The 121,896-nt window shown below is 35.1% G+C and overlaps 3 protein-coding genes across 3 annotated transcripts; 2 read left to right on the plus strand and 1 right to left on the minus strand.

The window, feature by feature from the left end:
• The first annotated feature begins 32,442 nt into the window (after nt 1–32,442).
• Nucleotides 32,443–120,066, plus strand: LOC145668275 (leucine-rich repeat and WD repeat-containing protein 1-like). Its single transcript, XM_081735982.1, has 7 exons — nt 32,443–32,706; nt 49,249–49,495; nt 59,386–59,528; nt 89,456–89,673; nt 93,467–93,671; nt 110,009–110,271; nt 119,543–120,066. Exons 2-7 carry the CDS (start codon nt 49,265–49,267, stop codon nt 119,827–119,829), a joined length of 1,347 nt encoding a protein of 448 aa, XP_081592108.1. The 5' UTR covers nt 32,443–32,706; nt 49,249–49,264; the 3' UTR covers nt 119,830–120,066.
• Nucleotides 33,625–34,593, minus strand: LOC145667661 (uncharacterized). Its single transcript, XM_081735118.1, has one exon. It carries the CDS (start codon nt 34,591–34,593, stop codon nt 33,625–33,627), a length of 969 nt encoding a protein of 322 aa, XP_081591244.1.
• LOC145668274 (uncharacterized) lies at nt 63,527–72,614 on the plus strand. Its single transcript, XM_081735981.1, has 2 exons — nt 63,527–72,380; nt 72,522–72,614. The coding sequence occupies exon 1, from the start codon at nt 68,350–68,352 to the stop codon at nt 72,193–72,195; it is 3,846 nt and encodes a 1,281-aa protein (XP_081592107.1). The 5' UTR covers nt 63,527–68,349; the 3' UTR covers nt 72,196–72,380; nt 72,522–72,614.
• Nucleotides 120,067–121,896: the final 1,830 nt, after the last annotated feature.

Raw genomic sequence — 121,896 nt, forward strand, 5'->3', positions numbered from 1 at the left:
AAAAGATCACAGTTATTTTTTCTACAAATAAAAAACTAAAATAGAACATGGAACGCAAATAAGTGTCTTTCTTTTAATTTACATTCTACAAGTGATTATGGGCGACAAGTTATTAAAATTGACATGATTTGAAATATATATTTTCTGTTACATTATGCATGCTTTAATAACTACAAATAAAACACAGTAGGAGCGTGAGTATGAGTGGGGACTTTCACATTTACACTACACTTGCTAGCTACACATCAAAATGTAATAAAAATCGAGCTATAGTAATCCAGAATGAAGTAATTGTATTTTCGTGTTTTGCATGAAATTAGCATTCTTGTAAACAAGATAGATAAAATGCCATTGGAAAATGGGCTTCTCATGACGATTACGTCAGTTTCTTTAATTAGTTTCTGACCGGATGGCATCAGATTCATACGCCTAATTCAAATGATTTCATGCTTTAATTTAGAATTCGGCAAAATGCCGTTAGTTCACTCTGGTTTCTAACATCTCATTTGCCAGTATCATCCACGGCATTTCTATATTAAAGCTAATAAAAGGACAAATGAATTACAGGACATTCAAGAATTAGCAGCGTTCTCGAAATATTCTAGCTATACATTTAAGGGCAAAACGTTATCTCGTTATGAGGTGACATTTCTACCAAGATTATGTATCAGCTTCATTGGATATATGGAATAACTATATGGCATCATCACAGCTGATGTCTCCGCCTATCTCACATACAGAAAAAGTGTCATGTCATTGTCTTCTTCAAGGGTTTTTCTTTCTTTAGTACCATGTTCACTTAAAGTGTTATTTTATAACCCACTACGTCTTCTTATTACGTAATTTTGCAGTTTGTAATAAATACCCATTTTTTGGGTAGGAAAATAAAATTTCGGTATTTACCGGGTATTTACCCATTTTTTATTTACCTACCCAGTGGGTAAATACCCAAGTCCCATCCCTAATTATACCCAACTAAGACCAGAAGTTTAGTTTGTGATCAGTACAATGGCGTCAAGAGGACGGCGTTCGTGTGTTAACTCACCAAATAGTTTTTGTTATGTGTGTGGCCAGTTTTTTAGTTAAAGGACAGTGTAGATCCATTACGCCATCGGTGAAACTAGCATATTATATATATTTCGGATGTCGTGTGGGAGATCAGGACAAAACTTGGGCACCCAACATAATTTGTGCGTCGTGCTACGTCACTTTACTTGCATGGGCTAAAGGGAAACGGAGGTTCATGAAATTTGCTGTACCAATGGTGTGGAGAGAACCCACCAACCATCTGGATGATTGTTATTTTTGTCTCACAGTAGTTAAGGGACATTCTAAAAAAAAGCAAATACACAATAAGTTATCCCAACGTTAAATCCGCAATTAGACCTATTCCGCACGGGGATGAACTTCCACTTCCCGAGCCCCCTACCAACTGGGAAGAGATATGGCCAAAAGACTCTGATGATGATCATGACCTTGATGAACTATCGACATCAACATGTACATCCAAGGATCCAACGTTCATCCCTGACTGTGTTCGCGAGCCACATTTCATCCGGCAATGTGAACTTAATGACCTAGTCCGTGATTTGCACCTGACAAAACAAGAGGCGGAACTTCTGGGATCAAGGCTCCAGCAGTGGAACTTATTGGATGCAGAAACGAACATATCAGTGTACAGGAAAAGGCATGTTCAATTTTCAAGCTATTTCTCAATGCAAGATAATGTGTGCGTATGTACGGATATAAATGGGTTGATGGCGGAGCTAGGAATTCCTTACGTTCCAGAAGAATGGAGGTTATTTATCGACGCGTCAAAGGTCAGCCTTAAAGCTGTCCTTTTACATAATGGAAATAAAAAACCTTCTATACCACTTGCGCACTCAGTGAAGATTAAGGAATCCTATGACACCATGTCAACTTTGCTAAATCTTATAAATTACAAGGACCATTGTTAGCAAATATGTTGTGATCTCAAGGTAGTTGGTATTTTATTAGAACTGCAGTGCGGTTACACGAAGTACCAATGTTTTTTATGTTTATGTGATAGCCGAGCTGATGACAAACATTATGAAGTGAAGGAATGGGAACCTAGAGTGAATTACGTACCTGGAGAATGCAACGTCAAATACGCTCCTTTGGTAGATCCTAATAAGATATTACTACCGCCACTTCATATCAAGTTAGGACTTATGAAAAACTTTGTCAAAGCCATGGACACATCTGGTGAAGGTTTCAAGTATTTGCGAGATAAGTTCCCTAACCTGAGTGATGCTAAGATTTCAGCGGGAGTGTTTATTGGTCCCCAAATTAGGAAATTTATGCTTGATGATAGCTTTGACAGCAAGTTAAACAGTGCTGAGCTAGCTGCCTGGACAGCATTTAAGTGTGTTGTGCGCAACTTTCTGGGCAATAACAAAGCTGAGAGTTACACAGAAATCGTACAGGACATGATACAGAAATACAAAGAGTTGGGTTGTAGGATGTCTTTAAAAATCCACTTTCTGCACTCCCACCTCACCTTCTTTCCTGCTAACCTAGGTGCTCTCAGCGACGAACAGGGGGAAAGATTCCACCAAGATATAATGGCAATGGAGAAAAGGTACCAGGGACGATGGGATCCTTCAATGATGGGGGACTATTATTGGGGTCTTGTTAGAGAATGCAACATTTCTTACAAAAGAAGGAAGTAGTTGAGTTGATTTTGAGTTTAACGTCCCGTTCAGCAGCGAGGCTATATGAGACGTGGACCTACTGATTAACGTGGAATCCGAACCACAGGAGCTCCCGCCGGGAATCGAACCCGGGCCTCCCACGCCAAAGGCGCGTACGCTAACCGCTTAGCCACGGAGGAGCCCTAAGAAGGAAGTAGTGTACGTTTTTGTAACCCAATGGAAGTTTCATATATTGTGATAGTTTTGATGGTCTTTTCATGACCTTTTGGTACATTATGTGTTTGTGGTAATAAAGCAAAACGTTTTACCTCAACTTAAGAGATCTGAAAGCATTACTATAAGGTGCAATAAACAGTACACACAGTATACATACAAACATATTTATTTCTCTAGAAAGAATAAAGCGATTATTACGAAACTTGGAGGGTTTGTTAAATATGAATCAAAGTATACTTAGGTATAATTTCTGTGTTAGTATATGCAAGGGGACAAGATCTTGGGGTGTAAAATAAACAAAAAGGGAAATTTTTGAGGTATTTTCCCGAAAATCCCTCTGTTACGGGAAAATCGTACGTGATGGAGAAAAACTGAGTGCATATTCGAATTCAGCGCAAAAAGTTCCTTTAAGAACAGGTATTTCCTTTTATGTAACAAAACCTTTGTTAACTAGTGTAATCTAGCATAAAAAGCTATCAGAACCAAGCTATCTTTTGTTGGGGCATTTGTTCCATACCTGCACCTGACCTTTTCGAAGCATTTTAATATTTTTAATTTTATTATGTAGATCAGCAGTTGTGGCTTTTAAATGCATTTGATGAATAAATCTAGTGTTGTTCTTCTAGCAGCAATATTTCTGTAAAAAGTATTTTTTGTATTCCATAAGCATTCATTTTTCTTATATAATTATAGAAGTAATATCATGTAAAATAACCATAACCGCAATAATATCAGCTGTAACAAAACGGGCCATTTCCAAGACACTTTTCCTTTCCCCTGAAAATGTTTTGGAATTAGGTGTTTACACAGGGGTGTAGCCAAGGGGGGCCTATCGGGGCCAGGCCCCCCCAAATGGCTTCCTGGACCCCCCAAATGACCAGCTTTTGAAACATCATAGGTAAATTATCTCGCTTCATTCATTTAAAAGTAACAAAGTTTATTGACAATTAATAATTTACGGTAAAATAGTAGGGGAGAAATATTGTTTTTCCATACCGATCGAAAAATAGTATAGTATCTCTTCCTTATACCGATTGAAAAATAGGATACTCTTTGTGACAGCAGATTACACAATTTACTGCGATTTATATTTGACAGTTTGAAAACAAACATTTTAACAAGGTACTATAAATACAGCCATAAAACAAAGGTACGAAACTGATTTGTAAGTACAGTATATTTTTATATGCTTTAACTTGTATTTTAAAAGACATAGAGAATGGAAAATTTGGTGAGAAACAATGTTTTTATTCAGTTTTGATTTCATTCGCTCTCTCTTTTATTTCTACTCAGTGTAATAAAATATTTTTTTTTTTTTTTTTTTTTTTAGTCACGAATAATAAATAAGTGCAGCGAACGATGTGCGGTTTAGTAATTCACCTATCTTCCTTCTGATAAAGACCAAATGAAAAGCGAAACGTGTCAAGACAGTACATAATGCGGATATAGCATGGGTCAAATTATGCATTGTTTTATGTACTGACCCATGTTAACAGGTGACTAGTCTGAAAATGTGCAAACATGTGCAACAATTTTTGTTATGCACGTTACCTATACATGTTGTCCTTCACACCTATGCAGGAATCTTACTGGTACCTCTTGGTACTTTTTTTATAATTCAATGATTTATCACCACTACGGTGAATTTCTCCTACTACTTATATGCTAAGATTTTATATGACACTGTTCCTCCAGGTTCGTTTCTGGAGAGCAGTTTTATACTTCCTCTCATTGCTACTTCCCTACAGTTTCTGTTTCATGGGGTTTCACTTTTCGTTCACTTGTGTTCTCAAACGGAGACGCTGAGTGGTGTTGTAGTATTGCTTCCAGTTCCTGTACAGCAAACTTCTAATTACACATTACACGAACTTTACTTCTCTACATGTTCGTTCTATTCGTATTTAAAAAATATTTAATGCTGTTTTTGGATGCACTATTGTATGGACTAAACGTGTATGATACTCATACTCCATACTCCAGTACTTGACATTTTGGATTTTTGCGCAGGTTTTGCGGCGTTTCGGACCACTGTGCGGTGTTATCCTTTAGAAGAGTCCACCACACCACAGCATTTCCCTTGTTTATCTGATCTACTGCAAACACTAGTTACAAGAGAGAAATTGATGATTAATCATTCCAACATTTCAATATGTATTTTAATTCCGATACTTGTATATTTTGACCTGTTGTTTTCGTTATGAATAAACCTTACTTCCATCTGAACTTCTTATCTTCTTCTTCTTCTTCTTCGTTTTAAGATTTCATAAGCAGTGTGATATGATTTGTCTGGTGAAGTTCCAATAATTTCTCTCCCACACAACGAACGACACGTACGACAAAAAAAAAAAGAAAAAGAAAGAAAGAAAGAAAAAGAAAAAGAAAAAGAAAGAAAAACTTTTCAATAAATAGCAAAGAAAAAGTGCATTTACATTCTTGCAGAGTGAAAAGTATATATATCATTTAGATGTGTCAGTTATCGACAAATTTGGTGGAAATATTCCCTTATTTATAAGTTTTCTTCCTATTGAAAGGAAAGGAAAGGAGGAGCTGAAAATAGAAAAAGAGAGAGAAGGAGGGAGAAATGAAAGTTTAATTTTCCTCACCTTTAGAATTTAATCCACGTACGTTACGTATATATATATAAAAATGTGCGTTTCTTTTCTTTTCTATCCTTTCGTCGAGGTTTTTATGTCGGGAACTTTCTTGTTAAAGGAGAATAATCAATTCAACATCAATCTCGCTTTTAAGCCGAGATTGCTTGCTCTTGCCTCCTTTTCACTGTGCCGTGAAGTTACATTCTGCATTGAAATGATTTTATGTTTAAAAAAGACGAAAAGAAAAGGAAAGAAGGAACTAACGTGGGATGCCGAATAGGGAGATTACATAGAAGAAGAAGAAGACTGAGTATACATAAGGTTAGTTTTTTTTTTTTTTTAAGAAAAAGAGAGACTTTGAATGTCTCTTTTTACAGGAACAAATGAACTGTCATTATCAGAAGCGCCAAGTGTTGCACGCGATCTAATTATTTACGTTAAGAGAAGTTTTGCTACCACTAAAGAAGGGCGGGTTTTGACATGTAGAAAAACACACACACACACACAAAGGCGTAGCTTTCTATCTCTCTCTCTCTCTCTTTCAATCCATCGTGTTAATTGGTCCTCCTCTCACTTCCTGATGTTAGGAGTGGTTATTATAATGGCGTGTGGTAGCTGCCGACTTGCCACCGAAGCTCCAAACTCAATTTAAATTATTGGTTCCCAAACGAAAGGTCGTGACACAGTTGGTGGTTGCAATTAATGATTTCTCGCTTGTAGCTGACGACTTGAAATTAAGAAAAATGGTTAAAACTTTGAAGATTGAAGATGAAGAACTTTTTTTAAAGACAAACTTTTGTTTTCGGAGGGCTAGAGATTTAGAACAATCATCCAACTGTATCACTCTGCTACTTGTTTACTGCATTACGCCAACTAATGATTAAAATTTATTACCTGTAACAGAAAAATGTAATTGTTAATTTGTAGACAGATTTTGGAATATATTCAACCAGCTTTAAAGATATAGCTTGTACTCCAAGAAAAGCTTAGAATGCAATTACAATTATCAGCATTATATATTTACAGAATAGTATTTGCAGGACAAAATATAGAGAGGAAAAGAAATATTGCAATTGATAAACAATATTTAATAAAAGGTACGGGCCACCGTACTAAATTTTCTCATTCCAATTTCTTAAACTAAAACATTTTATGCTGCAGTTATTAATGAAACATTTGCAAATTTTCGCCAAAGAAAATCACTCAAAAACAAAAGTATTCTTTGTACATTTTTTGAGAAGAAATTACTTATGTCATATATTTGGGTTATTAGTGAAATATTTGTTTATAAAATAGCAGGGAAATAGCATGAGCTCTATTTTACAAAACTCAAAATCTCACTGCTAAGAGTAAACTACCCCCTTGTAAAGATTCTGATGGAAGTGATTTATACAATATTAATGAAATATTTATTTACGAAATATGAACAAAATCACTTGAGTCGTTTTTAAGTAACTACCTCTCTCGATTTTTTCCAGAGAAATGACATATCACAGTATGGGGTCAGTATTGAAAAATTGATTTCTGAAATATAAATAAAATCGTTAGATCCGCTTTGGGGGAAATTGCTATTTTTTTATTTTCACCCTTCAGTAAACTAGAATTATTTTTGGGGTTGGAAGAAAATTCGAAAACATCTTCTAGGGTATTACATCAAAACCGTAAGTTTAAAAGTTGGTCTACATACGTTGAACGGTATGGCCTCTAGGTAAAGTATTGCAACTTACCGTTACAATTAACAAAAAAAAAAAAAAAAAATCATACTCTCTCCCTTTTCGGTAAAAGATTTATTTTCAGTGCTTGTGTACTTAAAGCTTTCAATTTTACATAAAACCGTAATCTTACACAGTCCATATTCTTATATAAAGTATTTAATTACGATTAAATATGCTATGAACTGAAGAAAAACAATGTTTTAAACGTTCTATTAAATTTTATTGCATTCCCAAGCTTTGTCAAGAAACAGAAATCTTAGTTAATAAGTAAACGTAAAAAGGTTATAGCATCAAATTTTCTTTCTTTTGGGTAACAATAGCCGACTTATCACTTACAGTATTCTTTATAATTATCAAGCTGAACTAACCAATAGAAATTTTAGCAGTGATTCTCTGTTTTGCATTGCCTTTTTTCCTTTCTCTTTTCGCGCCTGGGCCAGGTGGATGGAAGAGTTGTGATTGGATCAAATCACAGCTTCCAAATTTATGATAGGCGGATGAGATCTAGGAGCCGGAAGGATGAGATGAGGAAGTGTCCTCTTTTCTTTTGGTGTGGGTTTTGGACAGATGTGCGACAAGTTTGTCGTAAAAATTGTTTTATTATTATTATTATTATTATTATTATTATTATTATTATTATTATTATTATTATTATTATTATTATTATTCAGTACTCCGAACATGTAGTGTATTAACATGACTACGTAAATATTCAGACTGCGAGTATGGTGACACACGCAGTGTTGATCATACTTCTTTTGGCAAATTAACAGGAATTTCGAGTGATTTCCGGAAGTGACTATGGAAAAAGGATGATTTGTGACTGACTATGCAGGTAGCCATTTTGGTGTAATTGGTAAGCAGAATAAATGATGTTTAACCTATAATAATCAAAACACGTATAAATTTTTCTCTCGCTCAAGGCTGATTTTTGTAAAAAAAAAAAAAAAAAGAAAAGAAAAAGAAAAGAAAGAAAGAAAGAAAGAAAGAAAGAAAGAAAGAAAAAGAAAAGGAAAAAGAAAAGAAAGAAATAAAATAAAAAAGGGAAATAAGTTTTAGTTTGACTTTGAATCAATGCAATAGCGTGGCCATGAGAGGTTAAACAAGTTGTAAGTACTGGTGTATAATCTAGTTTGCTATAATTTCGTTTTCCTCCCTAGGGACTTTCAGTAGGTTTTTCTTTTTTACAGTATCACAACGTTATGGGATAAAATAATATCTTAGTCTACATTCTCTCCCCTCTCTTCTATTCTTTTGTCATTTGCTGAAAACAATACAAACATGGTTTCAAACAGTTTTCAACAATAGTGAAAATTTTAAAGCAGATATGTAATCCCACCACCTATCGGAAATTAATATTTGGTTGATGATTTTCGGATGTTTAGTGTATAAGTTTTGTAGTGTATATTTATTACTGTTTTGTTGGGATCCACACTAGTCGTTATGTTGGTCTATATTTTTGTTTGTTTGTATATGATTAGCCAGTTGATACCTATAGTATTCATTATTGATATTTTAGAGTCAGGTTATTCTCGTGTTATTAACAACTTCGAACTCGAACTTCTGTGCATGTATTTTTTGCTCGTCCTTCCTGTGAGTTCCCATGCATGTTCTCCGCTACGCGATGTTTCTTTGTCTCGTGGGAATGGCGACGAACTGCATCATGGGTAATGAAATGATTGTGTTGGAATACGAACTCCTGTGATTCAGCGGGGGAATCTAGGCTTTCTACCGTTTTAATACCGACATATTGTTTCATATTGGGGAATCCTTTTCGCGGGGACGGAGTGAGGTTGGAGAGTGCTTGGCGTGAACACTGAAATTTTACATTTTATTCCGAAAATTTTAACTTTTAATTGTTAACTATCGCATTAATGAAATCGCGTTGTTGTTTTTGGTTAGTATATGACCCGTCCGTAGTTTGAGAGTAGCACTGTTAGCGTCGTACAAAAACTTATTGTTGATAAACAGTGCCAGTTTACAGACCGCAAATATGCATGATATTCAATATAATTTCGTGAAATGACCTGTAGAAATTTTGTTTACTAGTGTGCATGTACGCTGATTTACGTTGTAAATCTGGCATAGTAATAATTAGTTTATTGAAAAGTAAGCCTGATATTTAATTAAATAATTCAGTGATCGTATTGTACGAGATGTCAATAGCTGATCGGTAAAAAAAAAGTTATGCAGCTTCGTAATCCGAGATAGGCCGGGTGTTTACATAGGTATTGGTGATGGTGAAGATGTTTAGTACATAGAATATAGTTAGAAATGGCATATTTAGTAAAGCAGTAGGGAATGATATCTTAAATGAGGTTATTTGAGATTAGTCAACATAGAGAAGGACTAGTTTAGATGGATGGAATGGAAGTTTTCGTGAAGTATTTTCTTTCATAACGTATCATATGCACAAAATATCCAGTGGTATTTTGTACATATGACGACCTAGAATACAATACAAATAGTTAGTGGCGTATTGATATTATTATTGTGTGGGGCTATTGAGTCTTACGGGTCTACGTCCTAAATGGGCTGGTGTTCGTAGTACTCACGAGTACTTGAGAATATAATGTATGGCTTCGTGATTATGATTATTATGAGTATAATAGGAATCCAACGTTTATATACAAAAACCAGATCATGAATATACATATAAGAGGAAACTAGGTGGAAATGAGTGAGTTTGTGTATGTGTGAATGTGATCGGAGTCTCCTAGACCTTTCGTCGAGAACTATATTTTCGGGGAAGTTAATTTGTATAATTGGCTTAAGTGGAAATTAGTTGTGATTTAGTGTTTAACGAAGGCAAATAATTTAATGACATCGATGAGTATGGATAGTTTAGAAACACAGTAAACAAGTCCGTGTATTAGTTAGAAATTTTATTATACTATATATTTATGATATTTCTCACAACGTGGGAAGATTCAGTAAGGAATAAGTAATACATGTTAACACTTCCTTTGGATTTTTTCTTTCAATCCCTTTTTTATTTTTCGTTTTCTCTTTAATTTTACTGTTTTCTCTGTTCGAGTTAAGTACTTTCTTTTTACTTGTTTTCGTGTGAGTTTTCATCTCTTTGCATACCACATGGCGTTTGTCGTTGTTTGTTCGGGGCAGAGCAATGTTGTGATGTAGGGATATACTGTATGTGTGAGCTCACTATAAGGAAATTTAGCATCATTTCCCACCACCAATGGATTCGTAATTTAAATATATGATTTAATTTCACGCTTTCTCTTCGGACATGTTATTTACCTCTTACTTAGTGAAGTTCGCTGACATTTTGATTGCTGCGGTAGTAACTTTAACCGATTGTCGAACCTCGGGATGAATAATTGATAATGATGATGATTTAAAATATTATTTATTTAGTCCCTTTTTGCACATATTTTTTTATTATCAGTTATTTGAACTGGAGCTTTGAATGTTTTCCTTCTCTCTTCTATTGTCTTCCTTCCTTTTCAACCGACTCTGGTGGTAGCGGAGTTTGTTTGTTATTTAGAAATCTCTAAATTCGAAGGTAAGCAAGCTTTGGAATGTAGACCCTAGTCCTGAATAATATCTGGCGGATACGGAATTGTTATGTCACAGTATGAAGGGGAATTCTCTAGTAGTGGGCCTCCTTCGCATCTCTGCTTGGTCACAGATTTCCAGCGGGTTTTAGGATAATATAATCGGTCTGGATGACGACGATCGTACGTTTCAGCATATGTATAATCATTTCGGTTTAAGTCAACAAATGGTTGCACACTTTTTCTATCTCCGATGATCCTAAATTGTTCGGTCTCTTTTTCTTTTCTTTTTGCTTCTTCCTTGTATTTCTGATCAACGAGGACTCCAAGATATTGATTATTCAAAAGTTAATAAGCTGGCGTCATTTGGTACGGGGAAAGGTTGAATTTTAAGCTCTATGTATTTTTTTTTGTAATATAAGCTTAGAGGCGATTGATGATTGCTGTTTTCCCTCTTTTAAAAAAAATCGTGCCATTTCTTTTCTTTAGCATTTTTATGCCAGTTCATATTTTTCCTGATGTAGAATTTTTTCTTCTTTGTATTCATCATAAAGGCATTTTTAAAAGATGATAACTTGAGTCTACATATAGATATTTAAATCCAATTCACTTATTTCGCGATATTTTACATTTTATTTTTTTATTACGTACATTTTCATTTAAAGAGCTATAAGATGTTCTAAGGATTTTAGTTTCGAACTAGATTCGTGATCTTAGAGTCACTTTCCATTCTGCTGAGAAATTATTATCCACTAGATATACCCGTGATCATATATTTTCAATGGTACGATAGACTGTATCAATGCCAGTCATTGCAAAATAGTGTCATTAACCTCAGCTAGGCCTAGCTAACCACAAACAAACAAGAATATTAGTCACATACGTACACAATTTATAGTATTTTCATTTTGTAAAATAAAAAATATATTGATAGGTATCCATTAAACAAACATTCTTTTGATTGTAAAGATTGATGTTTTCATGAGAATACTATTACCTGTATCTATAAACTTTCCGTCATTACGAGTTTAAATATTTATTTTAATATCTTTGTAACTAATTTGGTATATTCTTTTGCTAGACCGGGACTGTACGGCAATATCTGTAGTCGAATGTAACTATCAGAAATTCTGTTTCATATCGTAATACCGATGGTAAAGACTTCTGGGTATCAAAGAAGCAAATCATTGTTGATTTCTTGTTTTTGCACATCAATTTCAATTTTCTGTGCCATCTTTCCTAGTCTGCGATGAGTATACTGACGTTATTTTCTGGAACTCAATCATGTTCCAAATTCATAACTATTATTCGAAACGAACTTATGGAAAAGGTAAAATGTTAACGTTTATATTTAATGTTTCAATGTAAATTCAATATTTCTGTATAAGATTTCTTTGTACGAGCAAGAGTAACTCTGTGAACTATGCAAATCTTTCGTAAATGGTGACGAATCAGTAGCAATCATTAAACCCCAAAATATTTCCAACAACCAAAGTGAAAGTTTATCTTGTATTAATTCAGTGTGTACACCCTTATAAAACAGTGTTTCCATAGTTAATTACTTGGAGCTGCATTAGTGCTAAATTACATCCGATTCATATTTTTCCAGAAGTGCGAATAGTGACAGGTTACCGCAGATGTTCAAACATACCTGAATCAAATTAAATTTTTTAAATCGATTACCACATAATTTGGATGAACAGGAATAACCCAGAAGATACCTAGATTATAAATTATGATTTCGAATGTCTTAATTACAGTGAAACAGTTAACTAAAAGGAATTGCTAATTTACCAGAACTATGATTTACTAAAATTCTATTCTTATATATACCGTTTTCTTCACAAATAGAGAATTTGCTCATAGACATATATTAACAACATAATGGAACAGTTTTCTTCTTTTTAATATATTGTTCTGAAATAATTCTGCTAGAATCTGAAAATCAAAATATACTTAATGCTATAGAATATTTCGCTGAGAACTAAAATTCAAAATATTTGTTTTACTTTATGTATATATATATATATAACGGTGCAATTATGTGCAATGTTACTAAGAATTTCATAAAAACTTTCTGTGGCAAATAAAGCTATAAGAAAATATTTTTAATCATTGACTGTTTTCAAAATTATCTGAAATTACAAATCTTATGTAAAATATTGGTGAAACCATATTATTGTTTACTTCCGTAGTGAATGGAGATATTTCCCTTTTGAAAACTATTAATTTGTTTATTTCTGCAAAGTTCTTTTTTTAATTTGAATTTGAATATGTTGAATTATTAATGGTAAATAAAATCCAGCTGGAAAAATGTTTCTTTTATTTCCTACTAGCAGCGTTCACCCCGCTTCGCTGCGGTCACCCCGGAACGCAATAAACTTTGTTACTTAGATAATTTTTACTTTTTCGCTTTCAAGTGATATGACAGCGTTCACCCCGCTTCGCTGCGGTTACCCCGGAACGCAATAAACTTTGTTACTTAGATAATTTTTACTTTTTCGCTTTCAAGTGATATGACAGCGTTCACCCCGCTTCGCTGCGGTCACCCCGGAACGCAATAAACTTTGTTACTTAGATAATTTTTACTTTTTCGCTTTCAAGTGATATGATAAAAACCATAGTAGATTGCAGTAAATGTTAACATTATATCGCCTGTCATTTATGTTAACCCGCCCCGCTTCGCTGCGGTCACCCCGGAGCGCAATAAACTTTGTTACTTAGATAAAAAAAACCATAGTAGATATAGAATATAGAATCATTAAGATCACTATATTCTTGCGTGAGGAAATTATAGCGCCTGTCATTTATGTTAACCCGCCGAGTCACACGGTCATGCGGGTTGCATATAAATACGTTTATTTTTACCTATGATGAACTAATAACAAAGGATTTGTACGTATGGACACCTGAATGGTCAATTATCTCAAGACACTGGTAATTGAAAATTAAAGTAATATGATAAAAACCATCTAGGGTCCAAATCCTAACAACCCCCCAAAAATGAAAGAAATTGGTTCAGCCGTATTAGCGTGATGAGGTAACAAAGGATTTGTACGTTCTCTTTTATATATATAGATAAACTGTAGATGAATGCATCCTAGTAAATGATGGTAGCATAGTAAGATTTTATTTTATTTATGTGTAATTTTTCAGGTTGATGTGGTGATTTGGATTGACCATGTTTGTTCCTACAGAGTATTCGATAGTAAATGATTTGAACCAGCATCTAGCAGCCCTCCCTTTTTATAGGGTCTATATGAAAGTAGACACACACTGGAAACAATATCAATGTGACTTATGACAGGCACGTAGCCAGGATTTCGTAATAGGGGGGGTCCGAGACATGAAATACTGTTGTTATCACACCAGAGTTCGACTATTCTAAACTTTGTTACTGGTAACATATATTGGTTCGTTTAGTCAGGATTTCGTAATGAAGGAGGGGGGGGACTTTGAATGAAATATTGTTGTTATCACACCACGGGCTTGATCAATTTAAACTATTTAATAGAACATATATTAGTTTGTTAAGACTTTAAAATTAGGACATGTTAGTAAGTATTTTAGTAACAAACTATGAAGAAATCTCGAATAAAAAATATTTTTAAAAAATTGAAATGAAAATAAAATGAAATCTTTAACTTTTACGTCCCACGTTTATTCCGGTTAGGCTAATGGAGACGGTGATGATGAGAGATGAGTGAAAGGGTGGAATGAAGAAAGTGGGAGGAAACGTGAAAAAACCCAGCACGGTGTTTGTCCACCACAAAGTCCACACGGCGCGAGCTGGTATCGAAGCACAGATCCCAAGTACAGGAGGTGAACGCTCTACCATTGAGCCACCGCGCCCCCCCAAAAAAAAAGATTTTACGATATCTACGTTCCTTCTTCTGTCCATCCAAATATAACAATTTTCCTTACATTATGACCTCAACTATTAAAAAAAAAAGTACGCATCCAATAATGTCTTGTAAAATATTTTATAATATCTGTGTTCCTTTTTTTGTTGAATCAAATGTTACTAGAACTTTCTTTCCACATAACTTTTTGTTTTTATTATTCCGTCAACTGCTGTCTGTTCCAAATGACAAGTTAAAGCAGCAATAGAAAACTGTTTCTAAAATAACATGTTTGATACTGCAGAAAAGCGATGATGAAAACTTATTTTTAGCTTTTTTATTTTTAACGCTGATTCTTCCTATTTCTTGTTTCTTTTTGTTTCATCCTTCCTTAATTTTTTTTTTATTTCTGGTCTCGAAGGGGGGGGTCCGGACCCCCCGGACCCACCCCTTGGCTACGTGCCTGCTTATGAAGCAATATCTAATTATTATTATTATTTTATTTAAATATGATCTAGATATATTCAATGCTGCATAGCACAGAAGATAGCGTGATCGTTGAAACAGTTAATAGTCAAAATAGTCAACTAATTTTCTTTACGGAATTGTATTGTGAATGTTTTCTTTCAAGGTTACTTTTTTATGTGGATAAGTTTGATACCTTTTCTTCCTTCTATTTTCTTATACTTCTTCTCTTTTTCTTCATTTCTTTCTCTTTCTTTTCTTTCTTTCTTTCTTCTTCTCACAGTCTAACGACCGCCTCATATAATCTTTATCGTAGAGACCCTTCTTCTGGAAGGTCTCTCTTCGGAGATGTGACAGCCTTAACCAACATACGGTTAATATATTTACTATGGTTTCTAAGGAGACCGTTGTTATCGATATGACATGAGAGGGGGTGTTAGAGTACATCAGAGCGAACAGACTGGAAGATGTCGAAGAATCACTTTTTTGATATCTATAGACTGCGAAACATGTAAATCCGTTAAAATCTTGAAATCTATTTTTTTCGCAACCACCATACTTTCTTCTCTCCTTTCGAAGCTCGAAAGTGAAAAACGCAAGGTTGATTTTGTATTAAGATAATGATAAGGTTGATTCTCAAATAAAATATGAAATCATTAATTATTATTTATATAATTAATGATGTACTAGTAATTGCTAATTGTCAAATGACTTTTTTTATAATTACAGGTACTTCGACACAATTTGATTTTTGATCTTTGTTTAAGTAGGTTACATTTTATTCAAATTATGTTATTCTTTGAAATTCGTAACTAATTTTACTGTTATTATGATACTGGATATCAACCCCTATCCGCAGTATCTTTTCACTCTAGCTTCAGGAAAATCTGAACCCGAAAACTTGCTAAAGCTTGGAATTCTGCTTATATCCTCATCTCTATGTAGAAATAATAGCTGATGTTTCCAGAATTTCGAACTATTGATTCTACAGATTACTTTTGATACTAAATGATACTTCTAATTTAATGTCACACGATTATGCCGTTGACGCTAAACTAGACGAAGAGTTAATAAAAATCAATTAAGAATTGGTGGAGTAAAATGTGAAGGAAACGGAAGATCACCGAGGAAATCACTGACACAATGTTATCCACAACAAACTAGGGACTTCTCGCACTAGAACTCAGTTCTTTATCAATGAACCAACGTACAACCATAGAAGAATTTCTTGTTCCCTGCACGCCTATAAATGAAACAAACATCAACAATGTAAATCATTTTAGAAAGGAACCAAATTCATTCTAAATTATTATATATCTTAAATACAAAATGTCTGTGTATGTTCATACTTCGTCAAAAAGATTTTTTTAGAATGGAACCAAAAATCATTCTGAATATAGGGCTATATCTGAAATTTAAATGTCTGTACATGTTCATTAGGTTGGTCGAGCGGGAAACGAATGAGAGGATGTTAGAAATGGTGGGGGAAAAAGAACAATTTTAAATATTATTAAGAAGAGGAAGAGAAAAAAGTTGGGACATAGGCTAAGAAGGAACTATATCATGAGGGACTTGCTAGAAGATATGGCAGGGCCAGATTAACCCATCTGGAGACCCAGGCAGAGCCGTAGCTAAGGGGGGTCCAGCGGGGCGCCCGCCCCGGGCGCTGATAGCAAGGGGGCGCCGGACGAGCAAGGAGAGAGAAAAAGTGGTGTTGGACATGAGTAAAAGACGAGTCGCCCCCAGAAAGTATTGGCGCCCTATTCGATCAATATTGCTGTCGGTTATTAATGAAATACGTAGATTTCTTAAAAATTTTCTTGCTCGCTTCGCTCGCAATCCAAGAGTTTAAATAAGTCACAACAAGTTTTTACTTATTACTTAAAGAGTTATTGTAGATGATATGAAATTATATGAATTATGAATTCTTAATGACATGTGGTATACAAGCTGCCGAGTAATGACTTATAGTGTACGCAGGAGCATTTTCATAATCAGAAACGAGCAAAGTCGTGTTCGGTGTTTTGACAGTGATGAGTTTGCTTAGTTCAAAACGTTTTTCTACCCAATCGGATTAATCTCGACGCACAGTGGGGCCAAAGCACTGAATTCTTGGCAAAAATAAGAATTCGCAATATGAAGCAGAAAATTGAAAGGAAACCAATTATTTCGGTGTGTGCAGTGGCTACAATAATGTTATTTCGACATTATTTCATCAGAAACAGAGTTTTACATCATAAAAGGAAACATTCCTTATATTCGCGCCTAAATTATATAACAGATTATGTGATTGGCATAAACAAACGCATGGGCAATATGCTTTGATTTGGCAATTTACGATTGGCTTACATTCTTACGCATGAAAGAAAAAAGTGTACTTATTCATTTTACAACTGAAGCGTAATAAAATTGAAGAGAAGTTCTTGCTTCTCAAAATTATTTCAAAGTTGTGGAGGATTCGTTATGACAATGAAGATGCAAGGACGCTTCAATACATAAAAATTATCTCATCACAAGTTCTCGATATGAATATATTATCAGATATATTGAACATATGTCGCCTTATGCAGAGTCGTTTTGTCGTATGATTAGCGTCATACTAAAAGCCTGACTATTGCAGGAAACATACGTTAGTCGAACTCTTGAGTATGGCACTAATTAAGCGTCAGAACGACTCTGCATAAGGCCCATTATGATTTACAAGCATCAGTAACCTGTTCAGGTTGTTTCATATATTGCATCGTGTATTACGTGAGCTCATTTCAGGGTTTGATTGGGACACTCTGAGCTGGAGCGAGCGGAGGCTCATTACAGTTGATTCCAATGTCACTTCTGTGCACGCATCACAAAAAACACAGTACTGAATTGATCAACACCATTTTGAATATGGTTCTATCTTAGAGGCCATAGATGGTTTAGCATTGGCGTTTCAAAATGTCGCCACCATTAATCAAATACGTTTGACTAGAGTTTAGTTCTGTTAGTGAATGCCAGAGAAGTATGACTAGATGTTAGAAACAAGATGGGTCCTGGGGCGAAGCCCCAACGAGATCTGGGTTCAAAATTCCAGAATCGATCTATATTCAACTTTGTCACTGCGTGCATGGGGATCACACGTCTAATAACCTAACACTTGCTCTCACATTCATTCCAGCTCAATTCAAAAGCAGCATTGCATCCAGAATGCGGTTTTCCTCAAACATTTTCATGCGCTATATTTCTCAAGAAAGCAAATATGTGCAGGTTTTCTCTTTGCGTACAGTAAGAACAATGTTTCCGCTACGACATATTAAAAAATCACAGACATATTATGTCATATTTTCTACTAAAACGCCATTCTATCGTTTGACTATAGTCATATGCTTTCAGTACCACAGCATTTTCCAAATATGAAAGTAAGTAGGGGATTATCATAGGGATATGATAGATATTAGCATAATTTCAAATATGATTATTAACTACACATCACATCAACATTCTAAATATACAAAACGAATGTCGGTATACATATCGGACGTGTCACCATTTTTACCAGCCACTGAATATCTACATGCAATGTAGGAATAGTCGCATTCAAAGTCAATTTCCTTTCTTCTGTCACTAAGCAGCGCCTTTCCGGCTTCGGCGGATAACCAAATTTATACGTCCCATGAGTTCATTGTAAACTGCTATCACGTCTTTTCCTGCACACTATCTTATGTGTACATTATTAAGGTTTCATTATAACAAATTATATCGAGTCAATCTTTTACTTCATTTTTCGAGTATTTGCTAAGAATTGCCTGGTTTGGCCCCACTGTGTGACGGTGAGAATGAAGATATGAAAGTGAGAAGAGTGAAGAGACACATTCAAGCTGCTGTTTGTGCGGGAATGTTAAAAATAAAGGTAAACGAGGGGAACAATAATATTTTCGAACTTCAAACAGTTGTAGAATAGGGGCTGAAGTAATCAGAACTTATCCCTAAGAAGTTCGACATTTCAGACACTAATCACTACCAATGATTTATTTTTAAATTCCATTGACATATCGAATGCTTCCAATTTGGAGGAATTTATTGGGGTCATTTTTCATCAATTATTTGTATCGCCAGCATATTTTGTGCATACGTGTCTAGTTGTGTGATGTTTTTATCTACATACATACAAAACATAAGTACACACATTCTTTATATATGTACGTGTTAGAGTATTTTAATATGTTAATTAATAATAAGTACCTTAAATGCGGAACTTTCATTCATTAACAAATTAATTACTATAATTTCAGACATATGTAGTAGCCAAAGTATATTTTCGATTTTAAGTACAAACACTGAACATATTCTTCACCTCCATCGATCAATATTTAGAAATTCACAAAGAAGGCTCCTTCTGAATTTCCACTACATTTCACAAAATTTCTTTACCGTAAAGAGATCGAAATTAAAATGTTATTGATGTGGTCACATACAGAATAAAATTAAAAAGTTTACAATGATTATTGGAAATTATTACTGTCACCCATTTCGAACAATTTAGAAGCACATAGTTTTTAATGTATTGAAATTTCGTTTCTTATCGATAGTATGAAATGTTGTAAATAGTAGTAACTTTCCATAACTGTTCTAGTGAATTTGTAGACAACCAAAGGTAATTTTGTCAAGTTTAACAAAAAGTCCAAAATAAGAGACTTGAAAACAGCTTTTATTTGAAAAAGGATACATAATGATCGTTTTTGGTTTTTGCAATGGCAATGCCTTTCCAAGAAGATTAATAAAAATTCAGCATAGCATAACAACAAAAGCTGCTTTTCTTTTATTTATATATATCTATATCTATATATATATATATATATATATATATATATATATATATATATATATATATATATATATATATATATATATATATATATATATATATATATATATAATGATTGATAAGGTGAGTGTAGGGGGCGCCGAATTCTACTTCGCCCCGGGCGCAGAAATCTCTAGCTACGGCTCTGGACCCAGGGCTACAAAAAAATATGTGGCCCCTGCTGACTTTGCCTAATACATTTTCTGTCGGATTGGAACTGGATATTCCATAATACATGAGGCATCAGAACACTTCTATTCGATAAGAAAATATGAATCACGATTCTCATGCACTATATTCGATCTTTTTTTAAACTGATTTTTGCTAATTTCTTACGAAGGTAGATGTAGCAAACGAAGAAATTTGTTTCATATTTTTGGTCATAATTTACCTTATGATGATGATTGTTCAAACAGCCAGTTGAGATTTTAATCAAAGTGGAGACCCCCGTCCACCTGGAGGTCCAGGTCTAAGTCCCTTGCTTAATCCGACCCTGCTGACAGGAAAGAGAGCGAGGTCCGAAGAAGACTACAATTAATGGACGATATAAAAACAGAAAAATCGTACGTGAAGATGAAGACGAAGAGGTTAGCGGAAGGCCGTGGAGCATATAAACTTCTCAGTTGCAGCAAGTGGCCTGCCAGATATCTCATCCTGTTCATGTAAACAATGTGAAGTTTCATATTATTAATCAGTGTCAACCTTAAACAAGTGTTATCTAAATATAGACAAACATAATTACAAATCAGTGCGAGTAATAATAATAAGTTACATCAATAGAAGATATAAATTTTTGTAATAGTTGAAGTGTTCCTCCTGAAAGTTCTGGAACTTTCCATCACATTCGATGAGAACGTTCTTATTTTACTTATTCCTTAATCATTAGTGCTTCTTTGTGCAGTGTTCGTTAATGTGTTTATTTTAAATATTATTTGTTGCTTATAAAAGATGCATGTTATGTATTCAAATAGATATCACTAAAAAGAATGGATGAACAAATAGCGAATAACAAAAATGACAAACAAAACATAGAGATAATGGAAACATATTACAATAGGGATCCATCTTCGGAACAAGATCAGGACAACAATGTGGATGTAGGAATTACATCAAATACAAGTGAAGATATTCATCTTCAAAAGGAAAATAACAAAATGACATACAATAAAAATAACAATGCATATCAATTAGAAAAAATTAAATATAAAACACACTACTTAGCTCCGTACTATGTATTTCAAAAATTTCATAATGAAGAAATAGGGCGCAAATTTATAACGAGTATAAGAAGAAAATTATTTTTTGCAGAAATTCCTGGAATAGAGAATATAAACAGTATAGGTAAAAATCTTCTCAAAATACCATTTCGAACTGGTAAAGAAGCCAACAATTTCCTAGATCATCCTATTTTATTCCAAAATAATTGCGAAGCTTTTATTCCTTACCATGTGATCTAGTCAACTGGAGTGCTAAAAGGAATAGATACAAAGGTTGAAATGAATGATCTACTAAAGGACATAAAATGTAACGTTTCTGTAACTTCAGCAAGAAGAATCTATAGAAAAAATTAAAAAATTAGTTACAACCCACACCTACTGTAATATTAACTTTTGACTCACAAGTCCTTCCGCTGGATGTTAACCTTTATTACATCAAACGTACAGTTTATACATACATCCCAACAATTCGACAATGTTTAAATGGTTACAATAAATTTGGCCATAGGAGGGGAAGTTGCTGTCCCCAAAAGTCTGTATGCATAAAATGTGGTGGAAATCACATGCAGGACTCGTGTTCTTATCCTTTACATTTCGTCAACGGTGGAAATGATTATGCTGCGAATTTTCCTCATTGTCCGGAAAGAATACGTAAGCAAAACATCATGGAACTCATGGCCAGAGAAAGAATATCCTTCAATGAAGCAAACAACATTCTAGGGAGAAAATTACAATCGGAAAAAATAATACAGAAACCCTAGGTAGGAATGTACCTCGTCCTTCCTCTTTTCAACCAACTTTTAATTTCACGCCGTTAAATAAATTTTACTCATCGGCAATAACATACGAAAACATACCTCCGCTGGTAACTCCTCAACAAGAGCATTCAGACCTTTCTCCAGAAAAAAGAAGAAGAAAGCAAACTGACAACAGAATGCCAAGAACAAATACTGCAACAAATTCAGGCTTCAATTTAGCTAGAACTGTACTACGGCAAACCTCACAAAGAACAAACTCATTTTCTTCAAACTTTACAAAAAACTTAAGTCTGCAGAATAACTCAGAAGAACATCATCAATACGTTCCCACAATAAAAGAAGATTTTCATTATAAAAGAAAACTTTCAGCAGATCAAAATATACAGAAACAAAAGCTCACAGCGAATGATTACACATTGTCAAACTCCAAGGAGAAGACAAATCAGTCTTCTATTTATTCATCTCGATCGAGTTCAAATACTAGTACTACAACAACTCAAAAGATTATCATGAATCAAAGACCACACGAAAGACTTAACCTACAAAAACAAAAAATAATGGATACAATTTAAAAAATGTCTTACACCTTTTTTGACTCCACTCTGGAAAATAGAAACAGTTCACATCTTGAAATAATATTCAACAATATACAATCTTACCTAGAATAAAAAAATTGCGAACATGGATAGAAATTATTATCAACGGTATACAATAAAATGGTATCCAATACTTCAGTGGTTCACACAGAGTGTATACAGAAAAGGTCACTACCTTCAGTTATTAATTAACATATTTTCGCCAGACATCATTTTCCTTCAGGTAACTTGGTGTAATTCTCGGTTACCTAATTAAAAATTACTACCGAATCAATCAACTTGGTGGTATAGCAGTATGTATTAAAAACATGTTAACTATCAAATATTTACTTTAGATTTTAGTTTCATTCATTCTCATATACAAATATAAACAATAATTCAAAACGTTAAGATGTTAAAAATATTTATATTCCATCGAAAATACAACCAAATTCAATTTTTTGGAATATTTTATTAGATACTAATCATAATATAGACTACATAATAGGAGATTTTAATGCCAACGCTAAAATTTGGGGTTCCAATAGAAATGACAAGTCTGGAAAAGCATTATTACAATCGCTTACAAATTTGAATTATATTTTCCTCAATGATGGCTCTCCTACTCGAATATACATAAATTCATACAGTGATTCGGATTTAACTATAACTAAATACGCACACTATATAGAAACAGAGTGGCCTACTTATTTTCGCCCATGCAGTAGTGACCATCTTCCGATATTTGAAAAACACATTACATTAGAACCACTGATAAATTATCACAATCAAAATTTTGAGGTGTCAGATCTAAACTACAACATATTCATTTAAATTTCAATTGGACAGAATATAAAAAAATTATTCAAGACAAAATTACAACTGCAACATCATCGACAGATATATTTAAAATAATAAAATCCACTTCATCGTTATTAAACAATCAAAGTAAATCGGAAACAATAACGTATCTAAACTAAAATGACAGAACATCAGAAAACCCATATGGTGGAATGAATCATAGTGTTAACGTTTGTCACGTAGCATTCAAGAACTATATCAACAATCACACTCCTAACTTATTTTTTGAATATCGAAAGAGAAAAGCTGAATCCAAAAAGATCAATCAAATAAAACGATAAAGGTGGCAAACATTTTGTGATTCATTATCAGAACGTACATCAACATATAAGATCTGGTCTTACTAGAAGGAATACAAAAACTACCGTTCAAATTAAAACATACAATTATACATACATGATATACCCTGGATAGAACTCTTTCACCAAAAATTAACTCCCTATTCGGTAAATAATAATCGCCTTCTAGTGAAAGATTACTTGTTTAGTAATTCTTATCCAGAATTAGATTCAGACTTCAATATGAATGAATTACAAATTGCTATTAACAACACTCATCGTAATACAGCGAATGGAGTTGACGGAATTTGCTATAAGCATTATAAAAATTTACTACAGTCAGGACTTCAACTGTTAATAAATCATATATGGAATATTAACAATATATCAATGGAATGAAAAAAGTACTTATCATTCCTATGCCAAAGTCCAAAACACCAACAAATCTAATAGACAATTATAGCCCAATAGCCTTATTACCATTTGGTTATAAAATATTTGAAAATCTAATATGAAAACAGACTAAATTGGTTCTTAGAATATCATCAGAAATTCCGATTCAGAAAGAAATTTTCAACCTACGACGCTTTGCCACAAATGATACTAGATATTTATAAAGCTTTCATTACTCAATACTAAGGGAACTCAATACTAGTAACTTCTTTTGATATAAAATCTGCATATGACAATGTAATTCTGGATATTCTAATAAGAAAATGTAAAACCTTCAAATTTCAGGTAAAATAACTCGAATAGTTCACAGCACGCTTATAAATCGAAAAGTATATATAAAAATAAAAAAAAATTCTTATTCGCAACCTTGTAAAACATCCCATAGGACTCTTACAAGGAAGTAAAGTAAGTCCAATATTATTTAACATAAATATTTCTGACTTAATTAACAATTGGAAGAACAGTACAATAATTCCATTTGCTGATGATGTGATTTTAAGCACCACTACATTCTCTATTGAAAAAGGAATTAATAATATATAACATAACATAAAACAATTGGCTTCTTGGATGCACAATGATGGTTTCGAGCTGAACTGGGGAAAAACTAAATATATAATTTTTTCTCGAAAAAGAAACAGGTCACAATCATATAATAACATAAAATTACAATCTCAACCATATATTAAATATCTGGGAATATATCTCAACAAAAATCTTAACTGGAATCAACATATATATATCTAATAAAAAAATTCAGAACAACATTTGCAGCTACTCAAAAGCTTATCAGCGAAAAATGGGGTATCAAACCGTTCGCGTTAATCACAATTCTAAAACAAGAATGCCAAGCAAAGCTTTTAAATGGTAGCATTTTCTTCAATAATAAAAACAAATATTATACAATATAGCAAAAGTTATTTTTTCACACCCAGCATTTTGTCCGAAAATCGCGCTATTAAACGAATCTAAATGTATGTTAATACAATTGGAGATCTTAAAGTTGACATATAAGTTCACTATTAATAGCTTCAGTACAGCAAAATCTCCTATAAATACTATATTATAAAAAATAGTTAATATATTTGATAGGAGGACCCTGTATGTTAGAAACAAACCTTGGATTGTCGAAGCATACATTAACTTATCAACATAATCACAAATTACCTTCTATTCCTTGCTATGAATGGAAATATTCAGTAAATTTGGTTCACATAAAAGCAATAATTCCGTCGTATACCAACATTAAAAACATAGGGCTTCAACATCAACTTTACCAAAATATTTGGCAACATCATATAGAAGCATAAGCTCAAGACCACATACTAATATACACAGATGCATCTAAATATCCTAATTCTAACGTTGGAGCAGCAATTTATATAGCAAAAGGAGCATTTTATATAGCAGATTCACTCTAAAATATCTATTACCAAAATATATATAATTATTCTAGACGGTGAAGCCTTTGCAATCAGACAAGCTCTTCTATACATAAAAAGACATAAAATCAATAAAGTTTTTATATGTACAGATTCACTAGGTGTAATCACTGCTCTTTCAACTTATCACTGGAATAGCAAAGTTACATGTATCATACTTAACATCAAATACATTTATTCTTATATGTCCAAACAAAAATACTCAATAATATTTGGATTTATGATATCACATTTCAACATAGAAATTAGCAACATAATTGACCTGGCTGCTAAGAGTTCATGTACTGAAGAAATTAAGATTTCAATGAAACTTACTCCTCAAAATTTCTATCCAGGTATAATAAAAATAACAAAAGCTTAACTAAATTTATGGAAAAATTAACAACAAAATGTTCCGAGAAAAATATTGGAACATTTATTCAACTAAAAATAGCAAACAAAACAATTGCTCAAGGCTTGGTCCAGGAGAGAGATTGTTCTCTATTATAGACTTCTCTTTGGAACTGCACTAACGCCCTACAAATTATATCGAATAAAAAAGGAAACATATCCCTGTTGGTGTCACAAAGGAATTGGTACTGTTAATCACATACTATTCGAATGCGAATTATACCGTCCGGTGTTCGAGATTAAATGGCGTTCGATGTAGTAACAGCCATCTCGAACTCCAGTTTAATTCAATTTTATTTTTATACAAATGTTTTTCTTTAGTTCTTTTGCAGTGTGTTACGAATTTTTTCTTAGTGTGGACAATTTTAATGATAATAATATTAATAGTACAACGTTCATAGCTGAAGAACAATTAGTTTAACACGGGCGATTTCGGGCATTATGTCTGGGCCATTTTCTCCAAACTATAGTGCATACCAATGTGCTTAAAACAATTTGAAACTTTTTAACAATTTATAGTGTAATAGCTGACATGGCTTCTCGCTGCAGCAACTACTATTTACAACCACAATAGTGGTTCTAGAAACGTATACCGTCCTCTAAGGAACAACTTACTCAAACAACTATATAGAATACATGGATTATATGTGCACCATTGACATATAACTACATTTTGGCCACATACAACTGGTCTTCCATAAAACTCATCATCCAATTCTAGATAGCAACTGGAATCAATTTTTAAATTATAAAAATATCAGCACAATAGAAATAAGAAGAGCAGAACATAAGTTTAAATAAAATATATAAATTTGAGGAAATTCTTACCTAATATACAAATGAACATAATCAAATAATATGAAGACGTTTTTCAAATAAGAATCAAAACAGTAATTTACATAACTATACCTAAAATATATCAAAAATAGTAACATTTAAGAAGCTATATATGAATAAGAAATATACAACTTACAATTATAATTCTATCAAGAAACCTAAACTTAGATAAAGGCATTACTGATATAAAGGGGAAAAATAAGTTACATATAATATACTTATTTCATTCAAAATATATAGCTTCCAGCACTTAACCTGCGAATCTTTAGAATGATATAATAACTTACTAAATCTTCAATATCCAGCATTAGAAGCCCAGTTGGGGAAAAAACCTGGTGCAAAAATGATCTCTGTTAATAGCAAAGAAGACAAGTGAACTGCCAAGAATGGCAGAATAACTACGATGGTATATGTTCATACTTTATCAAAAACATAGCAACCTTGTAGAAAGTAAAAGTAATGATGAGCTAATGATTGATAATAGCAGTGATTAAAGATTTGATCAAAGACTGGAATAAAAAAATACAAGAGGCAATTTTCCAATATAAATAAAGTGGAACTGTACAAAAAGGATGCATATCTTACTGTGATTTATGGATTATTTATATTTTGAATTACATATAATCATAAGGGATACGAAAATCGTTTAAGTACTTAGGGCTTCTAAGGGTCTTAATCCAGCCCAGGGTGGGATGTTTCAATTCTAAAAACTTCTAAAATTGAAGTGCAAAATTCAATTCATTACACCTTTGTACTGCACTACTGTAATACTGCTTGTAGATCCAAGAAAGCTTGAACAAGAGTATTGTTTAAGACCATTCAAGACTATTTGATGAAAAAGACGTCAGGACTGACATCATTTTTGTCTTGAATTCAATAGTTTCATTCAAGAAATTCCGTTTCGATCCTGTTCTAAACAATCCAATTCAAGAGCATTCAATAGCCAATTAGCGCTCGAATTGAGTGCAGGATTATACAAAACAACCACGATGGCGTCGTTAGACAGAGCGGCAGTTGTTGAATAAATATCTTTTTATTACTCTTTTCCATAATTAACTGATGTTCAGTGTGCTTATAATACTAATAAACAAAAGCTAATATCTGGGTTGAAAGATATTGTTAGTATTTTTGTTGATAATATACACGATTTACGTAGTTGCAGTGCTTGTATGCCCATAACTTTTGTTAAATTTTGAGTCAATGTTAGATATAAGTATTAATTTGAGAATGTAATATACAAGAATATCGGGTGTAGATTAAGAACGAAGCATTCATCATATATATGACTTCTTTCTTTAATAAGACGTTTTGTACTGTTATTAATCTGGGATAATAAAAAATGCGTACAGATTGATAATATGCTCGAAAACTTAAGTACCCTGGAAATGATTACATGTTATCCTATTATAAAATATGCAATTAGTTTATTATGGAATTCACACGTAGTGTTTCAGGAGTTAATTCTTAAGGTAGGAGTTGCTTTCATGCGTGCAGGTTAATTTTACGAGGATCTTCCGGTAAGGTACAAATACGCATCCAGACATGCCACATACACGAAATTAAAAAAACACTAAAATCGAGAATGCTATTTAACAGTGTCAGTGCAGGATGATAGAAAGGGGCCCACGCGAGAGTACGAGTAGTCTGGAGCAGGCGCGTGATCGACGGAGATTATAATGCAAGAAACATAAGAATAAGAATAGTGCAACAAACCCTTGACATCGTATTACTTATTTGAATTCAACTATAACTCTTGTAATGATTTGATACTGGTAACACTAAACTAAACGTAAAATACTGGTTTCCTACATTATAAGGCATGTTCCGACAGTGGAAATTAACCCAAACAATCCTCTTTCATACGCACTCATCTTAACTGTAAAATTACTATTTTTTGACGGGTTATTCTTAACCAGTACGAAATATGGGATAGGTTTGTGAAGAAAGTCTGATGCAGATACGCGCGGTAAGTCCAGAGGCTGAAAAAATATATATTATCATTGCTTCGTTTGGTTTCCTATTTATATTTTTTCAGCCTTTTCTTTAAACGGTCTTCGATACCATACCATAAATAACATCATAAGTCAGTCATTGCCTCGTGATACAATTTTGGGGAACAGTTCAATTTTGTTTTCTTTTTTAGTGTGATTCTGCCATCAGTACGCCATTTTAAGAATCAAATTTTTAAAAAGCTTAGTACAGGGATTTTATATCTAAGCAGCATTTTACTCTTATAACTTAAGCTAACCTAACACGCATTTAATGTAAAAGGGGCAATATACTTAGTGAAAATTCGAAGGGGGTTGCTACAAAATCAATTGACTTGTTTTCTAAATGATACCGGTAATCTATTAAATTCCAAATGTCTTGCAGAAAGTTTGGAAAGTTATGCTAATATTATAGCTATTCATGCGCAGGTCTGAACTAAATCGGTATGCAGTTTTGCTTACATTTGTTTTAATAGTTTCAGTCACTTGTTTTTGACTGCCACCTATCAATAAGTGTATAAAACATGATTCAAAATCTCTATGACCGTGTAAAAATTGTTTCAAGACCATTCGAGACTCTTGTTCAAGTGTCTTGAACAATACTCCTTTGAACGTATAAATTTGAGGTATTGAGTGATCTTGTTCAAGCTTTCTTTGATTGTCTACAAAGTAATACTAATACGATACAAAGGTGAATTTTTGTTAAAGATGGTACTTGGTATTTTACATACTATCACGTTACGTGTCTTTAGGTTACATAATCTTGCCGTAAATTGTGTGTTTCTGAAGAATGCGCTAGTGTCCAGGGCTCTAGTAATTTATTTATACAATAATATTAACTAAATCCTTCTCGTTTGTTTGTCAGGGACTCACAGTTAATTGTTTTATTGTACCTTATGCACATATGGTTGAGCCAGCCCTGCTCCAATAGCTGTCTGCTCGTATGAGTATGTATATACAGTACTATAGTATGTATTATCATTGTGTGTAAAGAGTTGTTTTACATGAAGCATTATAAGCATATGTGCATCAAACTGTGTGTTTTTGGAGTGTGCTTGTGTGGCTATTTCTTGCTCTCCATTCCTTGGAGATATATCATGCGAGTGTTTCTGAATGTGTCACTGACGTTTATTGTTTAAGAAAAGCACTGAAACAATTTTAAGTTTCAGTGACTTCGAATAATGACTTAGGCTTTATTTCGTATCAGCCTTCGCAAAAATTGCGAGCTGCAACGCCACGCAAGATACGCATAAATCAGTACTATATGCTATGCATATTATTGCAAACATGTATATTTTGCTTCGCGTTGAGATAAATCATGTCAACTGGTTGTTATGATACACGCTTTTAAAGGTTTCCATATAAAACAATTAGTGAAACGAGCGATGAGTCCCGCGTCTAATTTCCAGTGGATTTTTCTTCAATTTGGAAATAGAACTCAACTTTTATTACAGAATAATCATGGGTTTAACCAGCAGGTTGTTCTAGGGGAACATTACTTTCAGGAGGAGGAAAGCTTTTTACACATTTAAAAGAGAACAAATGATCTCTTTCAGAATATGAAAGCATTTTAACTCACCATATACATACTATATACATGTTATATTTTCACGATGCTACCTTATCAAAAGACGGATCTTGACAGTACTGAGTTGAAAACCTAATTGTAGATGAATCAATAAGCTATTCATAAGAAAACAAATGCTGTTTATAGCAGTCTGTTTATCTGACTTTGTATTTATATGGGTTAAAATAGTAAAGGGAAAAAACTCGAAAAAATATCAACTCAGATATTATTATGCAATAATCTAATAGAGTTCATACGGTGTGCTCCCAGTTAGGGAAATGAGAATATAAAGCATATGGTTAATTTTAGTTGTTTTAATTAGGTACAGAAACCGTATTGATGATGTTTGCTTTTTTTAAATTTTCATATTTTATTATAAACGTCCCTCATTTGCATTAACTATTAAATAAGTTTATTAAACACATACCACGAACCTCATTTTGGAGTTGGAAATAGTTTGGAAAGACAGGGCCCCCTTTCCCACCGTGGCTACACGCCTTTGGAATCTGATTTATGTATATATAATATGCCTAACATCGTAAGAACAAAGTATGGGAAATTCGTAATATTGTTTTGAAATTTACTTCGGGATAAATTCTTCCTTATTCGACAGAAAAAACGCAGTATGTTTTTTTTTTTCCTTCACGTTTCACTACCTTACATATATGCGACCACTTATTCCCTCTTTCCTCCTCCAGCAGGGATTCAAAAGCACCAGGCGTCTGAATGGTGTCGTAAATTATCGTAACCCAAAACAAACTCGATCATATGGACTTGCTTAGGAATCAGACGGATTGTTTTTGTGTGACCTAGACCAAGCGCACGAATGTTATTTGTTATGAAAACTGAGAAGGAAACAAAGGTGCTAGTTGTGTTGGAACGTAACTTCTCTTCTAGCATAAGCAGAATTCATCAGTGTCTGGGTTACTTTCTTTCGTGGTAGTTCGTTTCTTCTCCAAAATTATAGTTGACAATGTCTTTAAGCAAACCGAGTACAAGTGCGGAGCTTTCTTTAAAAAAAAAAAATAAAAAAAATAAAGTGCTACGAAATCAGGCTCGAAGAATTATTTTTTGTTTACTTTTTTTTTAACCCATGATAATAAATTTACAAGACTCAGATTCAGACAATGACGAAATATTAACTGACATAGACGATAGTGAAAGTAGTGTTGAAGACAAGTGTTTAGCATATCCATTGGAAAAGTTAATAAGTAAGTAATTTAATTGCTATATATACTTCTAGGATGCACAGTCAAAATTCTTGAGTTTGCTGGAATAGTATATTTACATTGCGAATAATGTTGCCAATGTATGTGTCATAATCTCAACTGGAGGAAGAGCGAGAAGGGAAAGGGGATTCCATGATCCGGCAACACCGCGCGGAATATCGCGCACCATTGACTATTGCCCGTGATGCTTTACATCTGAAACACACAGTACAGAATTCGCCCGCGTCTCTCGTTGTTCGGTAGCCTAATTCTCGATGTTACTCGCCTTGCTACGATCGCTTCGTCTCGGGCAAGGCTCGGAACCATGCGATTTCCAGAAGTTCATGAAACAAATCCCTCCTGCAATAAACTTACCCATTAAAAGTATAACGGAGAGTTTGACAGTGGCCGTTACGGCGAGTGCATCGTGTTTTGTGTGCTCTGTGAGGACGATGGTTGAGTGAGCCTTTCTATATATATATATATATATATATATATATATATATATATATATATATATATATATATATATATATATATATATATATATATATATATATATATATATATATATATATATATATATATATGTACTACACTTACACTCTTTTTTTCCTTTACACATTCATACATTCCCTTCTTTTTTCAACACTTTTCCATCCATTTATTCATTTTACACTCCCACTTTTCTCTACCTTTTGCCCTGTCCATCTTGGCCTTCAACCCTCTCTAACTGTTCGAACTTCTCTCCCGATTGTCACATTACTTTTTTCACGTAATTTTTACTTTATCTTACTTATTACTTTGTCCATGTCTTATACCTTTGTACTCATAACTTTTTATCATATTTCCACTTATCAAATCATTACATTTTACACGTTTAATTACCTTTGTAAATTGCCGATGTCTTTTTAAAGACAGCGGCAACGTTCTTTTGCGCCATTTTTGAGACGCGTCTACAAACAAAACAAAGTAACGCTGCTAATAGGATAGATCTATACCAAGAAATACTTTGTTTGCAGCCGTAATAAAAATGGCGAAGTGCCATTCTGATCTTTCGTTCCTATCTTCGTTTCCTTCTTCCAAAGATTTGTTGTGCCAATTTTTCTGATATAGTACCTTTCCCAATTTCGCCTCTTATTGACTTTTATATTCGAAGTAAAAGTTTCCAATCCTGAAAACAGAAACGAAGCGTTTTGCGTTTCTGTATAACTCCTGTTTTAGGCGGGAGTGTTCATAGGAAAAATTGAAAATATAAGTTTCAGATGTAAGTACCTTTTATTAGTTAATTACTTTAATACGCCATATATAAGTATCTGGCTCTAAACATAAAATTCTATGAACAAACTTACTTTCATTTGCTTTATTATATACACAAATATATTTTTTTTAACAGTTTAAAAGTTACGTAATGTAAAGATTAATACCATATGTAGCACCGCTATGACCATAGATAAAGGAACTGTCAGTTCTTTAATGTATGTTAATACTTAATTTCGTGCAGGTTTACTTTAGGCGCACCACTCGAAATAATTGTTGAAAAGGGTAATAGTATAGATGAGAACCCCCTCATCTGCGTTTCTTCTGTGTTCTATTACCACTTCTACATGAAATACCATAAATTTTCTACGTAGTGCAATAGTAAGAAGTATCCATGTACACAAGACATGCGATATGTGTTAAATTCCCCCCCCACACACACACAGTCATAGATAAAGTACAGGTACGTTCTTTTTTATTTTCGTATCAGTCGATAAGTAAATAAAAGTCGCTTTGTTACCCTCTTTGTAAGTTCGTACATACTCAATGAATAATTCCTAAAAGTATGAGTGTCCTGCTCCTTCGGGAACTGATGCAGCTTCATGTATACTATATCCTTGAAAAAATATAAGGCCTATGTTTAGCAGAAGGGGTCCAGCTCTTTTCTCTAAAAAGTGTTACAATTTTGGTAATTTCTGTTCACATTTGGTTAGTTTAGGGTACCTTAGGTTAGTTTAGGGTAGGTTAATTTATGTTATATTAGTGTAGGGGTCCCGCATAATTTTCGAAAAAATGATAAAATTTTCGCTTATTTCTAATAATATTAGGTTAGTTTAGGTTAGGTTAGATTTGCCCTTGTACTTTGAGGCCGCCATCTGCGGAAAGTAACCCAGTTAGCTTTGTTTTTTTTTATTAGCACTTACCTTCACGGTTTGTATAAACTGGATACTGCCTTTAGAAAGTTGTGCACCACATTGTCTTGTTGCACCGTACATCTGAAAAGGTACTCTGCTAAATAGCCCTCCATGTGTTGTTTCCTCTTTCCAAATGCAGGCACGGAGTACTTTGCAGAACACCACCTACCTTCTATTGTTTGAGTATGGACAGCCACTTGCTCACCGTTCAATATTTGCTTATTTGTTTGGAACACATCTCCACTTTCTTCTGTACACACAAATTCGATGGAATGATTTACACGTAAGTGCCTGTAACCTTCATCATTTAAACAGTCGTAAGCTTTCCAACAGTCAGAAATTATCGTTGTGCCAGGCAATATTTTGTCTTTTATAATGGTTAGCAGTGATTCCTTACTTCTTTCCTCAACGGCAACTAAGAAAAACTTCGATCTGTTACCACGCTGAACACCTCCAAACACCCACTGTCCTTCCACTCTTCGTCCTTTGTTATATTTCCTTTTACCAAATTTTGATTCATCAATTTCCACTATTTCCCCAACTCCTCCTATTTTTGATGAGTTCTTAAATACCCAGTCAATACATACTTCACGACAATAATTACTCCAATCGACGACTGTAGGTCGACTAAGTTTCAGTTCGTGGGAAATTATTTTCTCTCTATCCTTCCGTATTTTACACCAATATATAATAAATAGTACAACATTCTCCAGGGTTAACTTTGTTTGCTCGAAGAAAGTACCCTTCACAGCTGATTTCTTCCATTGACACTTCACTCCGCGTACACGACGTTCACAACGAAATATGTAAGTATTTCCAGTTTTCTTTATTGTTAAATCTCTGTTGCATTTTCCACACTCCGTCCTCAACTTCAATAATCCGTGTCTATGTAGAAAACTTAATATTTGATCTTCTTTACCAACGTAACTGCGCACAAAGTTCAAAATAGAAATGTCACATCCAACACACGAGCCCGCCATATCTCACAACGAGTAACTCAGAATGACTAACTACTGGATTTGTTGTATTAATATTTCTTCATCTTCTTCCGTTAGATAAATACAAAATTCACTTTTATTACCTTCCTAAAGATGCATACTTCAATTACCATTGCTTTAAGAGGAGTTATTGCATTCTGTCCAAGTTTGCTATTGCCATTTAAATCCATGGTAATATATTTTCGCTCTAATTCTCTTATCATGTGAGATATCGTTGTGCTCTTTTTTTTTGTTAGATAGATTAAATTGTATGTAACAGTTGTCTGTAGTTCTTTCCTCCAATAAGCATCGTAAAATAACTTTAATTAATAAAAGTATTAATAAAATATCGAATTGACAGCTTGTCTATCAATTACTCTTCACCAGAGAAACAAATTGTTGCGTAAAAGAAAAAGTAAAAACAGGGATTTGTAGATTGTTCCTTTTGCTAAACGTTCCTGAAATCAAAATCTATTTTGAATGCATATTAGCAAAATTATTACGTAAAAAAGAAAATGGTACGTTAAAAAAAAATCTAGCCAGCATAGGCGGCGTTTGCTGCAAGCATAGACCCACCCACTTTCTGACGTCAGCGCGGAGTGATACTATTCCTTGCAGTCTGCCTCACTCAGCTTCTTTGAGGCGCGAAATACGAGTTCAGTTCGTTCAAAATCGGCTGCTTATGTCACGTTCGGGAATCCTTTCCTCTGTTGGTAGGTTTGTAATCTCCGAATTCCAGGGCGAACGCATAGTGTGTTTTTGTTTTGCTTCCGCACTGTGTTTGTGCAGCTTTGAAGAAAGTAATCGTTAGGAAAATGCCATCTCAGAAAAGGAAGAAGAGCGGCCTTTATCTTTCTGCAAGAAGGAAGAAAAATCGAGGCGAAAATTTAGCTGCCTGGAGGGAACGGACAAAGTTAAATGTCATTTGTAAATTTTGAAACTATTGACAAAATTTTCTTCATTCATTACTTGGGTAGATTTTTAATTAAATTTTTAGATAAGTTGTTAGTTTAAGATTTTGATTTGTAATTTAGTGCACCGAATACCCTAAATGTTGATGGCTTTTCTATCAACTGAACGTCTTCAGCATAAAAATTCTGTCTTTCTTTTATCAAGTATATCACGGTTATGTTTATCACTCATCAGTAAAGACTATAAGTATTTTGATACTTTGCCTATGCGAAAGAAGTAGTAAAGAGCTTGAAAGCAATGTAAAGTAGGCGGGGGTGGTCGCATAATTCACAATCAGTAGCGTACCGTACGTAGGAATTTATTTCGGAGGGGTTCAAACTCAAAATGAGGGTATTTTATATCAAAATTCCTAAAATTGCCCCTAAACTTAGGCTAAATTTATACCAAAGTCGAAATTTCGGGGTGATCCGGACCCCCAGAACCCACTCCCTGCGTACCTCCCTGTTCACAATCCTTATCAGAAGGACTTCTTGTTTTATAAATATTCTCGGTTCTGTGGCAAAGTAGCGACCGAAATCACTGAGGGAAAATCAAAAGAAAAACACTTTACTGACTAGAAAATCAGGTTATCTAAGGAAGGTTACGAGAAATTCAGAAAGCTGGAGTCATTATCCTTTCTAGGACCTCACAAATAGGCTATAATGTTGAGTACATTTTGTTGGTATGCTGCAGATAGTCTTAGTATTGTCTCACCTATTACTGCTATTTGACTTCGGTTTATCTTCCCGAACATCATTTCAAAAACCGGGCTAGTATTTAGTCAACGGACATTGCTAATATTAAATGATAAGTTACAGTACCATGCCAGTGATAATAGAGTTACCCTGGCAACAAATACTAAATTATTTTTTTTTTTTTTTTTTTTGCGAATACCACGCATCTAACATTACACGTGCCTGCAGCTATTTATTTCTTTTCTTTTCTTTCTTTCTTTTTTTTTTTTTTTTTTTTTTGTTTGTTTTTGGTGAATGTCTCACTTTACTTGTACGTATCATAAGGTGAGGTTACTAGCGAAAAAAAAAAGTCTTGCACTTGAAGTGATTTAGAAAGAAAACGGAACTTAAAAAATGAAGACAACTAACGATGTACACTCATGTCCAAAATTATTGTCGCATGTCTATTACTGTCTTCTTGTAAGAATATAATTTGATAATGATTTTGCGGGGTACTTTTAATACTGATACTATGTGTATAATCGGGAAATGTATATTTGTGGTAAATTTCATAGGAAAAGAATTATAAATACGAAAATTAGAGTGAGTAAAACAAAATGTTGCTAAATGGACAAGAAAGTTTTATTTTCGTTTTATTGTTCTTATTTACATGAAATTTACCACATACATGTCTTTGCTTATTATACACATACTAACATTATAAGAAATACCGGGAGAATTCGTTATCAAATTATATTCCTACAACAACAGATTTATAGACATGCGACAATAATTTTGGACATGAAAATGAAAATGAAATGAAATCTTTAAGTTTTACGTCCCACGGTTATGCCGGTTAGGCTAAAGGAGACGGTGATGATGGTGGAATGAAGAAAGTGGGAGGAAACGGGAGAACCCCGAGAAAACCCACGAGCACGGTGTTTGTCCACCACAAAGTTCACTTGGCGGGGGCTGGGATCGAACCCGGGACCCCAAGCACCAGATGTGAACGCTCTACCACTGAGCCACCGCGCCCCCCAATTTTGGACATGAGTGTACATTATATGATGAGTGTTCTGCCCGAAAGTAGGTCTTTAACCCGAATATCTCTTGGCAAGGTAGGCCCATGGTGGTTTGCCATTATCTTCTATGGGATTATGATGTCCAAAGGACGGGATCTATAGTTTAACGTGAGACACGAGCCACTTGTGTCCCACAGGGAATTGAACCCAAGCACTGATTAGAATGCGACGAGCGTAACCACTCATTCCACCAGGGTCACTGTATAGTATGTAATTGACTTGTATTTTACATATTTTTAGTGTTATATATTTTACTATGAAACATGGTAATATAAGGCAGAGGTAATATTATCAATGATTATAATTCTGCTAGAGTAAAGCAGAAATATCAGGGCAGCAACAGTCCCTATTGGCGAAATTTTCCATTTCTCTCTGAAAAACCATATTTGCCCATCTCCTGTTAATGATGATAGGTAATCATATTCCATATAATACAATTTTCACAAATGAGAATGAAAGTTCAATTAGCTTCAAATCATAATAGGCCAAAATTGTAATAATGGGTATAATGATAAATAACAACGTATGGGGATTAGAAGTTTGCCCCAGAAACTCCCTGATTTGACATCCGTTTCACCGTTCCAGGTTTCTAGGGGTGGCCACTGATTTATCAATGAAGACTGTAATACTTAGGGATGGGCACGAGCGAGTTTTCTTTGAAACTCGACTCAACTTGAAACAGATATCTTTGAGCTCGACTCGAAAACTCGACTCGAATTTGGGTCAAGTTTCGAGTCGAGTCGAGCCAAAACGAGCCAATTTGAGCTAAACCCTGTGTAGTTCCAAGTACTCTCTTCAAATATCCTACATAGACAGTATAATTATCAATGATGATGATTATGATTATACTACTACTACTACTACTACTACTACCTATTATTATTATTATTATTATTATAACACTGTGTATAAGCACGAAAGGTCGGCGGTTTGGACTGAAATACTTAAAACAAGTTGACTGTCGATCTCGGTCTTCGAGGAGTCTTCATGAGGCAAGGACATCGGTCACGAGGTTCTAGGTTTGAGTTCCGGAGGAACAAGTATTCGGGCTTGAGCCAAATATTGTTAAAACTCATAGAGCGTCGGCAAACATGTTCATAGCTGCTCGGCCCGAGTTTAGGGTTGTCAACGGCTTGATGATTAGCATTAGATTTTTTGAAAAAGAAATCATGCAATTTGGGTGGACTTCAGCCTGAAAGTCTCAAACTCCGTAAATCTTCCACTAATTACGGTTGGGATGATATTCTTGGGTATAAGGAATAACCCAGGCAAATCAGTTCACGGGGATTTTTTTTTGTTCCTGAGTTGGCATTTATGTGGGACATATGCTGAACTATTAGCATGTAGTCCCTGTGCCGGTACCAGAAAATACATAATTTTCTTCACAAATATTGGTAATTCATACTTAGTATCGATACCAGTACCCTCGTTCTAATATCAATATTTGTAAACTGTATGCACTTTTATGTAGTAAGTAAAATGTATAAATTCTGAAGGGAAAACATTGCACAAAAACGTTATATTCGTATGTTAACATACTTTTTTGTATGTTGTGCAAAGTGACCCCAACTATGGGGTTACTTTTCACCAAAGTTTATATTTCAGTAACTATGGTCATACTGAATGTTTACTAATGAACTTATACGAATGTTTTCCACACATATCTAGCTATAATATGTTTAAAATACAGTGTTCTAAATCATTACGTTTCTAAGTTACATGCGATTTTCTTTAAAATTCCTTAAATCATGTTCAAAGTAACCGTGTCTTACGGTACCTGCAAAAGAGAGAGGGGATGGGAAAAGAAACAGAATCGAAACGTAAGTTATTCAGTGTATGGATAATATGTAAATATAACTAATTTGAGCATGTGTCTTTTTTCTTCATCATCTTGTTTACTATGTAGTCATATAAGGGAAATAATGGACCCAATACAAAGTGTCTGTTTCTGTGATATGAGACTTTTTATTGTATGCAAGTTCAGTATGTAAGCACTTTATTTAAAAATATACATATTTACTTATCTAATTTCGTTTTGATTTTCAGAAGACGACTATATGTACAGTGGCGTCACTAGGCCTTATTTGGGGGTTAAAGCCCGGAAATTTCTTCCAAGCTCCCCTCCCAAATCTCACACTGAAAATACGTTATATACTGAGAAATTTATTTCAAAAGTAAGATTCTAACGCGCCATCAGTAGACTCATGATATATTGGGTTGCCTTCTTTTTGCTTCAACAGCAACGCGTTCTGTATAGAGTGCTCAAGTTCAGTCTTCGGCGAGCGACTACAGATACTTGTTGATGTGTTAGATTTAGCTTAGAAAAGCGATAGCTATTATGATTATGACATAATCAGTGGCGTATTTAGGGGGACTTCCGGGCTTAACCTCCCCCCCCCCCTTCCCGAAATCTTACTATAATAAAATAACTGAAAAATCTTGCAGAATTTTCACATTTCCAGGCAAAGCTCCCCAACCCGAAAGTTAGGAAAGCCCCTTCTGAAACAAAATCGTAAATACGCCACTGGACGTAATTATGCTTTTCTATCGTATTTCTCACTTGGAAATACTATGTGAACTGAACTTCTCATTCCTTTACTTCTTAGTTTCCGCAAGGTGAGGTCTCAATTATAAACTATCTCATGCGGCAAATTTTAGATGGATAACTTTTAAGAAATTTTATATGTTATTTATTATTGCCTATTTTTATCTTATTGTATTACTATTTCAGGCAGGTCAGAAGTCGAATATAAAAATAAGATTGCTGAGAAAGAAGTTTTTCATAAAGTATTTTTAAGAAAAATAACTATCAAGGAAAGAAGGAAATGAAGAAAGAAAAAAATTGCGTGATTGTCGCGTATCTGAATGAATCGATGAAGCACAAGATGTGCATTTCCGCAACGATAAAAGTGAAACAAATAAACATGACTATGATAACAAAAATATGAAAGCGTAGAGCAGCAACAATATTCTCCCCCCCCCCTTCCCTCGTCCAAAAGCGAATTTCATTGTGTCCTTGATTGAAGATGATTCTAAAATACTAAACGGAGTTTTTGGGTTGTTGGGGAGTATGCCCCCCAAAAGATCTTTAGCCCCCCCCCAAACAAAATATTACTGACGCCACTGTATATTAGCATTTTTTGCGTGTGAAGTATTGTGATATAAGTTTCTGAAATTGCATAGGGCATATGCTTTCTTACAATGGGAGACTAAAAAATAAATCTTCAGGAAACGCAACACAGCAGTTCTCATTACGAAGTCCCTTCATCTTTTTGACAAACTGAAAGATCTCCACAGCTGGAAACCGTGTCAATGGACTGTGGAGTGCGGGAATAATTTTACTATCTGTCCGGCAGGTATCAAAAGTCTGCGCGCGCGTTTCTAAGAAGAACCTGTGTTCACATGTTGTGAGTGTGTGTGTGTATTTGTGTGTGTGTGGTATGTCGCTTATTCATATCTCTAGCGCTGTTGCAGAGTACAGGGTAGTTTCGAAGTCGACTACAATGCAACTTCATTGCCATTCAAGCATCGCGGAAGTATTGCAGTAAACTGTCCCAGAAGTATACGATTCATCGTTTATGCTGAGATCAGTGTCTGTAGGGATGTCAGGAAGGTTCACTGATTGTTTTCAAGCAGTGAAAAGTTTTCAAGAAAACTTATAACCGAAATTTACACGTTTTATTGATGAGAACTATTTTGGGCGGAATTTCAAGGTTACCATATCTGATATGAAAGAATTGTCTAAAGGAAAAAAATAATTCGACAAGAAAGTTAACGTTCTGTACGAAATCTGCAAGAAGAACAGTAAGAAATTTGTAGTATCTTTTGTGTGAATACGTCACCTATGAGAATGTGGTAGAATTCTCCTAACAAATGACAAAACAAGAGGAAAATGTTTAAGTACCGATAACGATATTTAATGCAAAGTGGAAACACTACAGGACGAGTTCGACTGACAGACGAATGGCCACACCTACGCTACCCTTCTCCCCGCTCCCAGAACACTGAAATCTGACATGCTAGAGAAGTAGTGAGGGCTCTTAATTCAATTCAATTCATTTCTTCTGTAAATTTTGTATTTTTAACTTGATTTTGGACCCTTTCTGCTAAACATACTCCAAATATAATTCTTGGGTCATCAAAAGTAATTGCTGAAAAATTACATTTCTTTTACGATACAAAGTAAGGTAACAAGAAGTTTGCAAGTGTTCCACGTTGTTCCCAGTATACAATATGTAATGTACCTATGCACCACCACAGCTAGCAGATTTGGTAATTGTTTTGATAAAAATGGTGGACAAACACGGTGCTCGTGGGTTTCTCGGGGTTCTCCCGTTTCCTCCCACTTTCATTCAATTTTCATAATCGTCGTCGTCTTTAACCTAACTGAGGGACGTAAAAATTAAAGATTTCATTTCAATTTATTTTGATAAAACTTATGTGAGGGGAACTTCTTGTCGAGTTGATTTTGAGTTTAACGTCCCGTTTAGCAGCGAGGCTATATGTGATGTGGACCTACTGATTAACGTGGAGTCCGAACCCGGACCTCCCACGCCAAAGGCGCGTACGCTAACCGCTTAGCCACGGAGGACTTCTTGAACTCACATAAATGAGTCCTATGATAATAACCAACTGAGGATTAGGAGAGTACCAGTACCATACCCGGCAGCTTTATAGAATGTTCATGAGCAAACAGTAAACAGTGTATCACGAACAAATAACTTCTATGAAGCATGGAACAACGGCTTTCAGCGATTCATTGGACATAAGCATCCGTCCATGCGGAGTACGATCCAAGGTATCAAGAACGATCAAGTTCTGGCAGCCACAGTAATAGAGCAAGCAAAATTTGGCGGTCCACCAAAGAAAAAGGGGGGAAAAAGTCAACAGTTTAGCTCCAAAGAATTCAGATATTTTGCAGTAGACTAATTGACAATAAATTAAGTGATTTTCTGAAAAGTGCATCCCATTGTATACATTTAGATTGAAACGCACTTGATATATGATTGACGTACATTAAGTTGTAAAAGTTCGTCTTTTTATTAAGACACTCAACATATTGTTGTAAAACCATTCATTGGAGTATTTTAATTTCATCCTTATAAAATGGCTTACTGAAGTCTTGATTTGTTTGTTGGTAGTGTTTTATGAATATTTTTAAAAATTAATTCTGATATACTGATCAAATTTTCGTCAAGTTATTTCAAAATTCAAGTTATTTTGACAAGTGTAACTGAGGTAAATACTTTGAGGGTAAAGAAGTAAATTTGTTTTTAACTAAATTATATCTTTTTAATTTTATTTCTACTTTAATTCTCTATGAAAAAAATAGAATGAAGTGTACTTTCTTTTAAAGATTGGGCTGCTTTGCTGTTATTTGTTATGTCTGATTTTAGCAAGTCAGTTCTTTCATTTTCTGGTTGATTTATGTGAGTATACTCTTTTTAGTCAAAATATTTCTGATCACCCTAAATTGAAAGCACCAGGGCATATTCTAACAGTAGTCAGAATCAGGGTTGGCTGGTTTAAACCAAGGTGGGTTTGGGAATGATATGGGTTTCGACACTTGTCATGGTTTCATACTAGTAGTGCTCTGCGTGTAAACATAAAATGTAGGTTCTGTATACTGGGCAGAAATATACCGCTGGTGGAAAATAGCATCTAATAGTGTCATCTTTCATTTACACTCACTTATTTTATCCGTCGTAAAGCACTTATAATGATTTTACACTAGTAACCCTACACTTGTAAACATAAAATACAACTGTATTACTTTGTATTTAATTATTTCGCCTGCAAAAAGTTGTTTCTTATAAACATGCCTTTTCGTGCAAAGTATTGAATTTTACCTATTGATCTCCCAAAATGTGCTGCGCCAAAACTATTCCAGCACGTTATTTCTTTTTACTTAAAACACGGTATTGAATATAACTATTTCAATGCTGTTCATAAATTCATTGCCAGTGTTAATGTATATAATGATGCACTGGGCTTGTTATAGACAAGCACCGTATCCGTGGGTTTCTCAGAAATCTTCCACTCCCTTCACTTCAGTTTCTTTCAGTATTATCATCAACCCTTAGCCTCGGAACCTAATCATGGAACGTTAACACCTTGTCCTTTATATATATATATATATATATATATATATATATATATATATAAAATATCCTGGATTATATCTGCGGAGTAAATCCCGGGTTAAGTGCAGGAGAGTAGCTAGATCCAGGAATATACATAGATCCTAACCAAAACTAATCTGAATTAAATTAATCTAAGCCTTAATATGTTGGACTTACTCTGAGGCACAAAGGTCTCAGTCCTTCTTTTTTGTTGTTGAAATTTAGCAACAGGGTCGTTCCATGTCAGTTCTTCCAGGCCATTTAACCCATTATCTCAGATTTTCATGAGACTAATGTCACTTGCTAGTAGTATAAGGGTCATAACCTGTGTGAATTTTTTCCTTCTTAGACAAAATAGACCTAGGTTTGGACAGGGCGTCTATCGCTCACGAAAGTCACGAAATTTAGTCTTTGAGTCACGATATTTTTTATCTGTTCAAATGTAAGTACAGACTGGAAAATTTTATTCTATGAAATATCAAAATTCAGCACCAAAAATGTCTATGGTCGACTTTAAACTCTACCAAATTGCTATCAAAACACACTTGTATAGCATGCATGAAAATTTGGCCTAATTCGCATCCAAATTCCCTCTTGAGAATGTTACGAAATTTTATGGTTTGGGAAAGAAAAAGTCACGAAATTTCTTTTTAGAATTTTAGTAGATACCCTGTTGGAGTTAAAGGCGATCCAAGTTTGGAGAAAGTAGTACATGTACACAGCTTCCGAGATTATGCTTTGAGACTGCATTCTAAATTGAAAATTTTATAGCTCAAGATCTGACAAACATAGCTATCTGCATGAAAATTTTCCCAGAGAAGACCAAGGTGTGTAGATTTCAGAAAAAAAAAGTTATAACTTACATTTTTATGTAACAAAAACACTGCATCACTAAATAAGAATTATCACGAAAGATGCATGTGTTTGGTAGTAAAATTTTACATCAGCTAAACGTAAAGCTCTGCTTTAAAGAATTATGAAAAGAAAAGCAGTGGGATTATGGGTGTATGTTGGTATTATTAATAAATTTATGACTTTGTAAATTACGTATTACAATAAATACACATGACCTGTAGTGCGAAGAATGAAGTCTCCCAAAGATCGTACCCAAACCAGGGCAGGAGGGACCCAAGTACACAAATGCAACATGACCGGACATTTACTTCTTGTAATAAATAAATGCAAAGAGTCTCTGCACTCATCCACTTGTTTATTTTGAAGAACAAGTTTTACATGTTCAACGGAAATTAATATTGCTGCTAAAAGAGATAGATATGTGAGGTGATCAGTAATACATATGTACACTCAATGTCCAAAATTATTGTCGCATGTCTATAAATATGTTGTTGTAGGAATATAATTTGATAACGAATTCGCCCGGTATTTCTTATTATGTTAGTACCGGTATGTGTATAATCTGCAAAGACATATATGGGGCAAATTTCATATCAAAAGAGCAGTAAATAAGAACAATAAAACGAAAATAAAACTTTCTTGTCCATTTAGCAACATTTTGTTTTACTCATTCTAATTTTCGTATGTATGATTCTTTTCCCATGAAATTTACCACAAATATACATTTCCCGATTATACACATAGTATCAGTATTAAAAGTAGCCTGCAAAATCATTATCAAATTATATTCGTAAAAGAAGACAGTTATAGATATACGACAATCATTTTGGACATGAGTGTACGTATAGGCAATATGGTGAACAGTGTTGCCACCTCAAGAGTATATCTGTATTAATTCAAATATTCCACGACACTATTGTTTTAGACATTTGGGAAATTTGGTACTTTATTTCTGTCTTCTAGTGCAATATTCTAAATCTTTCCAGAAGAGAGTTCCTTCGTGGCTAAGCGGTTAGCGTACGCGCCTTTGACGTGGGAGGCCCGGGTTCGATTCCCGGCGGGAGCTCATGTTCGGATTCCACGTTAATAAGTAGGTCCACGTCTCATATAGCCTCGCTGCTGATCGGGACGTTAAATTCAAAATCAACTTAACTCAATCTTTCCAGAAGAATATGAAACATTCTAGAATATTTTACAATGCTTTGGAACAGTTTCGAATTTTGCAGAATATTGTAGAACTGTATTTACATTGTTTTTCCTTTTAGAATATTCTCGAACTGTCTGAAATAATCCATTGCATATACTACTCTTGATGCAGTTGGTTCAGTTGTCTACAGACTGAAGGAGTGCCTACACCACCGATGTGCTAGTACAGTCTCTGTGCGTTACATACAGATGGTGATCAGAAAAACGGAAACACCTGTAGTTGGCAACACGTCAGATGTATGGGTTGGCAGTGGTGTCGTGGCGCCGGACCGCTGGTGGTGGTGTGTTAGGTTGGTCTCCACACTACGTCAGGCGCAGTGGAACAGCAGTGTCCAGTGGCTGCAGCAGACGGAGGTAGTGTAAAATGGGAGACCTCTCAGATTTTCAAAGAGGGCAAATTGTTGGTGCGTGGTTATGTGGAGTGAGTGTGACGGCAGTGGCTACTGTGTTAGGTGTGTCGCGTGGGATAGTGTCGAAGGTGATGACGGCCTACACAACACACGGGAAAACCACATCGGGGAAGCGGAACAGTGGGTGGAAGAAAATAATGAGTGACAGGTCACGCCGGGTATTAAAGCGCATTGTCACGCAGAACCGTCGTGCCACTTCGGAGCAAGTGACGGAGGAACTCAATCAGCACCTCCCCCACCCTGTTTCGACAATCACAGTCCGCCACGAATTACATGACATGAACTTACGGGGTCGTGTTGCACGGGCCAAACCGCTCATCAGGGACCATAACGCTTTCGCACGCCGCGAATGGTGCCGCGACCATGTAACTTGGACCGTTGAGGACTGGAAACGTGTGATATGGTCGGATAAGTCACCCTTCACCCTATTCCCAACCACGGGCCGTGTTTATGTGTGGAGAACGCCCAAAGAAGCTTATGATCTGCTGTGGGCCGCAATATCATGGTTTTCATTGGGTCCTGTGGTCACACTTAGCGGACGAATCACTGCCAACGATTATGTCGCAATTTTAGGAGACCACTTGCATCCTATGGTCCGGATGTTGTTCCCGGATAATGACGCCATCTTCCAGGATAATGCACCCATTCACACAGCTGGCGTTGTTGCAGCGTGGTTTGATGAACATCGGAATGAAGTTCAACACCTCCCCTGGCCCGCCCAATCCCCAGATCTCAACATAATTGAACATCTGTGGTCCGTCTTGGAAACACGACTCCGGCGACGATTTCCACCTCCATCCTCTCTCACAGAACTGGCCGATGCCCTGCACGAGGAATGGTGTAAAATTCCACTTGCTACCATTCACGACCTCTATGCCTCCATCCCACGTCGCATCAAGGCTGTTCGGAAGGCGAAAGGTGGCCCGACACCATATTAATCTGGTAAGTTGCAATTTCGTTCAGGTGTTTCCATTTTTCTGATTACCATCTGTAGTTAGTTTTAGTTGATGCATTAAGTAATGCCTAGTTAATTTGAGAATTGAGTTAAATCAATTCGGTTGAAAGAAGATGTACTGAGTTAAATGGTTCAGTCGTTTTAGTTTCTATATGTGAAATAAAATTATGGTCACTAGTCACAAACTCGAACCCAGAAAAGCAAACCCTTTTTGTGCTAAGGACAGGTATATCCAAAGAAGATTTCCAGACAATCTGTTTGCATCACGATGCATTGTAATGAGGAAATATGAATTGTTTCAGAGATCATGCTGCGACCACATGAAATTACACAGTGTCCCAGTTAATTACTCTCTGCGTACAGTCTCTTTACAGAACAGAAAAGAGGTAGAGATGAGGCAGATATTCATTTAATCCGTGAACAGAAAATATGCGCATCGTGTAGGAAGAAGATGAATATAAACATTCTACAAACTGTTGAAATTTTATCTCAGAAATTAAAAGAAAATGATGTCACTCAGCAGTTGAACACTGAAGTAGTGAAAGAAGTAATTTGAGCTGTACTTGACAGAACTTCAGATTTGCAAGAGTCATCATTGAAACTGCATTTTGTACCAAATTATACAAGATTAAATATGAAAAACGTAAACTGCAGGAGCTTACAGTAGCTGTAGCAAATTTTTAGAAGTTGATTGATTATAGTTCAAGCAGCGACAATGACAAATGTGAGCGTAACCTAGAAGAGAAGGTTGCATATTAGGTCCCTTGATTTCTTTAATGAAGTAGAAGTTGCTCATAATGAATAGACAACGAAGACTCTCACTGGGCTCTCAGTTGTGATCCAGAAAGAAGACTGCAAACGAATTCGAAGTTTCAGAGTACGTGGTTTGGCAGGGAGAAACTACCCTGCAAGTGATTGTAAGTGATTCATAATTTTTATCAGGATGATGAAGAGTTTTCTTGCCAAATGCTAGGAATTAAAGACTGAGTCAGTGTATCCAGGAATGTGTACAAACAGGAAAGGCTTTTGCTATGCAATTTACGTGAGCTTTACTGTTTCTTTAGGGAAAAACATCCTCAATTCATGTCTGCACCATCCATCATAATGTTGAGTTGCATCCTCATACTCTAGGTTATGGTACCTTCAGAGAACTTATTTCATTTCTTGTGTGTGACGATGGGAATTCTGCCTGTATGCTCCAACAATGCAAAAACTGTCTTCTCCAGAAAACTTAAAGCAGCATCTCCTTAGTAAGTTGGACTGTGATCCAGATGATGCAATTAAATATCACCACTGGGTCAATACCGACAGAACAGAATTACAAACCCTCACTGCAAGTGTCGATGATATTATGGAAACGGTAGTGCCAAAGCTTGAACTCCCTCTACCTCACAGATATATATAAAAAATGAAGAGTCAGGCTATCTAAAACACCTGAAAGGAACAATCAATGTTATGGCTTTGTTGGATTTTAATGAATATATTATTCCTTTGTTATTCAAAAAGAAGCACAAGATACCATTGGACTCAAAGCCACTGTACAGTTGATTCAGTTCTGATGCATTACAGACAAGTAGTCATTGCTTTTTATCATGACCCAGGCATTATTCTAATCTTTTGTATTTGAGTCAAAAATAGCTTGTTCGTAAGTTTCTTCAGCTTCTTAATTTTAAAACGTTGTCACTTGACATATTTTGTACAAAATCATTATTAGGGGGTAGAAAATGAGCGAAAAGAAATGCATATAACTAAATAGAAAGAAAGAAGAAAACACATTGAATGACACTGGATTAAGAGACTATACGTGCCAATAAAGAAACCTAAATTAATGAGCTGAATTTAAGATTGACCGATGTAACGTATCACGTATTCCTTACGATTTCAAAGAGAAACTAAGTTTTGAAATACCGCATACAGAGTCTTCATCGAGTTCCGTGAAAATTTTATAGTCTTTTGTTATAAATAGCCTTGAATTTATTTGTTTATATGACGTTACTATAGAATTCATATAAAGCTTCTTAATTTCGGAGCGTAAAACAGAAAAATAGACTATATTTTTAAACTTTTTTTTTCAGTTACCGAACGCAACAGCCGAAATCTAAGAAAAGCATCTAGATAATATTTGTTCTTTTTATTAGTATAAAATTCAGTTAATTTTGGATTTCGTCTAAGAAGAAGGAAGTAATTCGTACCTTGATTGAAATTTATATCACATCACGTTAGTGTGATAAAAGGAATACTTTGGCCTGATATCTAACTCCGAAAAAGGACTTTAAAAAAGTTGCCGTAGAGTGAGACCAGTATTGTGCTACCCAGCGGTGTTTCTATTCTAATTTCATTGGTAAGCTAAGAAATGGGTATCGCGTAGTTTTATGGTAGATTGTATCTCTTTTGTTTTTCTAGATTTAAACGTTAGAAAATGCCACACAGTACAAGAAAGAGGAAACTCGCGTTTGATTCCGAATCCACCAAGGACGTAGATGGGACAGAAGATGGTGAAAAATCATTGGTTGACGATCCTTTGGTACATAGTTGGGCTGCAGAGGATGAAACAAGCGGTAGCTCAAGTCGAGCGGACTATTCCTACACTCCGAAACATTTTTTAAGATGCCATTCGAGAAATAACGATTCTAGTGACGTTCAAACACAGGTAAGTTAAAAGATCCATTCTCTCTTTTTTTTTCTTCTTTCTTTCTTTCTTTCATTCTTCAATTATACAGTGTTCAGTAAAATACCTAATTCGTTTGCTTTGGTGTTGTTTGGCGTGAGTGTGTTCTTCTGTCAAGCTATGAAGGTATACGGAATGAAATTTAGAGACGGAAAGGAGTGTGGGGACCGAAGTCAGTTGGCATTTAATCTTACATATTGCATTCGTTATTTTGTCATTTAGGCAGGGAAATCAAGGAAGGATTAGAATTGGGAATTAGATTTCGTAGCTTTCGGCATCTATTACCATGTTGGACCGTCATATATGAGAGATGACATCTCACGGCAATCACTATCTGGAAAATATGGGTGGAAGAAAACAATGAAGAAGCAGCCCGGGACCATTATGTTAGGTACCACCCTGCATTTGCCTGATATGAATCAGAAAAACCTCACTCAGGATGGCTGACCTGAAAAACCTTTTACAGTTTTTCGACCGAGTGTTCCCACCGGAAATCGAACCCGGGTCCACTTGCACCTAGGGATGTATCGATATACCGGTATCGGTGATATCGGCCACTTTTGGGAGTATCGGTATCGGCAAATGGACACCGATATTTACCGATACATTTTCCGAACTATTTTATATTTGTTTAATATTAACAGTGACACTTATATTTCATCGATTTCTTTATGCATGTGTACGCCTTTGATTTGCACTACTCGTACTCAACTGATATTTTTAGTCCCTCCATGCTCAAATAGTGGTGAAGAAAAGCCAAAGGTCCTCAGTCAGGATTATGGGCGCCCGGCGAAAACTTTCTAGGGAGGGCCCATTCTATGGTTGCTATATTACGTCTGGTATTTAGTATACGTGGTTTGTTATATTATACATTTTCGGCCCCACCCTGCCCTCCCCCTTCGAGTGCCCATGGTCAGGATAGCAGATCCGTCATTTGAATCCCAAATGAGACAGAGGTTTCGATTCAGAAGAAACTCACAAGACGCTCACTTTAAAAACAATTAGTTCTAAAGTTCGTAAATAGTTTTATCGTTTTCGACTTCGCTTAAATAACCCTCTTATTTATTTATGGTACATACAGCAACACCTGGTTCCCCACGCATAATTTTTTAAACAATAAGAATTTGTGACGGTAGTATCCATTTGCAGCGGCGATTAGGGGGCAGGAGGGGGCAGTTACTCCCCCCTACTTTTTTGAAGTGACCCCTTAATGTATATAGTTTCATTTGGAAATGTAAAGTTTTTTTTTATGTATTACTAGTTTATAGAAAAGAAATGGTACCATATAATATTTACCGTGTTGTGAGTACGTATTGATTATTTGTCTTCCTGTAAAGTTAAGAAAGCTACATGAATTGCGTTTTAGTTGCCACAAAAAATGGCCCAAAAATTAACCTTTTGCAGCGCAATAATTCCAGCGTACTTTTATTTTTTCTTACAAGGCTTCATATATTAGCCGCTTTGAAACTAATTTAGAGAACATTTCGCAAAGCAAGAGTAGTCTTTTCTCAAGTTAGTCTTTAATTGCACAATAATCGACAGTTTTGTCTTTTCTTCTTTCTAATAGTAAGGAATATTGATTAAAAATGGAGTAATAAGAATCAACTTCTATCTTTTTCATTGTTTTGCCTACAACATTTATGATATTCCGCAGTTACAAATTGGTGATGAAAGAAGAAAAAAAAAGTTTCTTTTTCTACTAGGAGACACAACAATGCTCTTTTCGCAGACGCAGCAAATCCCTTTTCGTTGGCTTTTTTTTTTTCTTCTTCTTTGGAACCGAAAACAAGAAAGAAACAGTTGAGAATGCTCGAAGAGCATTGCCAGAACGAACTTTAAAACTTTTTTTTTTAATATGAAATTGTATATTAAATGTATTTGATTAAATTCAAAATACATTTACATATTTGGAACCTGCGTATTAGGGAACCTGTTGAATTAGCTATATTAAGCTGTCACTTTTTATCACTGTACATATATATATTGAAGATGAAGATATAACTAGTGGCCACTGGTTACTATTTGTTAACAAAATGTTTACCATCCTCGTAGGAATTGATCAACACCAATATCATCTCTCTATGACTTACGGTTCCTGAGATGTGGCTCCTTAAATCTCCCAAAATCGGAACTTTTTTTGCCCAATATCTGAGGAACGGTGGCCAGTTGGCCAGTGGCCACTGCTAGCTATCTAGTACCAAAATGTTCACCATCCTCTTAGGTATTGATCAACACCAATATCATCTCTCTGTGATGGCTTCTTAAATTTCCCAAAATCGGAAATTTTTGGCCAATATCTTGGGAACGGTAAGTCATAGAGAGAGAGAGAGAGAGAGAGAGAGAGAGAGATGGTACAATCCGCGGCAAAAAAACCTGCAACATGAGCATATAAGTTTATTGTGAAATGACGAAGTCTTTTGCTCCAAAATAAGTGTGCACGGGAGGAGGCCGAGGTTTATCCTGGCGTGATTCGTTCCACTTAGATGTTATGTTCATTCCCTGTGCTGTTAGGCGTAGTTTCACAATAAACTTACATCCTCATGTTGCAGGTTTTTTGCCGCGGATTGTACCAAATAGTGACCTGTGGCCACTAACTAACTGGCCACTGGCCAAATCACACAATTTTTCAGACAGAATTTTAAGATGTTCATGAGCAAGGAATCAAATCTCTTCTTAGATCTTCGTTGTTTAAGAGTACAAAATGCTAGTACCTACTTGCTTTGCTCTTGTCAATTTACTTAAAATATGAAATATCGTGTTTTAACTGAAAAACTAGTATCCTATTAATTATACAACCTTTCGTCAAATAAAGTATTAGAAACAATCAGGAAAACTAACATTGATATACAAATATTACGATCATGTCTTGCTCCCCCCCCCTCCCCTCCATACTTTTACCTTTTAATCGCCATTGTATGTATGTAATACTGACTAGTAAATGCAATGTAACTATCAAAGTACATTGTCACTCTAAATATCAATCACTGACTCTTAGAATTAAGTTTACACTATATAAGTATTTGCTGCCTTTTAGTTCATTTTATGTGACCTGGACTAAATTTCGAGGAAATATATTTTTCGTGTGAAACCTAATATGAAATTCTGCTTTTTGTCTTTGTATGTCAAATTTTGACCTTATATCTAATATACCCTATTACAATGTTGATCATTTCATTATTCTGAAAAAAGAAATGTGTCCAAAATTATCGGTATCGACGTCTTCAGGATCGGTATCGGGTATCGGTACATCCCTACTTGCACCAAAGGCAAGAGCGTTAGCGACTACGCTACCCAGGGTCACTGAATACTGGGGAAGGACAAATCGTATCCCAGCTTGCGCTACTTTATGCAGATATTCTAGCAAAGCTATAAGTCTCGTTTGCTGTTCAGACAACTCAGTACACTATTTGTATTTTTCTTCAGAGTTATTTTGCAACTGTTTTATGCAGTAAAAAACAGCAACCTTGTATTATGCAAGAGGTTAAAACTCTCCTAAAGGGTGTGCTAGAGGCGGTTTCTTCAGAAGTCTGTTCTAACAGAGTAATTGAAGCTGTTAGTAAAAAATTCACACTAATTTTGTAAGAGCTATTGCTTTTTTTTATTGACAGTATATCTAGGGTACTTGTAGATTGTAGATGATCTTTATACGATAGAAGTACTACCTCTTGATTCCTGTGAGAAAATTGACAGTCCCCCCCCTCTTTTTGTAGTAGTTTTTTTTAAGTGTATTTATTCATATCCTATATTGATTTTTTTTTTTTTTTTTTTTTAATTCTCTTTCAAAACTTTTAATCTCAACCGTTGAATCTTGCATCTAAATAAGTTATTTGCTATTTCGTCGATTGAACGGGTTCCCACAGATCTGGAAAAACAGAGAATGTCAGGAAATTTGACTTTTGTTAAAGGAAGTCAAGAAAAGTAGTGAGAAGTTCTTCAATGTCAGGGAAACAAAATAGTCGTTCTCGATGATGAAGCAGATTTAAAGTAGTAAGGTCATTTAGGATTTAGAGATCATGCAGTACAAGAATACAGAATAATAAATTACAAATGCATTAAGTATATAATAGTGTATTGTGTCATGATTTAATTCCGAAATCAGTTGAGCTACAGCATCTTGAATCCCTTAATGTAGACAGAGTAGCGTGTATATATGTATATATATAAAATACAGAGTGGTCCGGAAGTGGGTGTACTCATCTTTAGTTTCAACACTATACTGTTAATTATGGTAGAATGTACAGTTACTTTGAAGTCTTACGAGTCATAAACATCGGTATGATCAGCATCCATGTCGTAACCCAGCTGAATTCTACGCCAAGTTCTCGCAAATGTTTTGCGGAGATACTCTGGAATCACGAGGGTGAAGATGTGTTCCACAGCTGCTCGTAATTCCTGCGTTATGTGATATCGAGTGTTTCTTACTTGTTGCTTTATGAAACGCCAGAGAGCATTGTCTGATGTCATCAGATCGGGACTTCTTGGATATATGGGGTGATATCAATAAAAATAAGCAACTAATCCTGAGAAGTCCTGTTCGAGAATCGGAGTAACTACAACTGGAATAATCTCCTCCCTCAATTTCGTATCAATAAAACAAGCCACTACTCACGTCTAGACTGCTCCAGATTTATGAACGTTCACTCGCGTTTCCTCTGCGCGTAGCAGTGAGTTGTATCAATAAAAGAAATGATTACTTATTTCTCCCATCCGTCGAACGGTCATTTCGTTGTTTTTAACCTATGACGTAGCATCCTAAACGCCATGGAACGGGCAAGTAGCAATGACAGCCTCAATCAAAGTGCATTTGTGGATATTATAAAAGAGTTTCCAGTGGTACACTTTCAAAGTCACAGTTACCAGAAAGTAAACGAAGGAAAGCCGAAGCTTAGAAGGCAATTACAGTGAAATGCAACGAAATATCAAATACATCTACGACTGAGACACAAATCCAAAAGAGAATCTTTAATATTCCAGCGAGAATAAAACAAAAATAAAAAAGCAAAAAAGGAAACAAGAAAGTAACAATGAAACCATGGGAACGAACCTATTGGAGCAGATGGATGTTGATTCGAATCCAGCAATATCAAGATTAACACGACATGCGCATATCACGTGTTGTCCAAGGTCTTTGTAGATTGTTTGGCTTTAAGAACGAAATCAGACACTTGGCCCCTTTGTTTCCTTTAAAAAAAAAAAAAGTCCAGCCAGTCACATCATAAAGCATGTCCATTTGATTGCGTTTTCCACACCATACATGTTCCCTTTCGCCTTGGCATAAACAAAATACATTTTCATGTATACACCCGTCCTATCCACGTTGAGTTGAGTTGATTTTGAGTTTAACGTCCTTTTCAGTAGCGATGCTATATGAGACGGGACCCACTGAGTAACGTGGAATCCGAACCACATGAGCTCTCGCTGGGAATCGAACGCGGGTCTCCCATGCCAAAGGCATGTACGCTAACCACTTAGCCACGAATGAGCTCTTCCTATTAACGTATTCGTCTCCAAAATACTAGGTTTCTTCATTGCCATGTGTGTATAGTAAAGTGCTCCGATAGCACCCGGAAATGTATATTGTTCTTGCCACTCTGCCTTTGCTGTTTGCATATTACTCACACTTCCGGGAACAATTCATTTTCAAATTTCGCAATAATCGCATTCATTACATTTGTAGTAGTCATAGACACAGTACTTTGTGCCACTCCAGAATCCCCTGACATTCCGACCTGGAATCCCAGATCACTCACGTAACGCAAGAAAACCCGCATCTTTTCCTCATTACGTAGTGCACCACCCCGAATTTCGGTTGATTCTGCTAAAAAGAAAATGCTGTGCTGATCACTCTACATTTTCTTTCATGAATCTATGTTTTTTGTAATCTCCATTTGCATTTCTATGCAGTTTATAATTTTTTCTACGTAGCAAAACATTCATATGCTCTGCCATATTTCGCACGGAGTCACGTATTGAGCTTGCTCCACAAATTTGGAGAAGTTACTAACATCACAGAGGAGTCTTTGATTTTTACTGATATCAAACGCGAAGTAATTACTCGGCTCGAGAATAGAGGTGTGGTTACTCCAAAAGGACATGACTTCTCCGAGATCAGCTTAGACGAGTAGTGCTCAGTTCTCTTTTTATTGATACCAATGCGAGTAAGTACTACAAAATTGGGAATAATGAGTAATTTTTCCGTTTCATTGATATCACCCATGGTGTCGTCAGATACTTTCATCACACATTGTTGATTAGTCGAACTTCACTGCAAATAACTGTTACCAAGCAGAAAACAAATGAACATGGGTAACAATGTTGCCAAACAATGTTACCAAACAAATGTGAGTAAAATCTAAAACCGTCAGAAGACACCAATTAGGGGTATGTCCACTGCCGGATCACGCTGTATATATAATAGGATCACTTATATATATATATATATATATATATATATATATATATATATATATATATATATATAATAGAGTCTTCGGAGCTGGAGCTGACACCTCAACGGTGCAACGTGAAAACCGTATTTAATCGATTTTGATATGCGTATGTTCAACCATAACTTCGACTCAGGTTCATCGATTTTATTTATTTATTTATTTTTTCTCGTTTGAAAGATTATTCTTTTCCGGTGGTTTCACATAAATTTCATAAATATCTAACAATAGTCTTCGGAGCAAGACCATGGAACTCTTCAATGGCTGATAGTGTTTATACTTTAGTTGAACAATGTGCGGGAAAACAGTGGTAACACATGTGTGAGCTGAATTGTGGAAAGAGTTCAAGTTTGAAACAACAGCATATTCATCATGCATATTGAAACAATTGTATGATCACGCATAATTTTGACATAGGTGATCAATTTTATCGATTTCCTTTTTGTTTGAAAGTAGACCATGAAACACCTCACTGGTTTATAGCAGGGATGGCCAACTATGGGCCCCGCGAGATGGTCTCGTGCAGCCCTCGAGAAGATGTGTGTTAGCATTTTATTTATGTATTTATTTTATTAGGTACACAAAAATTTAATAGTTAAAATATAATGATTTGAACTAAAACACAAAGTGGATGTGTTTTAGGCGCGAAAACCAAAAATAAATTTAAGGTTAAGATTAGTTAATTTATTTAATTTCGTTTATTTGTGTGTGTTACTATTTCTGCGTACTATTTCTGTTCACGCTGCAGCGTGAAAAAAAAGTAAATGTTTTAAAACCTCAGTACCATTGAGGGCAGGTATATGTTTTTACGTATGATTAAAAATCTTTTTCCCATGTCTTAGATATTTTTTCTTGTTTGAAAAATTAACCAAGATTTTTCATCCAACCGTGAGACTGTAAGGATATTTCTCGAGCGAAAGCACTTATTAAAACTCGGTGTCGGTATTTCGTTTTCTGTGTTTTGAATATCGATGTTTTTATTGACAATGCTTTAATAGACACCTGTAAACTTGACAATTTTTGGGCTAGGATGTCATGAGTGTATACTATAAACATAATGTATAATATGAAGTTGAGGCCCTCAACACACAGAAATTTCTATGATGCTGCCCCTTAGTTTAAAGAAATTGACCATCACTAGTTTTTAGTGTTAATATCGTAATTAACCTACTTCTCTAGTGCATGCTCACGCATAACTTCAACACAGGTGTATCGATTTTGATTATTATTTTTTAGTTTCAGTACTTTCTGGCAGGTTCCATATACAATTATCAGAATCTAATGACAGTCTTTGGAATTAGACCATGAAACTCATTTATTTATTTATTTATTTATAGATGTATAGATAGATATATATGTTTGGTTATCTAAGTTTGCTAGACAGACCGACCGACCCCATAGTGCCCTACCTTTAGTTGAGATATCTAACAAAACTGCTGGGTATACAAAAAATGGAAGAATTACTTTTGTCAGGAAAAAAAAACAGTTTACAAAAATCTGTGGGAGCCCTGTTTAACCTCTTAAACTTGACAACTTCAGATCTAAAACTCTTTCTTAGAGGTCGGTCCTCATTTTCAAAACCTCTGTGCAATTCTAAGTGTGTGTCCTTTTCAATTATTATCATGATCTAAGTCCATTTATTTTCTATATCTTGGCTATGTTTGATGTGATTCTTTTTCGTTTGAGTGATCTGTAATGTCTTCATAGAAATGTGGGATGTCAGAATCAAAGACAACAGATTGTGAGAAAATGCAGTGTTTGTTTCTTTTAACACACTTTTGTGATATTTGTCGGGTTTTTTTGTTTATTATATAATTTAAGAATAATTTATTAAAATGAAGCATTAAAATGCAATTGTAGAGATCATCATATGCATTTTGACATTATTGTTTCCTGTTATTGTTTCGTGTATTTTCTGTGTATATAGGAGAATACCCTGTATATTTTCAAATTCACTATCCTAAGCAGTATACTAAATATCTATTATTGTCTTCAGTTTTTTCTATGTATATGCAAAATATCCTATTCGTGTTTTTCCTACTTATCTACATTATGTAGCTTATTATTTTGTATTTCAAATAGTGTTTCTGTATTTGTGTGTGTTTGCTCAGTGCATTGATGGATATATGTAACAATATTTAAGAACAACTTCTAAAGATTTATGATTGTTCCCTACTGAACGAAATTTCAATAGAAAATACATGTACTTGAAGTATTAATAGAATAACATAAAAGAATAAGGAACAATGTAATTGCTCAACAATAAACTTAAGCAGGCATTAAAAAAAAGAATTAAGAACTTTCAGTAGATGAGGAAAATTTTATGTAGGATTTTTTCCCCACACTTTCTATCTTTTTACTTGAGTTTTTCTAAATAGTGCAGTGAAAATGAAAAATATCACAGTTGCGCTAAGTAGACATCTTGAGACATGTTACATCAGTGAAATTTCGTAGCTTCGACGTCATACCATCGACCTGCTCACACAGATTTTCGTACCATAAGTAACATGTACAACAGCAAGTATTAATTATTTACTACTACTACTACTACTACTACTACTACTACTACTACTACTACTACTACTACTACTACTACTACTACTACTACTACTACTACTACTACTACTTATTATTATTATTATTATTATTATTATTATTATTATTATTATTATTATTATTATTATTATTATTATTATTATTATTATTATTATTATTATTATTATACATATATATTTGGTTAGTTACGAGAGTTCAAACAAGAACTGGGAAGCATGAACTACAACCTCAACCAAAGCTATTGCCCTAAGTAATGTATTAATCGCTGAAACTAAATTGAATATTTGTACGTCAAACCGATATTTTAATTCGAAATTCTTGGTTTATTTTGGGTATATACCGCGCCAAAAGCTTGGCAAAATAATCGCCAATCTTCAGATAACTTCACTCTTATCGGAGAATACTCCTATCAAGTGTACTGAGTTACAAAGATAATGAAATTCTGGAATTATCTTCGGTAAGAAGCATAAGAAGCATCAGTGTATAGATATTTTCAGATTTTCATTATATTTAAATCACCCAAATCTGCATTTATATTTCCAAGAAGGAAATCATTCTACCAATGTTTTACTTAAATCAAAAGTGGAAAAATTGTCTGACCATGTCTCGCTATGCACAATAACTTTGATCTGCGCTTCAGCAACTACACCAGCGAATAAGTTAGTTCCAGTTTTAATCATTCTACGCTTGTTTGCTTTTTCGTATTTCTTTCTGTGACTTGGATAATTGCAGTGGTAAAACAAAGTTTTAAAATTGAAGTACGATATAAGGGCATAATATTCCAAGTCAGGGATACAAGTGTATCCGAATGTCACTGTTCACATTACAGCTAGTTTTTATTAAATTTCATTATAATAATTGTTTTCACAGGTTTGGCAGTGTGCATTTGAGCCCGACCGTTACGATCCCAACAAGACGACAAATATGGTGGCTACCTGTGGAGGCTATAGTATTTGTTTAATCAATGTGGAGACTGGAAATGTAGAAAAGAAGTACAATAGTAAAGATCAAAGGTTAGTTGTTTTCTTAGTGAACTGTTGAAAACAGACATCATCTTCTGTCAGTTACCACTTCAACGACCGCTCGGTCATCCATGTTAACACTACATGTTCAAGTTAGAACTGTGTTTATGTGAAAGTTTGTAAATGGCACATTCTATATCAGGTACAAGGAAAAATCCTGCTCATCACTATGCCCTGTTGATATTTTACCAGAAATTATTTCTAGTATCTTCCTCGTTCAAATAGCTGCAAAAACTAGATGCAGTGATTCTACATGTTCCTAAATATAATATCTAAATTTAGAAACTTTAGTTTACTTGTAACTTTATTCCTGTTAAGGTCCGTTGATACCAATATATTCATATCCTGCATCAGAACTGGAAGTTCCTGGAAACTCTTTACACACGAAATCTCTTCCAAACTATTTACCAAAAACACCACAACTCGGTCCACAATGCAATGGCGCCACATTTAAATTTAGTTTTCAAAGCCAGCGTTCGTAAATCTTATACTTCCATACTAGGAGAACGTCTCGCTTATTTTTATAGTTGTTAAGCTTAATTAACATTCCAGTGAAAAGGGGAGCTAAAAGTATGATAATTAATTTGAGCTTTTATATTTATTTTTTGAAGTTATTTATATAATCCCATTTTATGTCTAAATTACTTGTATCTAGATTCCATGCTTGGTTCCTTGACCATATGTAATATGATTCAAACTCATGCCTTTCCACAATTAAAATGCCTTACGTAAATTTTTCCATCCTTCTTGAAAGGAGAAAAAAGAAAAGAAAGAAAGAAGAAAAAACGAAACAGCTACTCATGTCGTACTAAACGGGGCGTACTGGTGGATACTATTTTTCCTTTTAATAGAGGCGCAAGTTGTACGCAATGAAAACCTTGTCCGTTAGAGTTATTTTGAGTTAAAAAGTGAAATTACAGTTCTTTAAAGGTGACTACGTGTTTTGTGCAAGTCTTCAAAGATTACAATTAGATGACTTATTTTTTTTTTTAAAAAGTATATATCATTTTCTGCTTCACACCAGTAATACATACAATGCAGTACGACTTACTGTGCTTGTACAATGTGCTATTAATATATACTCTGTAATCTTGAGATGAGAAGTATATATATCATGGTAAATCTGGAACAAAACCCAGAATCAATCATCTTCGTTACGGCAGGTATTACAGTGTTCATATTACCAGCATATTTATACTAGGTTGCACAAATTTTTGTCAAGCATTCAGTGGATACTTAGAGTCTATATTATTTCAGTAATTCAAATTTGAGTAAAAGTTATGTGACATTTAATTTTGTAACAGTTTTGTATATATTTTAATTGCCATAGCAAATAACCCCACCGTGGCCGTGCTGAGAGAAGTGAAAGAACCCTCTTCGCATTCTCTTACCACGACGCGTTCAGTGCTGACCTGTCTCTTGCGGAGGGTCGGGAGATGTGTCGGAACACGTTACTTGCTCGTTATGTCCGGCTGGATCACGACTGCCTCATTCCTGTGTTGTCAGGGATACCGAACAACAGCCTACCGGGGAATAAAGTCTTCAACCGGACCTCCAAGTGGCAACTAACTTGGACCATGGGATCTGGCAGGGTACGTGCTACCTTATCACAGCCTCATCGAGGTAGGTAGAACCGTGACAGAAAGGGCAGAAGGTTGTTGCATGCACATTTGGCATGGAGTGCCGTCGTGGCTGTGACGTCATCTGAGTAACAAGGGACAACGGGAAAAGGTGCGGCTGGAAGTGGCAAGTGGAAATTCTTTTGTGTTCGGTTAAGTGATATCAAGAATGCTTAACTGTGCAGTGTACGGTTGTAGTAATTACTACAACAGACTAAAGGAAGTAATATATATATATATATATATATATATATATATATATATATATATATATATATATATATATATATATATATATATATATATATATATATATATATATATATATATATATAAAATACTGTAGATTTCTTCAAGAAGAGGGGGAATGTCTTCAGAAATGGATTTTAGCTTGCAGGCAACAGAACAAAATAAACCTAAAATATGGTGAGTTTTATATAAAAAAATAAATAAATAAATGCGATGTTAAATGCAAATTCTGTAATCACGATTTTATCATGTAGTTTCTTTGTAGTATTAGTAGTATGTAATAATAGTATATACAGTGATTTATGTTGTTTCTGTATACAAAATTCCAAAAGTACGATTTAAAAAGACTAACTTCGAGGTAAGACAAGGATTCGAAATCATTGGGGGGGGGGGGGGGCGACAGAGGTGACCATTTCTATCATCATTTCTTTCTATATAAGATATTGAGACAAAATTTTCCCCACGGAGGCAGACATGTAACTTGACAAGGGAGGCATGATGTTCTAGGGGGCATTACCTCTCTCGGGTTACGCTTATAGAGAGCATTGAACGCGTAAAAGTAGTTCAGATCCCATTTCATTCTGGAGGTCCGCATCCCCTATAGCCTCGTGCTGAAACGGGACGTTGCACTTCAAATTAACTGACTAATGATTGGAAGGTTCGTAGTAATGATTAACTGTTACAAAGATATATAACGATGTATTGGACTAAGAGAATAAAGTATCCATCTCCCATGTCATGGGTGACACTGTCGGGACATTTTTACACTTAGATTTTGAAATTTGTGTTCATTTTAATCATAACTTTGAATAATTATATATACATATTTAGGGATCCCCTCCAGAATTACAAAGTTAAGAATGATTGCAGTAAAAATAGAAATACGGCAAATTCTCGAACAATCAAGGAAGCACGGTGGTTCAGTGGCAGAACGCTCACCTCTGGTGCAAGAGGTACTGTTTCGCTTCCCGATTAAGTGAGTGTGATGGAATGCAACATTGTGTCCATGAGTTTCTTGGTGTACTTCTGCTTTCTCATTCTACCAAATTCCCCCGTGATAATTCACTTGCATTTATCGTTTATCTCCTTTAGTTCACGGGACATTATTATGGAACGCTAAACTAATAATTTCAGTTTTTTTGTACAATCAAAGAAAGCTATTTGTTTTTCATATTGAATGATCAAAAACTAATTTAAGATGAAACAAACAAAACAAGGAATTTCCTTCCATTCTATACAAAGTATATTTATTATTACACACTAAACAGTTATTTTGCACAATAAATAGCAAAAAACGAAACAACAAATACCTACCATCCTAGTATCTCGAACAGTACTAACTGCGCATGTCACTGTTTCCCGAATTTATTGTAAATTTTTTGTCAAGTGCTGTGTAATCACTCTACCTGCTCGCTAGCGCTGATACCAATAAATCATGAGCTCAGTATTAGAAGAGACTGACACAAGGTTTAGAAACATTATATTTTTAAGAGAAAAGTTTGTTTTTCTGGAATAAAACGTTAGAAAAATAATTATAATATACTGGTGATGTATCATAATCAGTATCACATATCAGCTTTGTCTAATTGCAGTGGTGAAGAGAAGAGGGAACCTATTTTCGTATTTTAAATTGCTATAATGTTGCACTCCTCACTTATGTAACAAACCTTCATAAGACGACATTAACTATCATCACACTGTTTCCTCTAGGAAACAGGGGATGTTACAGCAACTTTTCTCCACTTTTACTATTTCATTTCAAGCATAGTGTTTTTTAACAAATATTTCAAGAAATACAATACTATATTAAGAAAGAAAAATGTGAGGAAAACGCACTTCTGACACTAAGTCCTTCAAAGAGTCAATTGCTATTCTAATACTGTTTCGAATACATTAAACAAATTAAATAAGAATGACACCAATGAAATTTCCCGTCCATTCTTCAAAACTATTCCTTCCTAATGCACATTCTCTCCTTCGAGCACTTTTTAATTTGTGCGAAAATTAACTATGTATTTTTTTCCTTCAAAATTCATCATTGAGAATTAGTTTCTGTATTTACTTTGTAAGCAAAATGTAACTATTTTGCTTTATTTATTTATTTTCAGCTACGATATGTTCTGAGCATATTAGAAATCTCTTCAACAAAAACTTTTCAATTACTCTCCTTTGAAATCTCGAAAGTTGAAGGTGGATGCTGTAGCAACTGAAAAGTTGCCTTTAAAGAAAACAGGCAATATGCAGGATGTTCAAAGTAGGGAAGATAGACGAATTAGAAAAGAAGGAAAATGTATTGTGAACTTAGTATTGAAAGAAACAACGTCTACCGCAGAATCTGAAATTGTGAGTGCATCTAATGGAAACAGCCAAGGCGTAAACGAGCTAGAAGAAACTTTACAAATCCCGAGGAGTCAATTGCAAGTGTTAGAAAGCAGAATACGAGAACTGGAAGAATAAAAGGAAGCCTCCAAGAAACAAGTAGAGGAATTGCAAGCAAGAAACAAAAATTAAAGGAAAATAAGAGAAACCTGTTTAGTGAACTAAAGTGTTACAAACTGAAAAGTGAGAAAAGGGTCAGTGACATTTTGTCAAGATATTTTACTCCTGGACTAATTTCAGCAATATTGCCACCCCACAATAAAGGAAATTGGTCTTCAGAAGACATTGCAGCGGCAATATCTTTACAAAATGTGAGCCCTAATATAAACTGATATTTAAAAAATAGACTCAAATATTCTTTACCACACTTTAGCATTAGTTCGATGGACGAACAAAATACATTGTGAACCCGGACTTATAAGTGACGTTCTTATATTAATGAAACGAAAAGCCATAAGCATGTCACATCTTGAACGTATTACATACTTGTCCTTTGATAAAATTAATATAACAGATATTATTTGTTTCGGTAGCAAAATTGAAAAAATCCATGGGCCATATAAATCAGTGCAAGTTGTGATGGCTCGTGGTTTGTTTGCAAGCTGTAAACAGCCAGTTTTCTATAATTTTGATTGTCCCATGACCAAATGTGAATTGACGATTATTTCTGAACTAAAACTTGCAGGATACCCGGTTTATACAGTTACCTGTGACCAGGGTGGATTGATTTAAATCAGTCTGATTTAAATCACGATTTTAATCAAGATTTAAATCACTTGATTTTTTTAATAAAAATCGTTGATTTAAATCAAATACCGAAATGAATTAATTTAAAGTGAAAGTAAGTAAAATCCCGTTTCTCTTCTGTTATTTCGATTACGGAAGATAATAATCATAATACAATGAGACTCAAATGTATGTAAGCACAGTATGAAAACTAGTATCATGTAGGGAACGATCAGGGAAAATCCCATTTGAACGGGTTACGGGTGAACCCTGCTTTCTTCTCTTTGTAACACAAGGTTTTAAAATTTCTATTCCAACGGGGAAATCACCATGGACATTTAAGATGAAAACTCTTTTGTGTACACGTCTATTTGTTTGTTTCCAGATAATAGGGGCGTATTTAGAGGGGTCCGATCCCCTCTCCGAAACAAGAAAAAAAATTAGATTTTAAAATTTTGCGCGAAATTTATGTACTAAACACAAAGAAGTTCCTCGGGATCGTAATACGACAAATTTTGGATGCGTTAAAATATCGAATAATACTTTTGATAAAATGGATACTTGATCCCATTGCAGAACATGCCGCGATCTGCGATGTGATCGCAAAATACTTGCCGTGCCTGTGCAGGAAAAATTGTCAGAGGAAATAAAATAGCCAACAGAAAAGTATAAAAACGTGAGTAGTAATCGCATGACTTGGCCTAACTTTTTGGCCCCTGGGTCCCTGCCTCAGGACCCATGGTCCCTGGCCGGGGTCAATGACCTAGGGGTACCTAGGACCACCCCCTAAAATTTGGCAGGGGTACATAGGACCACCCCCCAGGACCCATGGTCCCTGGCCCGTGTCAATGACCTAGGGGTACTTAGGACCTCCCCTCTAGATTTTGGCAGGGGTACATAGGACCACCCCTTAAATTTTGGAAATTGCCAAATCTAAAAATTTGGTATGGTAGCCTAGGACCATAGTATGTACCTCTATCAGTATTGGGTGTCTATGTCGTTCCCTTTCATGAGTAAAAAATTGCCAAAAATTCAAATTTCGGGGTGTTTTTTGACCTAATTTATCCCCTTTGATGAGGTATTATTACCCTATATGGTTATATGTGCATATACAGGGATTCATTACCTTTCATAAGACATGGGTATATTGCTGCACCCCTTGAAATTTTTGGGAGGTGTACCTTGGCCCACCCCTTCAATTTTGGAAATTGCCCAATTTAAACATTTTGGTACAATAGTATGTATTACTATAAATTTGGGTGGTCCACTTCGTTCCCTTTTAGGGGTACAAAATTGCCAAATTTTTAGTACAACCACATGTTTGGTTTTTTTGGCTCATTTTATTCCCTTGGATGAGGTCCTATTACCTTATATAGTTATATGGGTGTATACAGGTGTTTATTTCCTATTGTAAGACATAGGTACATTTGTGCACCCCTTTAAAAATTTGGCAGGAGTGCCTTGGCCCACCCCTTAAATTTTGGAAATTGCCCAATTTAAACATTTGGTATAATAGTATAGAACCCTAATATAGATCACTATAAATTTCGGTGGTCTATCTCGTTCCCTTTTAGGGGTACAAAATTGCCAAAATATAAACGTAAGCATTACGTTGTACCACGTGTTTGGTTTTTGACCTAATTCATTTCCTTGGATGAGATCCTATTACCTTATATGGTTATATGGCCATGTATAGGAGTCCATTCCCTATTATGAAACATAAGTACATATGTGCACCCCCGGGAATGGTACCTTGGCCCGCCCCTTAAGTTTTAGAAATTGCCAAATTTAAACATTTGGTATCATAGTACTGGACCCTAATATATATTACTACAAAATTTGGGTGGTCCACCTCGTTCCCTTTTAGGGGGCATTTTGTTCCGCTTTAGGAGTGAACATGGATACCTTGGAATCGTCCCGAGTTTGATTCTTGGAAATGTTGAGTTTAACGTCCCCGCGAAAACGGTGAGAAATGATAGGACGAAACATGAACTTACTTGACTGAGGATTGAAGCAGGGACCTCATACAGTAGAGACAAGCACTGAGCCATCGTACACGTGTGTTGATTACTATGCAATGGTCCCGAGTTTGATTCTAGGTGTTAGTTTCAGGAAATGTTAACGTTCCCTTGAAACGATGATGAGAAATGAGAAACATCATAAACTTACTTGCTTGCGGATTGAAGCAGAGACCTCACACATCAGAAAAAAAAACGCTGAGGCACCATGCCAACTTCAGTGCAAGCAATTTTTGCGTATGAAAAAAGAACATGAACAGATTATGTTACATTACTACACATTTCTGCTCGTTGTTACGCATAGAAGCTTGTTATTGTGAAATTGCAGAATCTGCTTATACTACATCAGCATTTTTTCTCAGCTGACGGACTTTTAAAGCTCAACTTTACATTTATGTCAAAGACAGTTTCGTAACATATCGATGAGTGTTACATTTTTTCAATCAAGTTTAAGAAAAATGAATCACATTTTAGATGTGGTAATTTCAATGTCGTAAGAAACTAACGAGTCAACGGTATGATGTCATTATCAAAATTGCGATACTAGATGTCGTAACGATTGATGTGTAAGGAGAAAAAACGTGAATAATGTCACAACCAATCAGATTGCTTCTTACATCACGTTTCGGCTCATGATACATGATGAAAGCTGTGTTTTCATTGGTTCTCCGTGATGTCATTGATTCATTTTCCTCGTTTCTGATTGGCTGATAGTGTTGTCACTTTATAGTTGAACCGTTTCAGACCTAAATAAATTTCTTAATTTCATTTTCAAATCCTACTTCCACGAAGATCTTGAATGAACGTAGATGTACCTCTAGTGACAGCGTGACTTTACTCCGTTCCTTGAATTTGAGGTAAGTATCGACTGCGTTTTCTTAACATCAATGGAGTGCTTTTGCATGAGGATAACATTGTTATCATTGTTTTATTTTAACACGAAATATTTAGCAAATGGAAGAATAACCCTTACTTACTTGACCGGGGATCGAATTAGGAATCCCACACATTAGAAGTAAGCACGAGAAAATTGTTGATTTTGGTTTAGCGTCCCTTCAGTAGTGGGGTGCTAGGAATACAGCTTAATGTTGAATTTGAGCGCATACTGGGTGTTGAACCCGGGCCACATCCCACACATTAGAAGTAGGCACGAGAAAATTGTTGATTTTGGTTTTAGCGTCCCTTCAGTAGTGGGGCTAGGAATACAGCTTAATGTTGAATCTGATCGCATACTGGGTGTTGAACCCGTGCCAGAGGAACGTAACGCTAACCACTTAGCTCAGTTTCTGAAAGTTACCATTAACGTAAACAAAGAAACTACGCACGATTTTGTTCCCTACAACGTGAGACGTGGACTTGCAGTTTAATGTGGGATCTGATCTCCCGCCGAGAAACGAATTCGAGTCTTTCTTGTCTTAGCTCGAAAAAAAAAAGCAAGCGCATGAGATTTTGTTTTCGTTTCATGTTCGTCATACGTTTTAAAGTTCAGTGTCAGGAAAAATGCTTACTACTACAATGATTCTTTCAGCACAGTTAGAAAAACAATTTCATTCATTCTTTTTATCACTACAGAAACTTAGGTCATTTACATGTTGATGTTGGTCCGGGTTTGATTTCCAGTATGACGACAATAAAACGTTTCAGTAGTAGAACTATTTGAGATATGATCATTCTTTTAGGATTGATCGTGTAGTCATTTTGATAACGTAGTGATCTCTGAATTCAATTTAATTCGTGCTTTTTTTTCTCTTTTCGTTTTAGATATTTGTTTTTCTTTGCCTATTCCTTTTTTGCTTACCTTACCTTTTTCCCTATTTGAATATGGCTACTTCTGGCTTTACTGTCTTGCGAGAAATCAATAGACATTATCGGCGTTTTAATCTTGAAGGACGAATGCTGGAAATTCAAATTAATGCTCCGACCAGTGGCACCGATATTGTGGAGTGGGTTCAGACCTCCTTTCAACAGATGTTGGATTACTTATTGGAAAACGTCGACGAATCATCGATGGTTGGATTATCGATTTTATCCCACGATGAGAAGAACAAACCGTTTTATCTATCTTTCCGGCATGCAAGTAATTTGACACTGGAGACTTTATGGGCATCCTTTGATCGCATCCTTCAAAGTAACGATAGTTTTCTCATGAACGAACCGTTCATTGTCCATTTTCATCATGTGGATGTGCCCCGTGGATTTGGATTGGTGCGTCGAGGTCTTTTATCAAACGACGAATTATTAAAGTGCAAGAAAGGCATTCTACGAGTAAAAAACACCGACAAGAAATGTTTAGCGAATGCAATTGTGATTGCTATTGGCCTAAAGAAATATAAGGATACGAACAAGAAACTGTACAGACAATATCACAACCAGAGCAAGTGTGTTGTTATTCCAGCCGTACATGAACTTTTGTCCAGATCATCAGTGAATTTAGACCATGGGGGATCCGTGGAAGAATTACGACAATTGCAACGCTACTTGACAAATTATAAACTTACCGTATACACTAGCTTTTCCGGAGAAGATATTCTGTATGAAGGGCCTGGTGGCGAAGACAAAATTCCAATCAATTTAATGTGCATCAATTCTCATTATGACATCATCACGTCATTAACGTCTGTTTTTTCTACCAACTATTACTGTGCTGCATGCCACAAAAAATATGATCATCGTAATGCACACGTCAAGAACTGTTCCGCCATGTGCGAGAAATGTTTGCAGAAACCGCCATGCAGTAAGACCAATACGGAGAAGCAGTGCCTAGAATGCAATCGTGAATTTTATGGTGAAACATGCTATACAAATCATCTGACTCTACCATATCATAAAGGCCAACCAATATGCAAGATGGTGAAACAGTGTGCCAAATGTCTACGCATTTATTCGTTTGTCCATACAGGGGAAAGAAAACATGATTGTACAGATTATTTTTGTAATGTGTGCCATAAACACGTTACGTCTACCCACCAATGCTACATGAAGCCTGATACGACTCAATTAAAACCTGGAGTTCCATCAGTGTTACATGCCAAGAAGGCTATGATTGTCTTCTATGATATCGAAGCCACACAGGATACTTTCTTCGATGAAGACACGTTCATTCATAAGCCCAATTTACTGGTGGCCCAACAAGTATGTTACAACTGTGTTCAAGATGAAGATATACATCATCCGTGTGAAGTTTGTGGACAGCGAGAACATATTTTTCAAGATGATCCGATCAATGCCTTTCTTGCGTATTTACGTCAACCACGACCCAACATCAAACTTATTGTATCTTTGGCACATAACTGTAAGGGATATGATGGTCATTTTATTCTTAAATCTTTAGTGGAAGAACATGAATTGAAACCTACTTTGATCTTGAACGGAGCAAAAATTTTAAGCATGAAAGTGAATCACTTATCGTTTATTGACTCTTTAAATTTCATGCCAATGGCTTTAAGTAAATTATCCAAGGCATTTCATTTACCAGCGACCAAAGGATATTTTCCACACTTTTTTAATGCTGCTGCAAATCAAACGTATGTGGGAAAATTACCGGACATCCATTATTATGGTGCAGATGAAATGAAAGTGGATGAACGAGAGAAATTCATGACATGGTACAACGAACACCAGAACGATACGTTTATTTTCCAAGAAGAATTGGTGAACTATTGTGTCCAGGACGTCAACGTACTTCGAATGGCTTGTATATCTTTCATGACCACTTTTGAACAAGAAACTCACGTCAATCCTTTCCTGGAGGCTATCACTTTGGCGAGTGCGTGCAATTTAGTATTTCGACGAAATTTCTTAAAACCCAATACTATTAGCATTCTTCCTGCACGAGGATATCGTCACAGAAACAATCAGTCACGGATTGCTTTGCAGTGGCTTGCCTACATGGAAGAAAAAGAGGGTCATTCAATTCTACATGCGGCCAAAGGCAAAGAAGTTTATGTTGCTGGTTTTCATCTGGACGGCTACTACAAAGATCCCGACACTAAAGAGGAACACGTGTATGAATTTGAAGGGTGCAGATTCCATGGATGTCCTCTATGTGTCCCTACAGGCCGTGATCAACCCATTTATGAGAACTCCGAAGAAACGATGAACTATCGCTACGAGAGAACACAGCGTAAAATGAAATTATTACGATCCATGGGATATAAAATACATGAAATGTGGGAATGTGAATTTCGTCAAGTGTTAAAATCCAATCCAGCATTGGCCTCTTCTTTAAGCACACATCCTTATACTAATAAGACACCATTAAATCCAAGAGACAGCTTCTATGGTGGCCGTGTTAATGCCATTAAATTGTATCAGGTCGCAAATGAAAATGAAGGCGAAGAAATAAAATTCTTGGATATCGTTTCCCTGTATCCTTATGTGAATAAATGTGGACGGTATCCAATAGGGCATCCACGAATATATCTACAGGGAGATCCAGAAATGCCCGACATTCAAGATGTCAACGGATTGGTCAAGTTGAAGATTTTGCCTAGCAGAAATGTGTTTCATCCAGTGCTGCCATTTCGCTCAAATAAGAAGTTGTTGTTTCCACTTTGTGCTGCCTGTGCCACAGCATTAAATCAAGATTCTGAATGTACACATTCGGACAGTGAACGAAGCCTAACAGGAACATGGGTGTCCTATGAAATTCAAAAAGCCATTGAACTTGGGTATCAAGTCATTGAAATTTACGAAATTTGGGATTACGACATCACCGTATATGATCCAGAAACCAAGACTGGCGGATTATTCAGCGAATACATTAACACATTTTTGAAATCGAAGCTGGAAGCTTCTGGTTGGCCTGCCAATTGCGTCACCGAAGAAGAAAAGCAGCAGTATATTCAAGTGGTACAACAACGTGAAGGCATAACTTTAGATGCAGCAAATATAATGACAAATTCAGCACGTCGTAGTCTTGCAAAACTCTGTTTGAATGCCTTCTGGGGACGACTCGCTATAAGAGACAATTTCAGCCAAACGACCATCATTAACGACCCCAAAGAACTGTATCAGAAATTAACTGCTCCAGACATAAAAGTCAACCAAATTTTACCTGTTAACGATTCGATGTTATACCTTTATTGGCAATATGATGATGATGTTCCAGTACAAAATCACAATGCTAATGTTGTCCTTGGAGCATTTACAACGTGTCAAGCTCGTCTGGAACTCTACAAATATTTAGAACTGCTGCAAGAAAGAGTACTATATTTCGATACAGATTCCGTAATATTCACGCAGCGACCATCACAGCCCACAATAGAACCAGAAGTATTTCTTGGTTCAATGTCAAATGAATTGGAATCAATTGGACCAAAAGCATACATTAAAAAATTCGTGTCTGGTGGCCCAAAACAGTACGCCTTGGAAATCTACAACCCCGACACGAAATCAACCAGTTATGTATGCAAAATTCGTGGATTCACACTCAATTATACTGCAAGTCAAAAGCTAAATTTTAACAGTCTGGAGCAAATGATCATAAATCAATCGAAAGAAAAAATCTCCATTAGCACGCCGCACAAAATTTACAGAACCCACGATCATCATCTTGTCACAAAACCTGAAGAAAAGAAGTACAGTTTCAACTATAAAAAACGCCGATTAGTACCAGACACATACGAGACATTGCCCTATGGGTATAAAAAAGCCAGAACAGAATAACAGCCATATTTTCCCCTAATCCCACCAACATCACCTCCCAAAGACGGGGCAAAGAATCAACGCCTCCCAAAGACGGGGCAAAGAATCAACGCAACACGGGACATGCTTCAACGAGGCCACAGCGGAAACAAAACTCAGATGACATCACCTTGCAGAAACCCGTGGAGAAAAAAAAAGGAATTCAGGTACGTCACATTTGCGTTTCTTTTCTCACCTCACTCTCTCTTGATCAGTTAGTTCGATGTTAATAATCTGTTTTTCTTCTTTCACAGGAAACAAAATAAATATTACCATGTATATTCATATGTTTTATTTTCTCTTTACAGAATTTGTACCCGTCACGGACACGTCTTCCTTTGAAGAAAAAAGAAATTCTGTATTCATTTTCACATGCTAAAAATAAATGTACAAAAACATGATTCTGTGTTTTTTATTTCACATCCTAAAATCAAATTCTTTTTCCTGTACTGCGATTTCAATTTCTTTTTTCTGAATCAGTTTACCGGTAAAATAAATCAATGTTTTACGAAAAAAAAAATTAAGCTAAATTTTTGTTTCAGAAAATTTTTAGTGTACGAAAAAAAAACTGATTCAGAAAATTTTTGTGTACGAAAAAAAAATGTTTTCAGAAAAATTTTTTGTGTACGAAAACAAAATTCTGTTTCAGAAATTTTTTTGTGTGTACAAAACAAAAACTGTTTCAGAAAAATTTTTATGTACAAACAAAATTCTGTTTCAGAAAAATTTTTATGTACAAACAAAATTCTGTTTCAGAAAAATTTTTGTGTGCAAAACAAAAATCAGTTTTCGTCACGAAACTGCTCCGACTAAATGAATCGATTCATTCTGATAGTGTTGGCAACACTGGAAAAAAATTTCGGTAAGTATCGCTCAGACCCTGAGTTACAGCGAACACAACTAGATTCGAACCAGCAACCTTACATGTCTGATTCATCTCTAAATACAGCCAACTAAACAATAAGATTATGTGTATACGTCAATGCTTTGCACTGAGTCAACAAGGTTTTCTTCAAGGTCAAAGTTGCACACGAAGTAAAAAAGATGACAACGCAGATCTTCTATCTTTCTATATGAAACATAAACCTAGTATAAACTGCTCGCACTAAAATGTGTAATGTAACATAATCTGCTCGTCTTCTTTTCATACGCGAAACTGTTCGCACTGAATGGAGTACGGCGGCTCAGCGCTTCAATCCACAACGAAGTAAGTTCATGTTTCATCCTATCATTTTTCATCATCGTTTCAAGGGGACGTTAAACTCAACATTTCTTAAACTAACACAAAAAAAAAATCGAACTCGGGACCATGACATAGTAATCAACAAACTGAACTTCTCAATGGGCCATGGTGACTCAGCTCTTATTTCTGATGTGTGAGGTCTCTGCTTCAATCCGCAAGCAAGTAAGTTTATGATGTTTCTCATTTCTCATCATCGTTTCAAGGGAACGTTAACATTTCCTGAAACTAACACCTAGAATCAAACTCGGGACCATTGCATAGTAATCAACACACGTGTACGATGGCTCAGTGCTTGTCTCTACTGTATGAGGTCCCTGCTTCAATCCTCAGTCAAGTAAGTTCCTGTTTCGTCCTATCATTTCTCACCGTTTTCGCGGGGACGTTAAACTCAACATTTCCAAGAATCAAACTCGGGACGATTCCAAGGTATCCATGTTCACTCCTAAAGCGGAACAAAATGCCCCTTAAAAGGGAACGAGGTGGACCACCCAAATTTTGTAGTAATATATATTAGGGTCCAGTACTATGATACCAAATGTTTAAATTTGGCAATTTCTAAAACTTAAGGGGCGGGCCAAGGTACCATTCCCGGGGGTGCACATATGTACTTATGTTTCATAATAGGGAATGGACTCCTATACATGGCCATATAACCATATAAGGTAATAGGATCTCATCCAAGGAAATGAATTAGGTCAAAAACCAAACACGTGGTACAACGTAATGCTTACGTTTATATTTTGGCAATTTTGTACCCCTAAAAGGGAACGAGATAGACCACCGAAATTTATAGTGATCTATATTAGGGTTCTATACTATTATACCAAATGTTTAAATTGGGCAATTTCCAAAATTTAAGGGGTGGGCCAAGGCACTCCTGCCAAATTTTTAAAGGGGTGCACAAATGTACCTATGTCTTACAATAGGAAATAAACACCTGTATACACCCATATAACTATATAAGGTAATAGGACCTCATCCAAGGGAATAAAATGAGCCAAAAAAACCAAACATGTGGTTGTACTAAAAATTTGGCAATTTTGTACCCCTAAAAGGGAACGAAGTGGACCACCCAAATTTATAGTAATACATACTATTGTACCAAAATGTTTAAATTGGGCAATTTCCAAAATTGAAGGGGTGGGCCAAGGTACACCTCCCAAAAATTTCAAGGGGTGCAGCAATATACCCATGTCTTATGAAAGGTAATGAATCCCTGTATATGCACATATAACCATATAGGGTAATAATACCTCATCAAAGGGGATAAATTAGGTCAAAAAACACCCCGAAATTTGAATTTTTGGCAATTTTTTACTCATGAAAGGGAACGACATAGACACCCAATACTGATAGAGGTACATACTATGGTCCTAGGCTACCATACCAAATTTTTAGATTTGGCAATTTCCAAAATTTAAGGGGTGGTCCTATGTACCCCTGCCAAAATCTAGAGGGGAGGTCCTAAGTACCCCTAGGTCATTGACACGGGCCAGGGACCATGGGTCCTGGGGGGTGGTCCTATGTACCCCTGCCAAATTTTAGGGGGTGGTCCTAGGTACCCCTAGGTCATTGACCCCGGCCAGGGACCATGGGTCCTGAGGCAGGGACCCAGGGGCCAAAAAGTTAGGCCAAGTCATGCGATTACTACTAACGTGCCTGCTATGTGTAGATGTCTTAAATGCACGGATAACTCGCATTTGAACTGTTTTTCAAGTCACATAAAGCATGTTTTTAACAATCATAAGTGTTTCTTCTTCTGGAACTGATCATCTTGATTTTTTTATTTTGGAATTCCTGCAGAAAATTCCTACAGGGAATTCGTGTTATGATTCAGTTCAAAATCTCTTATCGTCGCGAATTGTGTCGAGGAATTTGAAGCTTTAAAATATATAAAACGATAATTATGCCTGTTGTGCTGTATGGTTGTGAAACATGGTCGCTTACGCTGAGGGAAGAACGCAGACAAAGTAATTGAGAATAAAATCCTGAAGCGAATATTCGGAACCAAAAGGAACGGAAATGAGGAATGGCGAAAACTTCATGATGAGGAACTGCATAATTTATACCATTTACCAAACATTGTTAGGGTCATCAAATCTTGGAGGCCCAGGTGGGCAGGACATGTAGCGAGAATGGAAGAAAGTAGGAACGCTTTCAAAGTTTTAACTGGAAGTCCAATCCGAAAACGACCATTAGGAAGCCTAGGCGCAGATGAGAGGACAATATTAAGTTGCATCTCGCAGAAATAGGAATACAAAGTAAAAACTGGATCCAGTTGACTAAGGATAGAAGTCAGTGGAGAGCTTTTGTGAACATGGCACTGAACCTCCGGGTTCCATAGGTCATAGAGTGAGTTCGTTAATTTTAGGCGAAATTTATGTACTTTATATGGATTTCGTGCCGCTAGCTAGTTCCAATTGTTTAAAAATATGCCCCTGCCAAATAGCAGTAACTTTCGTGAAAAGAAAAGTGTCATATTGATATACATTGCTGTACTTTTTCCTTAATGCTTAAGAAACATTTTTTGGGATTGAAATAGGTTAATGATTGGGAATTAATTCAAAATTTAAACCCAATACTTTCACGTAAATGACATAATTAACATTTAATACTAATTCCTAATGTTTTTTCTTCAGTTCGCGACTTGTATTATACGAAGAAAAAGATTTGATTTAAATCAAAAAAATCGATTTAAATCAAAAAAATCAACAAAAATGATTTTTTTGAAAAAAATCATGATTTTTTTCCACCCTGCCTGTGACCTTAGTCCAACAAACAGGCGATTATTGAAACCATACGGTGTTATTAGTGACAATAACTTTTTCAAAAATCCGTGTGATCTTTCAAATTACTGATATGCCGCATTTATTAAAACTAACGAGAGATCATTTTTTGGACAAAGGATTTGTGTTAAGCAATAACGGTGAAGTAGATCATCAGTGCATTCAAGATCTTTTGGAGAAATCACAAAGTGACATTAAATTAATTCACAAAATTACATAGCATCATTTAGATGTACCAAACATCAAACGTCAAAATGTTAAACTAGCTGCTTAACTCTTCTCAAATAGTTAGGGGAAAGCATTACTTTATTGCCGGGAAGCTGGAATAATTGGTGGTAAGTGGAAAGAAACAGCATCCATTCTTAAGTTGATAAATGATTGGTTTGATATTTTTAATTCATATGGGAACTTCGAAGGTAATCCTCTGAAACGAAATTATGGAACTGTTTTGGAGGCACAAAATTTAGTGTTAAGTGAAGTTGACAACCCCATGGATAGTTTGCGTGTGAAAAGTAATATACAAACGCTGCCTTTTCAGCATGGAATCCAAATGTGCAACAATTCACTTCGAATGTTTTCTGGTATACAAGCTTTATTTGGAATAAAGTATATCATAACAAATAAATTAAATCAAGATGTACTTGAGAACTTTTTTTTAATTATTATATTCGTGGTATAGGTAGTACAAATGACCATCCTAGTTCATGTGATTTTAAATATAGAATGTTCAGTTACATTTTAGGCAAGCTTTCGTCATCGATTTTTGTTAAACAAATGTAAATTGCCTGAGTGGAATACAAAACTTTGAAGATGAATCTGCGATGGAATGCCAAACCACCAGTTTATTAAAGAAAGAAAAAAAAATGTTGAAGGAGAAACCACAATTGAAATTGAGGATCCAACTAATTCAATAAGAAAGGAAGTTGAAAACACATTAAAACTCGGCAAAATTTCAAAAGAAAGTCTAAAGTACGTCGTGCCCATCATTTCAGGAAGCAATACAATAACCTAGGTGTAACGCTACCAAGACAATTATAGAACAGAAAAAGGAAGTTGAGTAAGGTTTCTTGCATCAAAACAATTGACAGAGCCAAGTGAACACTTTTTTTTCTGTTGTAGAAGTGTCAGAGAAGTGCTTCATGGACTGTCATGGTTGCTACTTCAGTCGCGGTTGTGGCATAGTTCAAAGTTGAACAGAAATAATTTAAACAAGACTGAACAAAGTGTGACTCTCGAAGTTATTAATTACTTGGTGAAAACCAGAACATATATCGAGATAAAAGAAATCAATAAAGAACTACCACGTGCAAATGCTACAGAAAAGAGAAAACTTACTAAAGAAATTATATAATTTTATGGTTTTATATGTTTTCTAGTCTAACTGTAATACCCTGTACACCGTCTTAACTACGCGTAGTACTTTCTGTTTCTTGCTTAAAATAATTGTGTTGTTGCAATTTCTTTGTTTGAAATGCTTTGTATATACATATTTTATTTCTATATATTTTTAGAACAAGATAAAAATCTGTATATGTAACGTTCTATTTTGTACAAATGTTTATAAGTTGTCGTGGCGTATATTTTGACATTAATATTCAGAAAACTGTCAATTTTATCAAACCTCTTGTACAAATACAAATTCTATAAATAAACCATCAGCGATTTCAAATAAGATGATTTTTTTTATAAAACAAAAATAAAAACTGTTTAAAATATTAAATATATATATATATATATATATATATATATATATATATATATATATATATATATATATATTCATTCTCAGACGTGCGCCCCTGCTAAATGAAAAACTCTCCTGAGATTCTGATGAAACTTATATAGGAGCAACCTCTTTTTTTAAAAGAAAAAAATCTGTCCAAGCAAAACGAAAATATACTTATGTGCACCTCTGTGAAAACCATGAATCCACCCCTTAGATATTGGGGGGCGCGGTGGCTCAGTGGTAGAGCGTTCACCTCTGGTGCTTGGGGTCCCGGGTTCGATCCCAGCCCCCGCCAAGTGAACTTTGTGGTGGACAAACACCGTGCTCGTGGGTTTTCTCGGGGTTCTCCCGTTTCCTCCCACTTTCTTCATTCCACCATTTCACTCATCTCTCATCATCACCGTCTCCTTTAGCCTAACCGGCATAACCGTGGGACGTAAAACTTAAAGATTTCATTTCATTTTCCGCCCCTTAGATATTCTCAGAATTTGTATGAGGTCATCTGTAAAAAATACTCCTTCAAGCAAAATATTATAATAGTAAATCGAAACCGATCAGTGTGTTACGAAAATATACTTGAGCATACATAAATATATAATCATGAAGTGCATTAACGACAGACTGCATTTCAGACTATTCAGGCCTATACATATTCGAGTGTATTACTTCATATGTTAAAAAAAGAAGAAGAATGTAGTAAGCAATATTGGCTTGTTCAGGCTTCAAAGTTGTTTAATATGAACCGTTTCTTTTGTTATTATAAATATCTTCCTTTGAATTCACTTAGCTTAAGCATTGATTACGTTACATTTATATTATTTGTACTAAAATTTTTCACTCCGTTGAGGATCACTACAAACACAAGCGAAGTTTGCGTGTGAGATACCAGCGAGCAAGCGCTTGTTAAAAGTCCATCTGCCACTTAGATGACGTCAATGCGCCAGTGACAAGACTTTAGTACCGCATTGCATCCACCTTCTTCACCGTGGGTAGAACACTCAGAGATAGGTGAACTGACCCCTACTGGCGAAGGTGAGGCTTTGACTGTCCTCCGAAATGGGCAACTATGTCGTGCCCTTGGGTTCAGGACCTAAAGACTGTGTGATGATCTACCCCATCATATATATATATATATATATATATATATATATATATATATATATATATATATATATATATATATATATATATATATATATCACCTAGTAGGGTGGATCCAACGCCATAACGGGAGCTTTACAACCACTCAGAGAGCGTTTGGCATGTGCTCTTGGCACCAGGTGGGATACTTAGTATCCTAACGCACTCATTGAACCTCAAAATGTGCAGTGAGGTAGTAAGAGTCCCGCAGTTGTATCCTCTTGACTGGATGGATCCCAACGACCCTGCCGGGGAGGCCCCAGACTCTCAATTGACCATATTTGCGTATGCAGCCTACATCAGTCATAGGTTTCGGTAATGTATGGTTTACCTCTACCGTAAGTAGAGAAAGTCCCGTATTGCTTGATGCCTCTACCGGGGGAGAGAACGGTAATTTTCTCCCAAATGTTGATCTGTACGTGCCATTGGGCTCGGAAGGTAGCTGAGCTACAATGCGTGTGTGATACCTAAACACGTAAAAGAGAGATAGTCCCTTATTGCTTGGACGATTCTGTCCGGGAGAAAGGCTTGTCTTCTGCCTTAGAGGTGCCTAATCGGAAACTGGGGGGAAAAGTGCCAATTCCAGAAATCCGGGTAACTGTTTCCAATCCCAGTGGAAGGGAGGACTCTAACCGGGTTTGATGCTGATACAGGGTGTCTACTGGTCATGAAAGTCATGAAAGTCATGAAAAAGTCATATATTTTGCTTAGTGGTCATGAAAGCCATGAAAAAGTCCTTTATTTATCCAACTGGTCATGAAAATCTGAAATCTCAGAGTATATTTTTATACTTCATACTTTTATACCTCATACTGCATGTACTGAAACAGTTGTATCAGGTCAGTAATTGTGAGAATTTCCCCCACCAGTTAGTGCTGGCTAACTGGTACTTTACTGTCTTCCTAGCTGCACCCCATTTCATCTTCTAGTCTCTGTAATATAGTAACAACTTTTTAGTGTCCAACTTTCTGATCTGCTATTTCTTAGAAGTAAAGAAATAGCAGTTCAGAAAGTTGGACACTAAAAAGTTGTCTTGAACATCATGAAAACTGATATCGTTAAACTCAGAGACCTCGAAAACTATGAATTTAACACTAATATTGGTCGTTTTTGAGTACTTTTAAAATCTCGCCCCCCTCCCAACCTCACTCCTAGAGAGTAGAGTATGACCTTGAAGTTGAATTGGATTAAAATGTCACTATTTATCTCAGCGACCCCTAAAATTATGAATACTTTGGAAAGAGCTTAAAAGTATATGACTAACTTAAAAATATATGAAAGTATCCAGACTCTATGTAAACTAATATAAATTTTTACATATAAAGCTTTATGAAATGTTTTTTTACTAAACTCACTATGATCTTTAATTGTGTGATAAGTTCAATCTTTAATTATGTGGTAAGTTCTTTAATTATGTGATATTCAATCAAGATGTCCATTTTTGTGTTCACTTTTTTTTAAGTTTTGATATGATACTAGTATGCAGACTGTGAGAAAAAAATATTTGTAAAAGTACCCTTGAAAAAAGAGAAGAAAGAAGGCATCAGACCCCATCCAGGATGAAGGTTCCATTATGAACAAATTCATTAGGTCTTATCAGTATATTTATGTACGCTAATTTCAAATATGACACGATGGAAAAGAATTGTATATTTACGTAATCAGTCTTTTCTTGTAAACGAAAATTATAAATTTAGAATTCAGAGTACATAAAATGCAGATAAAAAACCTAGCTGAATGTAACGGGACTGTTTACAAGATTTTTTTAAATCTATAGAACCTGGTAAGCCTTAAACCCACACTTGAACCGCAATTAAAAATTTGTTTACTGCCTTTTAAATTTGCTCTTCCATTTTAAAATTAGTTGTCAGCTAATCGACATTATGTACATTAGACAAATAAGAACATAATGTGATCTTCATCTTAACCGATGCACCACTGATGGTAGGGGTTTATTATTACTAATGGTAAATTTTTATCGCCATGGTCATGAAAATTTGAACAAAAAGGTCATGAAAAGTCATGAAAAAGTCATGAATTTACTTTCTGGTATTCCAGTAGACACCCTGTGATATCAACTCCAAATGGTAATCTGACGCGTACCATTGGATCCGGGATGAGATACGGGAGTATATCTGTGTTCGCTGTACCTATTCGATGACCTGAGGCCTTCATACGATAGAAGTAGGCAGGGCCGGTAAATAACAAGCCTCTTCCCTTCCGGTTAGCGTGGGAATTCAGGACTTGAGTTGGATTCTACTGACCTGTGGTCAAACCATGTGATTCTGTAGCTGGTACTTGTACTGGTGGGATGTGATAACGCTCGGACGCCATATCTGAAGAGCATGGTAGGCGTTCAGTACTCAGTCCGGCTACGCAGTGGTCGTGGAAAAATAATACTCCAAAACGTACCATACAGGTTCTAATATTTGTTCTCTTTTATATAAAACTTTATGCTGCTTAAAATGAATTTTCAAACGTAATTAATATTAGGGCCAACTTTTTTTTCTCATTTTACCTCTTTCAAATATATATTGTAAGAGAGAGAAAGGATTCAAATATTTTCCATCAACCTATTCTTCCAGTACGATGGACATTTTAGCGTATAGATAGATGGTTATCAGTTAAACTCTAATTTCTGTGACATGGCATATTTTTATCCTGGCATCATTATGTATTCGGTTAAATATAAGCACACTTCTGATTCTTGTGAATACGAAAATACTGTTTTTATTGGTCATATAACAACATATTTGAACCGTATTATAGCTTCAGGTCATACTTGGACGCGAAGTTATTGATAAGAATATTTTTGATATTATTTTTAGGTGGATTCCACCTATTGCTTAGAAATATTGACCTTGTGTAACGGAATTTGAAGGAATACTGTTCAGTATGAGAGGGTCAAAATGGTTTACCTGGCGAATGAATGAATAATTATGATTTACGGGGACATTAGCAGTGAGGCTGGTGGAGCATAAATCACTTTGAAAGAGAAATCACCACCTCAACCTCTGTCTCCTTGTCACTGCAAAGATACTCAAAATCTTTCTTTTGTTGCATATTGTTGGAAAGTATTTCCATCCATATTCTACGAATACTTCAAATATACGAGGAGATGGAAGTAGTGCTGCGAAAATGCTGGTAATCCATATTAAGCACGATTAGTCATATAACGCCGGAAGAATTTTTCCCCAGGCCACCTCGTGAAATTATCATTGCAGGGTTCCTACTGGTCAGGGAAAATGGTGCAGTCAAGAAACTCAAGGAAAAGAACAAGAAGTCAGGGAAATTTTATAAAATGTTTTTTCGAACATTAATTGTACACCAGTTTCAGCTTAGCCAACCATTAATGATCACAGTATGGAACATTGCTCAGATTTTTGTGGGTAGTAAATGGAATGAGCAGTTGATTATTATTTGTCTCTATAGAATAAATCTCATATATAAGCTGACACCTGTCATGAAAGTCAGGGAATTTCCTATCAAAGGTGAGGAAGAAGTCAGGGAAATAGATTTTTTCATATCAGTAGGAGCCCCGCATTGGTACTTATAAGACCCGTCTTTTTCTTTCTTTTATACTGAGTATATGGATATTTTTCGAATATGAGGGATATTCGACAAATGTTGGAGGGATTTTTGTTATAGAACCTGGTGTTGTCGCGCTGCCCGAAGTCAGGTTGCATAGAGTTTTTTTAGCAGTAGCATCATTTCAGCGTTGGGTTGTGCCAGGAAGAAAGACTCTCCGATATCAGTAGCGTTCCACGCCTTTCATTAGTATATTACTATAAAGTTGATTAAAATATACAGTATATCCCCAAAGAAGCCTTTAAGTCATACTTTGTCATTTTTAGGGCATAGAAATACGAGTATTATTTATTAGAATAATGGAAACATTTGAAAAAATGCAACTTACAATTATATCATATTAATTGCAATTATAAGGTTATTTAAGTTATCTAAACATACCTGGATATTTGTGTAGAATTCCACTGGGAAATTGTCTTTCTCTGAGGCATAGTACTAGTTTCTTCGCAAATACATTCGATGGTTCGTTAATATATTGCGTAATTTCTTAAATATCCATGCTGTCTTTAGAAATCAGTCTGCAAATATCATGTAACAACCAAATTGAATTTTGGCTTAATAGACGTTGCACTTTGCATCAATGTCAAAATAAATCTTTGTGTACACTAATACTTCAAATACGTATATACACTTAGAAATGAAAGAAGATATAGGCGTTTATATTGAGCGAGATACGTGGCTTGCATGAGAAAAAACTTTGTTGAAAGAAAGGAAGAAAAAATTTCAAGCGGGCTGATAAGTAAAAGATAGGAGGATAATAAATGTAAAGTTGGATCTTCAGAAAAGGGTTAATAATCCGTTATTACTACAGGCTTCTGTTTCTGCTACAATGAACCTTTATTTGGAGGGCTTCTTGAGGATCGAGTTAGTTACATAACAGATTATTACATACATCAGTTGAGTTAAAGGCCAGGGAAAGAGCATCATCATGATCCCGGCCATCATATAGACTGTGCCATGGGGTTTCTCGTCCAAACTTCGAAAATTTTAATTGTGGATCTCACTTGAGTAATTCAAAAGACTTCAAAACTTCTACATGGAATGTTCATGTTAATAGTAGTTACTCTGGCACATAATAAAAGAAAAATGATCCTTCTCTTAACCAGAAAGAGAACGAACTCAACCAATTGTGTAAGTATGAATCCAAAGCAAAAAAAAAAAAAAAAGTAAGGAACTAGACTTGATGTACTTGATATAGTTGTTAACAAAAATTAAAAAAAAAAAAAAATGATCAAGGTATTGATTAGTGAGATCAGTTGAGAGGATGTTGCCAAATTTTAAAAGTTGACGAGAAACCAATAAAAATATATTGAATAATCCGAAAGCGGCCATTACTTTCGAAATACATTAACGGGTCCTGCGTCAGTTAAATAGATGTATGTTGAGGTACGGAAGTACTTTAACTTACCATATGTAAGATTATGTGGAATAAAATAACAGTAAGTATAAAAGATACAAGCCACCGCACTGAATTTTCTTTCCCGTTTATTAAGTTAGCATGTATATATGTCTGTAAAACTATTTATGAGAGTGGCTGCAAATCGAATTTGAAGTTTAATCTTGTATATACGTAAATGCATATGTAAAGTATTAATTAACATGTTATTGTTTAACAGCACCGGTTCAAGTTTTGATTTCAATTATAACATAAAATATTGCATTAAATCCAATTTGTATTTTTATTTTCGCTGTAGATAAGTGATTTGTTTGCAGAAGTGGGTTGTCATGGGAATATCAAGCCAATTTTATGCATAACCAATACTGTTAGGAATATAAGCTTAGCTTTCGAGCAGGACATTTTTATCCATAATTCTTTCCTACCCTTACGTTGAAGCAAATTTCATCGTATTTTTGAAGCAAAGTACTTCAATTGTCACGCGGTTAAATATTCAATTACAGTAAGCAAAGCTCTTTGTAAGTAGATCTAACAGTGGAATAAATCAAAAAGTATATATATTCGAAATAATGGGCCGCGGTGGCTCAGTAGTAGAGCGTTCACCTCTGGTGCTTGGGGTCCCGGGTTCGATCCTAGCCCCCGCCAAGTGAACCTTGTGGTGGACAAACACAGTGTGCGTGGGTTTTCTCGGGGTCCTCCCGTTTCCTCCCACTTTCTTCATTCCACCATTTCATTCATTACTCATCATCACCGTTTCCTTTAGCCTAACTGGCATAAACGTGGGACGTAAAACCCAAAGATTTTATTTCATTTTTTATTCGAAATAATGACAGCTCTTATTTGGGGCACATATGGTGTTTGAAGTAGTAACTCTGAGGTTGCGTATGCTGGTTAGGTTAGGTATGCCTGGCTGTTGTTAATGGTGTTTTAGGTGATTGTCTGTAGTACGTCACTTGAGGTAGAACGAAAGCGTGTCTTGAAATGGGCGGACGGTGGAGGCGAAAGCGTCTCTTGAATTTCAAAGAAGGCCAAATTATGAGTACGCACTTAATGTTAATTGGCGCAAGTGTATGTATGGTGGCCAGTGTATTAGGTGTGTCGCGAGGAACAGTGTTGAAGCGATGACGGGCCACACAACTCATGGCAAAACATTATCGGCGAATAGTAACAGTGGATGGAAGAAAAATCTCAGTGACAGGAATCGCTGAGTGTTGAAATGTATTGTCACCAAGAACTGTAGATCGAATGCAGCAAAAGTGACTCCAAAATGTAATCAACTCATGGAGCAGCTTATTGCGACATTTACGGTCCGATGCAGTTTGTATAACATTCGGTCGGGTTGCAATTTCCAAACCACTGCACACCTGAAAAACACTTCAGAGCGACGAAAATAGTGTCGAGAATGTGGAAAGTGCACAGCTTATGGTTGGAAATATGCAATATGGTCTGATGTGGCCTTTTTACGTTATTTCCAACTACAGGTTGTATTTATGTGTGGTGGATGTAGTGTTGGATATAGTTATGTAAATAGCTCGTTTTCTATATATTTTTCCATAATGTCGCAAGACTGACTATTAATCTTGCCTTAAAACTTTTTTAAAAAAAAAGAAATTGTAACTATTTTAATTTCTTCAGTTGAGACCACAGATAATCTATAAATTCTAAGAAGGAAATTAATCCAATGAGGGCACAGTTTAAATTAATCAAATTCATCGATTATATTGATGACACTTTTATTGTCTATAAAACTAATAATCAATTATGTCTTCTTAAGGAACTAAATTCGATATACCTTAAAATTAAATTTATGATCGAACATGAAGAAGACAATAAGCTGGAATTTCTAGACTTGGCATTTAGTAGATGTAACAACAAATTTGCCTCCCGAGTCATTTTCACATACGTACATAGCAAGTCGGCATATTCATTTATAATTAAGACTAACTTCTAGATTAATTTCTTTCTCGATATTTCAGTTATAATATAGCATGTGGTTGGAACAAAGTAATCCTGAAGCGGAAATAGAAAATTTGTCACTTCAGAAAATAGTGTAAACATGCATATAAGAAGAATATACAGAAATTTTTGTATAAGAACTTTCGCCTTCTTATCAGAGGGGAGAAGTAAGAAGAAAAGAAAAGAAAAGTTACAAAACAGAAAAGTAGGTGTAAAGCATCTAGATAGGCGTCGTATTGGAATATAGGGTCACGTGATGATATTACCAGACTGAAAGTAAAAAGAGTTTAAGTGGAAGAGGGTACAACTAGTGGGATGTCGATCAGTAAAAGTACAAGAGAGAGAAAGAATATTAACTTAAGGGAAAAACTCTATACATGTAATATAGAAAAAATAATATCTTAATTCATAGGAAATCAATGAAAATATAAGTTGTGAAATATAATAAGAAATAGTAATGAAAATAATAAGAGAGAACAGAGAATGAAAAGTCTGTAGGATTTAAAAAAAAAATAATGGTGAAGACAAAATGCGTGTATGGGAAAAAGACTAGAGGACAGTTATTTGTCTTATCAGTTTCTTCTGAAAGACATGGAATAGCCGGAGGAGAGGTTTTTGGAAACACTTCGCAAAAAGTGTGGTTAAATATATTCTTTTGTATGTTCTGGAACAGGTCGATGGAGAATTTGAACGCTGCGGGGAGTATCACTGATTGTTGATACGAATGTAAAGAGGGCTTAAAGGAGTTTTGGAACGTAGAAGCTGAGACAGTGGGTTCGTTTGAGGATGTAAATGAATTTGGGAGAATCACAACTATTGGAATGGAGCAGATGTATAGTATTTCTGGAGACTATTTCTTGTAATGAAATTGTGATGGTAAAGGTTCAGGAGGGGGGAAGTAAAAAAAAAAAATGTGTTGATTGGGAAAGCTTTTTAGTTTCAGTTAAAGTAGTGGGTAAAGGATTGTCAAGATAGATTTTATTTTTTGTTGAATGTTTTTGCGCGATTGAACTGTAGAGAATTTGAGGTGTTCTTAGGGGTAATGGAATACATCTGGGTTTATCGCTATATATGAAAGAAGTCCTAAGTGAGTGATTGACTAACTAACCAACACCTAAGACAAACCGCTTCAACTAGAAACTTGAAATTTTGACAGTACATAGAATTTGCAACGTAAGGTACCATTAAGGAAGGATTTTTGGAAATTCAATCGGGAAAAGGGGTGAAATAGGGATGACAATTATTGTAATAAAATGTCTGTATCTCCGAATCTCTAAAGAGAAGACACATGAAATTTGGTATATGGACTTCCCATTCAAAATAATCAGAAATGTGTTTCATCGTTTTTGTTTTATATATATTTTCCCTAGAAGGGAAGTAAAAGGCACGGAAATTGGAGACCCAATTTGGCTCAGTATCACTTTCTCACTTTTGAGTAGAGGACTCATGGAATGGCGTAAGAAAAAAAAATCGGTTATTTCCTTTTCTCTTATTCTAGATTTTGTTACATTAAGAAAACTACATTCAATTTGATCCAAATATTTAGTAAATATGGGCACCGGATATTCATTTTTACTGGCGGCTGGCTATACGTTGTAAGAGTTAAACATGGTATATGTTAAAAACTCTCGCGTTTTATATATATATATATATATATATATATATATATATATATATATATATAACTTTAGAACTAAAAGTAATAGAATTTGGTACTACTATTATCAAATGTAAACAAATCGAAAACTCGTGCATCAATAAATAAACTAATGAGCTTACTCGAAAAGACTAAGAACGTAACGGAACGTCTGGATTATATCAAGGGAAGATCATGTCAGTGTGTCAAACAACTATCACAATATAGAAAATTAATTTCGTCTGTGCTGCGCCATTGATCTTTAGATTAAGGAAAGAGGTATCAAAGCTCATTATGCTGAACACCACGTATTCAATCAATGCTAATGCTGAAAGTTGGTAGCTATCAGCTCGTGACAGCTAATCGTTACGTGCTGAGTGCTGCATACTTCTCACATTGAACTAGCCCCTTCACTTAATGAATGAGCTCAATATGCATTTGTTTTCTCTTATATCCAATGTTGTGTTGCGGTAAGACTGTGTTGTCAATGCCAAAGTAGAAGCTTATCCTTAAAAATACAGTAAAGCCTGTTATCTCTATCTCCTCTCTAAGTGGGAATATCCTCCTTATCCTTAAGTGGGAATATCTCTAATTTGGTCATGTGTCTGTGGAATCATGTGCAATTACTATTTTTTAACTCAAATATGAACAGTTTTACCTTGTTATCAAGAAGTACTTTTACGTCAGTCAGATAGTTTTAGTATGCGCTGAAGCCTTTGTCGATGATTTCTAAAAGTTGCTGAACTGGGAGCATAAGAGTCCTGGGGGTCAATTTTAAACTTCACAGATTTTTGTAGCTAGATTCTACGCCTGACTGGAAAGTGAATTACAGTTATTAGAAATTCTTTCGAATTTTTACTCACAGGAAGAACAACAAATTAAAATCAGTGTTGTGCATCGATTAAAATCAGTGTAATCATGCATGTTGTTCTGTATGGTTACGAAACATGGTCGCTTAGTCTGAGGGAAGAACATAGACTTGAGAGTATTTGAGAAGAAGATCCTGAGACGAATATTCGGACCCAAGAGGAACGGAAATGGGGAATGGCGGAAACTTCATAACGAGGAACTAAATAATTTATACGGTTTGCCCAATATTGTTAGGGTCGTCAAGTCTAGGAGGCTTAGGTGGGCAGGTCATGTAGCTAGAATGGAAGAAAGTAGAAACGCTTTCAAAGTCTTGACTGGAAGACCAATTGGAACACGACCATTAGGAAGACCTAGGCGCAGATGGGAGGACAATATTAAGATGGATCTCACAAAGATTGGAATACAAAGTAGAAACTGGATGCAGTTAGCTAAGGATAGAAGTCAGTAGAGAGCTTTTGTGAACGCGGCATTGAACCTCCGGGTTCCATAGGCCATAGAGTTAGTTAGTTAGGCATCGTATTTTTTCCAAGAAGCCTAGTTCATTGCAGTTTTGAGAAGTGGGGTTGTTTACTTTTCTCTCAGAAAGGTTCCACACTAGACCAGGAATCTTCACATTTATTTCCAGTTTTGCAAATTTTAGAAAAACGACAAAGTGTCACCGCACACTGAAACTGTTTGATTGAGTTACAACTACTTTGTGATACAAGGTAATACTTCATATTTGTTATTCTTCATGTACTCTATAGCATTTCAATTACTATTTTGAACCTTGGTTTCTTTTTTACATCTTTTACATCTATAAAACTACTTAGATAGGTTTTGTCTATACCTAGGTATAATGGAGAATAACATTGCTAACATGTCGAATATAAATTATATGTCTAATTTTCTTATTTTCCAGTGAAGTATTCTATGTTCTTGCGTGGACTACGTTAAAGTTAGATTATCTCGGAACAAAGAGAGTAAACATACTAGCTGCTGGGGGTGCAAAGCAGAAGATACATTTAATCCATCCAGAGAAACAGCTATGTTATCATGAACATAAATTGCGATCCAAGAAGCATAGCATGATCGTCCATGCGTTGCTGTTTCACCCAACTGAACCAACTTATCTTTTTTGTAAGTTGTAATTGCTTTCCTTATTTTTAATTTCGCATAAAGGAAAAATGTATTTACCTCGTCGCGTTATGTTATTTTTAAACAAGAAACTGCATGCTTGATATACTAAGCCATAGTTTGTATGCGTCTTTATAGATATTATATCCGTTAGAAACATAACTGCTGAGAGTCGTGAAAATATAGCGTTTTGTTTCAAATATAATTTGTTTAAAATTGGGGGGGGGGGAGAATTCATGTCAAGAATATCAATAATCTTATAAATGCTGCGCTTTTTTATGCCATTATAATTCACACTAAAGAAAGAATAACATTTAATATATATCTACGTAAAATGAGTCTGACTGGTTAGAAGACAGAATAGTAAATCTCAAGTATTATGTATGTATGGTGATGGTGGAGTGTGTTCCTGTTCGAAAAGAAAGAGTAGAGAGAAAAGACACACACAACGAAAACAATCGCCAACCGTGCGTAAGGTGTTAAAATATTTGAAAAAAGAGTGTCTGGCTTCCCCTATGTGAGAACAAAGTTTCGAGAGTTTCTAAATAAACTTGAGATTTAAAAAGAAAAAAGAAAGAAAGAAGAAAAGAAAAACGCCTGTAAGCTTTCTAAAATTTGCAGTAAGCTACAAACGATTCCATCGAACCATTGTCGACTTGTTCAGTGTAATTGAAAGACCAAAGCTGCTTAATCTGATACATTGGGTAGTTAACCTTAAACTATAAGATTATATATATATATATATATATATATATATATATATATATATATAAAATGGATGAATCTTTGACATATTATATAGTGTAATGAAACACGGACTACGAATGAAAAACAAAACATTATTCATAGAAGTTAAATGGTAATTCTCTTGGTGAAACTAAACTAAGATTTTTGTAACATCCTAATTTTGGTAGAAAGCGGGGCGCGTATAGTTTTATTTTTGCAATCACAAGGACACAAATAGTAATCATCCTTAAATTGCTGGAAGCAGAAGATATTTTTTTTTGGCAGAAAGACGTTAGTGTATAGTTAAAATAACATCTGTGGTGATAAAACATTTCTCAGTAGATAAAACAAATTAACATTTTAAGTAAATGTGTAATAAATTATAGCAAATACTGTCTGGTAAATTAGACTCCAAAGCAGTTTTTATTTTCTCCTTCATTAGGATAATGACAATATTTTTAAGAATATGTCATTTGGACTTGACTAAGATTTGGTAAACTTTAAAATACAATATAATGGCCTTTTAGCTAATTAGGAAGGTAAATTAATTGGAGAAGAAAAGAACAGGGCTGATAAATCGTATGAAAAGACCAGATTTTCAACCGAAAGATAGTCCTCCATTCAACCTCCAAGCACCGAATCATAGAAATTCTGATAGACAATGGAGAAATCTCTAAGAAGTAACCACCGTACAAAAATTTATAAATGTAGAAAGAGAAACCAGTGGCTGGTCAAACATCAACGATGGTCATTCGAAATCAATAAACTGTCTGCTTGCGTACCACATAATTTTGGGAAGTCTCTAAAGTGACAGACAGATTACTTACTTAAATATTCAGGTTATTTTTACCATTCAGCTCATTAATTATTGCTGTTGTACTGAATTAGTAAATTATCTGTTATGCAGTTAAGCTTACATACTGCGTTAGGTGTCGAACTCAACACTATTAACTGTTTAAAATTAAATACTAACATCGTTACTTTAAAAGATCCCCTATACTAGTTTTCTGTATGTTATAGTTCCATTGTAAAACATTTGTTTAATAAAATATTGTCATTTATGACGATAAGAGATTTCATATTGTTAGACTTATTTAAAAGTTATTATATGCAAAGGTATTACCACAACTGACTTCAATCTACTTGACTTAATACAAAAATGTCGGTACCACTTTCGTTTCACTTCAATTTTTATTGTACTTTACAGCTACAACCAGCCAATCATCTACAATTAAAGATTTCAATATAAACAGGAACCTTCCTGTATTAAAAATACTATTTACAACCACTTAAGCCACTCTTGGCTTTACTTATAACCAAAACCTATCCTGAACAAACATAAACAACAACCTAGATACGCTCTTCATTTGTTAAACCGTTGATCTGTACTTAATTACGTTCCTGAATTATTTATACAATCTATCTACTAACCTTTAACACTTTTTCACTCGCAGCATCTTTCAGGGTATGACCTAAAAACGAACTGCACCCATTGACTCCCAACATATATAATAACTCTTTAAATTAACTTAAATTCTCTTTATGTATATTAACTTGGTAATTACGCCTTAATTATTCTTATTTCTACTATTTTAATTTATTAAATTTAAATGTATTTGATTTGATTTCGTGGTAACAGAAACACTTATAGGTGAATTTTAAATTATTTAATACCTCTCCAATCTTAATGGGATTTGTTTTCGTCTCCTTTGAAGAGGAATTTAGTGATGGAATCAGCGAAAATCGTGGCTTAAAAATATGGTACCTCTAGAAAATAAATGGACTTCGGTCAGGAGGTTTCAGGATGTTACAGAATTATTTATCTGGACTAGATTTGATGCGACACGCTTGATGCCGTACAGAAGAGATGCAACGACAGTATCTCAAATTGCACTTTGAAATCTCCATCAGCCTGTGGGAAATGCATTATAATATTCAATACTGGAAATAGTGAGGGATGAATCGTAAACTGCCTATATAGATCAGCTAAGAATATTGGCGACTGCAAAACTGATGGTCATGATGAAATGATGACACTAATGTTTGCAAAATTATTTATTGAAATATCTTAATAATAAGTATGTCATTATTACGGACACTATAAGTGGGTGCTGGTGCAAATTCCGTGAATGAAATCCAAAATACAGGATTATTCCCCCATCATGAAGCAGTAAAGATAAGAATCCCTCTACCATACTGTACAAAGTTGCTTTTACAGCTGGTGAACATTAAAAAAAAAAAAAAAAAAAAACTTTCAGCCTCACGTGGACGTGAAATGTTCTCTTCTTCCTTACCTCTGCGTCTGGACCCTATCGAACTAGTATGGATTCGCTTGAAATTCTCTTGTAAGGGATAACAATGTGTCCTCTGCGTTGAATGCACTGTAAATATGAGGGGCAAACCAGAAAAAAAAAAAACTAGTCGGCATACCTTTCTATACAGTGAAATGAAAGAAAAATATATATGTATGCATCCATCATAATAATACCAGTAGAAATGTGAAATTAGTTAATCATAGTGTTACAGCATGTTTTCATTCATTTGAAATTATTTAATTGTTATATTAATGTATTGTCTCTACAGCCTAGTTTGGTAATGTACTAACTTCTGTAAGAGAGACCCCTCCTCCCCCCCCCCCCCCCCAAAAAAAAGAAGTTATAGGCAGGCCAATATATTTTATTAAAAAGAACACTCGTACATTTTACGAAATTCCTGTAATATTAAACCCTGTTAATGATTGAAATCAGACATAATGTGAACTGGAGTGCATTGATTCTCAGAATTGAAGTTAAATCGAAACCTGTGCGCATTAGCAACTTCTCGATGAAGGTAAACATCTTTCAAATAAGAAACAAAGAATTAGCATTAACATAGTTAAATAGAAGTACAAATTGGTACTGGCAAGAAAGGAAATCAGCTACGTGTCGTTTTTCTTATGTAAGTAAGTACGTACGTACTGAAATGGCTGTGAAGCATCAGAAGTTGAAAAGTAAAAAGTTCAGAAGATAATGAGGTAAAACTATTTTATGATTAATATTATCTTATATAGCATCTTTTTGTTTTGATCTAGGTGCAGATAACACGGGTGACATAACTGCGTGGGACATTGGGATTCCTGATCTACCGAACTATAATGTTTCGATGACGCTTTTGCAGACATTTTCGCCAGGAGCAGAAGTGTTTAGTCTTGCATTTGTACCACGTTGCAATATGATCCTAGCGGGATGTGACGATGGACTTTATGGGTGGCGTCTTGCAACAAATATTAAAGAAAGGTTGGTATACTGAACTCTTTTTGCAATAATAATTATGAAAGAAATAATTATTTTAATTTTGTCTAGAAAGGTGCTTAATATTAAAGACAAAGTCTAAACAATATTAGTGAAATATCATGGTAATATCTAAACTACAAGAAAACTTTGAAAAAAGAAAATATTTTCACAATAAAAGAAAAGTTGCAATCACTTCATTTTTTGTAACGAATAGCAGTGTCACACACAGTACAAGGAAAATCACAATATTTTCGCTCTTTGAAAGGAAGTGTGAAAAGTGCACGGGGAAGAATGAAAGTGTATCATGTCGGTATGACTAATGCTATATCTTATTTGGTAATAAGGCTTGATTGGAAAGGGTACAAATATTAGAAAAGCCATGAAAATGAAAACTAAGTTATAAGATAACAAGGTAATATTTTGGAGGCTCAAACATGCTTTATTTCCGAGATTGGTGAGCTAACATATTCATCTTATCAGATCGTAAAGTGCAAAATAAGTATTTCGTAAGATAATTGATGCGTAACACGCTGACTCGAACCCACGCCCACTTCCTTCAACTGTTTCTGAAGAAAGTCACATTGTCGACCTAAAATCTGAAAGGTATACAAATAGTACTTGAAAAAAAAAATATATGCATTTAATAGAGAAAGTGGTATCTGAAACACGAATCGTCGTTTGTATAAATTTAGCTTGTGAACATTTAGATTAATTTATTAGTTTTATTTTATTTTTATTCTTTTCCTTGTGTGATTTTGCTTGTGTTATGCTAGTTAGTTTGAATTCCAGTTGCATTTAGTTTAAGTTAATCAAAATTCAATATCAGAATACGAGTACCGTCGGTAAAGTTTCCGACTATGGTCCCGGAGAACCAATACACTCACATGACGTTTTCTTCGTCCTAATTCCCTTCAAACTAGTTCCCTCCAGCTTCCACGCACCGAGTTTGGTAGCCTTTCTACTACTGGAAACAGGCCTGGGACCCCTCATCGGGAAGTGCTACGGGAGCAGTACGCGTTGCTTTAGATCTCTCGGGTGCGAAAGCTAGTTTCTTTCTGGTACCTTTAGACTTTTTGAAAGAAGCAGAAGTCTCGCGAGGCTATATCCAGAGAGTAAAGAGCTTAACGAAACATCGAAATCTTGTGCTGTGGTAAAAAGGACAGCCATATAAGCTGTATGAATAGAATCATCATCTTGGTGCAGTCTTCGGAGCTTTGAAGTTCACAAATATGGCCATTTCGGACGAAAAACATCACGTAGATAATGGGAAATGTTTGAAGAGAAGTCGTTTATATCTGTACATCCTTCCTGTACATACTCACGTTACACTTCCATCGGCAATCGAAGAACACAATCAACATCGATTGTTACACAACTGGCGATCTTCTCTAGGTCTTCGCGAGCTTTGTCAGGCGTTGGCGAGGTCGGCTGTATCTACGGATTCGATTGTGACTTCGTTCTCGCGTCCTATTTGTCTTTACCATTTAGTCGCGCGAGACCACAAAAGAGCACTCAAAATAACCACTCCTCTACAACAGAAGATGCATCTGCAGGTTAAAGACATCATGGACCTCTCCTCTGTGACGCAAAATTTGGCCAACCTAGCCAAAAACAGGTCGGGTACTTTTTCTACAGTAACAAAGTAAATTATATGACAAGGCACCGTTTAGTAACAATGGAAATCGCATTCGAATGCAGAAATAATAGTCTAATCAGGTAGGAATTAAGCTATGCTAACATTTCTAACAAAACGCAGAAGACTTGATAATTTGATGAATAAATAATTATATTTTCTCAAAAATGGTAAAGCGCCTGAACCAATAGAGTGGCCCTGTAATCCAGCTCTCTTGGAGATGAGGTAGTGTGGTGGGGAACGCCGTATGCTGTGAAAGTTGATCTTACTTGATCTATGCTCCAGCTTTAAGCTCTGGTCGTGGTTCGAAGCCCATGTTAATAGTAGGTCCTGTTCTTCATAATCTGGGGTTGCAAAAGGACGCAAAACACAAAGGTGCTAAACCGTTTTAATCTGTTAAACTGGGGCTTAGAAAACATAATAAATAGAAATTATTTTAACTAACTAACTTTGTGACTTAAGAAATGCAAAGGTTCATCAATGCAGAAAGGAAAAAAAAAGAAAGAAAGAAAGAAAAGAAAAGAAACTTGATTGAATCTAATCTTGTGCCGAACCAATCCAGTTTGTCCAGTCAAAAAAAATAATAAATAAATAAAATAAAGTGGTAGCTCTAACGATTTTTTTTAAAATCCTACGAGTTACACTCTGATTTTCTTAAACTGCAAAATGTTTCAAAACTTGGTTGATTCAGTGTGGTCAGTAGGGTGGTTCGAAAAAAATATTTTTTCTATTTCCGGAACGCTATAGTGTGCAAAAGTTGTCATTGGTATAGACAAGAAAAAAAACCCAAAAGAAAAATCTTTATTCATATTTCTTCCGGTCCCGCAGCACCATTGAAATTTGAAAAATCTGCTAAAAACAATAAATTTTTAATATTTTTTTAAAAGGACAAAAGAATATAGGATGATGACCCTATATAGCCTAAAGGTTTCTTCAAGTATGTAAAAACAACTTTAAAATAAATAAACTATATTTATATGGTATCTTCTGGTTGCACATCGCTATCAAAAATTTGCAAAATCTGCCAATTTAGCAAAATCTGAGAGTTTAACATGTTTTTTTTTATTATTTTTTTTATTTTATTTTATGTATTTTCTTAAGATAAGGACGCTACTCACCACGAGGGTTTGGCTGCACTTGGAGTTCCACTACCCAACCTCTTAATTAAGGTGTCTTATTTACTATTATATTAACAAGTTTATAATTTTGCATAATTCATCCCCTACAAATTTCCATTTTCCCCTTTATTTTTGTCCATTACTAATGACTTTAAACTCTGATTTATGCGGGGGCAGCGGTGTCACAGTGGTTAGAGCGTTAACCTCCTGTACATGAGGTTCTTAGTTGGATCCCCACTCGCGCCAAGTAAGTTCTGTGGTAGACAGACACCGTATGTGTGAGTTTTCTCGGGATTGTGCCATTTCCTCCCACTTACTTCATTCCACCATTTCATTCATTTCTCATTATCACCGTCTCCTTTAGCCTAGCCGTCATAAACGTAAAATGTAAAACTTAAAATATTCCATTTTTCATTTTTTCTGATTTATGCGAAAATGTAGGCATGGGTGATCTTGACAATATTGTAGCTCTGATGAAACTGTCTCAAGCACTGTGTCCACACACTATACCGGAAGCTTCCGTCACAAGCTTAACGCATCCTCCGACAGCATGAGTATGACATGGAAACTTCTTGAAATTCATTACTGGTTATTGTCTGCTTGTAAACTACGTTATTTCGTCATTAGTCAATGGTCTTAACAAAGGAGAAGAAGTAAGATTACAAGTATCCCATTGTGTTATATCGGTGCAATCTTTAGCTACAGTTTATGTTTGATGGCAAAAATGTCTAATAGGATCACTTTCAAAAGCTGGTTTCCTTGTCTTCAAAAGTCGTCTATACCTAAGCTCTCGAATGTGGTTTCTGTCAGCAATGACCATCGCCAAAAGCAAATTTTCGGGATGAGCAAAGTAAGTATTCCGTTCTATAACGGAATCCACAACTTATTTCAGCTCTGGCAAAATACCACGTTTTCTGAATGGTCTCGTAAACATGTTGTTTACTTTCGGTCAAATTGTTGCTCAACTTAATGGCAAACCACATAGGCATATATAACTTTAAGATAAAGGTGACAATTTGCCTCATTATCTGAAGGACTTTCCACACTAATGTGAAGCCGCAGCACTCTATTAGCTCTAGTAAACCATCTTGAATGTGACAAAGAGCCAGAGTCGCGAACTGAAAAGTCTTCAGAGTAGTGCCCTAACTCGATGACTTTTGATATGTCTAGTAAATACAGTTGGTCTTTGCTGAGTATCTGCCTGTCTACTTCAGGGCCCACACAATTGATAGGTTCAAATTCAATAACTGATAGAGTGTGTGGACACAGTGCTAGAGACGGTTTCATCAGAGCTACAATATTGTGAAGATCATCCATGCCTACATTTTCGCATAAATCAGAAAAAAATGAAATCTGTAAGTTTTACATTTTACGTTTATGACGGCTAGGCTAAAGTTGACGGCAGTGATAAGAAATGAATGAAATGGTGGAATGAAGAAAGTGGGAGGAAATGGAAATCCCGAAAAACCCACGCACGTGGTGTTTGTCCACACAAAGTTCAGTTTGTGCGAGCTGGGATCGAACCAAGGACCCCATGCATAAGAAGCGAACGCTTTATGACTGTGCCCCCGCATAAATCAGAGTATAAAATCATTAGTAATGGACAAAAATAAAGGGGAAAATGGAAATTTGTAGGGGATTAATTATGTAAAATTATAAACTTATTAATACAGTAGTAAATAATACACCTTAATCAAGAGGTTGGGTAGTGGAACTCCAAGTGCAGCCAAACCCTCGTGGTGAGTAACGTCCTTATCTTAAGAAAATAATAATAATAATTAAAAAACGAAAAACATGTTAAACTCTCAGATTTTGCTAAATTGGCAGATCTTGCAAATTTTGGACAGCGATGTGCAACCAGAAGATACTATATAAATATATTAAAGTTGTTTTTACATACTTGAAGAAACCTTTAGGCTATATAGGGTCCCCATCGAATATTCTTTGTCGTTTTAAAAAATATTGAAAATTTATTGTTTTTACCGGATTTTTTAAATTTTAACGGCGACGCGGGGCCGGAAGATATATGAATAAAAAATTTTCTTTTGGGGTTTTTTCTTGTCTATACCAATGGCAACTTTTGCGCACTATAGCGTTCCGGAAATAGAAAAATGATTCTTTTTCGAACCACCCTAGTGGTCAGAAGATATAAAGTATGAAATTCAATTGCTCAGTGTTGCGTTGACAGAACAAAGGCATTTAATTGAAAGAGCAGGGACTACTGTAAACATATGATTATATTCGTAGATCTTGAGAAAGCACACAACTACTTATGGGCTCTCACTATGGTCTAGTAGTTAGCACGTGTACTTTTGATGCACTTGTCATGGGTTTGATTCCCGGTGGGAAAGCATAAAAAAATGTGAACGCATGACGGTGGTTCATTTTAAACTATGGGTACACGTCTCTTATACCCTGTGCTGAGAAGGAACGCCAAACTTCAACAAAAGATAAACTACCGATACAGCATAGCTGTATAAGAACTTAAGCAAATTGAAATGGAACAGGAAACAAAATGGTTGATTAAACAACTTGATAAAGACTTAGAGTGGAGTGCGAGTAAACCATGACGAAAATAAATGTTTCGAAGTGAAGTTTGTTTCGAAAGAAAGCAGTATTCTGTCTTTTATACTATTATCGGGATGGCGATAAACCGGGAAAAGTCACGGAATTTGATAAAGCTAGCATCAGTCTCTGCTGAGAGAGAGAGAATTTCAATTTGCTAAAATGAGATTTCGAAAACATTTTAAGTGAAAATTTTAAGACAATTTAAAGTGTAGTTGAATGCTTTTTTTTAATTGGCAGCTTTAAACTTAGAAGCCTTACATGCATTTTTCAGTAACAATGTGTAACCAACTTACGATCTGTAGTTGTGTGCGCGTTAACTTTTGCTTTCCCTTGTGCAGTAGAATATCATATTGGTGAATCATTCTCAAAATGCAGTTAGATGAACAATCCAATGGGAATTTCATTTTTGACACACACATAATTCCAGTCTTTCTCTTTTTCTCTCTTTTTTTCTTTTCGTTCTCACTAGTTTCGATTTATCGGAGTTTACTGATCTGCATTAAGGAGTGTGCATAACCTTACCACATAAATGAGAATATTTTGGAATACGGTTATTTGTATTTAAGCTTCTGTGTTTTCATTGTGCTTATGGGTTTACGAAAATAGCTGATAAAGTTGCACATCAATGTATGCATTCAATCAGTATTCAGTGGATTGCCGGGCTAATTTCATCGGTCTCTTGAGTTTTAAATATAGGACACGTTTTTAGATGCCTGTTCATTGTTTCCGTGTTTTAGTTCAGCAATCAACTAGGGTTTCTGGTGATATTCCGTGCACAAATGTAGATTCTACGTTGCATATGGGTACGAGTTCCGAGACGAAACAAAGCAGTTTATAGGTATTCTTTGCAATGACATCAATGCACACTGCTGCTAAACATGTGAAAGTATCACTTATGTTCTTAGACGGTGAGATTGCTGGGAAAATAAATCTTCAATGTGACAAATAGTATACACTTTGTATATGGATTGTCACCATACTTCCGAAATTAACTAATTCAGTTGCTGAAGAAAACATAAATGTGTGATTCTGGAGTACCGTAAAAGAGCAAGTGTCACGTGTTATTTGCCATGGACATTTTTAGGGAATTTTCCAGCTTCAGAACTTTTAATCGCTTCCAAAGAGATGCTTTCACAGTCTACATGAACTTAAAAAGTAAATAAATAAATAGATAAAATAAATTTCAGTCGATGGCCCGAATATAAACTTTATATTTCAGTCAGTCAGATATCAAGACATCGCTAAATGATCCTGTAATACTTGATATAGGAAGCTATGGGTTGCTGAGTTTGCGTGGAACATTTAAGGCTCGATTTGAGGTAACGAACTGGAGAATCGTTGAATTTCTAAGAGGTATTTATTTAAGGAAGTTCCAGCACGCCGTGCAAAGTACACCTATAGAGGCTCAGAAAGTTCTCGAGTAAAATTTTGTTCTATAATTGTTTGCAAATAGTAATGTTTGTATATCCTCTTGTATATTCAACGTTCAGGAAAGACAAAGTTCCGAGCTCTTCGAACTATCAGATCGTGTCAGGGATGTTGGTAGAAGGTAAAATGCTTGTTCCTAAACTTACATATTTTTAAAGCACTTGCTTTAGAAGTAGAGTCTTTCCTTGCTGAATTTCAGACTCTCTCCTCTCAGTCTATTCCTTTACAATACTTTATCGAACGTGATAAAATATGTAATGCAAAATAAGGTTGTAAAACCGGAAGTTTTTAGTTGTTTTAGTTTATGTATACGAATAGATGTGGAAAATGAAGAAAATTATCTTCCTGTGAAAAACATTGACATTGGTTTTGCTATACATGCTGCCTTTAAGAAATGTCAACCACTGGAGAAGTCACTTTTAAATTATAAATTGACTAGAGCTCTTTCGAGTTTGAATCTTAATGCTTCTGCAGGCTCTGATGCATCTTAATATTTCTGCAGGATCATATAGTCATTTTTAGCTGAACTGGTTGAAAATTGGTTAAAGGACAATAGTACAGACAGAATTGTGAGGCAGTTTAAAGAGCTCTATCAGAATCCAAATTGTAAAACAATTATGAGTCAGTGTTCGAGAACCTGTCGATGTTTGGATGACTTTTGGCTAAGGAATTTGGATACTTCAAAGTAAGATGATTTAAAGATGTGAAAATAGGCTTAATTTTCTCTAATGAAAATTCAAAGCTGGAAAGAGGACTTTCAATCAATCTACAATGTGTAGCAGATAATTAAAAGAATAAATTTTAGTAGCATTCAGACTTAAGTACGATTCAGTATCTTCCTCGGGTGGCTTTGAGGAACTATCTATAAAGAAAATCCATGATTCATCATGCATGAAATATTCGTACTCGTTTTGCAGAAGCAACAAGTCAACGATGAGAGGAAGAGAAAAAGAAACAAATAGAAGCTGAAGATAGGAAAATAAATATTATTCTAAACGAATTTGAAGCTAAGAAGACTAACGTGATGAAAGATATACGCAATATTGGTGAGGAAATAAAGCGTTTGGAAATGTGAAATGAACTACATAATACGTACTATTGATTTTTTTTCTAAAGATATGTTATTATACCGCAGACAGTTTCATGTGTACCCATACACCCTTTTTCGGTGAGTATCTCAATGTGACGAAACTTTCATCATGTGACTAAAGTAACAGCAGATTAAAGTTTCAGGAAAGTTGTTTTGTATTATATTCATTCTTGTAATTGATTAAGGAAAAAGATATTCCTTATGTATCGTCGTTTTCATGTTTTGTCTTATTTTTCCATCAGCATAGGAAAGTGTGTATGGATAACTAGATATCAGGGAAAACTTTAGAAGAATGTTCTGGAAAACTAGCAAAAGTCAAGTCTTTCCCGTTATTTTTGTCGCCACACTGTATTTTTGACGTCGTTATGAAAAATAAAGTTAGAAAAGTAAAAAAAACACAGAGATAGAAATGTTTATATTCGAAGTACCTCGTAATGATTTGGAAAGAGATCGAATACTAACACTTCCCTAAGAAGTTTTTACAAATACGTAGGTAGAAATAGTTACGCGCAAGACAAAGAAACAGATCATAGAAGGAATTACAAAAGAATATGGAAGGAAAATAAAATGACGTTAAAGAATGACGGAGTGAAGGGAGAGAGCCTTGTACCATCCAGTCCTGGCAGAATGCTAGAATTGAGAATTTGTGATGATATTGACGAAAATTACTCATATTTGATGAACGTAAAATTGGAATGATAAAATAATATCGATATCAGACACTAGAGTCAAAGAACACTTATGTGATTTGAGAAGTAGTGGGACCATTTCTAGCTTTCCTAAAAACAGCCAGAGGGCCCAATGACTCAATAGTCGAGAGCCCATCTCTGATGCAAGGAGTCTCTATTTCGATCCACAGCTACGCAAGTTTGTGGCGAACAGCATTGTATCCGTGGATTTTCTCGGAGTTCTTCTGTTTCCTCCCACATTCGTTAAGCCTACAGGGCATAACCATGGGTGAGTCGTAAAACTGAAAATTTCATTTCATTTCACTTCTTAAAATAGCCACGAGCATAGTCATAATCAGATATTTAAAGGATTGATATAGCATTAGAGATTTTACACTTTCACTATCATAGACAACCTTAATCTCATAATTCAGCCTTTCCCAGCGTGGGGTCCGCAAGACGATCTCAGGGGGGTCCGTAAGCCAATCTGAGAAAGGCATACACAGTGGTGAGAAATACACGATTTTAAGTAAATGATCGAATTAATAATGACAAGTCAATTTGCGTGAGAAGTGATATTCGACCTACAAGAAGTTGCCTATACTATAGGCCTACGCACTGGATTTATTTATATATTTGCAACACCATAGTTAAGGTGTCCGGCCCAAGGTTTGAAACCCAGGACCACCCGATTGCAGGATAGGCATCATACCACTCTAACATAATTCGACGTACTCTGCAGCTAGCTCGTATCTCAAAAACAAACATAACTTTACAGAAGAACAAAATGTTTGAAAAAGTTGGAGATTAGTTGAAAGTCAGCGACTTTTAACAAATCTCCAAGTTTTTCAAATTTCTTGTTCTGTGAAGTTTTTTAATACAAGGTAGCTGAAAAATACCGTCGTTGTGCCACTGAAAAAAAAAAAAAAAAAAACATATACACATCCATACTAACATATAGAAGAAATATAAATACTAACCATATATATTGCAAGGGGTCCTTCATATCTATTGTAGACTGAAGGAGGCCGCAGTGTGGAAAATGTTGGAAAAGGCTGTCATAATTTATTTTTGTATTGTGTAACGTGGACGACCTGAGTACATTACTTTTGTCAACACCGTTGGTAAACTTACATCATTTAGTAAGAATTCTTTATTTATATATATATAATAGATAGTCTTGTTTCGGAAACAAAAATTCTGGAACCAAAATTAATTGAAAAATACTACCCATTGCTATAGAATACGCAACAGTTCCAATATCCAAGATTTCGTAATATTTGGGACTCTTATTTGGTTTTTGGAAACTGCTTTGGTTTCACCCAATAAACTAAAACCAGACCCATCCATTCAGTTTTCAAATATGCAGGAAGACAATATTGTTCATAGTAGAATACACTTGGCGATAATTCCATTGTTTTGTTGGGCAGGCAACTATGTTACTTAAGTATTACGAAATATGCTTCGTAATCTTCGTGAAGAATACAGGTCAAAATTTCTGATGTTTCGTATGATCAGAATGCTCTAAATAGCGCTGCATTTTACAGTCAAAGAGGTTTAAGACAAAAACGTTATTTTTCCAGGAGAGCCAAAACAAATTTCAAAATCTCAGGAGACTGAAAATGTGATTTAAGACACATGGATCATTGTACCCAGGCATAAGCCAATTATACCAAACGAAAGCTTGTGTTTTTCATGTCAATAATGTGCCAAAAACTGACTTAACCTCTTATGATCGTGCATCAAAGAATGTATCTGGAGAACCTGGGAAAGTGGAATTTTCGTCTCTCAGAATGATCAGCAACTGCAATTTTATAATTAAAAAATAATTAAATTATAAAATTAAAAAAAAATTCTTACCTCTCAATTTGTCTTGTTCCCTAGGAAATATTGTGCATTACAGTAGCTATGCCTGAGAGAAAGTATTAATGTGTCGTTGCTATGCTTTATTTATTATTGTTATTTCTTTCTATTACACGTATATTGTTATATTTACTTATTATATTGTTATGAGCAAATTACATTGTTGACAGTGCTCCTGCTTAAATTTGACACGCCTAAATTTTCATTTATATAATTTCCATAATTTGAAATAAGCGACAAAACTTTGTCGTTTAGTAGTTCCAGAAACAGCACAGTTAAAATATTTTTTGCTTCGCTGATAAACCTGAAAAAGGGTCTCGGAAGGAAATACAAGATTGTAGTTGATGGTCATAATTTCGAGGTTAAATATCATGACGATCTAAAGAACAAAAAATGAAATAAATAAAATTAAGTAATAAGTTCTTAAAGTTCTAGATAATACCAAGTAAATATATATAGTCATTATTCGTAAATAGTTTAAGTGTACATTTTAAAATTTACACAATCGTTAGAGATATTTAATTACCTTGAATAACGTGGCCGCCTTAAATCTTGGATTATTTCGACAAGATTTTTTTTTTTTTTAATATATATATATATATAGGAAACCTGAAAAATTGTTAATTACAATTGGAAGATCTTTTAGCATTGGCGAACATTGGAAATAACAGCACATACATTTCGTAATATAGAAATGATTTCTCCCTAATAAGATTGCATATGATTTGGACCGTAGATTAAATTGTAAATCCATTGACATTTAACATCGATGCAGGAAAGACACTTAATATCTAAGCAACAGGCAAGCAGCATTTCTAACAACTTCTGTTTATTGAAATGTTATTCTATGAATTGAATTGATTCAATGTCGCTTTCCAGCAATGAGGCTGTATGAAACAAGACCGTGAGACCTGAAGTACTAATGGGGTTTTATCCCAGGCAAGCACACCTACGGGCAATCGAACATAAAACCCAGCACAAAAAGAATGCCAATTAACCACAAGGAGGCACTGTTATTCTACAGTGTATCCAAAAATCCCCGTCCCCCTAAGTTTGAGTAGTACAGAGAATAATGTCAATGTGATACTGGTAATACTGCTTTCATAGTCACAGATAGCATTCTGTCTGGTATCCCTTTCAATGCCACGTACAGTACTTCAATTCTGAATTCATGGCTGGTGAGTGTGGTCAGAAGAGTGTGGTCTTCTGTGCTACATTGTTCTAAGGAAAATCGTCATTATATGCAAGAGTTGGAACGAAACCCGCCTGATGTTATGATATAAGTCGGAGTAATTAATACCTCAGCTGCAAGAAAAAAGAATTATGAATCGTGTGTGGGTGCAGCAGGACGGAGCATCAGCCCATTTTGCTCTTCAGGTGCGTGATTTCTTTATTGAACAATTCCCAGGTCGCTGGATTGTTCGTGGGTTCTCTAACAGCTCCCATCCCTATTATGATTAATAATCAAGTCACATGTCTCTCATCGTCGGAACAGGGCAACTAAAGAATTGCTCGGAAGTGTAAAGGAAATCTCGCAATACCTCCTTAGATGCTCCGCAACATGTCAAGGAGGGGAATGGAGACGCATACATCTGTGTGTATAGCACAATGGACTACATACAAATTCACTGGGTATGTAGTTCGTATATGTAAGTAGGTACCGGAAAGTTCGAATTATTCACCACGATCAAATACAGATAGAATGTTGAGTTTTATGTCCTTTTTTAAGACTTCTCTATATAGTCTCCATGCAAAGTTATACATTTTTCTGACCATTTTTTGACCTGTCGAAGACAATTATTGTAGAACTCTGCAGAATGTGTGTAAAACCATTGTTCTACCCCCATTATGACGTCATTTGTGTTGTTATGGCTGCCCCAAAGTGGATTTTTTATCCGTGGGAACAGGAAAAATCGTTTGGTGCCAGATTAGGAGAATAAGATGGATACGGTAATATTTCAAAGCTACATCTAGCATCTTCTACAGGCATTGCTTGGGATGCATGAGCGGGTGCATTGTACAAAACGAACGTTTCCTTTTGGTGACGTTCTGAAATCTGTATGGATAACCCTACGACAGTCCCAAGAAACCGAAAGCATGCTCTTACCGGCATTGCCTTTTTGCGAAGAGATGAGAAGTGCTTCCACTCCTTGCTCATGTCTTTTGTGTATCAGGATCATATAGATAGGTCCAACATTCGTCCATAGTTACCAGACAAACAAACATACAAACAAAAACTGGCTCTAAAAGATTTAACAAGTGACTCAACGTGTAACGCCGTGGTTATTTCTCAAGAGAAGTTTGCAAACGTAGAGCCAACGTGCTGACACCTTAGACATGTGCAATTCTTCGTGAATATTTTTTCACATACTACCATAACTGAGTCTGCTTTACTGTATGATGGCTGTTTGTTGGTCTTCCAAAATCAGCTTTTCGATTTTCCGTACTGTGGTGACGGCGTCCGTGACTGATGGACGTGCAAGGCTTGGCTTACCTGTGAGGGGCATGTGACCTGTTTGGAAATTTCTCTTCCACTTTTCGACAGTGTTATAGGTAGGGCAATCACCACCATTCACAAGCTTCATTTCATTATGAATTTGCCGGGTGCAGTAACCCTTCAAATGCAAAATCCTAATCACGCTAGAGCGTCTATCTTCTCCATCTTGCACGTTTTTGACAACGTATGCCACTTGTAAAGAAAATAAATGCCATACATGAATAATAAAACAGACATGTGAGGTCTATTGTGTACACAGGGCAAGTTATATCAAAATTACTCAGTAACTTCTGAAAGATAATATTTTTTTTCCGATACCTCTTCCTACTTAACTGTAGTATATACTAAATAAATAAACTAAAATTATACTGACATTGTTTTCTGTGATAATCAAACCTAGAGGTACAGAGACTTCTTGGATACCTGTATGAGTCAGACATAAAACACAAAAGAACTATTCAATCTTCTATTATATGCATTTTCGCATAAATCAGTCTGGCAACATTTACTCCAACTAATATCGCAATACATGCAGGCGTAGGATGATACGTTCGGTGTTTAATACACTAGCCGAAAAGTTAGAAGAAAAAGTTAAGTTTCTGAGGAACTTAATTTTTCTAATTGTAGATGTGATGTTTATAACTGTTGTCTATCATTTATGCTACTTCTGTCCTTGGAATTTTCTCCTTTTCTATTCGACTATATATTAGAACGAAGCTGTCATCCATCTGCTGTCCTTATTCCCTTAATTTTTGTTTCTGTGAAAGCTGTGGATTGTTTTTTCCGATTTCTCTAACTAACCCACACTCTTCCGTTGATGCCTCTCACCTTTCATATCTACGTAATTAACTGTATCTTCGCCAATTCTTAATAATTTTGTTCCGTTCGACTTGCTCTTTTCTGTTACTTTTAGTCTGAGAAATTTGAGTGAGTAAGGGATTGGCCTATAGCACTCTAGACTAGCATGGTGAAGAGACTACCTTTCTTCTGTTTCGTATGTACCTTAAAAGTTTCGTTCTACTCTCTTAGGGTAGATCTTTCTCATTCTACAGTTTTGAAGAGGAATTTGCCCATCTTCTCTTGTCTCTAACTTTCGTCCTTTCTTAGTGGGCTTTGGAGCAACTATGCCGGAGTTACAATTTTTACTGCATGTCTTTCTCAGGCGATTCAAGAAGTTGGTTTATTATTAGGAGTATTGGAATTTGTAGAATAATTAATACATATTTTTCTGGTTACTGTTTCCATAAAAATAAGCCAAATTAATAGATTTTGTTGTTTCTTCTGACAAAAGGATCTCTTTTCTCTCTGGTATCATAGAAATATTTTACTACTAAACAGTCCATAAAATTGGATACTAATACTTACGTAAAGAATCAGATTATCCAATTTGTCGGTAATGCGACCGTGCAATTTATCATTACTTTCTGTTGTTGCTGTTGTTTTAATGTAGTTTACTAATAAAGATAAATAATAATAAAAAAAATGCAGTTGGGCGAGAAAATGATAGTGCGATAATATAATATTTTGGATTTTAATATATTACTTCTAGACAGGGTTGGCTGGTTTAAACCAGCTGTTTTTCCAAAAAAAAAAAAAAAAAAAAAAAAAAAAAAAAACTGGTTTAAACCAGAAAACAAAAAATGTTCGTAAAAGTGTAAGTGTTCGTAAAATCTTGATGAACACACATTCGTGGGTTATCGCGTTTCACTCCCATATACTATTCGTATTATGTTCAGACCTAAATTCCCCATTCAGTACTCAAAGAGATTATGCTACAAAAGCAACTTTTGTTCTTTTTATAACTTTATGAATGTTTCTTTTGTGATTTTTTTATAGTTTGTTATTATTGTTATGCAATTGCAATCAAAGAAAATTTCTAAATATTGTTTCGTTTTAATAATGTTTACTGTTGGTAAAATACATCGAAGTGCCGTACTTTGGGGGGGGGGGGGGGGAAGAGGGTCATACAAAACCCCACCAGAGGCATTTATTGAAATCAGAAGTATCTTTGATATCTATTTATGTATAAGTGGATCAGAACCAAAGTGGATTCAAATAATTCCTATCTTTATTCACGTTTCTTACTGATATGCAAATTAAGTCGTTGTATTTCTTTAACTTGGACTACTAAAAGTTGTAGTAAACTAACTTGGACTAAATTAGTTCTTCTGTACTCCGCAGTATTTTGAAATTGTCCATATGTAATTCTGTATAATGGTTTCACTTGTGCAACTGTTTTTTTTTCCTTGTGAAATGGCTCTTGACAATTATATTAACAAGTATGTAAAGATCAGTACAATGTATTTTTATCAGGAGTCCTTCGTGAGTGAGTCGGCAGACGTATCGCCAGCTAATTCTGGTTTCGAGTTCAAATAGAGGAAAATTTCTCTCGGATGTAAGCCGAGAAGCGGTTTGAATTTCGCTTTAAGCTTATGTAACCCCTTCCGGCGTAACCCGATTGTTGTATAACACCAAGGCAAAACAAACTTATTTCTGTCCATATGCGATATAAATACATAGAGCAAATTATTTAAACAAAAAAAAAAAAAAACTGGTTTAAACCAAAAAAAAACGGGTTTAAATCCAAAAAAAATTTTTTTTTTGTTGTTGTTTTTTCAATAAAAACCATGGTTTTTGCCAACCCTGCTTCTAGAATAAAATTGTATTTTTAATAAGACGTTAAATTAAAACAATGACAATTATTTAAGGATATGAAGTGACGCATTTTTATAATAATTTACTCTTTTGTTTATTGCGCCTTAACATACGGAAGTCAAAATTATCTATGTTAGTCATTTTGTATCCCGAACACACTCCTCAGAATTTAGAAAGTTTTAGGAACATAAACCAAATTGTTAATATTTAGTTACTACCTAAGACTTCAACAGACTACAACTATATGATGTAAACATTTACATGTTTTAACAAACCCTCGGACAGTTAAAGAAGTGTGTAGTCATCGAAGTTTAACGTAAATTAAGAATTAACCTTGAATCGTAGATTAAAGCTTATAATCGTATCTTCACAAAGTGTGTGTTAGAAATTAGATAAATTTTCGCAGATTATCAACACATTATAAGTCTTCACAAACATGTTCTACATCAGTTTTTCGTATCATTAAAATTTTCAAAATAAGAGGATTCTAGTTCAAGAATTTACGTTAAATAATGCAAGACAAAATTCTAAGAAGTGGGATGAGCTGTACAGGAGTTCCCGGATCTGCTGAGGATGGTGTCAGGGAACACCGAAACAGTACAGGTAAGTACATACAGTATGTAATTAAATGCATTCAATATTATACGTAGTAAATGATGGAAATGTCTACTGTCGAAGCTACATGCTATATATCGAAAACGAATAAATAAATAAATAAGTAAATAAATAAATAGATATAAATAAATATATGCAAAATGTATCCTTAAAATAATAATAATAATCGATCATGTAGTAACCTAGCTTTATTTTCCTTTATAAGTTCCAGGATACCAGACGTGGAATTTGAACTTCCTAGTAATCCCAATCATTCTGGAAGAGATGAATCAGGACAGGTTGATTCCATGGTCGCATTAGAGAACGGTAATCTGGCTATAAAATGTGCAAATTATGGTGTAATATATATTTGTAATATGGACGACGCTTTACAGAGAATTAGTGAAGGAAATGATAAACTAAAGCCAAATCATATCTTGGAATGGAGTAATTGTGATGAATACTATCTGAGCATGGGATACAGTGAAGGTAAATTTTCTCCTGCAAGTAAAAAATGTATTATTGTTAAGAAAGATGTATAATGTAATGATAGTAATAGTACAATGTGTCCCTCTCGCTGTCGGCCCCAAATATGCGTCGCGTTCGAATGGATCTGCATGCTTAATAGCGGCCACTTTCAACACTTAGTGTAGTCACCGATCAATTCATAAGCCAAGGCGGGTCAATATTTTAATATGAGCTAATGATGAAGGTAGCGAGTGTCATACACTGCATATTAATACTTTCTTTACCGCAGGAAGAGTACATCTACGTTTTGGTAGAACTATGGAAAAATGAAATTTTTAGTTTTAGGTCTCATGATTATACCCTTTAAGCTAAAGGGGACGGATTATTATTGAAAGGAATTGAATAGAATGAAACTATGAGAGAAAACTGGAGGATCCCGAGAAAACCCACGGAGACAATGGTGTCCACCACAAACTCGCATGGCCATGAATCGAAGCAGGAATTCACTGCACCAGAGGTGTGCTCTCTGGCACTGCACCTCAAGATAGAATTATCAGTGTAAGATGCTGAATATTAAATCTGTGAAGATCAAGGGAATAAAGTTTGAAGAAATCTTTATACGAATGAAAAGATTCTACGTCTAAGTCCTCTTTCGTAGCAAATAGCTAGTTTGATTGGTTAGTGGTGTCTGTTTCCGAAAAACGAGGTTTATATTAAAGTTTGAGAGTGAGAAATAAGTATAATGAAGGTTAAAGAAAATGTAGACTATCTTGATACTTGTCAGTGTCTTCAGTAGTAGTCCGATTGGTCCAGGAAATTGGCTAAAGATATGTAATATTTCCTTTAACCATAGTTTTATTTAAGTTTGTTTGCCTGCATCTTAACCTAAGTTTCTTAACTTCAGTAAGCATTTCAATTAATGATAAAGATAAATATTTCAGATAAAATTACATGAGAGGAGTTTGGGTTCTGTTATTATTTTGTATCATAAAATTGTTTTGATTTACACCTTATGACACAATTTGTCTTGCGAAGTTCTGCTCCATTAGTTCCATGTTACAGTGTATAGAATAGTTTTCTTTTTTCTCAAGAACATCATGTCCTCTGTAAGTTACAGAGAATTAAATTTTAATCGGTATCTACGGAGATGCAAAATATGTTGTTTTTTCGACATATATATATATATATATATATATATATATATATATATATATATATATATGACTTTCTAAGAGCCCGAATACGTATAACCTAAACACGCATTCTCTAACTCCGATTTGAGAAGAAGACATTCCCTTGTAAGTATCAATAGTCACTGCTGTTCACATAATATCCACGTTATCCGTTCAGAATTAAGTCCCACTGGCACAAGTAGCTTAGTCCTGTAATCCACTTCTTTAAAACAGAAATAATGCTTATGATGAGAAGTGCTTTGTTCTTTGGAGCTTTGTAGAAGGGTATGTGCACCCGACAGGCTCAGGTTCCGGTGTAGTTTTGAAACTTAAGTAAATAGTTCGGGTGCCGTCCTTCATAATCTTGGTATTGCACATGGATGTAAAACATAGCCAAGTTTCAGTTAAGTTTAGGCTTAGCCTCAGAAAGAGAATAATGTAAAGTAGGTTTGGATAATCCCACGTAGTATCGCAGCACAAAACAGAGTGAAACATTAAATTAGGGTGTTTTCATAGAGTAGAGTAATGGAATAAAATAAATTAGTGTGAAGTAAGTTTGATTGGGTTCCTTCGTACGTCCAGTTAAAAAAGAAAATATATTTTTCTTTTTATGTACACTTCGGGTCACAAAAACCTAGACTGCCTTCCAGAGACTGTCCAAAAAATTGAACTTAACCTTACGTTCCTCGGATCTGTGCTTACAGGGAAATTTATTTTCCCTCCGTTCTGACAGAGAGTAACATGCTTAGTCTTACAAGAATAATAAACCATCTTCATGTTCCCGCCAAGTAAAATATATATAGCATATAGAAGACAATCATAATAGAAAAGTTAAAACAGAGCATACTGAGTGATACGGGATAACTCAAGCCTGTAAGGGACAGGATCATCAAGGAAGCTAGATACACACAGATGGAGCCTTCGGAAGTCACGATTTCGCGACTTTGTGGTTAGTTTCACGGAACTCTGTAGAGCTGCTTATTTTAGCATGAGTTCGAATCTTGCCTGATCGATTTTTTTTTTTTTTTTCAATAAAGGATCTCCATTTAATTGTAACGAACTTTCAATAAAAAATCATCATTTTATTGCAACGAACTTCCATGTAATTATGCAAGAAAGTTATAACTACGTAATATATGAAATAAAACTAAATGACAGAGCCTTCTGGCCTTGTCTCTAATGTGCATGTGATCCGGGGTTCGATTCTCGGTGGGAGAGCGGAAAAGAAAATACACAAACTGTTACTTTCATTAATCATCCGTTTTCTTTAGTGTAAAGGCCATAACCGTAGGGCGTGAAACTATTTTTTCTTAATATTCTTGAACAGAAAGCAATATGCAAAGACGTTAATAAAAAAACTACATATAAGGTATTTCGAACAGTTGTTCAGTATTCCATTATATAAGAAAATAAAGGATCACTAAATTATGTCTATATTATAGGTTATTTTAGCACTACAAAACTTGTCAGTTACGTTCGCTAATGAAACGTTGACGTTACTTGCCATCTCTTAAATACTTCTAAAGAAAAAGTAGATTTTAATCTAAAATTCAACATGAAGTAGCAACCGGTCCCGGGTTCGATTCCCGGTGGGGGCACTCGGTCGAAAAAGTGTAAAAAGCTTTTTCAGACCAGCCATCCTGAATGAAGTTTTCCTGGGTGTTTCTCATTTTCACCAGGCAAATGGCGGGGTAGTACTTAATTTATAGGTCCCAGGCCGCTTCCCTTTCCCCGGATAGTGTGCTCGCCGAGGGACATCATCCCTCATACGTGACGGGCTAAATGGCCATAGATGCCAAAAGCCCAGAAATCTAATCCTAAATCCTAAATGAAGTAGCAACATAGTGTTATTGTTCTTTATGTTGATTTACTAATAATGGGAAAGAAAGTTCAGTAGCCACTATTTGATTTTACCAATGCTTGTTATTATCATTATATTATTATTTGCTGATAAAAACAATATTATCGATCTAGTATAATTTAATATACCAGAAAACTTTAAATTCAAGTAAGTTAAAAATCCAGCAACATTATGCAACTTTTAATAGCAACGAATACGATAAATTTAAAAAACACTCCTCTTTGATCTTGGATGAGTGGTCTGTAGCGTTCGGCTGCAGATTACAAGGTGGAATTTATCCCCGGTACAAGTTCTGCTGAAAAGCATGCCCATTTTTAACTGTCCTTGGTGCTTTTGTGTGATGTTCCTTCGCTTGCATAATATGAAAAAGTAGAAAAAAAGCAAGTAAAGTCAATGTATTAAATGAAAATATGATAGTGGATATATTTAGTGCTACAGTTTTTACTTAAAAAGAAAAAACATAAAGAAAGTGGCTAATGCGCATATCCTCGGTCAACGAAGTTCTGAGTTCAAGTCCCGGTTGTTGAATTGGAGTTCAGCGTTCCTTTCAGAAGCAGGGGTATAGGAAACGTGGATGTACAGATTATGGTGTGATCCGAACCACACAAACTTTCGCCGGGAGTCGAACCTGAGTCTCAGCACCAAAAGTGTGTACGCTAACCATATAAGCACGATGAAGCTCAGTTTGCAGTGGAAGAGCGTCGAACGCACTATACTGCTTCCCTCTTTAAATTGTAGGTTTCATCCGATCTCTGTTTATTGCTAGAGTTAAATACAAATTAATCACAAGTTCGAAAGAGGAATAAGGGTGAAAAATCTCCGCTCACATTATATACTTTTAGTAAGTTCCCTCGTGGCTATATGGTTAGCCTACGCGTCTTTGGCGCAGGAACCCAGAGTTCGATTCCCGGTGAGGCCACATGTGATTCGGATCTCACGTTATCCTGTAGGACCCCGCTTCATATAGCTTTGCTGATGCAAGAGACGCTAAAATTCAACAAACCAACCATTGTCTATTTCTAAATCACTTAATCCAAGCATGGAAAATTTGGTATTAAACGAAACGAGTTGGCTTCAGAGGTTGACTACAAGTAAATTAAGACTTAAAGACTCTGATATAGGCTACCTGTGATTTGTCATTTTTATTATTTTCTTACTAATAAAATTCCAGACAGAGCTGAAAGAGGCTATTTAATGGGGACACAATATCAGGGTGACTTGATTCTTTGTAAGAATACATGTTTAGATTCTGTATCAAACAATAAGGCCATGTGAACAACAGGGTTCAACATGTGGACAGGTCAGTGGCCAACGCACAAATTTGATTCCTGGTAGGAATATTTGTTGCGGATATAAACCCGAGTAGTAGATTGGGTTCCAGATTAAACAACAATTTATTTATTACCGATATTTTATACTTCATTTGCTTCATTACAATTATTGATTGATATTTGCTCAGTAGGTACCTCTTTCCGTTTCGTACAGCCTCAACGCTGAAAGGGGAAGTTAAACTCTAACTCGAGCAATCAATAGATTCACGTTTGATGCAGATTCCGTGATTTTTGTATTATTATTATTATTATTATTATTATTATTATTATTATTATTATTATTATTATTATTATTATTATTTAAATATAAACATTCAGCATCTTTTAAGTTAATACCTGTTAAACTCTTAGTTTAAAATGCACATTTCGATGAGAAGTTGGATCAGTGTCTAGATATTATAGTATCACCTCATCACAGTGTTTGTGAAACTAAAGCAAAAGTTGGAAAAATGGTAATTAAAATGGCTGGTTACGGGATATACGCAAAATACATCTCGTTAACGAGGTGAGGGTTAACTGTTACCTTAAATAATTTTTCCAAGGTGTAGTTTAAAATAATGACCTGTCTACTGTTGTGACCCAAAGTATGTCTTTGATTTCGCTTATTTTGGTTGAATTGGTTAGAGTTGAGTTGAATTGATTTTGAGTTTAACGTCCCGTTCAGCAGCGAAGGTATATGTGACGTGGACTTACTGATTAACATGGAATTCGAACCACATGAGCTCCCGCGGGGAATCGAATCCGGGTCTCCCACGCCAAAGACGCGTACGCTAACCGTTTAACCATGAAGGAGCTCTGGTTAGAGTTCAGAATACTTTTTCAGCGCCGAGGTTACATCAGAAGTAGACATACAGTTTGTGGAGCCCGAACCAGTGTAATGCGTTAACATTTCAAAGTTGAACCAGGAATCCTGAAACGCCAATACGCGGCCCAAGCCACTGGACTAGTGAGTAAGGCTCGACAATTCTTATTATTATTTTAGCATCTCATGATTATACTCCAAGGTTAAGGGAGACGGTGCTGATGAGAATAAAAGAAATGATGTATAGAAGGAAATGCGGGAAAAGGAGAGAATCTAGAGAAAATCTAATCGCACGGGTTTGTCCATCCCAAAATATCAATAGTAGTCAGAACTGTGTAATATTCTTTTTTATCTATACTATTACGTAAAAGAATAGAAGTGGTTGACTCGTCATTGCGTCAGCTATACTACTATAGATATTAATGTGAATTTTGGAGAGAATACTCACTTTGCCAGGAAAGTGTGGGATAAGGAAGGATTTTTGGATATATTCATTCTAATGGAGTGAAGAGGGGTTCAAAAATCCCCCCCCCCCAAAAAAAATAATAGAACCACTTGTATTAGAAAGGTGAAACTGGGCATACGAACTCTTCATAAAAAATAAGGGAATTCATCTTTACACGATTTCAAAAATTCCGTTCCAAAGCAGGAAAGGGGAACATTTATAAAATACTCAAAATTTCCGTTTGTTAAATCAGAAAGTGCCGAATGTGAGAATTCGAAATTGAAGATCTAAAACTTAAAGTTTTAACTTAAAATAAGAAAACACATGTTTCAACGTTTCTGAAAATACCGCTTTTTAAGGGGAAAGAGAAGGTAATTTCGATCATGTTAAAATTCTTTTTATTTATTCACATACTACCGAATGTCCCTGTGTGAGGATTTGCTTAAGTTGGAGATGTAAAATTCAATATATAAACTCTTCAATATAAATAAGGAAATACGCATTTTAGTGTTTTAAAATATTCTGCGTCTTCGGGAGAAAAGTTGGGTTTCAGGAAGTCCCTAATGTGAGGATTCACTTGAGTTGAAGGTGTGAAATTGGGTATATAAATTCTTAAGTTAAAATAAGAAAATACGTGTTTCAGCGTTCTCGAAAATGTCGCTTCCAAATGGGGAATGGGGGACAATTTCTTTAATATTCAAATTACCCTTCGTTAATCACATTTTGCTGAGTATGGGTGTTTAGTCCTAACTTGTTTATTTAAATTGTTCAATTTTGTTAAAAGATGCTTGTTCAATGTCATTTGTCAATAATAGAAGATGAAGCAAGTCCAGTAGATACGTGTTGAAAGTTTGTACAGTAGTAATATGAGAGTGTACGCGTAGCCTATAGCTGCATCATCATAGTGTTCGATGTGCATTTTATTTTAATTGCGGAATTGTAAGAAATTCATATTATTAAACCAAACTATTGTAGAATGAACCAGCGATTTGTGTTATACAGTCCATCAGTGGGGATTCGCTTAAATTAGAGATGTGAAATTTGATTTACAAAATCATATAAAGATAAGGGAAAACATATTTCAGCGTGCTCAAAAATTACGCTATCAAGAAGAAAAACAGGGGTCAATTCTGCTTTTAAAAAAATCCCTTTCTTTACTGAGAAAGTGCCCATTGTAAGGATATGCTTAAGTTGGAGGTGTGAAAATCGGTATATAAACTCTTAAATAAAAATAATTAAATACGTATTTCAGCGTCTGCGAAAATTCCACTTCTGAGAAGGGTAATGAGACAATTCCTGTAATACCTGTATTAAGATTTCCCATTATTTATTGAAAAAGTTCTTAATGCAAGAAATTCTTTAAGTTGAAGGTGCAGAATTCGTTATATAAACTCTTAATTAAAATTAAAGGAAACCCTATTTAAGTGTTCTTGAAAGTTCCGTTTGTTGAAGGAGAAGGAGGTAAAATGTACGATTATATGGAAGAATGACAGCAATTCACTGAAAATTTAAGCCATGTTAATATGTGGAGAAACATGATGACTTGAACAGGAAACTCCTTTTATTACGAGAACAATGAGTAAGAAAGGATTTTTGAAAATATGTATACTAAGGAAGGTAAAGGTAGAAAGATAATTCAAATGTTTTACTCAGAATAGAAGATCATATAAATTCCTGAAATTATGGAAATGAAACTCGGTATAAAACTCATTATTAAAAATAAGTAGACACTTGTCCCAGATTTTTTAAAAATTTATTTTTAAGAGCAAAGAGACATTTTTCTATTACTTTCCCCTATTTTTCTATTTTTCCCTCCGTATTGAAAGCAATGTTGTTTGTTAATTGTGATCACCTTGCGGAAAAATGACTGAAAATTTTAAATTCAAATTAATTTTGGAACATACATAGTATCTACCTCGAGCTAGGTTTTAATTACTACTTTGATTAAAGAGCATATCCTAAAGGGATATGAAGTTCAAAATTAATTAGACAAATAGAGTATAACTGAGTCTCTCATTTTAGGAAGATAAAAAAAAAGTCTCCAGTAAATAAGCGAACACGAGAACAAGAATTTTCCGAAATTCCGGTTTTAAGGGGGTAGAAGTTGCGATTTCTATATTTTCCCGCCACATTGGTATAAACTCTGTTGGTATAGTCCCATTTTATTAAAGTAACAACTAGCAAAGTTGCTGATGTTAGGTCATGAGAAGTCGTTCAAGTGAATTAGAACTCGCTTGTGGACCAAGAACCTTACAGCATCTGGAAGATATGTTTCTTCTCAAATTGAATATGTATTTCGCCAGATAAACTGGATTACTTCCAATTAACAGTGTCTTCCTGCAGAATGAAGTAATACTACCAAATTGACAGTTATCATACTGTTGATCATAGTTGCCAGATACTTTTCGCGAAAGAAGATTGCCAAATATATATATACTACATTCTAATAACACTATTCCATGAATATGTTAATGTAATCAATAGAAATTAGATTCTGTTTTACACAGTATATTAAAGGGTTTCACTAGTAACGTAGCGAATAACAAAGATAATGAGAAAAATAAAAAATGGAAAGTAAATCAAATAATATCTGCAGAATGCTATTTGATAAATGACCCAGTCCCCGCCAAGTGAACTTTGTGGTGGACAAACAGCGCGTGCGTGGGTTTTCTCGTGGTTTTCCCGTTTCCTCCCACTTTCTTCATTCTACCATTTCATTCATTACTCATCATCACAGTCTCCTTTAGCCTAACCGGCATAACCGCGGGACGTAAAACTTAAAGATTTCATTTCATTTCATTTGATAAATGAATAAGTTTTTCCAGGCCTTATCTTACAGACCAGAAGTCGGGGTGCGTAGTTTATAATGTCAAAATTACCGAACACCCAAATTTCTGTACTTACATCCGTTTTTCAAAACAACAACTAGTTCATGTAAAGTTTGCATATCAACAAACAAACAAACAAAAAAAAAAACTTTGCGTAACGGTCCTTTTGTGAGCCTAAGCCTGCTCCAGCGCCATCCGTTAGCGACCAGCTGAACTACATTCAGCCTAGCGGCGAGCACGTGGTCAGCCCTGTCCTTAACAGGCGCATCAGGAGCTTTCTAGATCTGGGTCCGTCATGTCTTGTTTTCACGTGACTCCCCAGTTTGCCTCATGACGTTGGGTGGACGCCGAAAATTGAGAAGCACCGGCCGGGAATTGAACCCGGGACCACGCGGACTTGAGTCCAATAGCATATAAACAAAACCAACATTTTTCTTCGAGGGTTAACTTCTACGGGTGATAAAAAAAAAAAAAGACCTGCCAATCTTCAATGATGATAGAATTATTAACCCTTTACAACGGCAGCATTTGATTCATTGGCATCCTATGCGAGCTCCCTAATGCCCTTTTATCAGTTCTAGTGCGGATAATAAAAGTTGGTAATTCGATTATAATAGCGTTTTCCAGATATAATCCCTCACTTTCTGATTTTTTTGTTCTTCAAAATTATTCAGTAAATTTTAATAAAATGAGATTGAGTTTAAAGCAAAGACAATTAAGATTTGTCTGTTAGAGAATCAGGAACCTTGGCTATATTTTAGAGCCAAATAAGTTTAAACATCACCTGTATGTGTATATGTGGAATAATGAAATACAGTACTGAAAATAACGTTAATTTCTCTTGTGCCTACAGGCTCTGGACTACTTATTTGTGGAGACCACAAAGGAGCATTATGGCTGTACAATATTCGGAATTTACTGCAGATGAGTCCATCAAGAAGAAAACGAATAGAAGAACCTTTGTTAAAATTAGAATGGCCAGAAATAAGGGACCAGTTTACTGAAAATGCTCGGAAAGTGAAATTAAATGCCTATGACATATTAGTCGATAGCGCTGCTGTGGATCCCGAAGGCAAATATATTGTTGCAGTTACAAGCAACAATATGGTGTGCATATGGGAGAAAAACAAACAATCGTGATCAGTAAATAATTACTGTAATGTATTAATTTTTATGTTGAGTCAGTGAAAACTAATAGATATCAAATATTAATTGTTGCAAATTAATTCGTTTTTATGAAATTCTATGAAGTGACTTTCTTTTTATAAGTGTGATTTTATTTGCAAGTTTTGCAATGGATTTCTTAAATCGAAGTTTATATTTTTTGACAGAAAGTTTTACTGATATGCTGAATAATAAATAAGACTAAATAAATAATGCTTGTGTTATTGTAAACGCTAATTATGATGAAGCACCCTATAAGCAATGAAATAACTAACGCTCCTACAATTCTCCCACAATATCTACCGCCATCCACTAGAACAGTCAATAAAATTGTGCCATAATAGTAAGATTAGAAAATACTGTGACACAAAGCCATGCTTCACTTCGATATCCGTTAAGACAGTGTTTCTTCAACATGGTTAAGTAGAATAACCTTTATATATATATATATATATATATATGCACAATATTACTTTTAGTTTATGGTTTGAGGGTGTCTTGATAGCTCTGAAAGTTGTAGCCGTTTTCCGTACCCTTCGTGTTGCATATACACCCTTTGGACACATATTTATTTTGAAACTTGAAGAGGAAATGTGAAATCTCTTTATAAGAGATGGTAGTAGAGGTGAGTCGGAATGCAAGTTCGAAATTTCAAATGGGAAGGGGACATTACACTGAAAGCAATAAGTTGAACATACTTTAAGCACAAGAAATAACTTACCTGAGAAAGTTTCAACTTCGAATAATCGTTTAAATTTATTATTTTCTGGCTGGCACAGACGCAAACACTAAACTGCGTGTGAAACTCTCTAGCTGGTAGCTGTACATAATTTACTCCGTATCGATGTTTTTTCAACAACTGTGTTGCATAAGCAACTGTGTCCAGTGCACAGATTATTTCTTTTAGCCTTCCAATTGTCGTCATTAATTTAATATTAACTTTTTCGATTGCGCAAAAATTCGCTCTTCATTGATTTTATTGAATCTTTGTTATAGGTGCACATGTATTTTACATAACATCTGACGGGTTTGTTCCATGTATTTCTCCTATCTTTGTTTTCAGTGACAGTTAATGAAAATTTTTCGAAAATTAGACCAAGTCCAAACCCCAACATTGATGGTTAATAACTCGGTTTCAAAGCAGTTGTTGATGTAAGTTCAATTTCACTGCAATTCTGTAAACGCGGATTCCATTTCCTCCCTTACAAGTTACATTTCGTAAAATACCGTCTTGTCAGTTGCAAATATATGTGAAATATTTATACAAAATTTTAAAGTTCTACATTCCGTTGTTTCGGAGATCTAAGAACAATAACAGAACTTACTCCGTTTAGGAGTTGAAGCTCGCAAACTTTCGTCTTATCTGCAACATAGGGTATAAGGATATTATTTCTATAAAATATAAAGGCTCAATTTCTAGTATTTATTGAGATCTAGTAATGAGTAAATCAATAAGTGAGTTAGTACATTTACACATAGATCTGAAAGTTGAACCAAGATCTGTCTATTTTCATTCAATTCCATTATTATAAGAAATGTTGTAGCCATCATAATTGTCGTATTTGAAGTAGGAATGCAAGAGGGGATCATAAACTACACCCAAATCATGTGACCAACTTTTTGTATAAAGTAGACCACCCCAAACATAAACTGAAGGGTGCCTTTCAATGCACACGGACCAGAGCACCCTACAGCTTGGCCGCCATATTGATGACGTCATTGTAAGTCAATGTCCAAATTTTATTTCCATTAGGAGATGTAGGGTTCCTATAATAGTGTATTACAATACTAGGCACCTTTCCAAATGTTTTTTTTTTGTCCTTATTTGTAAGAATACTTCCGCGCTTACCACTTTATTAGCGCAATCTAAGTTCTCAAAACTCAACATCTTGAGTTACATAAAATAGTATAACACCCTCAATTTTTAAGATATAGTAATAATATAGGCACCGTTTGAAAGGTGAGATTCTACTCAATAACGTTTACTGCAAGTTTCCATATCTGTGGCAGTTTCGTAGTAATCTGCTATGAAACGAATATAAT

This window comes from Thermobia domestica, chromosome 13 (genome assembly GCF_964235325.1).
Source record: "Thermobia domestica chromosome 13, izTheDome1.hap1.1, whole genome shotgun sequence".
NCBI lineage: Eukaryota > Metazoa > Arthropoda > Insecta > Zygentoma > Lepismatidae > Thermobia > Thermobia domestica.

What these genes read in the sequence shown, in the direction of transcription:
- LOC145667661 (XM_081735118.1), bottom strand. Translation starts at nt 34,593, where the DNA reads ATGGCGGGCTCGTGTGTTGGATGTGACATTTCTATTTTGAACTTTGTG.
- LOC145668275 (XM_081735982.1), top strand. Translation starts at nt 49,265, where the DNA reads ATGCCACACAGTACAAGAAAGAGGAAACTCGCGTTTGATTCCGAATCC. An exon ending in TACAATAGTAAAGATCAAAG is followed by an intron (nt 59,529 to 89,455) that starts GTTAGTTGTTTT and finishes CTTATTTTCCAG; the next exon opens with TGAAGTATTCTATGTTCTTG. An exon ending in GAGCATGGGATACAGTGAAG is followed by an intron (nt 110,272 to 119,542) that starts GTAAATTTTCTC and finishes TTGTGCCTACAG; the next exon opens with GCTCTGGACTACTTATTTGT.
- LOC145668274 (XM_081735981.1), top strand. Translation starts at nt 68,350, where the DNA reads ATGGCTACTTCTGGCTTTACTGTCTTGCGAGAAATCAATAGACATTAT.